At 38.5% G+C, this 144,179-nt stretch overlaps 1 protein-coding gene, 2 long non-coding RNA genes, 2 other non-coding genes and 2 pseudogenes across 28 annotated transcripts; 3 read left to right on the top strand and 4 right to left on the bottom strand.

Annotated features, from left to right (window-relative positions):
* The first annotated feature begins 11,019 nt into the window (after positions 1 to 11,019).
* LOC118484588 lies at positions 11,020 to 11,126 on the top strand. Its single transcript, XR_004873696.1, has one exon. It is a non-coding gene; the product is annotated as a small nucleolar RNA R71 (small nucleolar RNA).
* A 20,132-nt stretch (positions 11,127 to 31,258) lies between these two features.
* On the bottom strand, positions 31,259 to 92,692 carry LOC110907930 (annotated as a pseudogene).
* On the bottom strand, positions 32,699 to 38,071 carry LOC110907931. Of its 17 annotated transcripts, none has more exons than XR_004872694.1 (12): positions 37,955 to 38,071; positions 37,424 to 37,495; positions 36,280 to 36,342; positions 36,129 to 36,183; positions 35,855 to 35,920; positions 35,704 to 35,766; positions 35,324 to 35,604; positions 35,058 to 35,139; positions 34,059 to 34,822; positions 33,756 to 33,862; positions 33,218 to 33,553; positions 32,699 to 32,971 (listed from the first exon to the last, which is right to left on the bottom strand). It is a non-coding gene; the product is annotated as an uncharacterized LOC110907931 (long non-coding RNA). The 17 variants fall into 17 exon arrangements; XR_004872698.1 differs by having other exon boundaries at positions 34,349 to 34,822; XR_004872691.1 differs by having other exon boundaries at positions 33,756 to 34,822.
* Positions 92,693 to 95,820: 3,128 nt separating the features above from the next.
* Positions 95,821 to 110,443, top strand: LOC110907929. 8 transcript variants are annotated; one of them, XR_004872685.1, is made up of 12 exons: positions 95,821 to 96,207; positions 96,571 to 96,688; positions 96,809 to 96,888; positions 96,991 to 97,126; positions 97,225 to 97,479; positions 97,582 to 97,661; positions 97,732 to 97,796; positions 97,917 to 98,032; positions 98,124 to 98,190; positions 109,499 to 109,696; positions 109,778 to 110,142; positions 110,251 to 110,443. It is a non-coding gene; the product is annotated as an uncharacterized LOC110907929 (long non-coding RNA). The 8 variants fall into 8 exon arrangements; XR_004872683.1 differs by having other exon boundaries at positions 97,225 to 97,377; positions 97,480 to 97,661; positions 110,251 to 110,442; XR_004872684.1 differs by having other exon boundaries at positions 97,225 to 97,268; positions 110,251 to 110,441.
* A 16,226-nt stretch (positions 110,444 to 126,669) lies between these two features.
* On the bottom strand, positions 126,670 to 128,626 carry LOC118484173 (annotated as a pseudogene).
* Positions 128,627 to 135,552: 6,926 nt separating this feature from the next.
* Positions 135,553 to 135,659, top strand: LOC118484644. Its single transcript, XR_004873747.1, has one exon. It is a non-coding gene; the product is annotated as a small nucleolar RNA R71 (small nucleolar RNA).
* A 5,228-nt stretch (positions 135,660 to 140,887) lies between these two features.
* LOC110905200 (2-isopropylmalate synthase A) lies at positions 140,888 to 143,251 on the bottom strand. Its single transcript, XM_035980143.1, has 8 exons — positions 142,839 to 143,251; positions 142,301 to 142,595; positions 142,125 to 142,214; positions 141,890 to 141,976; positions 141,668 to 141,768; positions 141,312 to 141,345; positions 141,149 to 141,223; positions 140,888 to 140,965 (listed from the first exon to the last, which is right to left on the bottom strand). Exons 1-8 carry the CDS (start codon positions 143,234 to 143,236, stop codon positions 140,888 to 140,890), a joined length of 1,158 nt encoding a protein of 385 aa, XP_035836036.1. The 5' UTR covers positions 143,237 to 143,251.
* Positions 143,252 to 144,179: the final 928 nt, after the last annotated feature.

Genomic DNA, 144,179 nt, shown 5'->3' with positions numbered 1-144,179 from the left:
TAATCTTATTTAAGATGTTAGGACGCTTTTTTAGTTCCGGGACTTATTACGACCCCTTTACATGAAACGCTTTTACCGTTGGTCCTATTAAATGAAAGGTCCTATAAAATAGCATTTTAGGACGCTTTTGCGCGTACTAAAAACCCAGTTTTCTTGTAGTGTTTACTTGGAGCTGACCATAGAGTTCTTCGCATCGTATGCCTACGAAAAGCCGGTTGCTGCTCGACGACCCAAATTCCGCCACAAGGAGCGGATAGCTTTCAGGTTATGTGGTCGATGGCATAGGTGGTCGGTTGGTCGTTTGGGTAGGAGGCTCGGGATTTACACTAGAGAAGACATGGATGATCCCAATGTCTTCACAGAGCAGTTCACCTTCCCTTCTGATGCAGCACGGGATGCGTTTTGGGCTGCAAATGCCGTTGGGGACCCCTACAACCCGAGGATGTCGAAGGCCTCGCGACTTAGAGACCCTCTGGTGCGAGTGATGCACCATGTGTTTAGTCACACGATATGCGGTCGCATGGACAGTCTTGGTAACTGTCCAACACCAGATTTGATTTTTCTATATGCGTTGGTAGAGCAAGCACCTATCAACCTTGCTGCGCGAATGGCTGAATACTTTGTCAAGTGCTCAGGGAGGACTCCTAGCAGTCAGATACATGGCGGTCAGTATGTGACCGAAATAGCGTATAATGAACACGTTATGACTGAGGAGGTGCTTCAGGGTCTCACTCTGATAACTGAGGGGGTTCATGTCGACATCAGGTCACTGAAGGCAATGGGGTTGATTGTAGAGCTTGATAGGGGGGATAGGTTGAGGGGGCTCAACAATGAGGTCTGGGACCCGTTACCCCCACTTCCATCAGACGAAGAGGATGTAGAAATGCAGGAGCAGCAGCACCAGCCACACACACCACCACACCAGACACCACCACATGAGCCGCAGCACCATGAGTACCACCAGCATCAGGATTGGCCTGAGTTTTATCAGCAGTTCCAGCAGATGCGTGTTACGCAGGAGCAGCATGGTACGTACATCGACCAGATTAGGACTAGCCAGGACCATATCCGGGCTAGTTAGGATCAGCTCAGGGCCACTCAGGATCGGCTTAGGAGTAGCCAGGAGAGCTTATACCAGGGGGTGAGTGCCGGATTTTCATACTTGTTCGGGGAGATGCACCATGCATATCCCGACTACTTTCAGCACCCTCCACAGTTCCCACCGTGGAACCCGCCTGGTTATGGTGATGCACGCCCATCCTTCACGAGAGACGATGATGGTGATGACGAGTAGGAGTTGGTGGTGTAGTTCGTTAGTGGTTTTTATTATTATTTTCAGTACTTGTTATTTCGGGTGTTCTTTTTGCCTAGTATTTCAAACACCCTCGGATTGTATTTTATTTTTAAAAAACTTTACTTTATGTTATGTCTTTGTTTGGATTGGTAGTACTTATGTACATTATGGTTTTTATGTTATTCTGTTATTGTTCTGTTTTGGTGTACATGTGACATACTTGCAGATCCGACATATCTTGGACCGGAGCATATGACAGACACAACTTTGGGAGTCTCGTTTCATCAGATATCATCTTAAGGGGGAGTACTATTATCCTTTTTCTCTATATTTTGGTTTCGCATTGGGGACAATGCGAAGTTCAAGTGTGGGGAGGGGGTTAACTTTGTTAACTTTGTTTGTCCTCTAAAAAAATAAATAAATAAAAAAAATTAGAAAATCAGAAAAATCATTCAAAAATACTTATATTTTGTTTATATTTTAATAAATAAACTGGTTGGTTGTGTTTTAGAAAGCTTCGGACTTGATAAAAACTCGACAAGCAAAATATTTTTGAAAAAGGAAACCGGAAAGCGTGACAAACAAAGAAAGACTTACATGATAGTTTTCACACTTTTACCCATTCCATCCGTTACGTGAGCATATTTGAGCCTATTGTTATATATTTGTTTATTCATTTCGGATATAGGAGTGAGCCGGATGTTATGTGTAATTTAGAATTTGTCACTAGTATGCTTGTTAAGACCATGAACTTGTGGATTTGTGTAAAAGTGATAGAGGCACTTAGATTACCCCTTTGTGTAAACCTTGTTCTTTGTGTTGTGTTCCCCATTCACCTTATATTACCCTTTAGGATTAACCCTGTCGAGCCTTCCCGTTTACCTTTGTTTACCCACATTATCGCCCACTTAGCCAAATTTAGCCTTTATATGTTTTAAACCCCTTTTTGGTGTTGAAACTCGGGCAAAATAATCGTTTAAGTAGCGTTTGTTTCAGTTTAAAAAAAAAACAGAAAATAAAACACCCTAAATTAGGGTAAAGTTGATAAAAATCGAGCAATTTTGAATGCTTAAATGTTAAAATTTCGTTGATAAGCTCGATTGCGCAATAGTCGCCTTTTTAAGGCATTTGTATGTATAGGTGTATACTTTGTTGCTAGTTAAATGCTACTACCGAGTTTTAACCATTTTCGCCACTTTATATGTCTACTTCCATACCCTTCGCCCAAGCCTAACGTTACAACCCTAAAGACCTCTTGATTTACACTTATTCGCATGTTAGTTGGTGGAGACGAGATCATATAACAAGCTTATGATATTGCATATTTCATTGACATGGCATTGAGTGTTTGCACATACACATTTTATGTATGTTTCATAAATAAAACCGAGGGTGTGTGAATATTGTGAGTCGTGTGAAGATTAACATGTTGAGTCAATTAAATGTGAAGTCACGACTTTTTGGTTGTCGCTATTATAATTGCATATGCTTGTTGGGTTTGATTCTTTTGATGTTGTCTTTCGACAAACCGGCTAACCGTTTATAATAGTTTTAAATAAAATAGTGTGTAAATTATCGTTCTTGTTTGTTTCTCTCTTTTATTGCTTTTTAGTTCAGCTTGCTTGAGGACAAGCAAGGTTCAAGTGTGGGGAGATTTGATATTCGCTTATTTACACATATTTTAGTCCCCCGTTTTACCCCTATTTTATGCGTTTTCGGCCGTAAAACCGTCGTTCGGATACTTAATTATCTACATTTTTGTTTACAGGCCTAAAACAACATACCAGACAAGATGATAGCAAAAACGAGGACTTTTCGGATAAAACGACGAAGCTGCGCAACTTCTGTTACAAAACTGACCTGGGCGTCTGGAACGGTCGTGCGACCAGATGCACGACTGTGCATATCCGACAAACTAAGAAAGGCCTGGCAGTGAACGATGGTGCAACTCCGCGTGCAAGGCATTGAAGGCCAACCCGGGAACGCACGGTCGTTCCATATCTTGCACCCCGTGCGGACCCGACGTTCCAACAAGACCTCGAAACTGAACGACCAAAGGGCCAGGCGTGCAACCAGACCTCGGAAAGGAACGGCCGTGCCAATTGAAGAACGGCCGTGCGTGTCCGAAGACCAGTCAACGATCTGTGACGTCACGCAGTATGGTGGACCACCACCAATAATTGCTTAAAGTGCATGGTCGTGCGATCGGAGAACGACCGTGCGACATCGAAAAAGCATAAAAACAGAACAGAACCATTCTATTAGTAACTCTGGAATTTTGGAGAGCTTTGCAGGCGATTTTGAGGCTCCGAAGGCTTCTGCTTTCACTCGGATTCAAGCCACATTGCCCGGTTTTGCTCATTTACTATCCGGATTCTTAATCTTGTGCTTGTTTATGGTTGGGTTTTCTACTCTTTCCATGTTTTTGTTAATCTTTCCAGCATTTAGGTTAATGTTTATGTATTATTGTAGCCTTTGGGCAAAAACACAACAATCCCTTGCTTGATTATAACCATTAGTATGTTAATCTATGTTTGTAATGAAATTTGGAAGTGTTTTCTATGATTATCTTTGATGATTAGTTTGCAACCTTATTATTGATATTGATTTCTTGATTATAAGTAATTGTGTTGGATGATTGGTGCTTGGTTAGGTAAGATAGTTGAAAAATGAAGCTTATTTAATCATGTATTAGTAAACTTTTAATTTGGTTAATTAGCTAACTTGGTTAAAATGTGGGTACCATGATACTCTAACGGGTTAGTGGTTTAATAAAATGTAATTATTGTTAATCAAGAAAGCTTGCCCTCACGGAAGGACTCTAACGGGTTAGATGGTGTTGTTATGAATTCTTGCCATGATTTGTTAGCTTAGTTAGTAGTTTCGGCAAAAATTGCTATCTTGGTGAATTTATGTGCAAGATTTGTAAAATGAACTCGGTTGTGATTTAATCTAGTTTATGCTTGTCTCGGTGGTTGCATTGTGTTTATCGGTGTTGCTTTCCTTGATTAAGTGAGGTTAGAAAACTCCTAACGGATGACTAACTTATTTTTAGGAGATTTTTGTAGACATTAATCAATCGCACGTTAAAGAACAATTTTAGGTGGTTAAAGTGTGTTTATCGTTTTAACTTTCCGAATGATTGTCATGTTAGGATTCCCGAAAGGGATACTAATTGTCTCGAAATGGAAAATTGACCGAATACTTCTAGTGCCAAAACTGACTTAGTTGACATGCTGTGGTTGTGTATTAAGCAAGGCTATTTATATATAATCTACTATGTTTTATAAGTATTTATTTATGCTTACTTTAGATTAATTAAAACCAAAACAACTTATGTTTTACCGGTAATTTAGTGGCAAAGGTCTAGTACTATTTCTCCGCCCATTCCCGTGGATCGATACTTGGTTCTTACCGATACTTTACTACATATATGACGGGGTACACTTGCCTCTTTCGTGTGTGTTTTGATGTAAAAGTAATAATCACTTTTATAAATTTAAAACCAATTCGTGTGTAATTTCATTGTAAAAATATTTACAGTCGCGCACGTGTCAATTAGCATCTGTCGGGTGTATGCCTACAACCCGTGCTCGGTCGTGGACATTTGCAATTAAATGAGCCGAGGATATCAAGGACACGGTCGCGTTAACCCCCAATGTTTAAGTTATCAGACAAAACAGATTAAAACGGGTCATGGAGATTTTGTAGTCACAATCTGACATATGATCCCATACCCGACTAAGCGGTAATAATTTACCGTATCCCAAGCCCGTATAGGGAAAATAGGTTAAGAGTATTTACCTCGCTAAAACTCGTCTTAATATGCAAGAATTATAAATAGCTCAGTCGTAATCAATTAACTAAGGTTGGTTGCAATTTACCGGAAGGTCGTAGTCTGGAATGAATGGTATAAATAACCAATTAGAATGTCAACGGGTCTTATTCAAGTCATAGACTTGGACCGGTTAACTTAAATTAATGAGAACGGTACGATACGCTTGATTATGCGATAACCATAATAGAATGTGGTTTAAACCCAACAAGTACTAAGACTTGTATAATATGGGTAAACAATATACATTCTGGAAATTGAAGTAAAAATGATAAGATTTGACCCGTTTCGTTAAACTTACTTAAACTAGTTACATAAGCTCAACCGTACGTGTATAAGCGATATCGGGTAACCGAATGAGTCATAAACAAGTTCTATATGCCAATATACTTTAAATAAGTTGTAAAATTAGTAGGTTATCAACTTATATGCCCATGAAGGTTTTAAAATCAAAATATGCACCATAAGGGCATTTTAGTCATTATGCAACATAGTTTAAGAACTTGCGTATAAACTAATATTATGAATAGAGTTAATTGCCCGGATGGTCCCTGTGGTTTGCCATTTTTTCATGTTTAGTCCCCACCTTTTTAAAATAGCATGCTTGCTCCCTGTGGTTTGCTCGGTTGTTACTCGGATACTCCCTAATATGGATGGACGTTAGTTCTACTAGTTAAGTCCATATACAATGACTAAAATACCCTTTAAAATAAATATAATATCTAAAAATGTTAATATCTGTGATGCGCGTTTGGTGTAATATGTTTTAGGTATATATTTTAAGCCCTTTTTACACTTTAGCCAAGTTTTAAATTTATAAAACACGATATTTACTAACACTAAACACACATATGGGCAAGTGCACCCATCGTGGACGTAGTATAGTGTTGGTAAGATACCGAGGTCGTCCAAGGACACAAAAGCTTTTAGTATCGGTTTATCCTCAACGTCTAATCAAATCAAAAGGTTAGAAAAAGATTTTTATACTAAGAAAATAAAACTAACTAAATGCTGAAAAATAAAATAAAAATAAAAACAGATAGACAAGATGAATCACTTGGATCCGACTCGTGTGTTAGTATAAACTTTGATTATTTTCGCACTTTTGCACTTGTTTAAGAGATTATCTTAGTTATTGTAGTAGGCCCCTCTTTTGAAGGCGGCGTTACCCTCAACCCAGTAGTTTGAGTCAGCAAGGATACAATCCTAAAGGGTCGGATTATTGAAAGATAATTAATTAAGTTATTAATGCAAATTATGGGTTACCCTCGACTAAGTAGTCTGAGTCAGCAGGGATACAGTCCTAAATAGCCGGGCTATAGTATTAATAGTAGTTAACTTATGAGGGGATCAAAGAGTTTAGACCCCCGCCATCCACTACCTTTGGGTATTGAAGGAGGTCCTACTAAATTTAACCCAGGTCCCTTGCAGGACCTCTAAACGCTGAACAAGGGCAAGACCCTTACCAAACCGTTCCCTTAACCCCCGACCAGGTAGCCAACATACCTCCATATAGACCGTGGAGATATGAATGGTGAAAATCTTTTATTTTATATAGACAGTAAAATAATGCCAAGACACCACGGACAAACGATAAGGAAGAATCACCTTCAATATAAGAATCTAGTTATTAAAGTCATTAATACAAAACCAATTAAGAAGTGCAAAAGATTAAAAATAAAAAGTATTATACTAAACACTTGTCTTCACTAAGTGATGTAAGAGACTTAGGCAAACATGGCCTTGATTGTCAAGAACTCTTACGATCAATCTTGGATCCCGAGACGACTCACACACTCTATGATGGACAATGGATGATGGTGGTGGATGATGGTGTTGTGATGGTGGTGGGTGGTGGATGAAGTGTGAGAGAGGTGGTGTGCCAAGGGATGAGTTGCAATGGATCCAAGCACTCCTATTTATAGGCTGAACAGAAGCCTGGGCACGGCCCCGTGTCCGCTGGGCACGGCCCCGTGTCCGCTGGGCACGGCCCCGTGTCCGCTGGGCACGGCCCCGTGTCCGCTGGGCACGGCCCCGTGCCCGTCTGACACTATCTCTCTTCATTAATTGTAATTCGCAATTACAATTAATGCGCCTGCAGTACTTTGGGCACGCCCCCGTGTTCACTGGGCACAGCCCCGTGGTGAGCAATAGAAGCTTCTACAGGTTTGTCTTTTCTGCTGCTTCTTGGGCACGGCCCCGTGCTCGCTGAGCACGGGGCGTGTTCAGTCTTCTGCCTTCTCTGTTTTGCTTGGGAGGATGCTGTCGAGGGGTCGGGCAGTCCACTTTTGTCCCCTTTCTTGTATTTATGTTAGATTTAGCTGTCTTTTTGCTTCTTTTGTTAATTTGAGCTCATTTAATCCTGAAAATACAAAAGGAAGACAAAAATACACTTTTTCTAACATTAGTACTTAAAAAGGGTTAGTTTTATGCCTTATTTGATGTAATTTATATGTTGCATTTTACACACATCAGATCTCCCCACACTTGAATCTTTGCTTGTCCTCAAGCAAAACTCTTTAATATGTGGCTTACACTCACAAATGGAATGGGTAGAAGAGAAGGTTTTGGGCTTGTCATAGAGTGTCGGGATTTTCCAAGATTGCTTAGGTTTTATTTATATTTATTTACAATCCTATTTGTCATGATTTATTAAAAACTTTTCATAAGGTAAATTACTTATTAAGGCATAACATGCCTTTCTAAAATTCCATTTATATACAGGTTCACATACCTCACGGGGGAAATCACTCACACTTGGCCGAAGGTGTATTTTTAGTGGATCACTCGAGAGCGGCATGGAACTTATTCCTACCATAAGCTTGCCAAGCAATCAATCCTCCTCCTTTTTAACTTTATACCTTTGTAAATATCAAGAGGACTTTTTTTGGGTGAAGGGTTAGGCTTGGGCTAAAGGTGGGTAGTTGGGTTAGTGGTTAGTAGAAAAGGGCGAAAGGCGTAAAAAGCGTCGGTTTTCGTAAAACATTTTGTTTTTGTGACTTTCTATTTTTAATGAAGTATTTATTCAAACAAGCTTTTGTTTGAGGAGCTTTGTTTGTTTGTTTTCAACTTCATTGTAAAATATATTTATTTATTTATTTTTTATTTTTTTAGTCACACGAAAACCGAGCTTGTTACTAAAATAAAAGGTAAAAATAAAAAGGGTTTTTTTGGTGGGTAAAAAGGGTTTTGGGTTAAGAGATGAAAAGGTTTAGGCTCAAAGGGGTTAACTAGGGGGAATTTTTGGGTAGGTGAAAAGAAAAATAAAAATAATGGTGTTGAAAGAAAAAGGGTTAGTCCTAATGCCTCCATCATTTACTTACTTGGGTTTAAGTTGGTAAGGACCGGGAATGAATTGTCGTGGAAAGTTCTAGAGTCGTAAGAACCAAGCGGCTATTCACACAAGAAACGAAAAATGAGCATTTAGCGTAAAGATGTATATTTGTATGCTCAATAAAGGCTCAAAACTCACTTTTGTGGGAATGGGTTTTTATGTGATCAAGTATATATAATCAAATTTTAACTAAGCTTGTCATGTCGTTTCATAATTTTCTTATGTTGGTTCTTTTTATCACGATGCTATCGGTTGTAAACTTATAAAAATATAACCTTGTTAGACTTAGAATTCCCAACTTAAACTTAGACAAGTAAAAAAAATGAAATATTTTTGAAAAAATTTGGGGTGATTAGCGGTTCCAATAGAGTTTTGTTTAAGGCTTGTTATTAGGACTTGCAAAATTCAAGGTTTTAGCATCCCCCTCCCCCACACTTAAATTACACATTGTCCTCAATGTGTCCCAAAAATAAATTTTTAGGTTGATTGAATGTGTAAAATGGTGTTAAAAGCAAAATTTTATGTTACTGGCAGTCTAGACACGGCCCCGTTTTCAGGTGCCAGTAACAATAATTAAAGAAAAGAAACAGAAGCCTGGACACGGGGGCGTGTTCGGTGAACACGGCCCGTGTCCAGTTACCTGAACTGGGCATTTGTCTGCAGGATGTTCAGCACGGGGCCGTGTTGGCTGGGTACGGCCCGTGCTGAGCTTACTGTAATGAAAAAATTGTTGTCGGATGGCCCTGTTTTTGTGCATGGGGCTATGTTTCTCGTTTCCCTTGTTATCCTTCCTTCCCGAGTGTGTTTTATTCCTGCAAATTAAAACTAAAAGATTAAACTTAAACTAAGGATAGTTCCGTGGACTGCCTCCATGGTGCGCCACGTTTATAAGGGTCCTTGGATACACCCAAGGCGAGGTTATATGTTTTCCGAGCGGGATGTTTTGCATCCCATGTTGCACCGTCGGAGAGCATCATCCAAACTCGAATCAATAACCTTCATGTAATTGACCGGGTCATCATCCTCTATTCTCTTCCCAACCCCGAACTTTACTTCATTATCCCCATATTTTAAAGTGAGTGTTCCGTCATTCATGTCCACCACTGCCTGTGCAGTGGCGAGAAAAGGTCTCCCTAGTATGAGGGGGACTTTGGTGTCTTCTTCCATATCAAGTATGACAAAGTCGGCCGGGTAGACGAAATTGTCGACCTTGACTATGAGATTTTCAATGACACCTTGCGGGAATTTGACGGATCGATCAGCAAGTTGTATACTCATTTTTGTAGGACTCGTTTTTCCTAGGCCGAGTCTTTTGAACATTGATGCGGGCATGAGGTTAATGCTAGCCCCGAGGTCGGCTAGTGCATTACGAACGGGGGAGTCCCCGATCGAGCAAGGAATTGTGAAGCTTCCGGGATCAATTTTCTTTTGGGGGAAGTTGTTTAGTACGAGGGCGGAGCATTCTTCGCCTAAGTTAACTAATTGCAATGTTCCAATTTTCCTTTTATGAGTGAGGAAGTCCCTCATGAACTTAGAGTATTTAGGCATTTGGGTTAGGACGTCAATGAAAGGAATGTTGACATGCAATTGTTTTAGCAAACTTTCGAATTTTGCGAATTGCTCATTGGTCTTTTGATGGATTAACCTACCGGGGTATGGAACCGGAGGAGCCTTGGTGGGTTCTGGAGGTGGAGGAGTGACCTTCTCTTGCTGTGGCGGAGATGTGACCTCCTCAATAGGTGTTGGCTCTTCTGCGGGACCCACGGTACGGTTCCGTAGAGTGATGAGATGAACTTGTGCCTTTGGGTTTGTCTCAGTATTACTTGGTAGCGCGCCTTGCGGTCTCTCGGAGAAATTTTGGGCTAGTTGATTTATTTGTTTTTCAATGTTTTGAATACTAGCTTGTTGATTTCTAAAATTTGATTCTAATTGTAGAAACCTATCCGAGTTTTTCTTTTCAGTGTCGGAGATGAGGCGAGATATAGTATCTTCAAGCCTTTCTCGTCCACCTTGTTGTTGAGGGAAATTTTGTGACTCATTTCTTGGTTGTTGAAAGTTTGTTCGTTGGTTTACGCTTTGTTGGTTACTACCATTGCCGGGTTCTCTCCAACCAAAGTTAGGGTGATTTCGCCATCCTTGGTTGTAGGTGCCCGTTGGAGGACCCGACGGCCTAGGTCTATTATCAATGTAGTTTGCTGATTCTTGTTGATCGTCTGTTTCTTTCATACAACTCCAATTTTCATGTGGCCCACCACACCCTTCACAAGCCATAACCGAGACCGTTTTTGTCATTTCCAACTTTTTTATTTTTGAAGAAAGGGCCTCGATTTGGGCTTGTAAAGAAGTGCTTTCATCAACCTTATGGGCACCCGGGGCAATAGATTTATTGCCTCGGGGAGTGTGCCACTGGAAATTGGTTTGAGCAATTTCCTCAATTTGATTATATATTTCATGCGGGCGGCTATTATTAAAAGTCCCCCGGAGCTAGAGTCAAGTGTTCGCCTTGTGTGTGGCAACAACCCATTATAGAAAGTGGATCATTGTTGCTATATCGCAAGGCCGTGATGTGGACACTTTCGCAATAGCTCCTTGAACCTTTCCCAAGTTTCATATAAGGATTCCCCGTCCTCTTGTGAATATGTATTAATTTCAGTCAATAATTTAGCCGTTTTAGCGGGAGGGAAATACTTATATAGAAATTTTTGGGCTAGTTCATCCCAGGTGTTTACCGATCCAGCTGGGAGGGCGTTAAGCCAAGCTTTTGCTCGGTCTTTTAGTGAAAAAGGAAACATTCGGAGGCGGATGGCGTCATTTGATGCTCCATTGATCCGAAAGGTATCACATATTTCTAAGAAATTAGTAATATGTAGATGGGGATCCTCGTCCGCAAGCCCATGGAAGGTTGCAGAGTTTTGAAGCATCTGTATCAAATGCGGCCGAAGTTCGAAGTTATTGGCTTCAACATTCGGTGCATTGATAGCGGCGCCGAGATTACCTACGGTGGGTCGTAGATAATCCATGAGGGTACGTTGGTCCGCCATTGGAAGTGGGTTCCCTGAAACCTTCTCTTGGTTTTTAGCTTTTAGTCTTTTTCTGAGAAAGCGTTCGGGTTCTTCTAGAGGTTCTTTTATGTCTTTATTAGAACTCGAGCTCATACACTACGTAGAGGTGGCGTCTGGTTCCAAGTCCTGCAACAAAGACAGAAAAGAATGTTGGTCAGAAGGTTCACCACGGCCCCGTGCTCAGTGAACACGGCCCATGGTCGGAGTTACAGTGATTGTTTTCCGGATCCCTGTTACTGGAGAGTGGGACACGGCCCCGTGTTGCACAGACACGGCCACGTGGTCAGCCTTCTGTAACTCGGAAAACTAAAAACTGCCAGTAACACTGCTGGGCACGGCTCGTGTCCGACCAGGCACGGCCCGTGCTGAGCTCTGCAGAAGCTGAAAATTTAAGAAAATCCTAAAAAAATAAAAGAAAAAAAATGATTAGGCCGTTGATTCCTAACTTTCTTAAAATCCTTATGTCCCCGACAATGGCGCCAAAAACTTGATGCGCGTTTGGTGTAATATGTTTTAGGTATATATTTTAAGCCCTTTTTACACTTTAGCCAAGTTTTAAATTTATAAAACACGATATTTACTAACACTAAACACACATATGGGTAAGTGCACCCATCGTGGACGTAGTATAGTGTTGGTAAGATACCGAGGTCGTCCAAGGACACAAGAGCTTTTAGTACCGGTTTATCCTCAACGTCTAATCAAATCAAAAGGTTAGAAAAAGATTTTTATACTAAGAAAATAAAACTAACTAAATGCTGAAAAATAAAATAAAAATAAAAACAGATAGACAAGATGAATCACTTGGATCCGACTCGTGTGTTAGTATAACCTTTGATTATTTTCGCACTTTTGCACTTGTTTAAGAGATTATCTTAGTTATTGTAGTAGGCCCCTCTTTTGGAGGCGACGTTACCCTCATCCCAGTAGTTTGAGTCAGCAAGGATACAATCCTAAAGGGTCGGATTATTGAAAGATAATTAATTAAGTTATTAATGCAAATTATGGTAGGCCCCTCTTTTGGAGGTGACGTTACCCTCGACTAAGCAGTCTGAGTCAGCAGGGATACAGTCCTAAATAGCCGGGTTATAGTATTAATAGTAGTTAACTTATGAGGGGATCAAAGAGTTTGGACCCCCGCCATCCAATACCTTTGGGTATTGAAGGAGGTCCTACTAAATTTGACCCAGGTCCCTTGCAGGACCTCTAAACGCTGAACAAGGGAAAGACCCTTACCAAACCGTTCCCTTAACCCCCGACCAGGTAGCCAACATACCTCCATATAGACCAGGGAGATATGAATGGTGAAAATCTTTTATTTTATATAGACAGTAAAATAATGCCAAGACACCACGGACAAACGATAAGGAAGAATCACCTTCAACATAAGAATCTAGTTATTAAAGTAATTAATACAAAACCAATTAAGAAGTGCAAAAGATTAAAAATAAAAAGTATTATACTAGACACTTGTCTTCACCAAGTGATGTAAGAGACTTAGGCAAACATGGCCTTGATTGTCAAGAACTCTTACAACCAATCTTGGATCCAGAGACAACTCACACACTCTATGATGGACAATGGATGATAGTGGTAGATGATGGTGTTGTGATGGTGGTGGGTGGTGGATGAAGTGTGAGAGAGGTGGTGTGCCAAGGGATGAGTTGCAATGGATCCAAGCACTCCTATTTATAGGCTGAACAGAAGCCTGGGCATGGCCCGTGTCCGCTGGGCACGGCCCCGTGCCCGTCTGACACTATCTCTCTTCATTAATTGTAATTCGCAATTACAATTAATGCGTCTGCAGTACTTTGGGCACGCCCCCGTGTTCACTCGGCACGGCCCCGTGGTGAGCAATAGAAGCTTCTACAGGTTTGTCTTTTCTGCTGCTTCTTGGGCACGGCCCCGTGCTCGCTGAGCACGAGGCGTGTTCAGTCTTCTACCTTCTCTGTTTTGCTTGGGAGGATGCTGTCGAGGGGTCGGGCAGTCCACTTTTGTCCCCTTTCTTGTATTTATGTTAGATTTAGCTGTCTTTTTGCTTCTTTTGTTAATTTGAGCTCATTTAATCCTGAAAATACAAAAGGAAGACAAAAATACACTTTTTCCAACATTAGTACTTAAAAAGGGTTAGTTTTATGCCTTATTTGATGTAATTTATATGTTGCATTTTACACACATCAATCTGGCAGGTCCCACTAACCCTTCATCTTCATTGACCTACGACGGCTTCGACAAACCACCACCATAACCACCGCACACACCACCGTCATGGTCCACAACCCCATCCCCACCCATCTTCTCTTCTTCTCCGGCGACACTCCTCCATCCATTCCTTTCTTCTCCGGCTAAAACACCACCTCCATCCCATTCTTCTCCGGCGAAGCACTCCCCTTCCCTCCTTTTTTCTGGCCAACCAATTCTTTTGGCGCCCATTAAATCACTTCACTGCCACTAGATGGTGGACTTCAACCAGCAAGATAACATCCATCGGATTTCCAGGTCCTTTTATTGCCAATTTTCCATCGCAGGTCACCTTGCAACGTTCACCAAATAGAGTACATCTTGATTTGCAGGTCCCTTAATTGCCATCGCAGGTCACTTTATAATGTTCGTGGATTTGCAAGTCTTTTCATTGCCATCGGATTTGCAACGTCCATCGAACAAAGTACATCTTGATTGGTTTTATTGGGTTTTGGCATGTTTGAGTTAGTCAATTTGGTTTTGTTTTGTCTATAACTGTTATATTATCCATCATATCTATAAACAATTTTACAAAATAAAAATTCAAACAAAATCAAGATTGTTAATTCTCTTAAACAGCCAAATGTTAATCTCTCTATACAATTATAAGACAGAAATTGCAATCAAGAATGCGTGGTGATTTTTCGGCGAGTTCACCTGGTGCGTTTTCCCGCTACAACACGGCGAAGTGGAGTTGCCGCATGCCAGAACAGTCGTAAAAGAATTTGGGTGGGATGTTGAAGATAAATCATAAATGGGTCCCACCTTATATTTTTGTTTAATGTATTTTTGTTTTTTTTAATAATAAAGGGTATTTTAGTCATTTCAAACCCACTTAACACTAAGAACTAACGTCCATCCATATTAGAGACTATCCGAGTAACAACCGAGCAAACCACAGGGAGCAAACATGGTATTTTAAAAAGGTGGGGACTAAACATGAAAAAATGACAAACCATAGGGACCATCTGGGCAATTAACTCTTATGAATATGTTCATTCTGAAAAATACTTTAATTATGATATAATATCAATAGGTAATAAAACATGTACGACTTTTATAATTTAAAACCAAACTATGCATCGTAGGGGCACTTTGGTCATTATATAACATAGTTTGAGAACTTGTTTAAAAATCTGAGTTATGATCAAGAACCTACTATGAAAATACTTTAATTAAGTTATAATATAAGTAGCTATTTAATTTTGTGTGATAGTTATGGTTTAAAACCATACTATGCGCCAAAAGGGCATTTTGGTCATATTATAACATAATTTACGATCTTATATCAAAACTTAGGTTATGAACAGTTTCATAATATCAAAATATGTTAATTATAGTAACATATCAGTAGGTAAATCATTCGCAAGTTCATTGTTTGATTAAGGGTTATTAGATTTTATCACCCTCAACTATTGTCTATTGGCCGCTGCCACCCCCAACTATCACTTTGACCTCCGTCACCCGCAACTTAACACTTAGTGTGTTCTGTCACCACGTCGTTAACCGATCCCTAACTTTTGAACTTGTTTCTACACTTTTTGGGGTGTCATAGGGATCTTGTGTCACACCCCAACCGATGGCGGAATCATCGGGGCGCGGCACTGAGCGAAACAGATTGTTCAGAAGTTTCCACAACAACTATCATACAATTCAGTTATATAACACGTCCCATACCGTGTCCCAAATAATAACAAGTTATCATAGAAATCAACTAAACAATATGGGAACTGTTCCGACAACTCAAATTCTTAATTATTACAAACCGAATTAAATATTGTCTTAAGACCTCTAGACGGCTATCCGTAAATCTTACTGACTACAGGTGCCAGTACAAGATCTACAGATAATTATGGCCCTGGAACAGATACGTGGACACTGTTCTAAGGTCACGGGCTCCTAGAAGCTTATTATTGCCTCGCTTCCCTAGCACGCTAGTAGCTTAAACACCTGTCACATACGTTAAAATAAAAGTCAATACATATAATGTAAAGGTGAGTACACAAGTTTGATATAGCATATAGAGTTCGAATAGTTTACGCATAACCAAGCACGTACACAAGGGCAAACGATGCATGTAAATTATCAACATGGGACCATCGATACCAACGACTTCGGGTTGACTGTCCGAGACAGTTCGCAATACATGATTACCACCGTAATCCATGCAAGAAATTGTCCTTAGCAACCCCCGTGTGAACGGGTGCTGAGTCCAAACTATAGTACTATGTTGCTAAAGCAGGTAGATAGCACTCCACGTGTAAACATAATAAACAGCAATCATTTAGACAAGTAATACATGCAAGTAGGTTAGCGTTCAAATAATTTGTGTTGTTTGTGAATTTGATAGATTACGTATGTAACACCCAAAAGTGCTGAAAGCAAAAAGGGATCGAGTATACTCACAGTGGTTGATCGTGGATTGAAGGGAGCACTGAGAATAGGTTAGCCTGAATAGTTTGATAACACAACGATGAGTAACGCGGAAAAAGTAAACAATGTACTTGGATCGAATAGACCATTCGATCGGACAGCAGTTCGATCGAGTGGGCTGTTCGATTGGTTTGAAAGTCCGTTCGAACATCCATTCGATCGGCTGGCTGGCTCGATCGGCTGGTTCCTTCAAGTGGATTGTTTCTTCCTTTGATGAGAAGGATGTGTTTGTGTATGATGGTTTGTACTACCTTTCAAGTTGGTCGATCGAACAGCTGTTCGATCGGTTAGCCCAACCGATCGGTTAGCACTTCGTTGTTTTCAAATATGTCACTCGATCGGCTGGCATGATCGATCGGGTGACATTCCAATGTTTCGAATAGGTTAAGTGTTTTGAAGTATAGTATCTCATGATTCGAGCAGTAATGTTTACAATCGAGTGGCTCGATCGATCGAACAGAACCCTTGTCAATACTACACTTCATGAGTTTGTGGGACTAAGTGCTAGTCGATCGGTTAGCCTAGCCGATCGGCTGGCGTAGCCGTTCGGTTGGGCTGTTCGATCGAACAGTACCTCGTCAATATTACACCCTGTGAGTTTGGGGAACTAAGTGCTAGTCGATCGGCTAGCCTAGTCGATCGGCTGGCATAGTCGTTCGGTTGGGCTGTTCGATCGAACAGCCTAGCCGTTCGGCCAGCTTCTCGATTTGGTTAACCTATCACTTAACACTTGGTTATTCCCGTTAATTGTTGATGTTTTAGAGATATTTTGACTACGAGTTGAACCACAAAGCTGAAGTCCCTACTTAGTCTTCTGACTCGAGCAGGAATCACCCAAACTCGGTCAGAGACGGTTTGGAACTTAAGTTTAACATTTAACCCGGAATCGGTATATCTCTCGGTAGAACCCGAATCTTGAACCATGTGTTTGCTTAGAATGGTTTATAAATCGGTTCAAGTCTCGTTTTCACCTTTTTGAGTGTAAAAGAGTTGAAAGATAGATGAAAACCCATCTTCCAATCCTTTTCCACCGTGAAATGTTAAGATCTTTGGAAGATTTTAGGTTATTGATGTGGAAATCGGTTAGATCTAACTTATTCATGGTTGAATGAAGTCAAGAACATGAAGTTCTTGATGAACACCAAGAACACCATGATGACCTCACTCAAGAACACCTAGATCTTGGTGATTTCATGGATGAAACTCAGATTTTGAAAGATAGAAAGATGGAGAATCGATTAATGAACAAAAACGTACAAGGATTAGAGTGAAATACTTACCGGTTTGAGAGAAATCTGGGATTTAGTGAGAAGAAGAGGCTGGTCGGTCAGAGCTTTTCCAAAAGTGGAAGGCTTGACAAGGACAGCCCTATTTATAGGCTTCCAAAAGAGGAAAGGGGTCAGCTGATCGAACAGCATCCCTGATCGAACAGCATTCCGATCGAACAGTCCTGTTCGATCGGCTAGCCTGTTCGATCAGGTTGCCCTGTTCGATCGGCTAGCCTGTTCGATCAGGTTGCCCTGTTCGATCGGCTAGCCTGTTCGATCAGGTTGCCCTGTTCGATCGGCTTGCCTGGTTTTGAGTGTTTCGCGACGATTTTCGATATTTCGACTTCGATGAACGATGATTTGAGGATGATAGAATTCCTAATCAAATTACTTTTAGTCCTAACTACTATATCTAACATACAAGCATTCTTACACCACAATTTGGGTTCGATTTCGATTGAGTTTGATTCACCTTTGAGTCTTGATTGATTTGATTGATTCACCACACACTTTAACATAAAAGTAAACATGCACAAGTAACACATAAGGCACACACACACGTATAAAAGTACTAAAATCCCCACACTTGAGTTTGATGATTGATCTGATTAGCTTGATTATTGATTGATTAGCTTTATTGCGTTGTTACTTCCTATCATTCACAGTCGGTCGTTGATTCACAGTTCGATTATCGGTCGATTAGTTTAATTATACAACACTTACTCCAAATAATATGAAAATCAAAATGAAACTAAAATGAAATTAATCTTTAATTCCAATAACAGTCAACTCTTGACTTTGACTTTGACTTTTGGAAAACACGGGGTGTTACAGTCTCCCCTCCTTTAGGGAATTTCGTCCCGAAATTAGGCCGAGAACCGTACATCGCCGTGTGATTTTCTATTTGATGCTTCAGATCTACCTAAACAACTGCGGGTACTTGGCCTTCATGTCCCTTTCGAGTTCCCAAGTGAACTCCGCGCCTCGTTTGCCTTCCCATCGTACTTTTACAATAGGGATGCGAGAGCGTCTGAGTTGCTTGGTCTGTCGGTCCATGATTTCGACAGGCTTTTCCACGAAGTGTAGCGTCTCATTGACCTGAAGATCGTCGAGTGGTATTATCGCGTCGTGGTCGGCTACGCATTTTCGAAGGTTTGAAATATGGAAAGTCGGGTGGACATTGCTGAGTTCCTCCGGTAATTCGAGTTTGTAGGCAACTTTACCGATCCTTTCCAGAATCTTAAAAGGTCCAACAAATCGAGGCGCAAGTTTCCCTCTTTTGCCGAATCGGACTACTCCCTTCCAAGGTGATACCTTTAGGAGCACGTAGTCGCCAACTGCAAATTCGCGGGGCCTGCGTCGTTTATCGGCGTACATCTTTTGTCTGTCCCGGGCCTTTACCAAATTTTCCCTTATCTGGTGGATCTTGTCAGTCGTTTCTTGCAGAATCTCGGGCCCAATCAATTGTGAATGACCGACCTCGTGCCATACAATAGGCGAGCGACATCTCCTACCATACAAGGCTTCGAAAGGTGCCATTTCGATGCTGGAGTGATAGCTATTATTGTACGAAAATTCGACGAGCGGTAGGTGTTTGCTCCAACTACCACCAAAATCGATAACACACGCACGGAGCATGTCTTCAATAGTACGAATCGTTCTTTCAGTCTGCCCGTCGGTTTGCGGGTGGAATGCGGTACTCAAATTCAGCGTCGTACCTAGAGCTGCTTGAAAAGTTTCCCACAATCTCGATGTAAACCGAGCATCGCGATCCGAAATGATGTCTCGAGGCGTACCATGATTCTTAATGATCTCGTCGGTGTAGATTTGGGCTAGCTTGGCCACCTTATAGTCTTCTCGTATTGGCAGAAAGTGGGCTGATTTGGTTAGACGGTCGACTATAACCCAAATACTGTCGTGACCTGATGGCGTGGTCGGAAGCTTAGTTATGAAATCCATAGCTATACTTTCCCACTTCCATACGGGTATCGGCGGTTGTTCGAGTAAGCCTGAAGGTCTTTGGTGTTCAGCCTTGACTCTTGCACAAGTTAAACAGCTACCAACATATAGAGCAATATCCCTTTTCATCCCAGGCCACCAGTACTTGTAGCGACGGTCCTGGTACATCTTGTCCGCACCGGGATGAATGGAATATCGGGATTTGTGGGCTTCGTTCATGATGATCTTTCGCAAATCTGTCCTCCTCGGAACCCAGATTCGGTCCAGATAATAGAATATCCCGTTGGCTTTGCTCACGAGCTGAGTTCCATCGTGATAGATTCGTTCTTTCTTCAACGTTCGCTCGTTAAAGCAAGCGTGTTGTGCTTCGCGGATGAGAGCTTCGAGGTTATACTGAGCCTGGATGTTTCGAACACCTATCACGTAATTCTTTCTGCTGAGGGCGTCTGCAACTACATTCGCCTTGCCTGGGTGATAACGGATCTCACAGTCGTAATCGTTGAGAAGTTCTACCCATCGGCGTTGACGCATATTGAGTTCTCTCTGGTTAAAGATATGTTGTAGGCTCTTGTGATCGGTGAAGATCGTACACTTTGTACCATACAGATAGTGTCGCCAAATCTTTAAGGCAAAGACAACTGCGCCTAGCTCGAGGTCATGGGTTGTATAGTTCTTCTCGTGGATTTTGAGCTGTCGAGATGCGTACGCTATAACCTTGTCTCGTTGCATGAGAACACAGCCAAGTCCAAGGTTTGAAGCATCACAATAGACAACGAAGTCATCGCTTCCGTCCGGCAGTGCAAGAACTGGTGCATGGCACAGCATGTGTTTGAGGGTTTGGAAAGCAGTCTCCTGCGCGGTTCCCCACACAAAAGGCTTGTCTTTATGAGTAAGGGAGGTAAGCGGTACAGCAATCTTTGAGAATCCTTCGATGAATCGCCGGTAGTAACCAGCTAATCCGAGAAAAGAGCGAACTTCTGACGGATTCTTTGGCGTAACCCATCCCTTGACTGCCTCAAGCTTTGCAGGATCAACGTGTATACCCCGACTATTCACAATGTGACCCAGAAATTGAACCTCCTCCAACCAGAACTCACACTTGGAGAACTTGGCATAGAGTTGGTTTCCCTGAAGCAACTCGAGAACCAATCGCAAATGCTGCGCATGTTCGGCCCTCGATCTGGAATAGATCAGGACATCGTCGATAAATACAATGACAAAACGGTCTAAGAACGGTTTACACACGCGATTCATCAGATCCATAAAGACCGCGGGTGCGTTGGTCAGACCAAAAGGCATGACAACAAATTCGTAGTGGCCGTATCGGGTTCGAAAAGCGGTTTTGGGTATGTCTTCCTCTTGAATCCGCAACTGATGGTAGCCTGAACGTAGATCAATCTTGGAGAAACACTGAGCACCTTGTAACTGGTCAAACAGATCATCGATTCTTGGTAAGGGGTATCGGTTCTTGATGGTCAGCTTGTTCAATTCCCGGTAATCGATGCACATTCGGAACGACCCGTCCTTCTTTTTGACGAAGAGGACTGGTGCGCCCCATGGAGAAGTGCTCGGGCGAATGAAGCCTTTTTCAAGTAACTCTTGGAGTTGGTTTGAGAGTTCTCGCATCTCAGATGGAGCGAGTCGATACGGAGCTTTGGCCACTGGGTTGGCTCCTGGAATAAGGTCGATTCGAAAGTCGATATCACGACTTGGAGGTAATCCAGGAAGATCATCAGGGAACACCTGAGGAAATTCTCGGACAACAGGAACATCCTTGACTTCAACTTTCTTTTTCTTGTCCGTCTCAGCTACGACAATGTTGGCCAAGAAGGCTCGATATTCCTTACGGAGATATTTGCGAGCTTGAAGACAGGACATGAGCTTGAGATCTTTCGCAGTAGTTTCACCGTAAACACATAGAATATCACCACTAGATAGCACGAAACGAATCATCTTATCGGCACACACAACTTCAGCATGGTTTTCACGAAGAAGGTCCATGCCTACTATGACATCGAAACTTCCGAGTTGCATTGGAATGAGATTAATCGGGAATATATGATTGTTGAGCTTGAGGGTACAATCACGGAGCACAGAATTGACAGCAATGGTTCTTCCGGTAGCGACTTCTACTTCGAAAGGTGTCGAAAGATAAGAGCGCTTACGTCTAAGAAGCTTCTCAAATTCAAATGACACAAAGCAGTTATCGGCTCCAGTATCAAACAAACATGATGCATATATACCATTCACAAGGAACGTACCATTGACCACGTTGTTATCAGCTTGAGCCTGGCGTGCGTTGATGTTGAAGGTTCTGGCGTGAGCGGCTTGTTGGTGAGGCTGTTGTTGTTGTTGCTGGGGTTGTTGAGCTTCTTGCTTGACTACCCTGTTCGGGCACCGGTTTGCAAAATGGTTAGGGTCACCACATGCAAAGCAGGTCCGAACATTGTTTGCCGGGGCTTGTGCAGCTTGAGGAGCTTGAGGAGCAGGTAGCAGGGCTTGGTTAACAGCGGCTTGAGCTTGAGCTTGACGGGGACCATAGCGACAACTTGCAGTGAAATGCCCGTAAACGTTGCAGTGGACACAGAAACGGCAGGCCACACCCACCGGGTGATGATAAGAACATGTAGCACAGAGTGGGTGGGGGCCGGTGTACGCACGCTTCGCTGGCGGCGCATTGATCACTGGCGCAGTGCGCTGTGGTTGTTGCTGTTGTGGCGGTACTGACTGAAGAGGAGTAGCATTGGTTGCGGCAGCACAACCCTTGTTCTTCTTTCTTCTTCTTGAGGACTTGGAGGCTTGAGCAGTAGGGTTGTCGGTTGATGCGGCAGTAACTTGATGCAACGACTTGGATGGCTTATCCCAGACACCAGCCTTAACTCGCTTGTCGTTAATCTCGGCAGCGAGCAGGTAGGTTTCCTCGATTGATGCGGGTTTGGCGGCGAACACATAATCTGCAATACAATCCGGAAGAGCACGGATGTATTTCTTGATGGTCATTTCGGGAGTCTTGACCTGGTCTGGACAGATAATGCTCAGTTGCTTGAAACGGGCGGTGAGACCAGCATTGTCTCCCTCCTTTTGCTTGATACTCCAGAACTCATCCTCCAACTTTTGGCGTTCGTGGGGAGGACAGAACTCGTCCATCATGATCGCTTTCAATTCCTTCCACGTCAGCTCGTATGCAGCGTCGTTCCCGCGCTTGTTCCTTTCTGCGGTCCACCAGTCCAAAGCTCGCGACTGGAAGACACCGGTAGCATTGAGAGTACGGAGGTGATCTGGACATCCGCTTTGACGAAGGGTGACTTCTACTGAGTCAAACCAATGAAACAGAGCCGTAGGGCCATCTTCACCGGTAAACTCTTTTGGCCCACATGCCTTGAATTGTTTGAAGCTAAAAGTAGCTTTGTTGGAGTCTTTGGGCGTGAGGGTTCGGGATTCCTCAGATGACTTGCTTGCGTTCTCGAACACATCACTGACGGCTTTTGCCACGGTCTTAGAGATGATAGCAGCCAGACGTCGATCTCTTTTCTCCTGGCGGGTAAGACGCGAGTGTGATCTAGGTTGTCCAGATGACGACATGGTCTGCAATAGACATCGCCATAGGGCTCAACACAACGAATTCGAATCTCGCACGTCTTAGTTTACTAAAGCTTAGAATCACGTCGCATCTCTCGTCACGTAACACATATAATCACATAAGCATATAATCATAGAGGCACATAAGCACAGAAGCAATTAGGGCACATAAGCAATTAAGCAAGTAGAGCACTTAATTTCCTAAACACGTACGAAATTTTATCACAGAGGCTGTCAGAAAACAGAAACCTATATCCACAAGTCGAGTGTCGTTCGTTTTGCATATCGGATAGCATCACATTGTATCGTTTAACTTAGTCGTATAGCGTAGCATAGCACACTGGTTTCGTTTAGATCACATCAACAGGGATTTGAATCGAGATAGGATAGCAACAAAGGTCACGCAGATTGATAACAAATGGAGTAACCAACAAATCTTAAAAAAACACATAAACAGGTAAATCACATAAAATCAACGAAGCAACACTTAAAATCGGAAAATGGATTGTCTGCGGCTACTAGACTTTGACTAACCATGGCAATTTAACTATTCACAGTTGACTTGTCGTCACTTTCGACTCTAGGGGACATGTTCATGCCTCGATTCTTGGGCATTATGCATGCGCATTCTAGGCCATACTCGTGAGTTCAGGTCGTTGGAGTCCGTCAATTGCCTTGGCGAGATAAAATAAGTCGGAATAACTGCCAAGGTTAGGGTTTCACCCCTAGCTCAGCAATTTCTTCCTTGTTTTAAGAAAATTTAGAGGAAGTTTTCATCAAATTATGGGTTTCAGCCCTGATTTGGTATAATTCTCCCTCGTTTGTTGATAGAAATTTACACAAAGTAATTGGCAAAAATTTGTAATTTAGGCAGGAATTTGCGGGCTTCACCCCTAATCCCGTCCAAATCACAAAATTTGGCTCGGAGTTCGGATGTAATGATAGAATAGAAGGAAACAACATGAGATAAGCACATAAACTTGGTCTCTTGGTTCCTAACTATAGTCTAGGTCTCTAAGACAGCGATCCGGACTAGACCGTGTCTAACCTAATTCCCTATAGTTATGGCTCTGATACCAATCTGTCACACCCCAACCGATGGCGGAATCATCGGGGCGCGGCACTGAGCGAAACAGATTGTTCAGAAGTTTCCACAACAACTATCATACAATTCAGTTATATAACACGTCCCATACCGTGTCCCAAATAATAACAAGTTATCATAGAAATCAACTAAACAATATGGGAACTGTTCCGACAACTCAAATTCTTAATTATTACAAACCGAATTAAATATTGTCTTAAGACCTCTAGACGGCTATCCGTAAATCTTACTGACTACAGGTGCCAGTACAAGATCTACAGATAATTATGGCCCTGGAACAGATACGTGGACACTGTTCTAAGGTCACGGGCTCCTAGAAGCTTATTATTGCCTCGCTTCCCTAGCACGCTAGTAGCTTAAACACCTGTCACATACGTTAAAATAAAAGTCAATACATATAATGTAAAGGTGAGTACACAAGTTTGATATAGCATATAGAGTTCGAATAGTTTACGCATAACCAAGCACGTACACAAGGGCAAACGATGCATGTAAATTATCAACATGGGACCATCGATACCAACGACTTCGGGTTGACTGTCCGAGACAGTTCGCAATACATGATTACCACCGTAATCCATGCAAGAAATTGTCCTTAGCAACCCCCGTGTGAACGGGTGCTGAGTCCAAACTATAGTACTATGTTGCTAAAGCAGGTAGATAGCACTCCACGTGTAAACATAATAAACAGCAATCATTTAGACAAGTAATACATGCAAGTAGGTTAGCGTTCAAATAATTTGTGTTGTTTGTGAATTTGATAGATTACGTATGTAACACCCAAAAGTGCTGAAAGCAAAAAGGGATCGAGTATACTCACAGTGGTTGATCGTGGATTGAAGGGAGCACTGAGAATAGGTTAGCCTGAATAGTTTGATAACACAACGATGAGTAACGCGGAAAAAGTAAACAATGTACTTGGATCGAATAGACCATTCGATCGGACAGCAGTTCGATCGAGTGGGCTGTTCGATTGGTTTGAAAGTCCGTTCGAACATCCATTCGATCGGCTGGCTGGCTCGATCGGCTGGTTCCTTCAAGTGGATTGTTTCTTCCTTTGATGAGAAGGATGTGTTTGTGTATGATGGTTTGTACTACCTTTCAAGTTGGTCGATCGAACAGCTGTTCGATCGGTTAGCCCAACCGATCGGTTAGCACTTCGTTGTTTTCAAATATGTCACTCGATCGGCTGGCATGATCGATCGGGTGACATTCCAATGTTTCGAATAGGTTAAGTGTTTTGAAGTATAGTATCTCATGATTCGAGCAGTAATGTTTACAATCGAGTGGCTCGATCGATCGAACAGAACCCTTGTCAATACTACACTTCATGAGTTTGTGGGACTAAGTGCTAGTCGATCGGTTAGCCTAGCCGATCGGCTGGCGTAGCCGTTCGGTTGGGCTGTTCGATCGAACAGTACCTCGTCAATATTACACCCTGTGAGTTTGGGGAACTAAGTGCTAGTCGATCGGCTAGCCTAGTCGATCGGCTGGCATAGTCGTTCGGTTGGGCTGTTCGATCGAACAGCCTAGCCGTTCGGCCAGCTTCTCGATTTGGTTAACCTATCACTTAACACTTGGTTATTCCCGTTAATTGTTGATGTTTTAGAGATATTTTGACTACGAGTTGAACCACAAAGCTGAAGTCCCTACTTAGTCTTCTGACTCGAGCAGGAATCACCCAAACTCGGTCAGAGACGGTTTGGAACTTAAGTTTAACATTTAACCCGGAATCGGTATATCTCTCGGTAGAACCCGAATCTTGAACCATGTGTTTGCTTAGAATGGTTTATAAATCGGTTCAAGTCTCGTTTTCACCTTTTTGAGTGTAAAAGAGTTGAAAGATAGATGAAAACCCATCTTCCAATCCTTTTCCACCGTGAAATGTTAAGATCTTTGGAAGATTTTAGGTTATTGATGTGGAAATCGGTTAGATCTAACTTATTCATGGTTGAATGAAGTCAAGAACATGAAGTTCTTGATGAACACCAAGAACACCATGATGACCTCACTCAAGAACACCTAGATCTTGGTGATTTCATGGATGAAACTCAGATTTTGAAAGATAGAAAGATGGAGAATCGATTAATGAACAAAAACGTACAAGGATTAGAGTGAAATACTTACCGGTTTGAGAGAAATCTGGGATTTAGTGAGAAGAAGAGGCTGGTCGGTCAGAGCTTTTCCAAAAGTGGAAGGCTTGACAAGGACAGCCCTATTTATAGGCTTCCAAAAGAGGAAAGGGGTCAGCTGATCGAACAGCATCCCTGATCGAACAGCATTCCGATCGAACAGTCCTGTTCGATCGGCTAGCCTGTTCGATCAGGTTGCCCTGTTCGATCGGCTAGCCTGTTCGATCAGGTTGCCCTGTTCGATCGGCTAGCCTGTTCGATCAGGTTGCCCTGTTCGATCGGCTTGCCTGGTTTTGAGTGTTTCGCGACGATTTTCGATATTTCGACTTCGATGAACGATGATTTGAGGATGATAGAATTCCTAATCAAATTACTTTTAGTCCTAACTACTATATCTAACATACAAGCATTCTTACACCACAATTTGGGTTCGATTTCGATTGAGTTTGATTCACCTTTGAGTCTTGATTGATTTGATTGATTCACCACACACTTTAACATAAAAGTAAACATGCACAAGTAACACATAAGGCACACACACACGTATAAAAGTACTAAAATCCCCACACTTGAGTTTGATGATTGATCTGATTAGCTTGATTATTGATTGATTAGCTTTATTGCGTTGTTACTTCCTATCATTCACAGTCGGTCGTTGATTCACAGTTCGATTATCGGTCGATTAGTTTAATTATACAACACTTACTCCAAATAATATGAAAATCAAAATGAAACTAAAATGAAATTAATCTTTAATTCCAATAACAGTCAACTCTTGACTTTGACTTTGACTTTTGGAAAACACGGGGTGTTACATCTTGGGAAGGTTTTAGGGATCTTAGAACACCCCCAAAAGTAACAAGATCAAAAGTTAGTGATCTGGTGACAGAATACACTAAGTGTTAAGTTGGGGGTGACAAGAGTCAAAGTGATGGTTGGGGGTGGCAGTGGCCAATGGCCAATAGTTAAGGGTGATAAAATCCAATAACCCTTTGATTAAAACCAAGTTTTATGCAAAAGGGCATTTTGGTCAAAGTTAGGCATATTATAGAAACTTGCATAAAAACTTAGAATCTGATTATAATCATGTAGTATAACCTCAGAGGGTTATCCTACATTATAATACGATCATAATACAACTTAAATTCAGTAGCTAACTTAGCTAAATCGGGCCAGAATCGAAAGTCAAAGCAGAAGTCAAACTGCTCGACTTTCGGTTGCGAACCTAAAACTGGAAATGACTGGCTGAACATGTTCATACATGTTCTAATATTAATTACCAATTTGTTTAAGTGTCAAAACATGGTTTATAACATTCATATCACCAATTTACTAAGTTTACGAAAAAAACTGACCTTTGACTTTTTAAATAATAAAACTTTGACCCGTCATTTGATCTAGTTAACGTGATTTTCAGGAGGTGCCCTTTTAATGGATTAACACCTACCTAATTATGATCACGAAGCCATGTTCAATTCGAACAATGGCTGGACCATAATGGTCTAAACCGAAAGTCAAAGCAAAAATTGATTTTGCTTGACTTTCGGCTATTAAAGCCTATAAAAACGAAAATGCGCAGGAAAGGAACACTTACAAGTGATCCTTGGACGAATATAGACTTGTTAGGATGCTCCTATAGCTCAGGAACTTCCATATTGAGAGAGAGAGAGAGAGAGAGAGAGAGAGAGAGATAAGTGAATTAAAGAAGTGGTGCAATGAAATGAGTTGCAAACACTCCTATTTATACTTGGAGGAGTTGGATCAGAATAACACAGGTGTTAGGGACATGTTAGAGATCAGTACAAGTGTCCCACAACGTGGCAAGAGCAGCCATGCAGCTCATGGTTTCGAAAAGTGGTAAACTTGGAGCCCAAACAAAATTATGTTGCTGACGATCCTTTACGGACCGTAGGGGGTTTCCCTTAAGATAGAGAAATGAAGAAAAGTAGACAAAGAGAGAGGGGAGTGTAGAAGATGGAGGTGGCGGTAGTGGCAGGTCGTGGCAACGGTGGTTGCGGTGGTGGTGATGTAAAGAGGGGGGAGTGAAATGGACTGTGTGCATGTATATAAAATTATAATAAGTTAAAAAAATACAAATTCTAGGAGTTAAGTGCCATTTAATAATAATAATAATAATAATAATAATAATAATAATAATAATAATAAAGAAGACATATTTTTAAAAAATAAAAAAAATCTAATAGCTAAGTGCATTTACGTCCCTGCACTAGTTGAGTTATGAGTCTTTTTTAACTGGGTTAGTGTTTTGAACTGTAATGATACGTTTTGAAAATGCCAGGGAGAAAAATGGTACTTTTTTTTAAATCTGACCTGAAATGACAAAAGTGACAAACCACATATACGTAAATGACACGTAACTCTTATTATTTATCAGAAGAAATACGGAAAATTAAAATCTAAACTAAATCCAATATTTAATAGGAGATAAAGATGGAAGGAAAAGCCAACTTTTTGTTGGCCTACAAATCTGACAAGTGTCCCTGCTAGTTTTATTTATTTATTAGATACAAAAGATAATGATCAATTATTACTTGGATGGTTTGTGTCGTTGTTACTAATCGCGACATATCCATTTAATTAATTGTGCCATACAGAAATGTTAAACATGTTTTGTACTTTTGTAGTCAAAGCCACTATAACTAACCAGGATAAAGATCCGTTAGCAACCACCATTTATTGTGAAAATCATGAGAAACAATCTAAACACAACAAAAAATACTTAAAAATATAAAAAACACACAATTTTTTTAAATATTTTTTTTAAAAAAGCACTATATTTCGTGACTAAAAAATTCGAGTAACAATTATCGATTCACATGTGTATATATATCATTTGTTTGACAAATTCCATAATACATTACCAGTATTAGATAAGTGCACTTTCATTTACACTATCATCCGTAGTACACTACTTTTTACATTACCAGTATTAGAAATGCACATGTGTATCTATATGTCTGAACATGATATAACGTGTTTTGCTACACTACTTTGAATTAGAGGTGCACAAAAAACCGGTTTTAGAACCGTAACCGGAAAAAAAAACCGAAACTGGTTTTTATAAAACGGGTTATAAGACCGAACCGGCGGTTTGTGACCGGTTACTGTTTTGGGCTTGAAAACCGGTTAATAACCAAAACCGGTTTTAAAAAACCGGTTAAAACAGGTTAAAAGCCGTTTTTGGAAAAACTGGTTAAAAACCGATCCTAACTGGTTAGACCGGTCACTGTTTTGGGTTTGAAAAACCAGTTAATAACCGAAACCGGTTACAAAAAAACCGGTTTTTTGTTTTAGATTAAAAAACCGATTCGGTTAAAAACCGGACTGTTTAAAAAAAAACGATTTGTACACCTCTACTTTTAATACATTTTCCTTTTCATCTATCATACCATTCATAACACACTTCCATTACCTCTTACTATCTATAATACACTACCAGTACCTCCTACTATCCATAATACACTACCATTACCAATATGTATAATATTTTCACTTTATGCACTTGTACGTCAACACCCTTCATACCATACCAAACAACTAGGGGTGTGCACGGTTCGGCTCGGTTCGGTTTTTGGGTAAAACCAAAACCGAAACCGAAATGTCGGTTTTTGCCTTTCGAAAACCGTTCGGTTTCGGTTTCGGTTTTTTCTGTTTTTATGTCGGTTCGGTTCGGTTTTTCGGTTATTTTGGTTTTTGGAACAAAATTCTGTAAGATTCAAAAAAATATAAAGTATAATTTAAAATATAAGAATCTTTATTATATGTTTACATTTAAGTTATTAGAATTAACTTCTTTAATTAATATTGTTTACATAAACCTAACCTCTAATCTATTTTTATGTTTATCTAAAGTTTTTATTAAGACATTTTCTTTTATAGTAATTTGAAGATAATTTAATTTTTATATAAAATTTTGTTATTTCTTGTAGGTAATAAATAGATCACTTCAATTATAAATAAACATGTCATGTTTTTATTATAAATAATTAACATATAATAATACTGATAATGTATTATGGATTGTAACTTATCGGTTTGGTTCGGGTTTTTTTCGGTATTGAAAATGGTTATTCAAAACCGAACCAAAATTTCGGTTATTAAAAATTTGAAAACCGAATCATCGGTATTTGTTTCGGTTCGGGTTTGTCGGTTATTTCGGTTTTCTGCTCACCCCTACAAACAACATATTACATCATAAAGTGATAAATATAACCAAACCATCAACCACTAGATATAATTAACCAAAAACATGTATATGGGCCTACTTCATCATTAAAAATCACAAACTTTTTGGACCAAAACACGTTATATCATGATCATACATAATACATAATGATGCACATGTGCATTTTATATATTGCTAATGTAAAAAGTTGTGTATTATAGATGGTAAAGTAAATGAAAGTGCAATTGTATAATACTGATAATGTATTATGGATTTGTCAAAGAAATGATATATGCACATGTTCATCGATAATTGTTTCTCGAAATTTTTTTAGTGACGAAATATAGCGATTTTTTAACAAAATATATTAAAAAAATTTGTGTTTTTTTTATCATAATTTTTTTAGGTATTTTTTTATATTCACATTCGTTTTCGTGGTTCTCGCAATAAGAGTGGTTCTCAAATGAATCCTACCCAAACTAACCATAGCAACACCTTTCTAAAGATATTTCAAAATCTTAGCCGGCCGGAGATATGCAGTTTGTCGTTTTATTGGAGATGTTGTAGTTAAGAATTAGAACACCTCTAACCATTAATTCATAGATGTGATAGCATAGAATTGTGATATTTCTGTACTTACATACCTACAAACTTTTAGATGAAGATGAAGATGCCACAATTAGTAAGTATGGCATACCCCTTGTAAACACTTTTCAAAAATGTACCGCATTGTCAACTAAAAATTTCTAGCATATACCCATTAGCAGAAAAGTATCAATTGAAAACACAAGGTTATTTGCATACAACAAATTTTCTTTCTTAGTATAATTACGTTTAACGTATCAAACAATTTTCACTCACAAATGGTATACAAAATGACAACTATGATAATACTGAAATAACCCCCAAGAGGTGCAGTTCTTGGAGGTCATTTTGTAAAAAAAAAAAAATACAAAATGAAATTTCTGACATGATTATTAAGCAACAAATCTTAATTATAAGCTTGATAACACTCTACTTGTGCCTCGGAAACTTTGTGTGATACCAATGTTATTAGATCTTCATCGGTGATAATCTGGGATATGAAGGAAGCCGTTAGTCATAATTTGTGCAAGGACGTACAAAGCATGCGTATGGCAGGCATGCTAGCTCCACGATTATAGCATGCATGCGCTAGTTGTTAAGAGTGAAACATTCGGTTTCCAAGTAGTTAGATGACCATTTGATATCGCGTAAAGAAGAGCTTTAACTAGTTACCTTTTTCATCTCAGCTAGATATTTAAAGCGCAAAAACAGTTGGTTAAGTTCATTTCCATCAAAGTTGTAACCAAGCTGAAGAGAAAGAGAACCACTTCGTTATGATCATCGATTAATGTGTTAGTAGTTCGTTTGAAAATGAGTGAATTCAAGATTCCACTATACCTCAAAAAGTTTGGCTTTCAAAGCATGGCGTCCACTGTACAACAATATTTGTAAACCAATTGTTAGTACGTACCAAAAGCATATATACAGTTTTTTAAAGCTAAACCTAGATTATTACAACATTTGACTTGTCAATTTGGGCTTCTTAAACCAACATTGAATTTGGTTAGGAAGCCCGGATTAATTGACATGTCAAAGATCTTAATAATCCTGAGTTATAACTCTACAAACATTAAATACTTCGAATAATTGAATACGATATTTCTAGTTGTTCTTTTCTTATATATAATACTAGGTTATCACCCGTGAATGCTTCCCGGGTTGTTTATTTTTATTAGTTAGTAAACATGTTTTTTTATTAAAATGTAACATATTATTTCATTAAACTTTTACTCGATGTTGATTAATTGTTAATCTTTCTGTACTAATAAACAAAAATCCTTTTTGTACACGTGTCATTCTCTGGTAATTTCTCACTCTTATTTTCTATTTATCTCTTTTATTAAATAATAGGTTATCACCCGGGATTGCTTCCCGGGATGGAGAAAGTTATTAATATACTTTTATTTATGATTAATATATACTTAAAATGATACAAAATGTATGGCATATTAATGTGTTGGCTATAGAGTTATAAAGTTGCTCTGTCATCTAAACAATTATCTATCCAAAAGAGTGTATTCTCTCTCGTTCAAACTTCACTTACCAAATGTCGTCTTTTTTCAACGTGAGCCATGTTTTTTTTAAAAGGCCAACATAATATCATTAGAAATCCTGCGAGTATCAAGCACAACTTGTATAGAATCCTTAAAAAAAGAAACATATTGCAGTACATGAGGCAAACCTTGTAAACGTTCAAAGCAAGTTATTTATATTAATTAATAATGATTAAATACATAATTTCAATCAAACAAACAACTTGGAATATTACATAATTGAAATTGAAAAGGTTAAATTAGTAACACTTCAACCCCACATGGTTTAAACGTCACCCAAATTTTAACATCACGCCAACCCACTTTGCCATGTTACCCAACCTCAATGGCCCATCATATTTTCCAGTATTTTACAGGTTATCCTCTTGAAACTACCATTCATATAGATACTCAACTGAGATGTTCCTGAACAACAAAATAAAATGAAACAATAATGTACGAGTAGAAAAGAGGGGCTCTTTACATTATATTTGCTCCCTTGAATGCATCATCAAGATGATAGCAAAATATTATATCACTGTTGTAAACCAAAATAAACGTAATATTTTTTACATAAAAGTTAAAATGAAACATGACTAAATTAGGGGCATTCATATAAAATATTAACTTGTTCTTGATTAAATCATTACTAAAAGAATTGATTCCTCATACCTTATGATTTGCATTATCTGAAGAAGTGCAGCCATTGGTAGAAAACATTAAAAAATGCTCAAATCTTGAAGATTGGTAGGCCTCGATAGTTCATATCAACATAAAAAGAGCTCATAGTCAAGGAGTGTGCAAAAGTTCATATGGTGAACTCTTTTTCTTAATCTATTAGTTTATATATCTTTAACTTAATCAAGGGCACATAAGACTAATACCTGTTTCTAGAGGTGAAAAACTGGGTACAGTTGGACAATGGGTCAAAAAGACTAACTTTAGTGAAAGTTGAAACAGGGCTGGATTGAATTGTTTTGACTCGTTCAACTTGCCGCTTTTGCTAATCTGTTTTGCTTGACATGTTTTAGAAAGAAAAACCATAACAAAAAATGACCAACTAAAAACTAACCTAGTTGAAATTTTAACTTGTGTGAACTTTTTATTTGACTTGTTTGACTGACTTGACTCATTATTAGCTAATATTTTTCTAAGTGAACAGGTTGAAACTTTCAACCTGTATAACTGATTCGACCCATTTGACACTTACCGTGATTGACAGGTGAACGTCGTAAAAGGCTTGAAGTTGTATGAATAAAATACTCACGAACAGTGAATTAACTTGGTTAACTGATTAAGTGAATAATCTCCAAGTTGCTGGAAAAAATGAAATTAGACTGAATTTTGTAATTTTAACAAAATTGCATTCAAAACTATAAATAATAAAGCTTATAAGTTAACCACCAAGTATTCACAAAAGTTTACTGAGACTAAACAAATACTAAAATAACCGCAGCATAGTAAACAACTTGAACATATACTTTAGCAACTTTCAAGTTTCAACCCGTTTTACCTCTTAGAGATCAAATGTAGCTCAAATCAACCATTTCATAATGAACGGGTCAAAATTGCCTTAGAATTAATTGGAAGCTTAACTCATATTTCAATTTGGATACAATATCATGCCTCTTTCACTGCAATACAAAGAATTTGTTTTTGGTGATTTGTAATAAAAGACCATTTTGCCCTTTAACTATGCAAAAAGTGGTGAGTTGTAATAAAAGATCATTTTGACCATGGAAAATGTTTTGGGTTTAGATGAGAAAAGGTATCTTGTGGTGGCAGAATTAGGAGATGCCAAACCTTTCAACTACGGAGGAGATCTTGTAGCATCCATGGTAGAACAAATAATGAAGAATTAAGCGAGGGTTCCAAGATTGGCGATTAGAGATGGAAGATGGTGGTGGCAAAGACATTGAGCGACGTGAAGTTTTCTTGGGTAAACCGAGAAGATTATGTGGAGCGGCATTTATGTCCTCGGGTTATAACAAAAATGAAGCACCACGGTAGAAGTAAAAAGCACCCGACAGGAATATACTTGTAATTTATTTGGTTCGAGGGCTATCTTAATATTAAATGAATCAAATTTAAAAAAAAATAGCTTACCTGAAGAGAAATGGATACATCAACTGATGATGTTGAACTCAAAAGAAATTTCAAAGATTTGTGAAGGCAAGCAAGAACCTTAAATTTGTCAGGCATGTGCTCACCACTCTCCCAATTCCGACATAGTCCTTCCACTATCCCAATTCTGACATAGGTTGATGCCCCAAGTTCCTGTCAATATGATTTTAACATGCATCAATATGATTTTAACATGAAAATGCATAAGAATGCTTGTAATTAACACGAAAATAAATATAAAATATACCACAGGAAACCTCAAGTTAGTTACTCTACTTTGGTCCAGAGCAAAAGTTACTCAAGATGAGAAAAGTTCTCATATTCAACTTGATGATATTTAGATTCATAATATCAAATTAAATAATATTAATGGGAAATACTTACTCACCTTTGGAACCAAGGCTGGCCTTATACTAACATTAGGGCTTTCCATAAATTTTGATAATATTAGGGCTTTCCATATCATCAATCTGAAATTATTAACCCAAAAAAAAGGCTGGCGAAATTATTAACCCAAAAAAAAGGTTGGCGAAATTATTAACCCAAAAAAAGGCTGGGGAAATTTATTTATTCTCAAAATTCGTTTAGTAAAAAATTTAGATAAATTTCCATGAAATAAACTGTAATTATGAATTTATAACTTATCCGACTTACCGGAACAGGGAGTTGGTCACCGGCGAGGGACACAAGTTAGTTGACCATTTAAAAACTGCAACACATCAAATTGCTATCATTTTCCAGCCAAGAAATTGACGCAAATGCCTCTCAATGGATTCTTCCAACGAATATACCTACGTGGTCTCGGCAACATTCCAAAGCATTATCTCTAGATCAAGGACATTGAAGTCATTCAAAAGCAGTCTATGTTTGGCCTCTCCCCCAAACATTATAAGTTTTGAACCAACCAATGTCACAGATTGCCCACCAAAAGCTACCTAAAAGATGCATCACAAGCAAATGATTACCATGTTAAACGATTTGTACAAAATGCCATATAAATACTGACACGCACAACTGAAAGATTCATGAGTTACCAGATTTTTTTCATGTGGCTTCCAAAACCCCAGTCGCTTGTGACTCAAGATCAATGAAACACGCTACAAATTAATTATATAAGGTCCTATAAAAATTAAATAATTCATGCCCAATAGCATTACTATCCCTCTAAGATTAATATAAACAAACCTGTAACATTATCAAAGGTCTCCTTTGAGTGACCACCAAGGAATAAGAGTTTGTTTCCCATTTAACCTGAGATGAATGAGAAAAGATCTGGTGTTTAGAGGAGAAAGATGAATAAGGAGTTATAAATTACTTTTTTTATTTATTTTTTAATTACAGGGGTAATTTGGTCGTTTAACAAAATTTAACAAAAAAATTCTAACAGTGTTAGAAATTTGGACTCAAATGGTTAACCAAAGGGTATGGGAAACTAATAAGATTTAAGTTCATATAAAACCTTGGAGTGTGTTACTCACAAGTTCAACAGATACATCGGGTAGTTGAGATGTCTCCTGCAAAGAAAACAGTTAGTTTTTCGATACATGTTTGTGAAGCACGATAATTACTGTAAACGATCAAAAAAATATATATATCTAATGAAGTCGCACCAGTCACGTGAACTTTTTGAAAAACGTTGATGTCGAATCCACCAGAAAATCTCCCATTTTTGCCTTCACAAAGTAAGAGAAATCGAATTTAGTCATGGAAGTCATTAGTTTGACTACAGAATTAAGTATATATTGTGTTCTGTTCTGTTCTGTTCTGTTCACATGCCAGCTTCAGTTGTTCGACATACATCCATTAGTTATAATCTCGTAAAGGAAAGACCTGAAAAGCGTGACCACGACTTGCAAGAATCAAAGATGTAAGTTCTCTATGTTTTTTTTGGCTTCATATTAGCTTCAAAGTCGACCTGATATGTTATTATTGTGAAAATTTAGATTGATTAATAAGGAATAATGGTAATTTCCTTGTGTTTCTAACATAAGTTCTCTATGTTTTTGTTTGGCTTCCATATTAGCTTCAAAGTTTTCTCATGGAAGTGAACATGTACGTGTATGTTATAAATACTTATGGGTTTATTGACAGGTCACCAAGCAAACAAGAAGTGCAGACAAAGGAAAGGGACAATGACAATCCAAATCAACTAAAGGCAAATGATAGAAGCGGAGCGATTACTGTAAAAATCACATGTCAATGCAGCTGGGGTCTCCTATGGAAAAAGTTGTTCTCAATCCGTACTCAAAAACGTCATCGTACAAGTTATGTCGAGCTTCGCTAGCTCACTCAAGATTGTCCTGAAATTTGGAAAGGTATTACAGTAACTTGTTTGTAATAAAAACCCATGTTAAAGTCATTGCCTAAGAAAGTAGTATGCGGCGTGCGTGTTGTGTGTGGATAGAGGAATGAAGGTACTGGATTGGATATTGGTATGGAAGTATGAAATAACCAGCTAGACGCACTTGAAGAACCTGATAGCACATTACTGGCTGAATCGGTTTGGTTGTGAGTATAGAAAAATTGGTTTTGTTCGGTCTACTTATAAAGAAGCCAAGCCTGGAATCATGTTTTTTTAGTGTCATCATCTTGTATTGTAGACAACTGTCATTCAAAAGCAGTACATACCATAGTTTTGTTTTCAACTACTATTAAATCATGGTTATCATAAGATGACCAGTTTTACCAAACAAACCCTAAACAAGAAAAAAAAACAAAATTTAATTAAACTAAAAGCTCGAATAAAGCACATACCAGTCAAAACTATGGCTTTTACATCATCTCTCCTCATAGCCTCTGCAAATTTCTCCTTCAACCCAGCAAGAACTAAAAGGGTCAAAACAAAAAAAATTAGTCAATAACATGAGAATCAAATCATAATCCCAAATTAGCAAAGAATCAGACTTTTTTCAAGTATCTAATCGGGGTAAACAAAACACAAGTACATCAGATTAATAAACAACCTGCAACAAAAGCCCAGAAGTAAAAGAAAAATGAAGATTGTTTCTTGAGAAAAAAGGAAGTAAAATCAAAATCCCCAAATAGCAAAGAACTAAACTTTTTTCCAAATATCTAATCCGGGTAAAAGAAACTTTGAACAAAACTCACTTGCAACAGATCAAAATAAACAAAGAAAGACGGATAGATGAGAAATCCCGATAAGAGTGACGGCTAGAATTCCTGAGACGACCTAGGGTTTGGAGAGAAAAAAGAAAGACAGAAAGAAAGATATAAATTCGAACATGAACAAAAGGATTAACAATTAGCAAAAGAAGATTTCTTTACCTGATTTATTGAAGCTTGAATCATCTGGACCAGAAGAGAAGAGGAAGCGTACATCAGAAGAAGGAAGAAGATTAAGATCTAGGGTTTAGAAAAAGAAAGTGTGTTTTTTTAGAGGAATTTATATCATCCGAATATAAAACGGGTCGGGTTACAAAAAGAAAGATCCGCGTGATTTTTTTGGCTACATATTGAGTTTCCCGCCAAAACCCAATCCTAGAGGCTCTAATCTAATGCCACATCAGCCCAAATCTTCTTGTTTATTATATATAATAGATTGAGAAAATAGCTTAACATATACATCAAAGACCATGCTATATACAATGCAAATAAACATACCTAAGTTTTCCAAGTGTAAGTCCAGCTTTATTAGATCTATGAATTCCAATATCTTCCGGAGACATGATTTCATATGTACTTTTGTTCTTTAAGACTCCATCCTAAATAATAATAGACAAACATTAGGGTGGATGTGTTGGAAATTTAATGAAAATAGCATTTTTCATGTGGGGGATTGTTGGAAAAATAGGTGAAAATAGCATTTTTCACAAATATAGGAAAATGATTTTTTCCTACTTTGGACTAGAAATAAATATAATAAAATGAGCGGGTTTTATATATTTATTTGTGGGTTTGTGTTCTATGTTGGAAGAGCTTCGCAACGAACTAAACCACGTCCAAAACCGAGCTAAGATGAATGAGATATCGATGCTCAAAGTTGGGTGTTTGAAACATTGAATGCTGAAACAAAAGGGAAAGTAGCACCTTGTCCCACATAGGAGGAGAGATGGAACTTAAATGGGTATTTAAGGTGGAACTCTCCATCCTTATTGTTTCATGGAAGCACACACTAGTGTCCTCGCGAAGGGTGCGGAGCACCCTAACTCGCACACGCACACGCTCGCGCGCGCGCGCATGGCGTGGCGTGGGCGATGAGGCGCAATGTGGCGCTTTGATGGCGCAATTTGCACTTCGCATGGTGCATGGGTCCTGCTGTGTCGTGCGCGGCGCACCAGAGTGAGCAAATACGGCGCGACTATGTGGCGCGCATGTATAGGCTCACAGGTGACGTGGCGCACGCGCGCATGGACTTGAGCCAAGAGGACGCACCGCGCATGGGTGTGCAGACCTGGGCGCGCGCGCACCAGGGTGATGTGCGCGCGCGTGCGCGAAGCTTCCAGCATTGAATGACAGTGCAGTTTCAGTCCAGCTTTGTAACTGACGAGTTAATAGGCTTTGACTGAGAATTAAATGACGTATTAAATTACATTGAAGACGTTTAATGCAATTTAAGCCTCTCATTTAATTCGTTTTTGTCTGTTTCAAACCGGGAGCTGTATAAATACAGCTCCATACCTTGTTGAAGGATACACTAACGAATACCAGCAACACAACAGCAAACACCACTTTCTCTAAAAAGCTTCTTGATCTTTCTCGAGCAGTTTTCAAGGTAACCTTCGGGTTGTAGGCGAACTCCGGCAGTACGCTGCTTCGGCTGTTGTACCCTGGGAAACAAAACGAGTACTCTTGGGAGACTCGGAATTTGTTTTAAGGGAAGCGTGTGTACACGTGACTCAGCCATTCTGTTTCTACCCCTTCTTGTATTGTCGTTTATTTCAGTTGTAATTGTAATAGTGTTAGCTTTTCTAATTTCTGTATTGTAATCTGTCAATAAAATTTGTTTATTTTATTTTATTTACGTGAACGGTTCCTACAATCTTAAAACAAATTTTTAAAACCGTTCGTGTAATCAAAACCATTCTGCTTTGTGATTCAAACCAGTTTTGATTCACTCGGTTTGTGTTTTAAAAACAGATTTTTTTTGTTTTCTTCTTCAAAGGAGCGACTTTGGTTGAAAACAATTTTGATTACTTCAGAATTGTCCTTTAAATTTGCTAAAACTTTCTGATTTGGTCTTCAAAGTTGGACTTAGAAGCCAATCACTAAGTTCTAATTATTAAAAATTTTCTATTTTTGGTCTTCAAAGTTGGACTTAGAAGCCTAAACAGTAAATTTGTGGTAAAAATTAAAATTTAATAGTTTACTTCTGGTTTTTGCGTAAATCAGAATTTTTTGTCTAAACTCTAAAATTTTAATTTTTCCAGCATGTCGAACGAAAACGTCAACGTTAACAACACGAGTGTTGTGACGGGAACCCCCCTAAACGCCACCACTGTGGGAGCGTCCACAGTGGCCAATCACGCTGAAAGACCCGAGATGTTTGCGGGTCTACACTTCAAGCGGTGGCAGCAGAAGATGTTCTTCTACCTGACCACCATGAACCTTGCGAGGTTCTTAACGGAAACCGCTCCCCAACCTGTGGAAGGGGAGACCGACGCACAAAGACAGTGCGCGGTAGATGCGTGGAAGCATCCGGATTTCATATGTCACGGCTATGTGTTAAACGGCCTATCAGATGCGTTGTATAATGTGTACTACAACGTCAAGACTTCCAAAGAGCTTTGGGATGCCTTGGACAAGAAGTATAAAACGGAGGATGCTGGCACAAAGAAATTTGTGGTAGCCCGTTTCTTGGATTTCAAAATGGTTGATTCTAAAACGTTTATGAATCAAGTCCAAGAATTCCAAATTATACTTCATGACATCTCGGCGGAAGGCATGACACTTAGCGAGACATTCCAAGTGGCAGCGATGATTGAAAAGTTACCTCCTAGTTGGGTTGATTTTAAGAATTATCTTAAACACAAACGGAAGGAGATGACTATAGAGGACCTTATTGTTCGTCTTCGGATTGAAGAGGACAATAGAATTGCCCTAAAAGGCAGCCTTGCGCAGACTAGTGCTAGCGCAAATTTGGTTGAGCATGGGCAATCCTCTAAGGACGCGAAGGGCAAGGGGAAAAAGGACAAAGGGAAAGCAAAGGCTAGCAACCTTGGACCGAAGAAAGGGGTTGTGAAAAAGAAACCTCAAACGTTCCAAGGGACTTGTTACAACTGTGACGAGCCGGGGCATCGGGCTAACCAATGCAAGAAACCAAAGCGTGAGCGTGCGCACATGGTGGACGAAGACGGAATGCCTTTGGTGGCAATGATTTCCGACAAAAGCGCAATGATGGATGAGGTCAATACTGTGACCAACACTCCAAAAGGTTGGTGGGTTGATACGGGAGCGACCCGTCATGTTTGTGCAGACAAAAGCCTCTTTACCACCTTCAAGGCGCTTTCTGGAGAAGAGAAGCTGTATATGGGAAATGCAGCCACCGCTGACATCATGGGTGAAGGAACGGTGATCTTGAAGTGGACTTCGGGGAAGGAGCTCACTCTAAGCAAAGTTTTGTATGTCCCAGAATTGCGCAAGAATCTAGTCTCGGGATGGTTGCTTAACAAGTTTGGATTTCGTTTAGTTTTTGAGAGTGATCAATTTGTACTAACTAAACGAGGAATGTATGTAGGCAAGGGCTATGCCCAAAATGGTATGTTCAAATTGAATGTAATGGCTGTCAAGAACATGAATAAAATTGCTACTACTTCTACTTATATGCTTGAGTTTTCTGAATCGAACAAATGGCATGGTAGATTAGGTCACGTCAATTTTAATTCTATACGCCGGTTAATCAATTTAAATTGTATACCAACATTCCATATTGATTCCCACTATAAATGTGAAACATGCGTTGAATCCAAACTTACAAGAACATCATCGAAATCGGTTGAACGAATAACCGAACCCCTTGATTTAATTCACACTGATATTTGTGATTTAAAAGCGGTACCCACAAGAGGTGGAAATAAGTACTTCATCACGTTTATTGACAATAGTACTAAATATTGCTATGTATATTTACTAAAAAGTAAAGATGAAGCAATAAGTAAATTTATCTTGTATAAAAATGAAGTTGAGAATCAACTTCAAAAGAAGATAAAAGCTTTGCGAAGCGATCGAGGAGGCGAATATGTTGCACCTTTTGTCGATTTATGCGCAAAAAGTGGCATTATACATGAGTGTACACCTCCTTATTCTCCACAATCAAATGGCGTGGCGGAACGAAAGAACCGCACATTGAAAGAAATGATGAACGCCATGTTGATAAGTTCTGGGGTGAGCCAGGAAATGTGGGGGGAAGCCATTCTCTCGGCTAATTATCTTTTGAACAAGATACCACTCAAAAAGAGAGACGAAACTCCATATGAGTTATGGAAAAGGAAGAAGCCTTCATACAAATACTTGAAAGTGTGGGGGTGCCTAGCAAAGGTGATTGTACCACCTCCTAAGGCTCTTAGGATAGGACCCAAAACTGTTGATTGCATATTTATTGGGTATGCGCATCAAAGTAGTGCACATCGCTTTCTTGTACATGAGTCCAAGAATCCTGATGTACACGTAAACACTATCATGGAGATGAATCCTAACGTTGTGTCTTACTTTGAAAATGTGTTTCCTTTGAGAAGACAAACACATGCAACGTCATCAACACCTAATTTTGAAGTAGGTGAAAGCTCATCTACACCAGTTGATGGCGTAGTTCATGATAAGACACATGAACGACCTGAGGTTGAAGAAAGTGATCGTAGGCGAAGTAAAAGGCCAAGGGTTGAAAAATCCTTTGGTCCAGACTTCGTTAGCTATATGGTTGAGGGCGAGCCCAATACATATCGCGAAGCGGTTTCCTCTTCAGAAGGACCTCAATGGAAAGAAGCAATAAGAAATGAAATAGATTCTATATTGCAAAATCATACTTGGGAGTTAGTAGATCTTCCACCTGGTTGCAAACCACTTGGATATCGTTGGATATTCAAAAGGAAGATGAAAACTGATGGAAGTATTGATAAGTACAAGGCTAGGTTGGTGATTAAAGGATTTAGACAAAAGGAAGGTCTAGATTACTTTGATACCTACTCGCCTGTGACGCGCATAACCTCGATTAGATTGGTTCTTGCTATAGCGGCTTTAAGAAATTTGGAAGTTCACCAAATGGACGTTAAAACCGCATTTCTAAATGGCGATTTAGAAGAAGAGATTTACATGGAGCAACCTGAAGGTTTCTCCGCCCCTGGTCAAGAGGGTAAAGTATGTAAACTCGTCAAGTCTTTGTATGGCTTGAAGCAAGCACCAAAACAATGGCACCAAAAGTTTGATCATGTTATGATTGACAATGGTTTCAAAATAAATGAGTGCGACAAATGTGTTTATTTCAAAGACACAAATGAAGGTTATGTGATATTATGCCTTTATGTAGACGATATGCTTATCATTGGGAGTAATGATAAAATTATCAAAGCTACTAAAAGCATGTTGAAAGCGAGATTTGACATGAAAGACATGGGTTTAGCTGATGTGATTCTTGGAGTAAAGATCATAAGAACCCAAGATGGTCTTGTGTTAAATCAATCTCACTATGTGGATAAAATTCTTGAAAAATTCAACTCGGGAGATACGAGTGTAGCTCGAACTCCAGTTGATACCTCCCAACATCTCAAGAAGACTAAAGGAGGGGGAGTTGCTCAGTTAGAGTATTCAAGAATTATTGGCAGTCTAATGTATCTAATGACATGTACTAGACCCGACTTGGCTTACGCGGTGAGTAGGCTAAGTAGATACACCAGCAATCCGTGCGCGGATCATTGGAAAGCTATCACGAGGGTGCTTAAATACATAAGATACACAAGAGATTATGGACTGCATTATACCCAACAACCAGCAGTGATCGAAGGATACACTGATGCAAACTGGATATCGGATAATAAAGATTCCAAATCAACAAGTGGTTACGTGTCTACACTTGGAGGAGCTGCTATTGCTTGGAAGTCTTCTAAGCAAACGGTCATAGCGAGATCCACAATGGAATCTGAATTTATCGCCTTGGATAAGTCAGGCGAGGAGGCGGAATGGCTACGTCAATTCGTGGAAGATATTCCAAGATGGCCAAAGCCTTTGCCAGCCATATGTGTACATTGTGATAGCTAATCAGCGATTGGTAGAGCTCAAAGCTTGATGTACAATGGCAGATCAAGGCATATGCGACGTAGACATAACACGATAAGACAACTACTCTCAACGGGTGTTATCATAATTGATTATGTGAGATCAGCGGATAACATTGCGGACCCGTTTACAAAAGGCTTAAGCAGAGAGTTAGTAGAAACGTCGTCAAGAGGAATGGGACTAAAGCCCGTGGTAAATGGGAATATGAGGGAAACCTAACTTAGTTGACTGGAGATCCCAAGATCTAAGTTCAATAGGACAACTTAATCATATTACCAAAACGGAGTCACTGTGGGGGAGTACCCCAAACTAAATAAAAGGGAGTTACATATACTTCCTAGTCCATTCCAATCAGTGACATGAAGTGAGGTTAAGCATATTAAGGTTAATGATTTCGGGAAATCAAATAACCATGATGCTTTTAATGATTCATGGGAATCACCTATGTTAGAGAGAAGTGGGGTCGCTTCAAATGGATTTGTGGGGTGCGCAAATCCTAGAGCTCTCGCAGAACCAGGCTAGTGTTCCAGGACCATAATAGGACACGACAATGAGGAGTTGGCCAAACCAGGGAGAGTATTGTGTGAAGTGTATTGTCGTTTACACAAATGGGGGTATGTTCAAGGACATCGCGTCTACACACCGCTAGTAAGCTAAGTGCGCTTCACAAAAGAAGGTTCAAAGGCTTCAACCTACCTATTTTGCAATACTCAACTATCGAAGTTTATCGTTGAAAAGTGTAAGGAAAAGATCCATTTCCATACATGTGGGGGATTGTTGGAAATTTGATGAAAATAGCATTTTTCATGTGGGGGATTGTTGGAAAAATAGGTGAAAATAGCATTTTTCACAAATATAGGAAAATGATTTTTTCCTACTTTGGACTAGAAATAAATATAATAAAATGAGCGGGTTTTATATATTTATTTGTGGGTTTGTGTTCTATGTTGGAAGAGCTTCGCAACGAACTAAACCACGTCCAAAACCGAGCTAAGATGAATGAGATATCGATGCTCAAAGTTGGGTGTTTGAAACATTGAATGCTAAAACAAAAGGGAAAGTAGCACCTTGTCCCACATAGGAGGAGAGATGGAACTTAAATGGGTATTTAAGGTGGAACTCTCCATCCTTATTGTTTCATGGAAGCACACACTAGTGTCCTCGCGAAGGGTGCGGAGCACCCTAACTCGCACTCGCACACGCTCGCGCGCGCGTGGCGTGGCGTGGGCGATGAGGCGCAATGTGGCGCTTTGATGGCGCACTTTGCACTTCGCATGGTGCATGGGTCCTGCTGTGTCGTGCGCGGCGCACCAGAGTGAGCCAATACGGCGCGACTGTGTGGCGCGCACGTATAGGCTCACAGGTGACGTGGCGCACGCGCGCATGGACTTGAGCCAAGAGGACGCACCGCGCATGGGTGTGCAGACCTGGGCGCGCGCGCACCAGGGTGATGTGCGCGCGCGCGCGCGAAGCTTCCAGCATTGAATGACAGTGCAGTTTCAGTCCAGCTTTGTAACTGACGAGTTAATAGGCTTTGACTGAGAATTAAATGACGTATTAAATTGCACTGAAGACGTTTAATGCAATTTAAACCTCTCATTTAATTCGTTTTTTGTCTGTTTCAAACCGGGAGCTGTATAAATACAGCTCCATACCTTGTTGAAGGATACACTAACGAATACCAGCAACACAACAGCAAACACCACTTTCTCTAAAAAGCTTCCTTGATCTTTCTCGAGCAGTTTTCAAGGTAACCTTCGGGTTGTAGGCGAACTCCGGCAGTACGCTGCTTCGGCTGTTGTACCCTGGGAAACAAAACGAGTACTCTTGGGAGACTCGGAATTTGTTTTAAGGGAAGCGTGTGTACACGTGACTCAGCCATTCTGTTTCTACCCCTTCTTGTATTGTCGTTTATTTCAGTTGTAATTGTAATAGTGTTAGCTTTTCTAATTTCTGTATTGTAATCTGTCAATAAAATTTGTTTATTTTATTTTATTTACGTGAACGGTTCCTACAGGATGGAGTCATGGTGGGGACCAACTTTGCCGAGCGGTGAATGGATGCCGACCTCTTTTCGGTGTTCGGTGAATGGTTAAATCGGTGTATACTCACCGCTGTGGGAAGAGGATGGAAGGAGGAGAGAGAGAGGATTAATAGTGGGCCCCACCCTATTTCAACCAATCATAATTTTTTATTTTAAATTCTTTACCACTCTCTTTGTGTTTGAACCATTGTCAGTGATTGAGTGCAAAATGGGGAATGGAATGGGGACTTGACATGTCATGATATTATTGGCTAGAGAATAACTCAAACACCCTAAAGTGATTGAACGACTCCCTCCACCCTTATAATAAGCAAACATGACAACTTAAGGTTGTATATGTTTTATCTAATCACCAACAAACCTGATGGATTCCACTTTCATGAGAGAATGCATTAGCACCAACAATAGGCTTTTGTAGTTGAACCCTCATTCCACTATATTCTTCCACCTAAATAACACATGCAAGTTGAAAGTCAATTACTAGGTGAAGATCTATCGGGAAACATGCGTCAGCGACACACACCACGACGTCAGAAGGCGTCTTAAAGAGCCAAGTGTTGAAACATATCATTAGAAGTAAAGTTCTTATACATACCATCTTGCTAGTCATGGCAATGTGTTTTGTATCTACACTGGTGTAAAGACCACCTAGTAACTCCCCTTTGCATTTTAGAGTCATTACCACCTATAATCCTTACTTCTAATTGTCTTGCACCCAAATAAGCATTACACACTTCTTCCAAAGAAGCATTACCAGCTCTTTCTCCTATTCCATTTATCCTTACTTCTAATTGTCTTGCACCCAAATAAGCCCCCTCCAAAGTATTTGCAACAGCAAGTCCAAGATCATTATGGCAATGGGTAGAAATGACGACATTTGTAGCACCATGCGTGTTGGATTTCAATGAGCTGCCCAAACTTGCGAGGCCAGTTATAACCAACGGTATCATGAATGCAAAGAGTCGTTGCCCCTGCTTTTATCGCCTCACCTAGGACCTGATACGTGGTTGAAAACTGGTGATTGTAATTGTTTAATTTGATGTTTTTACACAAGTTTTAGTTTCGAATTGCCTACTCTTGATTAGATTTGTGTTTTGCAGGTTTACTGGAGTTTAAGGAGCTTTTCGGGAGCTTTACGGGTCACCGGAGCGAAAACGGGACCACCGGGAAGCGACACGGGTCAACCGGAAGCAAGGAACGCGAAAAACAGAAAACCCAACATCTGGGCACCGTCGCCGACGCCCATAGGGGCCGTCGCCGACGGTTTGCACATATGACCGTAGCCTGATTTTCTCCGTAGACAGCGAATTAGGCCGTCGGCCACTCTCAAACTTCCACACACCGTCGCCGACGGACACATCCACCGTCGGCGACGGTTCATCAAAACCTGAAACGCGACATTTGGGGTTTTGGGGTGTTGGAACGAATCAAAAAGGTTGGTTGACCAACCAATACGGGAGTTACACTTTTGGGAGGAGTTTGAATCTTGTTTTTGGAGCCTTATTCACCATCATTCACCAACCATTCGATCTATCATCATCTCTACACCCGAGAATCATCGCCATCATCACAATACAACCACCAATCATCAAACCCTAGTTCATCGAATCACTCACCATTTTCCACCATCACCATCCATCACTAACCTTCATCATTTCCATCCAATCAAGCTTCAAGATGAATCCTTCCGCGTTCCAAACATCCGGTGATCAAGCTTCTTCAACCATGAGCGGCTAATCATCTCGGTTTCACCCCGGTGTAGGTAGTTGTTAATTCTAGGGTTTTGAATTGTTCTTGTTTTAACTTAGTGACAATTTGTTTTTGGTTTTTGAAACTCTTGACAATAGTATTACATTTGTTACGAATTCGTGAATTGTCGAGCGATGTTAAAAGTTATGACTTCGCGAAACGGTGATATGTAATTGTACATTGTCATTGTTAGGATTTACTTGTGTTGATTACAAAGTGTCTTTTTGTCCGTTCTTCGGGGCGTTGATAGTTAGTAGCACCTAAGTCACGGTACACTAAATCCGCTAATCAAATGCAATTGAGTTGAAACTAGAACTTGTAGAAATCCTAGGTTAATAATTACCGAAACCGGGTGCGATTCCTTTTTATTATTATTGTTCTCATATAAAAATTTCTTGCAATCGTTAAGTAGTAGTTGTTAATTAAGCAATTCAATTTCAGTAATCAAATTTCACATCTTTCAATTAAACGAAAACTCAAAAATACTTTAGCAAGCTTCATAAATTGTGACAATTGTTTATAATTCATTCGAATCCATACACAAACCACATACTCTTCGTGGATCGACCCCTTACTACCACTAACACAATGTTAAGGGTAATTTGGGCTTATAAATATTATCTTTGACCGGAGCACGACACTCCGATCAAATTTTGGCGCCGCTGCCGGGGAGTGCGTGCGCTTTGTGTTTGGATATTGTTTGAATTTGTGTGATTAACTGTTTAATTTGTTTAGCTTTCTTTTTGTATTGTCTTTTTCTTGGTTACGCGGGGTGTGTTACTTGTGCAGGTTACAGGTAGTGCATGCGTACACGCAATTCCGGGAGGACTTCACCTCTAGTCTACGAACCGAAAATTGAAAGACTCGCAAGAAGAAACCTAGCAAGCCGGTTAGAAGCAACTCTTGCTTCTAATCAAACCAACCAAACACCACCACTCACACCGACCATTGAAACCGATTCAATGGCAAACCACAATTCCAACCAAGACTTTAACCCCAACCAAAACCTCAACCCAAATCAATTCCAATCCCGAGGAACCTTTTATCCCGCTCAAGAACAACCGGTTGGTAACACCAATGCAAGACCACCTACTCCACCTTTCCGAAACCAAAATACCAACAACACCCAACGAACACCTCAACAACAACCCCTTCACCGACAAGCATCGTTACCTATCAACCTTGATGATCGGAATGTCAACTCCGATCGTAGAGGTAACCGTGATCGCGGCAATCCCGCGAATGAAGACCCGTTTTTCAACATCGACGATTTAAGGAATGCAATCCCCGATGATGAACCGTATAGTGTTCCCGGTTATCAATCACCGGAACACGTAAGCATCCATACGGAAAATTCGGACGATGGGGGGTATTACGATGATCGAGCTAATGATGATGAAGATTGGGGCTACGTGAATAGAGGAAACGTCTACAATGCTAGAAGGTATGACGATGAGGAAATTGGTTACCAAAACGCCAATTATGTTGGGGAAGATGAATACGGTTACGGAGGTGGAAGAAACGATGGTTATGGGAACAACCGTCAACCACAAAACAACAACCAACGGAACCGGAATGATGGGTTTTACAACAACAATAACAACAACAACAATGTAAACCCTAACCGGATTCCTCGTTTCGTGGGAGGTGGTAATCCAAGGGATAATCGAAGGGGGGATCAAAGAGGTGAGAGAAGGGATAATCGAAGACCGGTCGATCAAGAAGTTAATGGGCCACAACGTCGTCAACAACCTCCACGGGGAGTAAATGACCGTTTCCGACCGATAGTGACCGAGAATAATTCTCCGATAGTATGCGAAAGGAGGATGTTTGATTGTAAGCCGCATTACATCAACATACTTCCTCATTTCAACGGGAGGTCCAATGATGAGCCGTACACGCATTTAACGGAGTTTTCTTCCATTTGTGATACTATTGGAGGGCATAATTTCGCACTAGAGGAAGTGAAGCTTCGGTTATTTCAATTTTCGTTGAAAGACAAGGCAAAACAGTGGTTCCTTACACTTCCGGCCAATAGTATTCGAACTTGGGAACAAATGCAACAAGCATTTCTGGATGAATATTATTCCATGGCCAAGACCGACGATGCTAGAGATGAAATTCGGTCGTTTCGTCAACTTTCGAGTGAGCCGTTACATGAAGCATTTACCCGATTCAAAGAGCTAATGAGGAGATGCCCACATCACCAAATAGAAAAATGGGAGTTGGTGAAATGCTTTGTACGGGGTTTGGATGATGCAACTTGGAATCGGCTTGAGACGACAAGCAATGGTACACTCTTGAGCAATCACGAGGATGATGATTGGGAATTTTTGGAAAGGATGAGCAAACGATCCAAAGAAAAAGAATCGGCCGATAGAGCAAAAAGACATCCAGTTTCCCGGTCACTTCCCGATCTCGATTCCAAGGACCGGATTTCCACCTTAGAACGGGAAATAGCTCAACTGAAAAAGAAGAAAGAGGTGAACGCGGTTCAGTTTGTGGTTTGTGAAGAATGTGGGGATATTGGGCATGCGACCGAGCAATGTTCAATGGGTTCGAGTGGTTACACCGAAGAAGTCAACCAAGTGTATGGAGATAGAAAACAATATGACATGAACTCCAACACTTACCATCCGGGTTTGAGAAATCACCCCAACTTTCGGTATGGCAATGCTTCAAATCAAATGAACCCGAATTTCCAATCGGGTAATCAAGGAGGAAGCGGGTCATCATACCAAAACCGCCCAGGTGGTAACCAAGGAGGCTACCAACGGAATTACAACCAAGGGTACCAAGGTGGGTACCAAAAGAATTACAACAACCAAGGCGGTAATGGAAGTGGGTCAAACAACCAAACCGGTGGTGATGACTTGAGTGCCAAGATGGATGCTTTGCTCAACATGCAAAAGGAGACTCATAGTGATGTCAAAGAAATAAAGAAGGCAAATGAGATCCGAGACAAAGCACACGAAGCATTGGCGAAACAAGTGGGTCAACTAGCGGAAGAAGTGGCCCAAATAAAGGGAAGCATGGGGAAGCTTCCAAGTGACACCACCATAAACCCTAAGCATCAAGGGTCGAGCTCGAGGAACACACGTGAGGTACCAATTAATAAAATTACTTTACGTAGTGGTAGGGTTGTTGATAGTGGTGTCAAAACACCAGCACCCCAATTTGTTGAAGGGGTGGTGGAAGATGCTAGTGATGAAGAACTTGAGGATGGTCAAACGGGTCAAAATAAAAATGATTTGAAAAAGAATGATGTTATTCCCGTTGCGACCATCCCCGTCCCCAAGGCTAAGGAAAAGGGTGTGGAGGTTAATACCGCCCCTTATCCCGAAGCATTGAAGGGACCGACGAAAAAAGTTGTAAACAAAAGAGGTCCACAACAAGAAGAGTTGTTTGAAATCTTCAAACAAGTAAAAATCAATTTACCTCTTTTGGATGCAATTAAACAAGTACCGTCGTATGCTAAGTACTTGAAAGATTTGTGTACCCAAAAACGCACTCACAAATTTCCAAAAAAAATAGATTTAACAGAAAACGTGAGTTCGATTCTTTCGGGTGCACTTCCACCTAAGCTCCAAGATCCGGGTGCGCCTATCATTTCAATTCAAGTGGGCGATTTTAAAATCAACCGGGCACTTCTAGATCTTGGTGCTAGTGTAAGCATTCTACCGGGTAGTTTATATGACCAATACGAGTTTGGTCCACTTCAATCGTCAAACACCACCGTGGTGTTAGCCGACTTGAAACCCAAACTACCCCGTGGAATTGTTTCGGATGTGATAGTGAAAATCGAGGATTTTTACTATCCGGTGGACTTTCTTGTACTTGATTATGTGGCCAAGGACCCAACCAAACAACCTACGGTGATTTTGGGTCGACCGTTCCTAGCAACTGCAAATGCTCAAATTGATTGTAGAACGGGGACGGTTGACATGACATTTGGAAACCGGAGGTTGAGGTTGCATGTTTTTTCCGGACTTATGAGCCCTCCAGTTGATGATGAATGCTTTATGGCAGACATTGTTGACACGTGTATACCTCTTTGCGACACAGTCGTTTATGGGGAAAACACAATGGAGGATTGTTATATGTTTGACAGGTCACAGGTGGAGGTGGAGAAAAGCATGGACGAGGAAGTGAGGAGTTTGGAGGTGCTTGCGGTTAGAGAGGGAAAACCGACATGGACGCACCAAGTCGAAAGCTTACCCGAGAGCATTGATACTAAATTGAAGCCGTCTCTAGTGGAGCCTCCGGAAGTGGAGTTGAAAGCATTGCCGAAGCATCTCAAGTATGCTTATGTTGGAGAGGGCAATACTCTCCCGGTTATCATTGCATCAAATTTAACCGGAGAGCAAGAGAAAAAGTTGATGGAAGTGTTGGTCACCAATCGGGCGGCGATTGGATGGACCATTGCGGATTTGAAGGGTATTAGTCCCTCGGTGGTGATGCACAAAATCATCACGAAGAGAATGTGACTCCCGTTCGAGATGCACAAAGGTGGTTAAATCCGAACATGCGGGAGGTCGTGAAGAAAGAGGTGTTGAAGTGGCTTGATGCGGGTATCATTTACCCGATCTCGGATAGCCAGTGGGTGAGCCCAACACAGACGGTTCCCAAGAAAGCCGGTATACAAGTCGTCAAAAATGACGCAGGTGAAGAGGTAGCTACCCGGCCGGTAACCGGGTGGCGAATTTGTATTGATTATAGGAAGTTGAATACTGCAACTTCCAAAGATCATTTTCCTTTACCTTTTATTGATCAAATAGTTGAGAAGTTATCGGGGCAAAAATTTTATTGCTTCTTAGATGTTTATTCCGGTTATAACCAAATTGCCATCCATCCAGAAGATCAATCAAAGACTACATTTACATGTCCTTACGGTACTTTCGCATTTAGGCGGATGTTGTTTGGATTATGTAATGCTCCCGCCACCTTCCAAAGGTGCATGATGAGTATTTTTTTCCGATATGGTGGGAAAGTCTTTGGAAATCTTCATGGATGATTTCTCAATTTTTGGATCATCTTTTGAGACTTGCTTGGACCAACTAGATAAAGTGTTAAAAAGATGTGTTGAAACTAGTTTGGTCCTTAGTTGGGAAAAGAGCCATTTTATGGTTCAAGAGGGAATTGTGTTGGGGCATGTAGTGTCAAGTCGTGGGATAGAGGTTGATCGTGCTAAGGTACAAGTCATATCCACTTTACCATATCCCACGACTGTTAAAGGTGTTAGGTCGTTTTTAGGTCATGCGGGGTTTTATCGGCGGTTTATTAAGGGTTTTAGTGATATAACGAAGCCTTTATGTAATTTGTTGTTAAAAGACCAACCGTTTGATTTTAATGAAAATTGCCAAAATGCTTTTAACAATTTAAAAGAGAAGTTAGTGGAGGCCCCAATCTTGCAATCGCCAAATTGGTCGTTACCTTTTGAGATTATGTGCGATGCAAGTGATTATGCGGTGGGGGCCGTGTTGGGACAACGGGTTGACAAGAAACCCGTTGCCATATACTACGCAAGTAAGACTCTTTCGGATGCACAATTGAACTATACAACCACCGAAAAAGAGCTACTTGCGGTAGTATATGCATTGGATAAATTTCGGTCTTATATATGGGGTAGTAAAGTGATTATTTACTCTGATCACACTGCAGTTAGGTACCTCATGGAGAAGAAAGATGCGAAGCCGAGATTGATCCGATGGGTGTTGTTGCTCCAAGAGTTTGACTTGGAGATACGGGACAAGAAGGGTATTGAGAATGTGGTAGCGGACCACTTGTCCCGGTTGATGGTAGAAGATGATCCGAAAGCCTTCGAGATCAATGAGTCTTTCCCGGATGAGCATATAATGAAACTAGATAAATTGCCATGGTATGCTAACATTGTCAATTATCTTGTTACAGGAGATATGCCGGCACATTGGGATAGACGGAAAAGGCAACACTTCATGTCCCAAATCAAATACTATCGGTTGGAAGAACCGCATTTGTGGAAGGAGTGTGCGGATCAAGTTATACGGAGATGCATTGATGACGAAGAGATTCCGAGCGTGCTGCAACATCTACACTCGTTTGCATGTGGTGGTCACTTTAGTGGTCACAAAACGGGTCATAAAGTGTTGAATAGTGGCCTTTATTGGCCTACTATTTTCAAAGATGCAAACGAGTTTGCCAGAAATTGCATAGAGTGTCAAAAGCTAGGGGGTATCTCAAAAAGGGATGAGATGCCCATGCAACCAATCCTTGTAGTCGATGTTTTCGATGTATGGGGTATTGATTTCATGGGCCCATTCCCCAATTCCTATGGCAATTTGTATATCTTGGTGGCCGTTGACTATGTGTCAAAATGGGTCGAAGCAATAGACACCAAGACAAACGACCATTCCGTAGTATGTAACTTTGTCCAAACCAATATTTTCTCAAGGTTTGGGATTCCTCGTGTCATCATAAGTGATGGAGGATCCCACTTTAAAAATTTTCGGTTTGGAAAGTTGTTAAAACTGTTTGGTGTTGACCATAGGATTGCTACCCCCTATCACCCGCAAACAAGCGGGCAAGTTGAGGTGTCAAATAGGCAAATCAAACAGATTTTGCAAAAGACCGTGCGGGCGGACCGTAAGGATTGGTCAATTAAATTGAACGATGCTTTATGGGCCTACCGAACGGCACATAAGACACCCATAGGCACTACACCTTACCGGTTGGTCTACAGTAAAAACTGTCATTTACTGTAACACCTCGAAAAATTTCGTCCAATAATGTCTTGACACGTGTCATAAGGTTCCGGTATGTGAAAATATACTTTAGAGGGACTAAAAGTGACAAACAGTGAAAACTATGGAACGTAAGGGTCCAAAGTGTCAACAATGGATAAATAGACTCTATGATAACCCTACATAATGTTTGTAACCTTAAACGGATGGTTCATGGATCATACGACGCGGAAATTGCACAAAAGTGAGGAATTTCAAACTATAGGGGCCAAAAGTGTCAACATGTTTAATTTATACCTCTGAGTGAACTTTTGGCAGACCCGAAGCTTTGAGAAGCTAAAATATACTCACTAGAATATGTGGTTAAAATTTCGTGAAGTTTCGTCAACGTATGAGAAAGTTATGGCCAAAACCGTACTTGAGGGGTTAAAAGCGTCAACGTCGAATTTCATGGCTTTTCGGTTGAGGGCAAAGTTATCCGAGGACATTACCATGTTGGTAAATGTCCTAAGGTTCTTAAAAACCAAGTTTGGGGGTTTACGGGTCAAAATAAGCAGCCGAAACATCGCGTGCAAGTTCAGGGACCAAAGCTGTCAAAATGGAAATTTGTTTGGCTGATCAGAGGTCAGGCGACCCGCCTGGACTGACCCAAGCGGGCCGCGTGGGACTACCAGGTGCAGAAAATCGCGAAATGGGCATTTTGAGTCTGAATTGGAAGTGTATAACAGCTCATAGCACCTCCATTTTGCTCCAATAAGTGCCCATGCATGCCTAGAACTACAGTGACCTATTCCCAACCTCTGATTACACCATAAATCAGATCAAAAGTCCATTTCTTTGGCAATTTCATAGTAACCAAGAAGCTCTCAACTTGCAAGAACTTCACAAGCAATTTCTGGAGCATTTCTGGACATCAAGGCCGACTCCTAGTGTTAACTAAGCATCAATAGGACCTTTGTAAGCTTCTAATTCAGTCCTTAATTCGTTCTTGCATCGATTATTAGTAAAAGTCAAACTGATTGTTCTTATACTTTGACTTTCTGATTAAACGAGTTTCACTCAGTCATTTCTCAAATTAAAACCAGATATATGTTGGTATTTATGTGGGAAACAAACCCTCAAAAGGGTAATCTCTGATTCCCACTACATGCATGCTAATTGTCGAGTCAAACTTGTTTCTAAAAAGTCAACAGAAGTTGTTTTTGTGAAAAATAGCTTAAATGGTAATGTAAATGACATGCAATCTGTTTGATCATCATAGATAGCTTTATAATGAATATAAGAATGTGTTTTACCACGATCAACTCGACAATCTTTAGTATAAATACGAATCGGAACCAAAAGTCTTGTAAAACGACTAGTTCGTAGACTATCGATTCAGATTCGTACATGCATGTTTGAGATCTGTATTTGAGAGTATTTTTGACCATTTTTATTATGGTAAAACTCTCTGGAATTTTGTTGCTTGAGTCTATACTTAGCCGATTCATTTGCATGTTTCCGATTATGCTTAAAAGTTGACTATTTTGCCCTTTTTGATATAAAACGTGATTTTTGGAAAAGTGAAAGAGTAGAAATCTTTATTTCTAATATATAAACTTGCACCGAAAATTTCGGATCAGTTGGTGGTCCAGATTTTGAGTTATGGCCATTAGCGTAAAACTATATTCTTAAGTTACATAAACGGCCCTTTTCGCGTATAACCCATTTCTGGACACGTTTTGATACAAAACTTTTTACCCACTGATGTTATATAATATTTTGGGATTTTAGATGATTTTTATTTAATTTTTGGCTGATCGGATCTTAGAACGCTAAGCTATTTCGGTTTATATCGGTTTTGACCGTTTAGGCCATAAAATGAGTTTTATGCATTCTTTTGACCCGAAACCTTTTCCTACTAATTTTATATGTTAAATAGATTATTTTAAGTATTCTGGAAATATAAAAATCCTAGATTTATTTTGAAAACCCGGAAACGGCGTTAAATCGCATTTTAAGCATTTTTAGCGCATAGGAAGCGTTATACCCATTTTAAACATATAGGACTTATACCTACTGATGTAATTAGCATATTTTCACATAATAACAGTAAGTATAAGTATATGAACTCAGATTTCCAGTTTTGGCGGTTTTAGCCCTTGTGAATTTACTAAAATACCCCTATGGTGCATAGTTTGGTTTTAAATGTTAAGTTTGGTATATGGGTCATACCCTACTGTTATAATAGGTTAAATGGAGTATATTTTCTGTATAAACCAGACCCGAAACTCAGATTCCTAATTTTACTCTTTTATAATCTTTTAAATGACCAAAATGCCCTTCTAAGGCATAAATTGAGTTTAAAATTATTCGGGGCATAATAGAACATAACTTACTGATATTATATCATATTTAAAGCATATTACCTCAGGGAACTTGCATTTGACTCCTTTGGCTACCCGTAACGCCCTTTTTGCGTTCGGTTCGGTTTACGTAACTAGTTTGCGTAAATTGACCGAAGCGGGTCAAACGTTATCATTTTTGTCTCAAAATCCAGAATGTATTTAGTATACCCATATTATACAAGTATTCAAACTTGTCGGGTCTAAATCACATTCTATCCGGTCTTTCGCTTAATCGTGCGCTTGTACCGTATCGTCCTTAAAACTAACCGGTCAAAGCTAAGGCTTAAATAAAAGACCCGTTAGAAATCTAATAGGTTATTATAAACCTTTGTTCCAGATTAGGAGGCCCAGTAAAAGCTACCAACACTTATCATTTGTGTTACATACTTGCTCAGGTAAATACATTTTGACTTATTTTCCCTATACGGGCTTGGGGTACGGTATTTAAAATACCGCTTGATCGGGCGCACAAGTCCTGCGCCTTATGGGTGTACAGTCTTGAATAGCTTGTGCGACTCGTTTAAACAGTCTTGTCTTACTTCAGGCTTTGGGGGGTTATTGACCGTGTCCCGGATATCCTTGGCATTATCTTACGAGATGGCCACGACCAGAGCACGGGGTGTAGGCGTACACTCGGCGTGTATAACTCTTTAATGTGGTGTGTCATTTAATCTTTAGCCCGGACAGTAGATCCCGGGCCACCAAAGATACGAGTGCATGTAAATCGTTCACAGGTTTATATTGCATAATTATCCCAAGTTAATAAAAATATTTATGCCTTGTGCATTTAAATCAATTTTCAATCATTTTCAAAATGAGTCAGTTGATTTGTATTTACCAGTGTAAACTGACGTATTTTTCCCAAAAGGTTAAGTGCAGGTACTATACGAAATAGGCTGGCTGTTTCCTAAGAGCGTCCACTATAGTCTCGCAAGCTCGGACGACAAAATATCTGTTGAACAATTTTTATCTTATTTTATTTGATCCGCCTGTGGATCCGTTTCAACTACTTATGATGTTATTATGTCATTTTAAATTAAAGTTGAAATATATCTATTCTGCTTCCGATGTGCATCATTATATTGTGTTGTTTGTCTATGACGATGCCAACTACGTCACTGTACCCCACACCGGGCCCACCGGTGACACGTGGAAATCGGGGTGTGACAGGTTGGTATCAGAGCCAACGCTAAGTGAATTAAACACTAGTCCCTTGTGTTTAATCTCAGTTACACAATTGCACAATCCTCGAATTTTCGAGTCTAGACAAAGAACTTAGGAAATGTTCGACATTTCGTTTATTTTATCATTTTTTTTATTTAGCTTTGTCTTATATATTTTGTTGTGCAACTTGTTTAATTTTTGACAGGTTCATCATGCCGCCACGTATGCGAGGACGAGGAGGATTCGCCACATCGCATGATCATGAGGCAGGACCCTCACACAGGCGAGCTCCATCAGCATCGCACAACACCGCAGCCAACGATCTTTGGAGATCATTTGCCGAGCCAGCCAGGCACTCGGTATCTGCGAGCACTTCGCCATCACTACCCCAATCATTTGGGCCCCACTCGGAAAATGTGCCCCATGGTTCCCATGGATCTTATATACCCCTTCATCAGTCGCCTCACCAATACCCAGCACCAGCTTATCAGGACCTATACAACCCTGATGCTTACTTAGATGAGCCAGTGGGTCATAACCCACTAGGACCTGAAGACCACTTCTCTGGTGGTCACGAGATGGAGGTTGACGAGGACACGGACCCTTCACTGCCACCGTCAGGTACGCCCAACCATCCCATCGAGATATCGGATGGGTCACCATTTAGGGGATCACCCTACAATGGTGTGGATAGCTATGAGGAGAGATTTCGGCAGCACGATTGGTATTACACCCCCAGCCACCACAACTCTCCGATGCTCCAGTCTCGCCATGGTTCGCCGGTGCACTCGCAGCACCACTCTCAGCAGCAGCAGCTTCAGCAGCCGCCCTTGCAGCAGGACCTATCTGAGGCCCTCTGGCGCGACGTGATCACTCCGTCGCCACCGCCACCACCAGTTTTGCCTCCTCCGCCTCAACGGCCAAGGAGGAATGCGCGTATGTCTACGCGAGGAGGGATTCGCATTGGTACCCCTCCGCACATTGGTAGCAGCCGCTACTCACCTCTTCATGAGGAGTCCGAGATGGGGGAGTCTCCGCATCCCGTTTCGGAGGTCACTTCTGCGCCGATTCCGCCTCTGCCGCCGCAGAACTTTGGAGAGCCCATCCCTGCGTATGCTAGCGCAGCGCAGTTCAACCCGTTTGAGCCGACTTTTCCTCCCGGTTATGATTATACGGGAGACCCATACTGGTTAGCTTCAGGCTACAACCCTCTCAACCAGGAGAGCACTTTTGGAGGTCCCTGGGCTACGGGACCATCAGCTTTTGGTTTCCCATCGCAGGGATACCAGCAGCCGCAGCCTCCACAGCCACAGCAGTACCAGCACCACCGCCGGCACCTATGATGTCGCCGCCGCAGGTTCAGGAAATCCTGCAAGGAATAAACAGTGTACGACGTGATTTGCAACATGAGATGCGAGCTGATCGCCGACGCAACGATGGCATGTTCAAGAAGATGTTTGATTTGCTCAAGGGTAAGAGTAAGAAGGATCATTGAATCCTTTGATTGTTATCTCATTTACTCATGTCCCTGCGTGGACATCTATTCTTGTATTCTACCCCTGCGTGGGTATATTTCCCTTATTCAACCCCTGCGTGGGTATGTTGCTCTGTTAACCCCTGCGTGGGTTTGTTTTGTTTATTTGTTGTTGTTGTTATTTGGTTTAGCCCCTGCGCGGGCATGTTATTCATGTTATTTGAATTAAAGTCCCGTTTAGGGCAAAGATGTACTAGTTACTTTATTTAAAATTTGAAATGGTTAATTTGAATTTCTCATTTTATTTATGTGCATGAATATAATATTAAAATAAATGGAAAATATCAATTGTTATTTGATTTGCCATTTTAATAAGAATCTTAGTAAGGTAGAACCTAGCTTGAATGCCTTATTTACAGGCCTAGCCAATATGGTAAAACCTGGTTGAAAAGATTCAAATCTCTGTTAACATCTGAAAACATGTTAACATTCCTGGCCAAGCGTGATCTGTAAAATCACACAAGCCACCCTTTTTAATAAATTATCTACAGATTATATCTGTACACAAGTCTGTTTATGACTTGATACCTACGGGTTATGACTACGTCATATAGTGGCAGTTGTGGTTTATGACTCTCTGCCTAGTAAAGGATTATTTGTTTAATTATACAATTTCTAATCCTATAAAAATCTAAATTTATAATTTAGTAATTGTCCGAAGTGACTAGGCCTATTGTGCCAATATATATATTTCATTCCATAATATAGTTGCTAATAAAAGCCTGAATGAAATTAAATAAATTAACTATTATGATTCTTAATATCATGGTTAATGATTCGTCTAGGACGATAATACTGTTAGGTTTCTAAATAGACCTTGTCCTTTATTGTAGCTTAAAGCTACAATGGCCAAATCGGAGGAGACCAACAGTCATTCTGGAGAACACCCAGATAATACCAGGATTCACGTCACTGGTGAAGAATTGCAAGCACTGATAGATAACGCTGTTGCCAAAGCTATGGATAGGTAATTCAGAGAATCTAGCGGTACTCGGAGTAGGACCCGAACAGTGTCGCACATAAAGCCCAAGACTCATTCTGAGGCTCATAGTAAGCCACCTTCTAAAAAGAGTGAGCCGAAGAAGAATGAGGAGGATAATCACTCCTCCAACCACAGCAGTATTCCTAAGCAAGAAGTCAAGCTGAAGCATGATACGTACAGCAAGTCCTGTACGTACAAGTATTTCGTATCTTGCAAACCCAGAGATTTTACTGGGGAAAAAGGAGCAGTAGATTACATGACGTGGATTGATGAGATGGATACTGTGGTTGATATCAGCGGGTGTGCTGATAGGGACGTCGTGAAGTACGTGTCCCAGTCGTTCAAGGGAGATGCGTTAGCATGGTGGAAGTCACTCCTACAAGCTGCCGGTAAGGCCACTCTGTACAGTTTGTCATGGGAACAGTTTGTGGCCCTGATCAAGGAGAATTTCTGCCCGCAGCATGAGGTCGAAAGGATTGAATCGGATTTTGTATCCCTAGTTATGAAGAACCTCGATTGTCAAGCGTATCTGACTACGTTCAACACTTTATCTCGGTTAGTGCCTTATCTGGTGACCCCGGAGCCGCGAAGGATTGCTCGATTTATTGGGGGTCTGGCACCGGAGATAAAGGCAAGCGTCAAGGCTTCAAGGCCTACGACATTTAGATCCGTAGCTGATCTATCCCTCTCCCTCACTCAAGATGTCGTCAGACTTAGAGCTATGAAGAGCTCAGAGGAAAACAAGAGGAAACGTGAGGATGACACCTCACGAAAATCTGAGAAACGACACAAGGGAAACAACGACCATAGGAAAGGGTCGGGGTTCAAGAAAGGAGAGCAGTCGGGTGAAAAACCCAGATGCAAGAACTGCAAAAGACACCATTTTGGGAAGTGTCGTTTGGAAGCAAAATCCCAGTCTTCCGAGAAACGCTGTGGAATCTGCAAGTCCACAGACCATAAGGCTTTAGATTGCAAGAAGATGAAGGATGCAACTTGTTTTGGTTGCAACGAGAAAGGGCATATTCGGCCAAACTGCCCAAAGAATGCGAAGAAAGCTGATGATGGGAAGAAGACTAATGCGAGAGTCTTCAGAATGGACGCCAAGGAAGCAGTTCTAGACGACAACGTCATTACGGGTACGTTTCTTGTAAATGATGTTTTTGCTAGAGTCTTGTTTGATTCAGGGGCTGATAAGTCGTTTGTAGATGATAAGTTTTGTAAATTGTTGAACCTTCCTGTTAAAACCTCAAGCGTGAAATATGAGGTGGAATTAGCCGATGGAACCATAGAAACCGCCTCGACTGTTCTAGATGGATGTGTTATATCCATTAGGAATCATTCCTTCCCGTTATCCTTGCTTCCCTTTAAGCTAGCTGGATTCGATATAGTGATAGGCATGGATTGGTTAGCGCAAAACCAAGCCCAGATTCTGTGCAACAGAAAGCAAGTAGTAGTTAAGACTCCGTCTGGTGAGTCACTTACTATTCAAGGAGACACCCAGCATGGATTGCCTGAGCAAGTGTCCATGCTCAAGGCATCCAGATGTCTGCAGAAGGGATGTGTCATTTATATGGCACAAGTTACTATTGATGAGCCAAAGCCGAAGATCGAAGATATCCCTGTCATATCAGAATACCCTGAAGTATTTCCTGAAGAACTCCCCGGTTTGCCACCGGATAGGCAAGTGGAGTTTCGAATAGACATCATTCCAGGCGCTGCACCTGTAGCAAGAGCACCATACAGATTGGCACCAACGGAGATGAAGGAGTTGAGGACGCAGTTGGATGATTTGTTAGCTAAAGGTTTTATTAGACCTAGCTCATCTCCTTGGGGAGCGCCAATCTTGTTCGTTAAAAAGAAGGATGGATCGATGCGTCTGTGCATCGATTACCGTGAGCTTAACAAGGTCACTATCAAGAATAGATATCCGTTACCCAGGATCGACGATCTGTTCGATCAGTTGCAAGGAGCAAGCTATTTCTCCAAGATCGACCTGAGGTCAGGTTATCATCAGTTAAAGGTCAAAGACGAAGATGTGCACAAGACAGCGTTTAGGACTCGTTATGGACATTACGAGTTCCTAGTGATGCCTTTTGGACTCACTAACGCACCAGCCGCATTCATGGATCTCATGAATCGCGTCTGCAAGCCTTATTTAGATAAGTTCGTCATCGTCTTTATTGACGACATCCTTATCTACTCGAAGAGCCAAGCTGACCATGAGAAACACCTTCGTTGTATTCTCAAACTTCTGTATCAAGAAAAGCTCTATGCCAAATTTTTGAAGTGTGAATTTTGGCTTCGAGAAGTCCAATTCCTTGGACATGTAGTAAGTGAGCGTGGTATCCATGTAGATCCCGCTAAAGTAGAAGCAGTCATGAACTGGCAGGAGCCGAAGACTCCTACCGAGATTCGCAGTTTCCTCGGATTGGCAGGATATTATAGGCGATTTATTGAGAACTTTTCAAGAATTGCTGCGCCCCTAACTTCGTTGACTCGTAAGAAGATTAAGTTCGATTGGGGCCCTAAGCAGCAGGAATCCTTCGACATTCTGAAGAAGAAGTTGAGCAACGCGCCAGTGTTGACATTGCCCGATGGCATAGAAGATTTCATAGTGTATTGCGATGCATCGCACACTGGTATGGGCTGTGTGCTCATGCAGAGAGGCAAAGTCATTGCCTACGCTTCTCGCCAGCTAAAGGTGCACGAGAAGAATTACACCACCCACGATTTGGAATTGGGTGCGGTTGTGTTTGCTTTGAAGCTATGGAGACATTACTTGTATGGAACCAAGTGTATAATTTATTCGGATCACAAGAGTCTTCAGCACTTGTTCAATCAGAAGGAATTGAACATGCGTCAAAGGCGATGGATGGAAACTTTAAATGATTATGACTGTGAAATAAGATACCATCCAGGCAAGGCGAATGTGGTTGCCGACGCCTTAAGCAGAAAGGAAAGGGTGAAACCGATCAGAATCAATGCCAAGCGCATTGAAATAAGAAATAATTTGAATGAAAGGGTGTTAGCTGCACAGAAGGAGGCTGTGCTGGAAGCTAACTATCCTGCAGAAAAGTTAGGAGTAACTGAGGAGCAGTTATCCTACGACAAAGATGGAATGCTACGACTAAACGGACGAATATGGGTTCCAGTTTATGGAGGACTTCGGGATGTTATCCTCCAGGAAGCCCACAACTCTAAATATTCCGTTCATCCTGGAGCTGATAAGATGTACCAGGATTTGAAAGCAAACTACTGGTGGATTGGTTTGAAAAAGACAGTAGCTGAACATGTAGCAAAATGTTTGACTTGTGCGCAAGTCAAAGCTGAGCATCAGAAGTCGTCAGGTTTGCTTCAACAACCTGAAATTCCCAAGTGGAAATGGGAAATGGTGACAATGGATTTCATCACCAAGTTGCCGAAGACGAAAAAGGGAAATGATACCATATGATCCGAAAGCCTTCGAGATCAATGAGTCTTTCCCGGATGAGCATATAATGAAACTAGATAAATTGCCATGGTATGCTAACATTGTCAATTATCTTGTTACAGGAGATATGCCGGCACATTGGGATAGACGGAAAAGGCAACACTTCATGTCCCAAATCAAATACTATCGGTTGGAAGAACCGCATTTGTGGAAGGAGTGTGCGGATCAAGTTATACGGAGATGCATTGATGACGAAGAGATTCCGAGCGTGCTGCAACATCTACACTCGTTTGCATGTGGTGGTCACTTTAGTGGTCACAAAACGGGTCATAAAGTGTTGAATAGTGGCCTTTATTGGCCTACTATTTTCAAAGATGCAAACGAGTTTGCCAGAAATTGCATAGAGTGTCAAAAGCTAGGGGGTATCTCAAAAAGGGATGAGATGCCCATGCAACCAATCCTTGTAGTCGATGTTTTCGATGTATGGGGTATTGATTTCATGGGCCCATTCCCCAATTCCTATGGCAATTTGTATATCTTGGTGGCCGTTGACTATGTGTCAAAATGGGTCGAAGCAATAGACACCAAGACAAACGACCATTCCGTAGTATGTAACTTTGTCCAAACCAATATTTTCTCAAGGTTTGGGATTCCTCGTGTCATCATAAGTGATGGAGGATCCCACTTTAAAAATTTTCGGTTTGGAAAGTTGTTAAAACGGTTTGGTGTTGACCATAGGATTGCTACCCCCTATCACCCGCAAACAAGCGGGCAAGTTGAGGTGTCAAATAGGCAAATCAAACAGATTTTGCAAAAGACCGTGCGGGCGGACCGTAAGGATTGGTCAATTAAATTGAACGATGCTTTATGGGCCTACCGAACGGCACATAAGACACCCATAGGCACTACACCTTACCGGTTGGTCTACAGTAAAAACTGTCATTTACTGTAACACCTCGAAAAATTTCGTCCAATAATGTCTTGACACGTGTCATAAGGTTCCGGTATGTGAAAATATACTTTAGAGGGACTAAAAGTGACAAACAGTGAAAACTATGGAACGTAAGGGTCCAAAGTGTCAACAATGGATAAATAGACTCTATGATAACCCTACATAATGTTTGTAACCTTAAACGGATGGTTCATGGATCATACGACGCGGAAATTGCACAAAAGTGAGGAATTTCAAACTATAGGGGCCAAAAGTGTCAACATGTTTAATTTATACCTCTGAGTGAACTTTTGGCAGACCCGAAGCTTTGAGAAGCTAAAATATACTCACTAGAATATGTGGTTAAAATTTCGTGAAGTTTCGTCAACGTATGAGAAAGTTATGGCCAAAACCGTACTTGAGGGGTTAAAAGCGTCAACGTCGAATTTCATGGCTTTTCGGTTGAGCGCAAAGTTATCCGAGGACATTACCATGTTGGTAAATGTCCTAAGGTTCTTAAAAACCAAGTTTGGGGGTTTACGGGTCAAAATAAGCAGCCGAAACATCGCGTGCAAGTTCAGGGACCAAAGCTGTCAAAATGGAAATTTGTTTGGCTGATCAGAGGTCAGGCGACCCGCCTAGACTGACCCAAGCGGGCCGCGTGGGACTACCAGGTGCAGAAAATCGCGAAATGGGCATTTTGAGTCCGAATTGGAAGTGTATAACAGCTCATAGCACCTCCATTTTGCTCCAATAAGTGCCCATGCATGCCTAGAACTACAGTGACCTATTCTCAACCTCTGATTACACCATAAATCAGATCAAAAGTCCATTTCTTTGGCAATTTCATAGTAACCAAGAAGCTCTCAACTTGCAAGAACTTCACAAGCAATTTCTGGAGCATTTCTGGACATCAAGGCCGACTCCTAGTGTTAACTAAGCATCAATAGGACCTTTGTAAGCTTCTAATTCAGTCCTTAATTCGTTCTTGCATCGATTATTAGTAAAAGTCAAACTGATTGTTCTTATACTTTGACTTTCTGATTAAACGAGTTTCACTCAGTCATTTCTCAAATTAAAACCAGATATATGTTGGTATTTATGTGGGAAACAAACCCTCAAAAGGGTAATCTCTGATTCCCACTACATGCATGCTAATTGTCGAGTCAAACTTGTTTCTAAAAAGTCAACAGAAGTTGTTTTTGTGAAAAATAGCTTAAATGGTAATGTAAATGACATGCAATATGTTTGATCATCATAGATAGCTTTATAATGAATATAAGAATGTGTTTTACCACGATCAACTCGACAATCTTTAGTATAAATACGAATCGGAACCGAAAGTCTTGTAAAACGACTAGTTCGTAGACTATCGATTCGGATTCGTACATGCATGTTTGAGATCTGTATTTGAGAGTATTTTTGACCATTTTTATTTTGGTAAAACTCTCTGGAATTTTGTTGCTTGAGTCTATACTTAGCCGATTCATTTGCATGTTTCCGATTATGCTTAAAAGTTGACTATTTTGCCCTTTTTGATATAAAACGTGATTTTTGGAAAAGTGAAAGAGTAGAAATCTTTATTTCTAATATATAAACTTGCACCGAAAATTTCGGATCAGTTGGTGGTCCAGATTTTGAGTTATGGCCATTAGCGTAAAACTATATTCTTAAGTTACATAAACGGCCCTTTTCGCGTATAACCCATTTCTGGCCACGTTTTGATACAAAACTTTTTACCCACTGATGTTATATAATATTTTGGGATTTTAGATGATTTTTATTTAATTTTTGGCTGATCGGATCTTAGAACGCTAAGCTATTTCGGTTTATATCGGTTTTGACCGTTTAGGCCATAAAATGAGTTTTATGTATTCTTTTGACCCGAAACCTTTTCCTACTGATTTTATATGTTAAATAGATTATTTTAAGTATTCTGGAAATATAAAAATCCCAGATTTATTTTGAAAACCCGGAAACGGCGTTAAATCGCATTTTAAGCATTTTTAGCGCATAGGAAGCGTTATACCCATTTTAAACATATAGGACTTATACCTACTGATGTAATTAGCATATTTTCACATAATAACAGTAAGTATAAGTATATGAACTCAGATTTCCAGTTTTGGCGGTTTTAGCCCTTGTGAATTTACTAAAATACCCCTATGGTGCATAGTTTGGTTTTAAATGTTAAGTTTGGTATATGGGTCATACCCTACTGTTATAATAGGTTAAATTGAGTATATTTTCTGTATAAACCAGACCCGAAACTCAGATTCCTAATTTTACTCTTTTATAATCTTTTAAATGACCAAAATGCCCTTCTAAGGCATAAATTGAGTTTAAAATTATTCGGGGCATAATAGAACATAACTTACTGATATTATATCATATTTAAAGCATATTACCTCAGGGAACTTGCATTTGACTCCTTTGGCTACCCGTAACGCCCTTTTTGCGTTCGGTTCGGTTTACGTAACTAGTTTGCGTAAATTGACCGAAGCGGGTCAAACGTTATCATTTTTGTCTCAAAATCCAGAATGTATTTAGTATACCCATATTATACAAGTATTCAAACTTGTCGGGTCTAAATCACATTCTATCCGGTCTTTCGCTTAATCGTGCGCTTGTACCGTATCGTCCTTAAAACTAACCGGTCAAAGCTAAGGCTTAAATAAAAGAACCGTTAGAAATCTAATAGGTTATTATAAACCTTTGTTCCAGATTAGGAGGCCCAGTAAAAGCTACCAACACTTATCATTTGTGTTACATACTTGCTCAGGTAAATACATTTTGACTTATTTTCCCTATACGGGCTTGGGGTACGGTATTTAAAATACCGCTTGATCGGGCGCACAAGTCCTGCGCCTTATGGGTGTACAGTCTTGAATAGCTTGTGCGACTCGTTTAAACAGTCTTGTCTTACTTCAGGCTTTGGGGGGTTATTGACCGTGTCCCGGATATCCTTGGCATTATCTTACGAGATGGCCACGACCAGAGCACGGGGTGTAGGCGTACACTCGGCGTGTATAACTCTTTAATGTGGTGTGTCATTTAATCTTTAGCCCGGACAGTAGATCCCGGGCCACCAAAGATACGAGTGCATGTAAATCGTTCACAAGTTTATATTGCATAATTATCCCAAGTTAATAAAAATATTTATGCCTTGTGCATTTAAATCAATTTTCAATCATTTTCAAAATGAGTCAGTTGATTTGTATTTACCAGTGTAAACTGACGTATTTTTTCCAAAAGGTTAAGTGCAGGTACTATACGAAATAGGCTGGCTGTTTCCTAAGAGCGTCCACTATAGTCTCGCAAGCTCGGACGACAAAATATCTGTTGAACAATTTTTATCTTATTTTATTTGATCCGCCTGTGGATCCGTTTCAACTACTTATGATGTTATTATGTCATTTTAAATTAAAGTTGAAATGTATCTATTCTGCTTCCGCTGTGCATCATTATATTGTGTTGTTTGTCTATGACGATGCCAACTACGTCACTGTACCCCACACCGGGCCCACCGGTGACACGTGGAAATCGGGGTGTGACATTTACCGGTCGAACTTGTGCACAAATCATTATGGGCCATTAAAGAGGTTAACGTGCAATATGATGATGCAGGTAAGGAACGGAAGCTCAAGTTGTGTGAATTGGAGGAGCTACGGGAGACGGCATATGAATACGCATCTCAATACAAGGACGGAATGAAGAGAGCGCATGATGCCAAGTTGAGGAAGAAAGAATTTGAAGTGGGTCAAAAGGTGTGGCTTTACAATTCAAAGCTCAAATTCTTTCCTGGAAAGCTCCGAAGCAAATGGATGGGACCCTATGTTGTCACCTGGGTCGGACAATTGGGTGATGTTACTATCGAGGACCCGAAGGACGGGGTACGGCAAACGGTGAATGGCCATCGGCTTAAACCGTTTCTCGAGGGTAACGAGAAAATAGATGCAAACAAGGAATCGGTAAGCTTCGTAGTAAGTTTCCCGGTTTACGAGGTCGAATGAAAAGGACTGGTAACACGTTGTGTAAAGTTATGTATATTTGTTTAATTGTTTGAGTGTTTTGAGGATTATTGTTTCCAATTCCTACTAATCCTTCTTGATTGTGTGAAGTCCAGACATTACGAACGATTCATGAAGATACAAGGTATGTTTTTAGACTCGTTTATGTGTATTGAGGACAATACACGAATTTTTTTTTTGGGGGGGGGGGGGGTGGTAGGGCCAGTAACGATGTCCGTCTTGGAAAAATTTCAACTTAAAAAAAAATCACAAAAAGATCTTTAATAATTTTTAGGATTTCTTAGTGTACATAGTCCCTTTATTAAAACCTCATATTTTTCCTCATATTTAAAAAATATATATATATATATATATATATATATATATTAAAATTGAAAAATAAAAAAATGAAAGATATAAGCGCCGTCGCCGACGGCTAGTCCCTTCGTCGCCCACGGCCTCTCCAAATTACCGTAGCCCAAATTTCACCGTAGGCAGCAAGTTAAGCCGTCGCCACAGGTTCCAAATTCAGCGACCGTCGCCGACGGACACCCTCACCGTCGCCGACGGTGCTTCAATATCGTGCCGACGCTGATTCGTTTTTTATGGCTTACATTTGCACCCAAACTCTTAATTGGTACATAAACTTGACCCGAAACCCTTTTTCACCACATAATTGACCCGAAAACTTTATCAAACATCTCACAACATCACAAAATCAGTAACCACTTCATATCCTCTCTCTTGCATCTTCATCTTCTTCCCCAACTTCTCTCTAAAACCCTAATTCTTCTCTTCTCCATAACTTTCTCAATCTTTAACCAAATCACTTGCTTCTTGAGCCTATTTTGAGTGATTTTCAGAGGAGAACAAAACCCCCATAACAAATTCCCTCAATTCTTGCTTGTTTGCAAGATTTCTGGACGTGTGTTCTAGGGTTTGGAAGAGTGTTCATCCAACTTCTTGTTTTACACTTTTCTTTGGTTATTCTTGTCAATCTTCACCAAAGGTATGAACTTTCACTCAATTTATGCTTGATTTTCATATGTGTGGTGATTTCTTTCGAAATTTTAGACTTATTGTTTAAGAGTAGGTTGTTTATCATAATGTAGGATGTTTAAGCATAAATTCAAGGGTGTTTGTTTGATTTGGGTGGGATTTGAGCATGCTTAGTTTTAGTGATGTGATTACACTAAGATTTTGGCATGATTGAACATAGTAGTGATGTTGAACATTGTTGAACCATGATTTTTTTTTTATTGAAAAATCTTAGGATTAAATGTGTTAATCAATATAGATGCTAAAATGAGCGACTTTGGAAGTTTAAAAAGGCGATTTTACATCTAAAATTGGATTAAAGTTCAACATTACATATCATGTTCAAAGTTTGAGATCGTTGAAGGTTGGAATGTACTAATTGTTGTTATCTTTGTCTTGTGATTGTAGCCATGTTTCGTGGGAGCAAGAAGGCAAAGACCTCCGGTCAAGGGTCATCTTCGGGAGCCGGTTCGGGCTCTGGGGTTTATCAAAGACGTTTGGAACAACTTGGTAATGTAGAAGAAGGCGATGGTCAACTTGAAAGACAAGATTGGGCTTGGGAAGAAGCGAAGAACAGTGGGTCGGCTTCGAAATGGAAGGAAGAGAAAACAAAGGCTCTTTCTAGATACAATAATAAGAGGTTGGAAGCCAAGATGTGGAAGATGAAAATGGTTACGGGCATTTCAAAACCCGTACCCGACAGGGCGGTTTGTGAACGTACGGTGGATGTCGAGGAGTTTAGGAAGATTGGTATAGTGCAAAGGTTCGAGAAACTCGGTTGGGAGCGAGTGATTGATTGGTGTGATGACATCACCAATCGGGTATACTTGGGGGCAGTTTGTGAGTGGCTATCCACTCTTCGTTTTGAACACTCCGATAGACCAGCTCATAGATGGAAGTTGATTGGGCACATTGGGAAAAATCAAATGGTTATGTCCTTCGAGCACATGAATGCTATAGCGAGGTTTGACTCGCTTGGGGTCGACGCGTATGATTATTATGGGTATGATCAGTTTTTGGACAACAAGAGAAATGATGCTGACCCAGTGACTCTCTTGGAGGATACATTACCCGGTTCTGGGGGTGCAGGTAACGCAAGGGCAGATATGTCTCTGATGGGAAAGATATTGCAAGGTATCTCGTTGGAGAACATTATGGTACGGTTTGGAGACCGTGGAACGGTGAAGGCACCCGACTGTCGGGTGGTGCATGCATTGTTATATGGGACGCCCAAGCTCTCGTGGCGTCAAATTGTTATGATTAACACATGGGACACACGGGAATCGTTTAAACGCAAAATGATTCCTTATCCAAGATTGATCAGCGCCATGATTCTCCAACAAAATGCATTACCTCAAGACTCACTATGGGTATCCAAACCCATTGATCAATTCAACTTCGCATCTATGAGGCGACATTGGAACATAACCGTGAAATCTTTTGGGCATTTGCACACGGTTGAAGATGACCAAGGGGATAGTTATCGGTTGAACGACAAAGAGAGTGATGAAGAAGGTGAGGAAGAAGGGGGCGATGAGGAGATGCCCGATGTTGAGGAGGACATTGATCCTTCCGGTCCACGGGGACCGAGGCGTAGGTACTGGAAAAAGCATAGGGAAATCTCTGCCAATGTGGCAGATTTTGTGAATCAAAGACAAATACCGTCGTATCGGTTGTGGAACCGTGGGGATCAAGCGATCTACGACAATGTGTCGGCGGGTATTGGTGAAGCAAGAGAGTACCATGCTAGTCGGAAAGAATGGGAAGAGGCGCAAGGGGCGTACTCGCAACAACAATGGGGTTTTCAATCATCCTTTCGAGAGAGGGTGGAAAAACAGTTGGAGGAACAGCAGCTGCAATATGCGATGCAACAATCACAAATGGAACGCATGATACAGCTGCAAGAAGAGGAAAGGGCCCGCAGACAAGCGTGGGAGGAAGAGGATGCTAGGCGCCGGAATGCACAGGCAGAGTTGGACCAACGCCGATGGGGGGCAATGGCTTTCTCCAACCAGATGGCGATTAATAATTTCAAGGTACTCCATGACCAAGAACGCCATCAACGAGATTATCAAGCCGGACTTCCATATGCTGAACATTCGGGGTGGACCGATTACCCCAACCTTCCTCATCCGCGAGGGCCCTCCGATCCAATCCCTCACTGGCCCGAAGCAGTCGGCTCGAGTTTCGTTCCCATGCCATACCAACCGCCACCCCAACAAGAGTCAAGCCCGCTGGATAACTATAGGGATATGTTTGAGGCCCTTACTGGTTATCCGTACCAGCCGAACCCGCCAGTGAACCCTAATGAGAGATATCAGCGGTAGAGGTGATGTGGGGTAAAATACACATATTTGTCCCATGTAAATTGTATAATTATTGTATAGGTTTTATAAGTTTTTATTTAGTTTTAGTAGTATATTATATTATTTTGTGTTTTGTCAGGTCCTTGTGCAAATGGAGCGAAAACGAGTAATAAAGAAGTATTCAGCTAGTTGTGTAGAGTGGGGCGCCAATGACCAAAGTAAAACTGCCGCTATTTTGCTGAAGTGGGCCTAGCTTGCTATCTCTATATCATCTATTAAAGGGGCCGCCAAGGACTATAAGCTAGTAGATTTTGTGAATGTGATGGATGGTTGGGCCAATTATGTTGTTATGCTTGGAACCAAAATATCCTAATAAGACTTGGAAGCAAAATAATGATTCTGGACGTAAAGCATGACAGTGGCCCATGAAAGATTTTAATGTTCAAAATTTGCGCATGAAGTTTGGGGTTTTGGGCTTCGTGAAGATATGTATATAATATTATGATAAGTACTAAAACCCTAAGGAACAGAAGTAAATATATATCAGCCATATTCTTGGACGACACACAATCAGTGAGGGGACGGTTGTTAGGAGCAGACGAAGAACAGAAGGATCGATTCAAGTTTCAAGGCCGCGATTCAAGATTCGATTACGGGTTTGCAAATAATTAATTTATTGGTTCGATATACTTTTTGTTTATTGAATTCATGACGATGATTTATTATTTTAAGACTTGTATTGCATTCTTGACTATGGTTTTTGGCTAGACTTTCATTGCTACCTAGGTTTATGATGAATATGTAATAAAGTTTGAATTTTTAACGGTTTTCTATTGTTTGGTTATGGATTGATCTTTGAAAGTAAATAATTCTGGAACCTTTAATTTGGTGCGTGTGCGTATTTAGATTTGATTGTTGATTATTTGCTGTTTCACATAAATTTTGGTGGATGTCTTTCACATAATGAATTTGTGTTGATTATTCGTATCTTTGCGGGTTCGGGTGATCTTTGGGTAAATCGGCCGATAGCCTTAGAAACAGTAATTAAAATTCAATTAGAACTAAGTATTCTTCTTAACTTGTCGCTGAGAGGCTCGAGTTAGTTAGTAGGTCTCAGTACGATATATAGCTAAGATAGGTTTTGAGAGAAATCGGTCTTAGTTCCCTAATCGCGCCTGTGTCTCTTAAACCAAGTTAGAATCTAGGATTGCCTTAGACTTTCGCGCTGAGAGGTAGATTGTCGTATTAGGGCACTTTTAGAGACGTTAGAGGACTGAGAGGAAGTCTAACAACCGGTGTTCATAACAGCCTTGTAGGGTTTCCTAGGTTTCTTCCTGAGAAGGGTCGGGAGGTCTTAGCATGAGATACCTTAAGGTTTAGTACTTTACGATCCCGGTTCCATACCACAATAGTCCCGTTAGAAATCCATTCCTAGTTAAATAGGATTCTAGCCTAGGTAGTCTTTATCACCACTGAGTTAAAACCTTCGTCCAAATCGCGTCTAGTTAATTTAGTTAATTAGTTTAATTTTAATTGCAAATTTAGGATATTTAGAAAACCCCCAAAACAATAAAAAACAAGTAATTCAATTAGGTCGGTTAAGTTACTCGAGTCTAGTCAACGTAGTCAGTAGAGTCTCGTGGGTTCGACACTCGGACTTACTTAGGCTATACTGCATTGACCGGTACACTTGCCGGTTGTGTGGTCTAGGTTTAGAGAGTCTTAGTCTTATAAATTTAAAACTTAGAGTGTCTAGTTTAGGGTTAAAATTAGTTAGTTTAATTAGACCACTTTTAGCACATCAAGTTTTTGGCGCCGTTGCCGGGGACTCTTGGCGATTGCGTTTATTAGCTTTGATTGGACTTAATTGACATAATTTGTGCTACTTGTATAGTTGTGTAATTTTTTTTAGTTAGTTTTCTTTTATTCTCTCTACCTTGTTCTGCTCTTTCTACTCTCTTAATGGCAGGTGATCCTATTGACCAAGATATCTCTGATGACGAGTCTTATCCCACCGAACCAATATGGGATTTGTCAGATGAAGAGGATGAGGAAAGTGAAGATGAGCTGTTTTGGGAGAGAGAATTTGCGGATGAGTTAGAGGGTTTGCCGGAAGATGCAGAAGTAGGTATATTTGATCCGGAGGGGGACCTTGCATATTTAGAAGCTTTACTTGCAAGACACCCAATGACGGACAGCAAAAAAGAAGAAGTGGTGGTGGAAGAGGAAGAACACCACAGCTGGCCCGTGGTACTAATAGCGAATGCGAGTAAAAGTTTAAAACCACGGGAGAAGGCAATGAGAAGAACACCTGGGATCGTGTTTCAGCGGCTCATGCCAGGTAAGTTCAAATTTTGGTGTTCTAACCCATTAAAAATTTTAAAATCATTTTATAATTCCACTGCAAAATTTTTAACTATTTATGAGGATCGGGTGGAATTAAATGGGTTAGACCGGGTTCAACTCAAAGAGAAACCTCCTGATTAAGCTCAAGTGCGGGGAGGTTTTGTAGAGTTTGTATAGAGTTGTAGTTTTTGTATATTGAGTCTTAGTTAGAAGTTTTTGAGTCGGTTTTTAGAGTCGGTACTGCTTTGGGTTTTGTTTTGCTGTGTTTGTGCAGGTTTGGATTGTACCACCCGTACGCAATCTCCATTCGGGTGATTTCAGAACTGCCATATTGATACAACCCAAGCAGACTAGGAAACGATCGCGAAGGAAATGCTATACGATCGTTCGTTGGATTCAAGACTCGTACAGCTGGCACTGACTTTTGTCCTAACCAGCTAAGTCTTTTCCAACTCTCTCTGTATTTTATTTCTTTCTTATTTATTTTTAGTTTCCGTCTCTGCATTGGGGACAATGCAAATCTCAAGTGTGGGGATGGGTAACTGCTTTTTAGGTTAGTTTGAGTCATAAAAATTAGAAAAATTTAAAAATTTAAAAATAAAAAAAATGAAAAAATCAGAAAATGTCTCTTGTTTTAGACGTTTGCAAATAAGAATGGAAAATGATAGAAAAATTGGGATTTCTGGTTTTCAAAATATTATATATATATGAGAAAAAAAAAGATGAAAGACGTATTTTTCGGGATGTACTGGTAGGCCCAGCCGGTTTAGAAGGTTCCCTAGATTGTTTAAGAATATCTTAAATGTTAAATAATTAAGTCTTGTGGGTTCTCATCTTAGGGGATATAGAGAAACTAAAATTGTCAAGGGTATAAAAGGAACCATTATAAGTAAATAACCTATAAGTATTTTAAATTAAATTGGCACACCTTATCCTTTTTATGAGAATAAATCCGGATTCTGGCGGCGCCTAAAAAAAATTCCATCATCCATCTATATGAGCTATTTTATATATATAAACTGAAGCCTATGGTATTAACCACTGGGATGGTGACTCGGGTGGGGTATACCCGCTAGGTGGAAGTTAAAAAAAATGTGAGGCTTATGGTGTTTCCCACTGGGATAGCGACTTGGTGATAATGCCCTCTGAGTTGATCATGAAAAAAAATGTTAAAGCTCATCATAATCATTCATCATTCCATCAAAAATTTAATTTAAAAATACATAAGGGTTATTTATATAAAATGGTAGATTTTTAATCTTTTCCTTATAAGTCTGAGATGGGAGTAGGTGGATCTTTTGACCTTGAGTGTGAGACCCTTTAGATGAAATCACTTGAACCTAATAATTACATGAAAGGGGCCTGATGAGTCGGTGGTTGGGTTTAAGCGGAAAATTATACCGGTAATCGTGGTTAAATGTTTGAAGCCTTTTAAATAAGTAACTTAAAGTTTTTGAAGCCAGTGATTCTGATTCTGATTCCGTTTTGCATAATTCTTTTTCGGGGACGAAAAAAGATTAAGTGTGGGGATATTTGATGTGGGGTAAAATACACATATTTGTCCCATGTAAATTGTATAATTATTGTATAGGTTTTATAAGTTTTTATTTAGTTTTAGTAGTATATTATATTATTTTGTGTTTTGTCAGGTCCTTGTGCAAATGGAGCGAAAACGAGTAATAAAGAAGTATTCAGCTAGTTGTGTAGAGTGGGGCGCCAATGACCAAAGTAAAACTGCCGCTATTTTGCTGAAGTGGGCCTAGCTTGCTATCTCTATATCATCTATTAAAGGGGCCGCCAAGGACTATAAGCTAGTAGATTTTGTGAATGTGATGGATGGTTGGGCCAATTATGTTGTTATGCTTGGAACCAAAATATCCTAATAAGACTTGGAAGCAAAATAATGATTCTGGACGTAAAGCATGACAGTGGCCCATGAAAGATTTTAATGTTCAAAATTTGCGCATGAAGTTTGGGGTTTTGGGCTTCGTGAAGATATGTATATAATATTATGATAAGTACTAAAACCCTAAGGAACAGAAGTAAATATATATCAGCCATATTCTTGGACGACACACAATCAGTGAGGGGACGGTTGTTAGGAGCAGACGAAGAACAGAAGGATCGATTCAAGTTTCAAGGCCGCGATTCAAGATTCGATTACGGGTTTGCAAATAATTAATTTATTGGTTCGATATACTTTTTGTTTATTGAATTCATGACGATGATTTATTATTTTAAGACTTGTATTGCATTCTTGACTATGGTTTTTGGCTAGACTTTCATTGCTACCTAGGTTTATGATGAATATGTAATAAAGTTTGAATTTTTAACGGTTTTCTATTGTTTGGTTATGGATTGATCTTTGAAAGTAAATAATTCTGGAACCTTTAATTTGGTGCGTGTGCGTATTTAGATTTGATTGTTGATTATTTGTTGTTTCACATAAATTTTGGTGGATGTCTTTCACATAATGAATTTGTGTTGATTATTCGTATCTTTGCGGGTTCGGGTGATCTTTGGGTAAATCGGCCGATAGCCTTAGAAACAGTAATTAAAATTCAATTAGAACTAAGTATTCTTCTTAACTTGTCGCTGAGAGGCTCGAGTTAGTTAGTAGGTCTCAGTACGATATATAGCTAAGATAGGTTTTGAGAGAAATCGGTCTTAGTTCCCTAATCGCGCCTGTGTCTCTTAAACCAAGTTAGAATCTAGGATTGCCTTAGACTTTCGCGCTGAGAGGTAGATTGTCGTATTAGGGCACTTTTAGAGACGTTAGAGGACTGAGAGGAAGTCTAACAACCGGTGTTCATAACAGCCTTGTAGGGTTTCCTAGGTTTCTTCCTGAGAAGGGTCGGGAGGTCTTAGCATGAGATACCTTAAGGTTTAGTACTTTACGATCCCGGTTCCATACCACAATAGTCCCGTTAGAAATCCATTCCTAGTTAAATAGGATTCTAGCCTAGGTAGTCTTTATCACCACTGAGTTAAAACCTTCGTCCAAATCGCGTCTAGTTAATTTAGTTAATTAGTTTAATTTTAATTGCAAATTTAGGATATTTAGAAAACCCCCAAAACAATAAAAAACAAGTAATTCAATTAGGTCGGTTAAGTTACTCGAGTTTAGTCAACGTAGTCAGTAGAGTCTCGTAGGTTCGACACTCGGACTTACTTAGGCTATACTGCATTGACCGGTACACTTGCCGGTTGTGTGGTCTAGGTTTAGAGAGTCTTAGTCTTATAAATTTAAAACTTAGAGTGTCTAGTTTAGGGTTAAAATTAGTTAGTTTAATTAGACCACTTTTAGCACATCAAGAGGCGAGGTACGTTTTTGTTGTTGTATATTATTAGTTTATTTTCGTTTTTCCCATTTTGAGCCTAAACCTTTCGTTTGACCACCCTATAGCCCATAAACCTTAAACCTTTTCTTTTTAAACCCTTGTGATGAAAATTCGATTATAGGAGCTTAAGTTTGTATAGTTGTTATGATTCGTTCAAAAAAAAAATGTGTGAAAAAGAATTGAAAATTGTGGAAGAAAAACACAAAAAGAAGCGTTAGTAGTTATCGAATAAAAGGGTGAAAGATTATTGCCCATAGTGGATGTTTATAGTTTGCTTTTGTTTAGGATAGTCTTTTGTAATAAAAAGTCGAATTTTCATCACTTTAGCCACCTTAAAAATATCATATTTCCTACCCTTCACCTAGCCCCGTTACAACCCCTCAAAGACCTTTTGACTTGTGCTTAGTATTTGTGTTCGATAGTGGAGAATGATTGAGTTGCAAGCCTATGCGGGTACGTGTTCTAATCGGTTTTGAGCGATTAATTGTTGAAAAGCTAATACATTATACATGTTAGCAAATTTTAAGCCGAGTGGAGAGCACATTGTGAGGGATATGCATGAGTTGTTAGTTTTACGGGCGGGTTAATCTTGGGTAACCATTGGTGTGTCTAAAAGCACGTTTCCATTAAATACATTGGATATTGTAAAGAGTTTGAACTTTAGCATGACATTAGACATTAACCTTTGTCTCGGGAATGGGATGTATATTCGTTGTTCGACCCACGTGAAAGTGAAAAGCAGATTTGCTTGAGGGCAAGCAAAAGACAAGTGTTGGGATGTGATACGTGGTTGAAAACTGGTGATTGTAATTGTTTAATTTGATGTTTTTACACAAGTTTTAGTTTCGAATTGCCTACTCTTGTTTAGATTTGTGTTTTGCAGGTTTACTGGAGTTTAAGGAGCTTTTCGGGAGCTTTACGGGTCACCGGAGCGAAAACGGGACCACCGGGAAGCGACACGGGTCAACCGGAAGCAAGGAACGCGAAAAACAGAAAACCCAACATCTGGGCACCGTCGCCGACGCCCATAGGGGCCGTCGCCGACGGTTTGCACATATGACCGTAGCCTGATTTTCTCCGTAGACAGCGAATTAGGCCATCGGCCACTCTCAAACTTCCACACACCGTCGCCGACGGACACATCCACCGTCGGCGACGGTTCATCAAAACCTGAAACGCGACATTTGGGGTTTTGGGGTGTTGGAACGAATCAAAAAGGTTGGTTGACCAACCAATACTGTGACAACCCGAACTCTCACGGTTAGTAAACGTTTATATCTTGTGACCTAATTAACTCGGTTAGGTTATATACCTTGTTGGAATTCGGAATTTGTTAAGAAGTGTATATTGGGCCAATACTTATAACTTGCTAGCAACATTATCCTTGTTAGTCAGCCCAACAAGTTACGGGGCCTTATATCTTGTGACCAATAGCATAAGTAAATAAATTGGCCCAGTAGCTTAACATTTGGACCTTTACTGTTTTGGTTTAGCAAAGACAACCGGCCCAGTAGCTTAACAAACGAATTAGACTCCAATTCGTTTTCATGATCGGTTTAAAACTCAAACAACCCCCCACTTCTTCTTCCTTGATTTCGACATCAGCAAACAAACCCTACCCCCCTCTTACTTGATTCGCATCAGACGAAGGAGACCCCCTCACCCCTGATCATACGAACTGTAGCAGCCCCTCACCCTTGTGAAATATCTTTCGGGTACCAACAATCTTGGTTAGTAAATCCGCACTGTGCTCGGTATTATTTGATTGTTTCTTTTGTACTGATGATATTCATGATATGAAAATGTTAGGGAATTATTTGATTGCATTGGTTGCCTGATTATACTCGATGTTGTATGAATGCATAAAGATTGAATTGAATTAAGTTGTGATAATATCCGTTTATATGGCAAGATGTCAAGCATGGCTGCATGTTCAATTAATAAAGCTGTTTATTTAATAAAGTTGATGACAATCATGGCTGCATGATTCGATGATAACCTGCTACCCAATTGGGCCGCACCATACAACTATATACTATTTTATTTTATTTTCAGTTTGATTCTTGTGGTTAGGATATGGAATTTCATTAAGTGTTGTCGGTGGTCAACATGTATTATCTGATTTAATTAAGGGCTGTGCGTCATGCAATAAAAGGACCGAACACTGGCCCAATGGGGCGGCTGGGTTAACTCAAGTGGAACAACAGGAACTTATTATTAAATCTTTGCATTGTACGATGTTGATGATATATTTGTGCATAAGCTCGTTAATTATTATCACATAATTCACATGAAGCACATAGGAAGCCGTGTGGCAGTTTTATAGTCGGCCACTTTCTGATCGGTCCAATCAGATTCAGTTAGTAGTTAAAACATGTTTGCATTGTAGGGTAATACGAATTGAATAAACACATATGGCCGAGAACTAGTGTGTAGCCTGTTTATCTTAGTTTGGGGTAGTATATGAATTGCACCTATTTGTTGTATCGACTGGGTTGGGCTTATGTTATTAGGCCCAACATCTATAGGGCAGCACATGATGTGATTTGGGTCGGACATTGAATGTTTGGCTTTGTTAGATATCGTGATATGCATATGTTGAAACTTTGGGGCATACACTTGCTAGTTGATTTTGGTAGGAATGTAAATGGTGTGTGTGTGCGTGATTACATGTTGAGCATCATTCGATACTTTAAATGGACGAATAGGCTGTCATGAGTTGTAGTGCATATGTGTGTTACATGAGCAATGATCATACTTGATGTGAACCTCGCATACGTGAATTAGCTGTACGTGAACGGTGTGGTGCATATGCATGTAAAACTGACTGTAATCGGTAATCCTTTTTAGGGCGTGCTTTGTTCGATTAATAAACAAGATATTTAATCTTACCGAGCAAACCAAGGTGAGTTCATTGCATTTTCTCAAGCATGCGTCCCGGTGGTTTGGGACAACTGGTAAACATTTGGAAGGGAAACATTGGGTAAATAACTTAATCGGTTTTGGTTATTGCCTGGAGGGCAATGGGGGTGATTAGTTGATAGCGCTATTAGGTGGGAAACCTCACACCGGGCCGTAAGGACGGGCGTGAACTAATTATCTGGGTATGGCTATGGTTGTTAGAGGCACACTCCTCGGATACATATGGGCACACTCCCTAGGGTATCTAACGAAGGCAACATAGCAATCGGTCGTTAAGGGGTACCCACTCCCCGGATACATATGGGCACACTCCCTAGGGTATCTAACATGAGCAACATCGTAACACAACATTGAATCGCATTAACATACATCTGGTAACTCAACACGTTAACAAAACCTTGAACTCACCAGCGTAGTCTGACACACTTGTTTACATGCTTGAAGGTAATTACTGAAGGAACTTGGGAACTTGCTGTCTGATGCTGCTGGAGTGGTTATGGTCATGACAAACATTTATATTGATTGGGTTTCGACACATTTATACATTTATACTTTTATGCTTCCGCTCAATACTTTGGTTTTGGTTTAACCTTCAAACGATACAATTCTTTCAATTGGGTATTTTATTACATTATAACTTGCGTTTGATATGATTGGTGGCTCTTTGTTGGATCGTTGCACCTCCAATAGGGACATGCCCTAGGTAGTTATTTGGGGGTGTGACAGTTTGGTATCAGAGCCACTGGTTATAGAGAACTCGGTTTTAAAATGCTTTCATAAAACCAGACTATAACCGAATTGATCCAAACGATGACCATGACACTCAGCTTCAGATTGCAAGGTTCGTTCCTCATTAGTTTACACATTATATGCCTAGTAAACGTAACTATATTTATGGCATACACGATACGACATGGTAGACATCATGACACATTGATAGAGTAACATAACGCTTGCATCTAGTAAATCCTAATCTTGTTGGTAGTGCATATTTTGTGTTGATTGGGGTGGGAGAAACTTCAAACATAAGTTAAGAAGCATCGAGAGGAGCATGCAAACCGCCTTATTATCATGGGTGCACACATAATAATAACGCGTGGTGCATGCGAATCCCAATGAGGCTTAACGAGTGTAAGAGGGGTTCTTCCCTGTATGTGTATGAACAGGGTAGTTAATCGTTCTCAACGTGATAAACCTGAACACTTTCCTCGTTTTCGACCCCTAAATTAGTTCATTTCCATATATAGAAAAATGAGTGGACGAGGAAACGGACGTAGCAACTATTGATTGAAACCTTGTGTGCTTACTCTTTCTGTCATTTTTTTTTCCTTTCTGCGTTAATACCCTCTTTTGGAACGTTGTGGGTGTGCATTCTTTCGTTTAACTTGCGTTACGTCATCAACTCGACAGGCATGTCTACACCGTCCGCATCTTCCGACCAATCCCGGGCGCCAGGGAAGGCACCCGCTGATACTTCCTCACCCCCGCGTCAGATGGAGACGCGTGCTGCTTATAGGAAGAGACTCGCACAGGGCGGGGAGTCGTCCTCCCGACCTACGCATGCACTACCAGTTAACTCCCTCAGCGCTCAGGCCGAGTCGGCTGTGAGTAAGGCCCTCCGAGATTATAACCAGATTCTAATAGAACAAAACCAAGTCTTAATGGAGCAAAATCAGAAATTACTAAGAAAGGTTGATACCCAAGGAGGGCGATTGGAAGCTCAAGAGAAGCAGATACAAGAACTTATTAGGAGGACTACTGACTTGAAGGCAGAAGCCCTAAAAGGGCGTGAGGTGCAAGGTCTGATACTGAGAGACACTCGAGTGGATCATGAAAGGCTTAACTCGCACGCCGAAATGATAGGTATGATGGATTGGAGGGTCCATCAGTTGGAGGAAGCCCGCTTCGCACCTGAACCCGAGCCAGCCCCAGTCCCGGCACCTCCCGAACCAGAGGCGGAAGGGTCTGATGAAGAGCCCGAAGAGGAGGAGGAAGAGCCGGAAGAGGAGGAAGAAGAGCCAGAGGAGGTCTCGGATAATGACGGAGACGATGATGATGGTAGTGACCTCGGGGATGGTGACGTGGACGACTGACTCGTCTTTCAATCGTTTATCTAGTTATTTTTTTTTTCTTTCAGTTGTTTTCGTATAAACAATCATGGTGATTTAAACTTTTGCGAATATTCGATGTAGTGACTTATATGGTTTAATTTGAATGGATTTCTTATTTTATCGTTTAAGGGATATTTCTTGTACTAAGTCGTCACCTTACCTCTTTTTACCCTTGCACCACAAGAGTCACAGTTACCTTAATTATGGTAAACCTCTCGCCGGCCTTTGTACTAACCGGTGCCTATGGGTTGATGCAATGCCTCTATTGGTTGATGCGACACTCTTGTAAGTTTTGACATGGTCGTTGGCATGGACTTGGTTATCTAGGTATCAAGCGGAAAATTCTCTGCAAACAGAAAATCGTGCGTCCCCTCTCCCCAGTAGGGAATCCTTATCAGTTTAAGATCATTGTAGTGGTGTCGTTGTTGGCATTGTCACAGTCATGAAAGCCCAGAAGTGTCTACGGAAGGGCTACCCTGCCATACTAACTCTTGTCACCGATTTGCCGCTTTAAGAAAGGAAGATCGAGTGTCTTCCACTTATCCATGAAATTTTCTGACATGCCTCCTGAAGAGTGAGCTGGTTTACTTCCACATCGTTAGGCGGAATTTCAGGTTGACCTTATGCAATTTCAGATTCCTTATGGGAAACAGAAATCCCTTAGGTTTGCTAGATACTATCACAGCTTCATCATAGGATTTTCGAAGGTTCGCACCTTCAACCCCTTTAACATAGCGGGGAGCTGTGAATTCCTGAGAAATAAAATCGGAGAACGTCCTTACAGCTTTTGAAACCCAACCCTACAACACGCGAAGCATCGCTTCTATCCGAGGGTACCGATGATCCAGCGATATACCATGATGGTGTTACGGAGAGGAACTGCACGACCTACAACCTCCGGTGGAAACCGTGGTCATTGGATTTAAGTGGGAGGCATTGCTTGGACGGTACCGAAGGCACCAATTAGACCGATCACAAGGGCCTTCAGTGCACCCTTGTTTCAATAGAGCTAATCATGTGAAGGCATCGCTAGAATGGAACTTCCGAACGAACGCGAGATTAGGAGAACTATACCCACGCATTCCTGTAGACGAACCTTATCACTTTCACTTGTCATCGTCGCTAGAAGTGAAGCAGTCACAGTTACACGCGTATGTCGTTTTGCAACACTAACCTTTACCCACCAAACTCTGTCTTGGACAAATGATACACTCGCGCGACCGCAATGTGACGAACCTCCCTGTTGTGCCATGCCGCCATGCACCACTACTGGAAATTACTTTTGACAACAAATTTACTGGCCAAATCCTTCGGATGTTTAATGGACCCCTGTTTCGCTCGAATCTTCGTACGAACCTCATTAATTCCCTGTTTCTTTGATTGGCAACCGATATAACAAAACGCTAACCACCATACCATGATTTTTACCGATCACAAGATTAGCCCCCAGGCGTTGTAAAGTATCTATAGATCGAGTTCGTCGGAACTCACTTCAAGCCATTGTTTTAGATCAATTTTCGGGATGAAAATTCTTCCAAGTAGGGGATGTTGTGACACCCCGCGAAAACGCTTAACAAAACTAGCTTCCTCAGCGACTGTTTGCTAAATTTCGGGACGAAATTTCCTTCAAGTTGGGGATGATGTCACAACTGAGAAAAAAACCCGCAACAACTCTGATTTCTCACTTTGTTCCTCTCACATTTGACGCTTGCCAATTTCGGGACGAAATTTCCTTCAAGTCGGGGATGATGTGACAACCCGAACTCTCATGGTTAGTAAACGTTTATATCTTGTGACCTAATTAACTCGGTTAGGTTATATACCTTGTTGGAATTCGGAATTTGTTAAGAAGTGTATATTGGGCCAATACTTATAACTTGCTAGCAACATTATCCTTGTTAGTCAGCCCAACAAGTTACGGGGCCTTATATCTTGTGACCAATAGCATAAGTAAATAAATTGGCCCAGTAGCTTAACATTTGGACCTTTACTGTTTTGGTTTAGCAAAGACAACCGGCCCAGTAGCTTAACAAACGAATTAGACTCCAATTCGTTTTCATGATCGGTTTAAAACTCAAACAACCCCCCACTTCTTCTTCCTTGATTTCGACATCAGCAAACAAACCCTACCCCCCTCTTACTTGATTCGCATCAGACGAAGGAGACCCCCTCACCCCTGATCGTACGAACTGTAGCAGCCCCTCACCCTTGTGAAATATCTTTCGGGTACCAACAATCTTGGTTAGTAAATCCGCACTGTGCTCGGTATTATTTGATTGTTTCTTTTGTACTGATGATATTCATGATATGAAAATGTTAGGGAATTATTTGATTGCATTGGTTGCCTGATTATACTCGATGTTGTATGAATGCATAAAGATTGAATTGAATTAAGTTGTGATAATATCCGTTTATATGGCAAGATGTCAAGCATGGCTGCATGTTCAATTAATAAAGCTGTTTATTTAATAAAGTTGATGACAATCATGGCTGCATGATTCGATGATAACATGCTACCCAATTGGGCCGCACCATACAACTATATACTATTTTATTTTATTTTCAGTTTGATTCTTGTGGTTAGGATATGGAATTTCATTAAGTGTTGTCGGTGGTCAACATGTATTATCTGATTTAATTAAGGGCTGTGTGTCATGCAATAAAAGGACCGAACACTGGCCCAATGGGGCGGCTGGGTTAACTCAAGTGGAACAACAGGAACTTATTATTAAATCTTTGCATTGTACGATGTTGATGATATATTTGTGCATAAGCTCGTTAATTATTATCACATAATTCACATGAAGCACATAGGAAGCCGTGTGGCAGTTTTATAGTCGGCCACTTTCTGATCGGTCCAATCAGATTCAGTTAGTAGTTAAAACATGTTTGCATTGTAGGGTAATACGAATTGAATAAACACATATGGCCGAGAACTAGTGTGTAGCCTGTTTATCTTAGTTTGGGGTAGTATATGAATTGCACCTATTTGTTGTATCGACTGGGTTGGGCTTATGTTATTAGGCCCAACATCTATAGGGCAGCACATGATGTGATTTGGGTCGGACATTGAATGTTTGGCTTTGTTAGATATCGTGATATGCATATGTTGAAACTTTGGGTCATACACTTGCTAGTTGATTTTGGTAGGAATGTAAATGGTGTGTGTGTGCGTGATTACATGTTGAGCATCATTCGATACTTTAAATGGACGAATAGGCTGTCATGAGTTGTAGTGCATATGTGTGTTACATGAGCAATGATCATACTTGATGTGAACCTCGCATACGTGAATTAGCTGTACGTGAACGGTGTGGTGCATATGCATGTAAAACTGACTGTAATCGGTAATCCTTTTTAGGGCGTGCTTTGTTCGATTAATAAACAAGATATTTAATCTTACCGAGCAAACCAAGGTGAGTTCATTGCATTTTCTCAAGCATGCGTCCCGGTGGTTTGGGACAACTGGTAAACATTTGGAAGGGAAACATTGGGTAAATAACTTAATCGGTTTTGGTTATTGCCTGGAGGGCAATGGGGGTGATTAGTTAATAGCGCTATTAGGTGGGAAACCTCACACCGGGCCGTAAGGACGGGCGTGAACTAATTATCTGGGTATGGCTATGGTTGTTAGAGGCACACTCCTCGGATACATATGGGCACACTCCCTAGGGTATCTAACGAAGGCAACATAGCAATCGGTCGTTAAGGGGTACCCACTCCCCGGATACATATGGGCACACTCCCTAGGGTATCTAACATGAGCAACATCGTAACACAACATTGAATCGCATTAACATACATCTGGTAACTCAACACGTTAACAAAACCTTGAACTCACCAGCGTAGTCTGACACACTTGTTTACATGCTTGAAGGTAATTACTGAAGGAACTTGGGAACTTGCTGTCTGATGCTGCTGGAGTGGTTATGGTCATGACAAACATTTATATTGATTGGGTTTCGACACATTTATACATTTATACTTTTATGCTTCCGCTCAATACTTTGGTTTTGGTTTAACCTTCAAACGATACAATTCTTTCAATTGGGTATTTTATTACATTATAACTTGCGTTTGATATGATTGGTGGCTCTTTGTTGGATCGTTGCACCTCCAATAGGGACATGCCCTAGGTGGTTATTTGGGGGTGTGACAAATATGGGAGTTACACTTTTGGGAGGAGTTTGAATCTTGTTTTTGGAGCCTTATTCACCATCATTCACCAACCATTCGATCTATCATCATCTCTACACCCGAGAATCATCACCATCATCACAATACAACCACCAATCATCAAACCCTAGTTCATCGAATCACTCACCATTTTCTACCATCACCATTCATCACTAACCTTCATCATTTCCATCCAATCAAGCTTCAAGATGAATCCTTCCGCGTTCCAAACATCCGGTGATCAAGCTTCTTCAACCATGAGCGGCTAATCATCTCGGTTTCACCCCGGTGTAGGTAGTTGTTAATTCTAGGGTTTTGAATTGTTCTTGTTTTAACTTAGTGACAATTTTTTTTTGGTTTTTGAAACTCTTGACAATAGTATTACATTTGTTACGAATTCGTGAATTGTCGAGCGATGTTAAAAGTTATGACTTCGCGAAACGGTGATATGTAATTGTACATTGTCATTGTTAGGATTTACTTGTGTTGATTACAAAGTGTCTTTTTGTCCGTTCTTCGGGGCGTTGATAGTTAGTAGCACCTAAGTCACGGTACACTAAATCCGCTAATCAAATGCAATTGAGTTGAAACTAGAACTTGTAGAAATCCTAGGTTAATAATTACCGAAACCGGGTGCGATTCCTTTTTATTATTATTGTTCTCATATAAAAATTTCTTGCAATCATTAAGTAGTAGTTGTTAATTAAGCAATTCAATTTCAGTAATCAAATTTCACATCTTTCAATTAAGCGAAAACTCAAAAATACTTTAGCAAGCTTCATAAATTGTGACAATTGTTTATAATTCATTCGAATCCATACACAAACCACATACTCTTCGTGGATCGACCCCTTACTACCACTAACACATTGTTAAGGGTAATTTGGGCTTATAAATATTATCTTTGACCGGAGCGCGACACTCCGATCAGGACCTCATATAAAAATTCTCTTTCCGATCTATACGTTAAAATAAAACATAACATAACACTAATAAAATCATCGTTAATGTCACACCTAGAAAGTGAAAATGAAAATAAAATTGAAACTTGACAAGTAACATGTTGATTTAAATGATAATTTGCAGCGGAATTGCACGAAGATTTGGGATTCATATTGATTAGGAATATACAGGAAGTATTGTCGATGGACAATATCTTGTGTGATAATGTCTTGGTACCGGTAAATGTTCCCGGCAAGTTCATATATATACAATACATACGACGGTTGAAGGGTGGTTGGTTTTGGTGGGAATAACCGCCATTTGAAACGGTGGCTCTCCAAACCAACATAACCGTTCGAATATATATAATTATATTACACACTTCTAAGCTTAAGTTTAATATCCTAATAACATACTAGAATTATACATAACATAGAATTAAGTTTATAACATCATCATTCACTCCCCATAAACTTAATTCTCTCTACGAGAATTTTTCTGCACGCTTTCGTTAGCTTCATTCACTGCTTTTTCTGCTCTCTTAAAATCAAATTTCTTCCTTTGCTTGAGTCGTTTTAGGCCATACCAATCATTTCCGGCGAAGAATGCGTAATGCTCATCTGCTGCTTGCTCCGGTGACTTATGTTCATCTACACCCTGTTCTGGTTCTTCATGAGACATCCTGCTGGTGCTAGCTTCCATCTCCATACTTCTGGTACGTCTTTTCATGCCGATGTCCTCTCCTATATCTTTCTCGGCTGCCTTGTCTTTTGTTATCTTGATCTTGTAGTAATATACTAACACATCCAGATACATGGCGTACATTAACCGCATTAACTCTCCATCATGATATTCAAGCCCCATATCCTTCGATATAACAGCCCACATATGATTATCTGTTACTCGACGATGACCACCTTCTCTTCTTACCGCTAAATATATGTCTAACAGACTTATTTTCTTGTTATCCTCTTCATATGCAGGCAATGGTCTCGTATTGATTTCTAACTTAACCTTCAAGAACCAATCGACCATTTCTTCGAACTCTTTCTCTATGAAACATTTATACCTTCCTACATAACCGTCATCTTCCAACATATCCATTAGGGCCTTACAATCTTGGAATTCCTTAAACGACATTGCTTGCAAGATCATTATGTTCCAGTCCGGTTCTTCTGACGATATATTTAAACTTTCGAAATACGAATTCAAGAAATCATCCTTGAATTTCTCATATTCAGACTCTGATCTAAGCAACTCTTGCTTTTCTAAATTACCCATTTCATCTTCTTTATAATGACATGCAGTATCGCTTCTTTTATCGACAGTGGGTATGCTAAATGTTGGATACAGTTTACATTTGTCACTCATAAATTGTACAGTGTAACCTTGTGATATTAATTGATCAAAACTCAGTACGTTTCGATCAATATCGGGTGTATAAAATACGCTTTGTATTCGTAATTTTTCTGAACCGGACATTATTTCTACAACACCTATTCCCTTAATGAAGTAAAAATTACATTCTCCTGTGTTTGTTTCAACTTCATACATCTTCTTAATCCGTTTAAACATATCTATGTTTCCAGAATAATGTCGTTTAAGAGATTTGCTAACATACCAGATTTTTGACCAGTAACTGCCGTCTGTACCGATTACCACATACTCCGAATTCCGATCGTATTGATTTTCATCATCAACTTCTTTTTGTGCTTGTGATCCCGTGTTTATCGCTAAAAGAACGAGTTGAGAAGCCTCATCACTTTCTTTCTTCTTACACTGTGCAATCTGATGCCCTGTGAGATTACAGTAATAACACCTTCTTTGATATCTTTGTCTTTCTCTCTTCTCATACGTACAGTGTAAACACGGTAGTGTTGATGACGAATCTGCCAGGATTTCTTCTCTTCCAGAAGTGGCTCTGATACCACTTTGTTGATTTAAATGATAATTTGCAGCGGAATTGCACGAAGATTGGGGATTCATATTGATTAGGAATATACAGGAAGTATTATCGATGGACAATATCTTGTGTGATAATGTCTTGGTACCGGTAAATGTTCCCGGCAAGTTCATATATATACAATACATACGACGGTTGAAGGGTGGTTGGTTTTGGTGGGAATTACCGCCATTTGAAACGGTGGCTCTCCAAACCAACATAATCGTTCGAATATATATAATTATTACACACTTCTAAGCTTAAGTTTAATATCCTAATAACATACTAGAATTATACATAACATAGAATTAAGTTTATAACATCATCATTCACTCCCCATAAACTTAATTCTCTCTACGAGAATTTTTCTGCACGCTTTCGTTAGCTTCATTCACTGCTTTTTCTGCTCTCTTAAAATCAAATTTCTTCCTTTGCTTGAGTCGTTTTAGGCCATACCAATCATTTCCGGCGAAGAATGCGTAATGCTCATCTGCTGCTTGCTCCGGTGACTTATGTTCATCTACACCCTGTTCTGGTTCTTCATGAGACATCCTGCTGGTGCTAGCTTCCATCTCCATACTTCTGGTACGTCTTTTCATGCCGATGTCCTCTCCTATATCTTTCTCGGCTGCCTTGTCTTTTGTTATCTTGATCTTGTAGTAATATACTAACACATCCAGATACATGGCGTACATTAACCGCATTAACTCTCCATCATGATATTCAAGCCCCATATCCTTCGATATAACAGCCCACATATGATTATCTGTTACTCGACGATGACCACCTTCTCTTCTTACCGCTAAATATAAGTCTAACAGACTTATTTTCTTGTTATCCTCTGTATATGCAGGCAATGGTCTCGTATTGATTTCTAACTTAACCTTCAAGAACCAATCGACTATTTCTTCGAATTTTTTCTCTATGAAACATTTATACCTTCCTACATAACCGTCATCTTCCAACATATCCATTAGGGCCTTACAATCTTGGAATTCCTTAAACGACATTGCTTGCAAGATCATTATGTTCCAGTCCGGTTCTTCTGACAATATATTTAAACTTTCGAAATACGAATTCAAGAAATCATCCTTGAATTTCTCATATTCAGACTCTGATCTAAGCAACTCTTGCTTTTCTAAATTACCCATTTCATCTTCTTTATAATGACATGCAGTATCGCTTCTTTTATCGACAGTGGGTATGCTAAATGTTGGATACAGTTTACATTTGTCACCCATAAATTGTACAGTGTAACCTTGTGATATTAATTGATCAAAACTCAGTACGTTTCGATCAATATCGGGTGTATAAAATACGCTTTGTATTCGTAATTTTTCTGAACCGGACATTATTTCTACAACACCTATTCCCTTAATGAAGTAAAAATTACATTCTCCTGTGTTTGTTTCAACTTCATACATCTTCTTAATCCGTTTAAACATATCTATGTTTCCAGAATAATGTCGTTTAAGAGATTTGCTAACATACCAGATTTTTGACCAATAACTGCCGTCTGTACCGATTACCACATACTCCGAATTCCGATCGTATTGATTTTCATCATCAACTTCTTTTTGTGCTTGTGATCCCGTGTTTATCGCTAAACGAACGAGTTGAGAAGCCTCATCACTTTCTTTCTTCTTACAATGTGCAATCTGATGCCCTGTGAGATTACAGTAATAACACCTTCTTTGATATCTTTGTCTTTCTCTCTTCTCATACGTACAGTGTAAACACGGTAGTGTTGATGACGAATCTGCCAGGATTTCTTCTCTTCCAGAAGTGGCTCTGATACCACTTTGTTGATTTAAATGATAATTTGCAGCGGAATTGCACGAAGATTTGGGATTCATATTGATTAGGAATATACAGGAAGTATTATCGATGGACAATATCTTGTGTGATAATGTCTTGGTACCGGTAAATGTTCCCGGCAAGTTCATATATATACAATACATACGACGGTTGAAGGGTGGTTGGTTTTGGTGGGAATAACCGCCATTTGGAACGGTGGGTCTCCAAACCAACATAACCGTTCGAATATATATAATTATTACACACTTCTAAGTTAAAATAAAACATAACACAACACTAATAAAATCATCGTTAATGTCACACCTAGAAAGTGAAAATGAAAATAAAATTGAAACTTGACAAGTAAGAAATATTAGATAGGCAGAGAAATTAATAAAAATGATTGGTTGTTTTAAGCTGTATGAGAATTTCACTTTAACAGTTTATTGATAGTTAAATGAGTTGTATATATAATCAATCATTAGTTACTGAATTTTATAGCACAATTTACCTTCCAGCATCTTCCGCGCCAAACTGAACATCATTACAACCCAAACTCCTAGCATATGCCACCATGGTCCTAGCCTTTTCAATAACTTGTTCCTTAGACATCTTTAACTTATGCTTCATATGAATCTCACTGGTGGCTATAAATGTTTGAATCCGCGGGTATTTGGCATACCTAACAGCCTCCCATGCTTTATGAATATCGTTCTTGTTGCACCTCGCAAGGCCCAAAATGACGGGGATATGACCATCATTAACGGCGGCTGAGTTACCGACCTCTTGTGCTATCAACTTAACCGTTTCTAGATCGGCTTTGTTGGAAGCCAGAAACCCTGCTTCGATTATGTCAACGCCTAGCCTTGCGAGTTGATGGGGTGCAATGGCCAGTTTTTGTTTCGGGGTCATTGAGGCTCCGGGTGCTTGTTCACCGTCGCGGAGAGTAGTGTCGAAAATGCGAATGCGGTTAGGGTCTTGGATATGGTGAGGAATGTAGGCATTGTTAAGGGTGCATGTGAAAATTGAGAATGATTTTCGGGGTAGGGTTTTTGATGGTTTGAAGTAAGAGAACGTACGGGTGGTGGTGGCGGCAATGGTGGGGCCGCGGATGGTCGAAGAAAGGAAACTAGAGTTGTTAGAGCATCCACAATAGGAGGATTTGTTGGTGTTTTAAGGAGAGAGAAAGTGATGTGGAGGAGAGAGAGAGAGTGATGTGGAGGAGAGAGGGTGTAGAGATGTTTGTGGTGAAGAATGAGAAAAAAATGGAGAGAGAAAAGTTATGTGAGTGTAGAGAGGAGAGAGGAGAGAGAGAAGAAATGTGTTTGTGAGAGGGGAAAGTGAGAAAAAGATGGGGATTGGTTGGGCAAGTGTCACCTTGGCATTAGAAAAAATATGAAAAAACATCCCTTATTGGGGATGCTCTTAGAGAGAGAAGTCGCCATGCAAACAATGCTTTATTTTTTAGTTAGTGATCGAATGAGAAAATCTGATAAACTTTGTATAATGTTGGATTGTAGATCACTATATATAGACGATTAGATGGTCTTTTTCCGAATAGTTAGGTGTAAGTTTGTGATTTCTTTTGATTTTCCATCAAATTATTATTATTACTATATATTAATAAATGAATTATTATTAGTATATATTAGTATATATTAATAAACTAAATGAAATGAATAGTGATTTTAATATTATATAAACTAGGTTATAACCCCGTGTATTACACGGGGTTGAATAAATAAATTTTATATACTAATAATAAAACAATATATCTTTAAAAACCTCATTTCTTTAAAACCACGTGTATTACATGGGTTGAATAAATGTAATATTATCTACCAAATAATAAAATAATACATCTTTAAAAAACCTCATTTATTACACGGGTTGAATAAATGTAATTTTATATACCAAATAATAAAAAAATTACATCTTTAAAAATATGCGCATTACATGGTTTGAATAAATGTAATTTTCTGTACTAAATAATAAAAAAATATACATCCTTAAAAAACCTCATGTATTGTACGAATTGAATAAATCTAATTTTATATATCAAATAACAAAAAGTTATATCTTAAAAAACCTCATGTATTACATGGGTCGAGTAAATGTAATTTTGTATAGTGAAAATAAAAATAGTTAACATATTAATACAAAGTTTAGTTTTCGTGATAAAAATAGATTATTCTGTTGTTGCAAAATTTATTGACGAAGTCTCAATAAATTTGACTCTTTATTTAAAACTACGTAAATGTATAAATGATAAATAATATTAGTTAATTTTATTTTAAGTTTCGTAAAATCTATTTATCTATTTGATACCAAACTAAACAAAACGTTCAAATATAATTAATTCAAATAAATAATATTATAAAGAGTAAATTACAATTTTGGCCCCTGTGGTTATATCACTTTTACCCTTTTGGCTCAAAAAAGAATCTTTTAACATCTGAGCCCCCAACGTTTTTTTTCTAACCCTTTTAGCCCCTAAAAGTAAATGGATGGGGTTAGTGTTAGGGGCCAAATGGATTAGAAAAAAAGACGTTGGGTGCTCAGATGTTAAAAAATTTCTTTTTGGGCTAAAAAGGGTAAAAGTGATATAACCATAGGGGTCAAAATCGTAATTTACTCTATTATAAATGAGAAGGAGATTAAACTAAATAATAATTATCTATAAGATATTAAACTAATAATATTTAGTAAGAGGGTTATCTATAATATAAGATATTAAGTTAAATAATATTTAGTATGAGGGTTATCAATAATTAATTAGAAGAGATTAAATTAAAATAATAATTATCTATAAGAGATGGCCTAATATGATGACAAGTGTCCCGAAAGTGGTTTCTTTTATTATATAGTATAGATATATAGTTTTTTTAATACTTCTATTATTTTAATATTATAATAATAATTATTTTCTTTACTTTTGAACTTTACTCCTCTTTTTAATATCAGGGGTTGGGATAAGTTTCGTGTCAACCGGTACGGTCCTGTTAGGTATCAGTACATGAAGGTAAAAACCGACACTAATATAGAAAACGTCAAAAGTTGTTGCCGAATTGATATTGGAAATCTTTTGGTTCGGAAAATTTAGTGCTGCTACCCGGTAACATTTGATCATCACTGATCACGGTTACTGTACGAACAACGGTATCATACAACTTTTTCTGTTGATTTTTTTCAACTTTTAATTTCTTCTTTTTATAGTTTCAGGGGTAGGGATGAGCTCGGTGCAACCGATACAGAATCGGTATTGATACCGAAAATACCGGTTACGGTACCAGTATATGAAGGTAAAAAACGGTGTGAACCGTTACCAGGAACGCCAAAAGTCGGTACCGAATTGGTACTTAAGATCTTTCGGTTCGGCAAATTTGTCCGGTACCCAGAACAATTTGCTCATCTCTGACCACGGGTTTCATACGAACAATATCGTTACCATACAACTTTTTTGGTTGATTTTCTTTCGGTTATCTTTTAGTGTTTTTTCTACATTTTCTTTTTATTCTTGTTAGCAGTTCCGTTCGCAACACGCTCATAGTAATTTCAAAACACATGTAAACACAGACTAAATAACAAAAGAAATTCACCGCAACGCGACGAACGTCTTTAAACCTAGTTATAATAGATAGATTATTATTATTAATGAATACTACTTTTAGTATTATAATAAAATACATGTATGATTCTGTTAGGTATTGGTACAAGAAGAAAGGCTGAGGTGTCAGCTAGAGAGCATGTCCAACAAGACTTTTCTTATGTCATCAATGATGAGGTGGAAGCTAAAGAGAGAGTATAGTAACATCATAATTCAAACCACTGCCCCACTTTAAAATTTTAAAGGTGGCCCACATTCACCAATTCAAAGATCTGCCCACATATACAAAAGGACAAACCACTGATGTTCATCCACACTTTAAATATCTGCCGTTAAAACCTCTGTTGATATTCAAAATTCAAAATCTTGACTACAAATTTAAAATTTAAACCATATACATATATATAGATGAAATCTGGCTCCACTTTCAAACTCACTTTCTTTGAGCAATTGAACTCTCAGCTCTCTCTCTCTCTCTCTCAAACTCACTTTCTGTCTCTCTCTCAACTCTCTCTCTCTCTAAAATTCAAAATCTGGGCTCCGATCACAAATTTGAAGAACACAAAGCTTGACTTCTGATGGAGTTGGTTCTGCTGTTCACAAATTTGAAGAACACAAAGCTCCTGTTCTATGTCCGATCGAAATCCAGCACTCCACACTCCCTGCTTCTCTACCGCAACCGCTCAACGCCGCCGTGCTCCGCCGCTGCCGGCATCGGACTGCCTGACTCGCTCCATAATGCCGCTACCGCTCCGCCATCGCCTGCCGCCTCTCCGGATTTCCGATTGCTGACTTTCTTCTCATCTCGATACCGTTTGAATTTCGAGTAACTGAGGTTTTACGCTACTTCCAATCTATTAATTGCTAAAATTTGTTAGTAATAATGAAATTGAATCTCGAAATTAGTTTATTGTGCATTTGAAACTTGAAATCGTATATGTGTTGCACAGAGTAGTATGTAATAGAGCTAGGGTTTGCTGAATCTTCATAACGAAATCAGTTTAACTATTCGCATTTATTCAGCACACGAAGCAATTAAGAAACAATGTATTTAGGGTTTTGCACTATAAGATTAGATAAATATCTTCAGTAAAAAAAATCAGAATGTTTGCTCTTAATGTGGTCAGTTACTTTTACTAGATTGTACTATAAGATTAGATAAATATCTGCAGTAAAAAAAAATCATTGTTTGTTACAGGTGGCTGATGTAGTACTGCATGAAGGCCAAACATTTGATCTCTCCATGGTTTTGCACTTGGTGACAATTTTGTGTGACAGGGAATCATATGAACCAAAAGGCTTTATGTCTATTATAGGTCACTTACTACTGTTTTTAATACAAGTAATGTTTTAATATGTAAAAAAAAAAAACCTCCATAATGCAGAATAATGCAGAACTGAATATTATATTATACTCTTTCTTGGGTTTATTTTAGGTACATAAATCACTTGCGGATGTTATTGGTTCCTATTCGAAGTGGATGTCTTCTTACATAACTGATGCCAGACCATTGCTGTAAGGAAATTCTTCTTTAAAATTGGATAAATGTAGCACTTACTATATTATTTTAGGCGTTTTTATCTTCCTTCATGCTCTTAACTGATATATTGTTTTCAGTTTATTTTTTGCAGCTGGTATGTCAGAACCTTTATGCTCACACGCGTGTGCAACTGCTTTCCAGAAGTTTTGCGAAGATGCTACTGCGGTTATGCACAAACCTTATACCTTAGAAATGTTAATGTGGATTACAGAGGTTATAACTTCTAAACCTTATACCACAAACAGTTTTTTTTTTTATTATTTTTTTAAGCTTCGGTATGCTGATTTATTTATTATTTATAACAATTTCAGGGACTGGAAAAATGGCACTTACCTTTGGATCTATTAGCAAACTTGTATGCTTTCTTCTTGTCCTTATTTTGGAAAAAAAGTGGTTTAAATTTTTATTTTTATGTAGCAATAATTGTAACTTACATTTTTATTTTTATCTCCATCCATGCTGAGGTGTTTCAGACAGCGATATTCCATCCATGTTTGAATTTTTTTTCTTGCATAACAGGAGATTTCACCTTTTTATTATTGGAGATTTCACCTTTGTGTTTGTAGGTGTTTCAGACAGCGATATTCCATCCATGTTTGAATTTTTTTTCTTGCATAACAGGAGATTTCACCTTTTTATTATTGGAGATTTCACCTTTGTGTTTGTAGGCTTATACTATGAAACTGAAAGCAGAAGTCCCAGAACCAGAACCGAAAGGGAAGAATCAAGAACTGAAGAATATCTTATTGTATGAATCATTGTTTTGTCATTGTTCTTATAAATTAAGACTCGGGATTGACATACTTTCAATCTTGCAGGAAAGATATGTTGAAGATTCAGAACATTAGAAGAGTTGGGTACAAAATAGTAACTAAAACATACAGTAATATGTTTTGCTTTCAATCTTTTTTTTATTGCATAATACTTTCATGATTTCTGATCTGTTAGCTTTTATTATTGAATATATGTTTCTTTATTGATCTATTTGTTTGTTGTATATTAGGTTACAAGGTACAACCATGGCTTTCTTGAGTAGAGCTGGTAGTATGCTAAGGCAGAGTGTAAGTAAGCACATACACATCAACCATGAAATGTCAGTGGCAAGCTTATCTATGGGAGGTAATCTTAAATTAAATAACAGTTGAATAGCACTTTTCATGTTAGGTTCAGAAATCTGTGTTAATAGTTATGTTCATGATTTTTGTTGCAGGATTGGAATGGGCTACAGGTGATATGAGCTTGAGAGAACCTTTTAGCGTATGGGAAACTCTATGAAGGTATGGATGTTAAAACAGTGTAGAACAAGATGCATGTAGAATTTGGATATGTTAGACCTTTACAGTTGGGCTTTTGAACATGAATTTGTTGAGGCAGGTAAATGAGATAAAAAAGTTGCTTTACACTATCCTTGGGATGTAAATGGGCATTCTCATGTTGGTGCATATGATTAGCTTTATTTTTATGAGTTGGTGATGAGTCGAAACATCTACGAAAGTCCGGAGATACATTGGTTAATAGCATTAGTTATTTGACGTCAATTTCAGTATCGCCGGGTTTAAAATTGAATTTAAGTTATGTGATAAATTTCTCATACCTATGTGCAAACTATTGTTGGGTTAAAACAAGCGATTTTTTTTAAGACTTGTATTCGAATAAAAAATAGTTATAATAAGTGTTTGAGTTATTTTTCTGAATATTATACGTGAGAGCTATTCAGGGGAAAATAAAACAGTGGTTGATACATCTGTTGACTTTGGCAACAGATGTTTGAAACTGTAACACCCCGTGTTTTCGAATGTCAAAGTCAAAGTCAAAGTCAAAGTCCAAGTCAACTTTGACTTTTTTTGACTGTAAATAGTCTATTTTCAGTTTTATTTGTATTATGTGGAGTAAGTGTTGTAATCAGAAAGAATCGAAGGAATCGAATGTTTTAACGCGAACCGACTTACGACTGTGAATAGTAAGAAGTAACAATGCGATAAAGTGAACTAATCAGTAATCAAACCGATCTAGCTATCATCGAACCCGAATCTCGAATTACGCGAACTTTGGTTGTTGTTACATGTGTGTGTGCCTTATGTGTTACCTGTGCATGTTTACTGTATGTTTTGTGTTTTGTGTGGTGATCAATCGAAACTCGAATCAAAACTCGAAACTCAAATCGAATGCAATCGAAATCGAACTACGACAAATGGTAACGTTAGGATAGGGTGAAGTATAGATGATTGTATGTTAGATATAGTAGTTGGGACTGAAAATAATTTGAATAGGAAACCCTATCGTACTCGTATCGTCTTCAATCGAAATCGAAATATCGAAAATCGTCGCACCAAACACTCGAACCAGGTTGCTATTCGATCAGGCTGTCAGCCGATCGAACAGCCCAGCCGATCGACCAGCCCTTTTCTCTTTTGGAGCTTATAAATAGGGCTGTCATTGTCACTCTTTACCACTTTTGGAAAGCTCTGACCGACCAGCCCGTGCTCCTCTTCTTTTCTCAGATTTCTTCCATTTCCGGTAAGTTTCCACCCTAAATCTTGTATTTTCTTGATCAAAACATGCTCCTACACTTTTCTATCTTTCAATTTTTGATTTCTAACCGTGAAATCACCAAGATCTAGGCATTCTTGGGTGATGTCATCATGGTGTTATTCAAGAACACCATATTTTGGCTTCAATCCACCATGAATGGCTCGGATCTACCGGCCGATCGAACAGGCTGTCCGAACGAATTGTCCAGCCGAACGAACAACCCACTCGATCGAACCAACTGTTCGATCGACCAGGCTGTTCGACCCAGTTACACTTGTTTCCATTTTACGTGTTATTCATCGTTATGCTATCGAACTGTTCAGGCTAACCCTACTCAAAAGCGCTCCCTTCAATCCATCAATCAATCGCTGTGAGTATACTCGATCCCTTTTTTCTTTTAGCACCTTTGGGTGTTACATACGTTACTTATATCAAGAACACAAATCGATCACACTACTCAAACTACTTGAACGCTAACCAATGTGCATGTATTACGTGACTAAATGAATGCTAGTTGATTGTGTTTACACGTGGAATGCTGTCTACCTGCCTTAACGACGTAGTACTATAGTTTGGACTCAGCACCCGTTTACACGGGGGTTGTTAAGGACAATTACTTGCATGGATTACGATGGTAACCATGTATTGCGAACCGTCTCGGACGGTCAACCCGCAGTCACTGGTATCGATAGGTCCATGTCGATAATTAACATGCCTCGTTTTCCTCTGTGTACGTGCTGGTTATGCGTAAACTATTTTCAAACTCTATATGCTATTATCAAACTTGTATGCTCACCTTTACATTATGTGTATTGACTTTATTTTAACGTATGTGACAGGCAATTAGGATGCTTATCTGCTAGGAAGGCGAGCTAGGAATAAGCGCCTAGAGCATAGTTGTCCGTAGATCTTGCAGAATCGAGTCTCTAGAAGCATTGAACAATATTTCTATTTTATTTAAAATCTGAGTTGTCGGAACAAAATATTTGACTAGATGCTTGTCTGTAATAACTTGTTTTATTGTTTGGGATACGGTACGGGACGTATCATTTAAACTGAATAGTAATGAAGGTTGTTATGGAAACTTCTGGACAATATGTTTCGCTCAGTGCCATGCCCCGATGATTTCGCTATCGGTTGGGGTGTGACAGATTGGTATCAGAGCCATAACTATAGGGTCCGGGTCGCTGTCTTAGAGACCTAGACTATAGTTAGGAACCAACAGACCAAGCTTAGGTGTGCTATATTCCGATGTTCTTCGCTATCACTGCACTCGAATTTTCGAATAAAATCAAGCAGTTTGGTCAGGATTAGGTGTGAAAACCGCAAACTCCCAACTAAATTACTTGATCAATGCCAATTTTATCAATTTGTCCATGACTTCCTCATTATTTTCAATAACGAACGGGGAGAATTATACCAAATCAGGAGTGAAATCCATATTTTGATGAATAATCCCCTCGAATTTTACTAAAACAAGGAACAAATTGCTAAGCCAGGGGTGAAACCCGAATCTTGGCAACCCATTCCAACTTTTACTCATCTCACCAAAGTCTCGACGGACTCCAACGACCTGAACTCACAAGTATGACCTAGGGAATATGCGCCGAATGCCCAAGAATCGAGGCAGAAACGCAAACCCAAGAGTCGAAAAGTGACGACAAGTCTACTGCGAATAGTCGAATCGCTTTGGGTAGTCGATGTCTAGTAGCCGCACACAATCTATTTCTCGATTTTATGTGTTTCGATTCTGAGCCCGCAACCGCAGACTCTGATGATTCGTTGATTTTATGTGTTTTATGTGAGATTACCTGTTTATGTGTTTTATTTTGATGAATCGTTCGATTTTTGCTATCACTTCGATCGACACACACGACCCGCATTGCTCTTCTATCTCAAACGGTAACAAGTCGCTGCAATTCTAGACGATACTATGCTAGGACATACGCTATACTATGCGGTACTCGATATGCTATACGATTATGTGATACTATTCGATATACCATACGCGACCGCTATGTACGAACGATACACGAGCCTTGAATGATAGGATCTTGAGGCAATCAGAATGCTATATGTGCTTACAGGAGAACCCCGTGCTTAGTGCTTCTGTGTTTAAATGTGTATGTGCTTCTATGCTTACGTGTCTCTGTGCTTTACTTGCTTATGTGCTTTTGTGATTACGTGAATCTGTGGTTATGTGCCTACATGTTTATGTGATGCGTGTTTCGACGTGATTCTAAACTTTAGTAAGTAGTAGACGTGTGAGGTGAGATTCGATTTGTTGTGTCTGAGACATACGACGATGTCTGTTGCAGACCATGTCGTCATCTGGACACCGAACCCCACTCACTCGCCAAGAGAAGAGAGACAGGCGTCTCGCTACTATCATCGCCAAAAGTGTGGCAAATGCTGTGAGCGATGTCTTTGAAAACGCCAGCAAGTCATCTGAGGAGTCGCGAATCGATGCTCCTAAGGATACCAGCAAGACTGGGTTCAGCTTTAAACAGTTCAAGGCATGCGGACCAAAGGAATTCACCGGAGAAGATGGCCCAACAGCTATGTTTCAATGGTTCGATTCTATCGAAGTCACTCTACGCCAAAGCGGCTGTCCAGAAAATCTCCGCACCCTCAATGCTACAGGCGTCTTCCAGTCCCGAGCTTTAGACTGGTGGACGGCCGAACGAAACAAACTCGGGAATGATAAAGCTTATGAGCTGACATGGAAGGAGCTGAAAGCTATCATGATGGACGAATTCTGCCCTCCCCATGAACGCCAAAAGTCGGAGGACGAGTTTTGGAACATAAAGCAGAAGGATGGAGATAACGCTGCCTTGACTGCACGCTTTAAACAGCTCAGCATCATCTGTCCCGATCATGTCAAGACGCCAGACATGGCCATCAAGAAGTATATTCGAGCTCTACCCGATTGTGTTGCTTATTTCGTTCATGCTGCCAAGCCATCATCAATTGAAGAGACCTACCTGCTTGCCGCGGAGATCAATGACAAGCGGGTAAAGTCTGGTTTCCGGGATAAGCATACCAAGTCTCTGCACCAAGCCACCGCCACGTCAACCGTCGACACCACCACTGCTCAACCCTCCAAGTCGTCAAGAAGAAAGAAGAAGCACAACAACAACAGCTCCAGCAACAAGAACTGTGCTGTGACAACGACTGCTGCCCCTCTGCAAGCCGTACCGGCTCAACAGCAATCTCACCATCGACAAGCTCCAGTGATCAATGCGCCGTTAGCTAAGCGCGCTTACACAGGTCCCCACCCGCTCTGCCCGACATGCTCGTACCATCATCCGGTGGGAATCGCCTGTCGTTTCTGCGCCCACTGCAACCTCTACGGGCATTTCACTGCGAACTGTCGCCATGGTCCCCGTCAAGCCCCAATTCAATCCGCCGCTCATCAAGCTCTACTTCCAGCCCCTCAAGGCCAACCTGCAGCTTAAGCACCCGCGGTCAATGCTCGAGTCTGCTTTGCATGTGGTGATTCAAACCACTTTGCAAACATGTGCCCGAACCGGGTTATGAAACAAGAACCCCATCAGCAGCAGCAACAACAGCAGCCTCAGCAGCAACAGCAAGCAGCCCGTGCCAGAACCTTTAACATCAACGCCCGTCAAGCCCAGACTGACAACAACGTGGTTAATGGTACGTTCCTTGTGAATGGTATTTATGCATCATGTTTGTTTGATACTGGAGCCGATAACTGCTTTGTGTCGTTTGAATTCGAGAAGCTCCTTAGTCGTAAGCATTCTTATCTCCCCTCGTCATTCGAAGTCGAAGTTGCTACTGGAAGAACCGTCGCTGTTAACTCTGTTCTTCGTGATTGTACCTTAGATCTCAACAATCACCTCTTCCCAATCGATCTTATTCCAATGCAACTCAGAAGTTTTGACGTCATAGTAGGCATGGACTTTCTTCGCGAAAACCATGCTGAAGTTGTGTGCTTTGAGAAGATGATTCGATTCTCGCTTGCGAATGGTGATCTATTGTGTGTGTACGGTGAAACAGCTTCGAAAGGTCTTCAACTTATGTCATGCGTCCAAGCTAGCAAGTATCTCCGCAAGGAATACGGCGCTTTCTTGGCCAACATTGTAGTAGCAGAGAAGGAAAAGAAAAAGAAGGTTGGAGTCAAAGACGTCCCAGTGGTTCGTGAATTTCCTCAGGTGTTCCCTGATAATCTTCCTGGATTACCGCCAAGTCGTGATATCGACTTTCGTATCAACCTTATTCCTGGAGCTAACCCTGTTGCTAAAGCCCCTTATCGACTCGCGCCATCCGAAATGAGGGAACTCTCGAACCAACTCCAGGAGTTACTTGAAAAAGGCTTTATTCGCCCGAGCACCTCTCCTTGAGGCGCACCAGTCTTTTTCTTCAAAAAGAAGGATGGGTCGTTCAGGATGTGCATCGACTATCGGGAATTGAATAAGCTGACTATCAAGAACCGTTACCCTTTGCCTCGAATCGATGACTTATTTGATCAGCTGCAAGGTGTCAAGTGTTTCTCGAAGATCGATCTACGGTCAGGCTATCATCAGTTGCGCATACAAGAGGAAGATATACCCAAAACAGCCTTTCGCACTCGATACGGCCATTATGAGTTTGTTGTTATGCCTTTTGGTCTAACCAACGCACCCGCGTTTTTATGGATCTGATGAATCGCGTGTGTAAGCCTTATCTTGACCGTTTCGTCATCGTGTTCATCGACGATGTCCTGATTTATTCCAAGTCGAAAGCCGAACACGCGCAACATCTACGTTCGATTCTCGAGTTACTCCAGGGGAACCAACTCTACGCTAAGTTCTCCAAGTGCGAATTCTGGTTGGAGGAGGTTCAGTTTCTGGGTCATATCATGAATAGTCAAGGTATTCATGTCGATCCCGTGAAGATCGAAGCAGTCAAAAGCTGGATTACGCCTAAGAACCCGTCTGAAGTCCGATCATTTCTTGGATTAGCGGGTTATTATCGACGATTTATCGAAGGGTTCTCTAAGATCGTTGTGCCGCTTACCGCTCTTACCCATAAAGACAGGTCTTTTGTTTGGGGAACTGAACAAGAGTCTGCTTTTCAAACCCTTAAGCGCAAGCTTTGCAATGCTCCCGTTCTCACATTGCCGGACGGAAACGACGATTTCATTGTCTACTGTGATGCTTCCAACCTTGGTCTTGGTTGTGTTCTCATGCAACGAGACAAGGTTATAGCTTACGCATCTCGTCAGCTTAAAATCCACGAGAAGAACTATACAACCCATGATCTCGAGCTAGGCGCAGTTGTTTTCGCGTTAAAGATTTGGCGACACTACCTGTATGGTACCAAGTGTACGATCTTCACCGATCACAGGATTTTACAAAACATCTTTAATCAGAAAGAACTTAACATGCGTCAACGCCGATGGGTAGAACTTCTTAACGATTACGACTGTGAGATTCGTTATCACCCAGGCAAGGCAAATGTTGTTGCCGACGCGCTCAGCAGACAGAGTTATTTGCTCAGTATTCGCAATACCCAAGCCCAGCACAACCTCGAAGCTCTCATCCGCGAAGCCCAACATGCTTGATTTAACGAACGCACTTTGAAGAAGGAGAGAATTTATCACGATGGGGCTCAGCTTGTAAGTAAGGCAGATGGGATTTTCTATTATCTGGACCGAATTTGGGTCCCTAAGCGGACCGATTTGCGAAAGATTATAATGAACGAAGCCCACAAGTCCTGATACTCTATTCATCCGGGTGCCGATAAAATGTACCAGGATCTTCGTTACAAGTACTGGTGGCTGAGTATGCAACGGGATATCGCTCTCTATGTTGGAGGTTGCCTGACTTGTGCAAGAGTTAAGGCTGAACATCAACGACCTTCTAGCTTACTCGAACAACCTCCAATCCCTATATGGAAGTCGGAGAGTATAGCTATGGATTTCATAACCAAACTTCCACCCACGCCATCAGGTCACGACAGCATTTAGGTTATAGTAGATCGTCTGACCAAATCAGCCCACTTTCTGCCTATACGGGAAGACTACAAGGTAGAACGACTAGCCCGAATCTACACCGACGAGATTATTTGTAATCATGGTACGCCTCGTGACATTATTTCAGACCGTGACACTCGGTTTACTTCGCGTTTGTGGGAAACGTTTCAAGCGGCTCTTGGTACGTTGCTTAACCTGAGTACTGCATTCCATCCTCAAACCGACGGACAGACTGAGAGAACGATCCGTACTCTTGAAGACATGCTCCGTGCGTGTGTCATAGACTTCGGCGGTAGTTGGAACAAATACCTACCGTTAGTCGAATTCTCGTACAACAACAGCTATCATGCTAGCATACAAATGGCACCATTCGAGGCTTTATATGGAAGAAGATGTCGATCGCCTATTGTATGGCACGAGATCGGTTATTCGCAATTAACCGATCCCGAGTTACTACAAGAAACGACTGACAAAATCCTCCAGATCCGTGACAACTTGGCAAAGGCCAGGTATAGACAGAAAAGCTACGCCGATAGAAGACGCAAGCCCCTTGAATTTTACGTTGGCGACTACGTACTCCTAAAGGTATCACCTTGGAAGGGTGTAGTCAGATTCGGCAAGAAAGGGAAACTAGCACCTCGATATGTTGGACCTTTTAAGATTCTGGAAAGGATCGGAAAAGTCGCCTACAAACTCGAACTACCGGAAGAACTCAGTAATGTCCACCCAACCTTCCATGTGTCGAACCTCCGAAAATGCCTAGCTGACCATGATTTGCTTGTACCACTCGACGATCTTCAGGTCAACGAAACACTACACTTCGTGGAGAAGCCTGTCGAAATCATGGATGGCCAAACCAAGCAACTCAGACGCTCACGCATTCCTATCGTGAAAGTCCGATGGGAAGGCAAATGAGGCGCGGAGTTCACTTGGGAACTCGAAAGCGACATGAAGGCCAAGTACCCGCAGTTGTTCAAATGAAGATCTGAAGCGTCAAATTGGTAATTCACGGTGCTGTGCAGCTTCGAGCCTAATTTCGGGACGAAATTCCCTAAACAAGGGGAGGCTGTAACACCCCGTGTTTTCGAATGTCAAAGTCAAAATCAAAGTCCAAGTCAACTTTGACTTTCTTTGACTGTAAATAGTCTATTTTCAGTTTTATTTGTATTATGTGGAGTAAGTGTTGTAATCAGAAAGAATCGAAGTAATCGAATGTTTTAACACGAACCGACTTATGACTGTGAATAGTAAGAAGTAACAATGCGATAAAGTGAACTAATCAGTAATCAAACCGATCTAGCTATCATCGAACCCGAATCTCGAATTACGCGAACTTTGGTGGTTGTTACATGTGTGTGTGCCTTATGTGTTACCTGTGCATGTTTACTGTATGTTTTGTGTTTTATGTGGTGATCAATCGAAACTCGAATCAAAACTCGAAACTCAAATCGAATGCAATCGAAATCGAACTACGACAAATGGTAACGTTAGGATAGGGTGAAGTATAGATGATTGTATGTTAGATATAGTAGTTGGGACTGAAAATAATTTGAATAGGAAACCCTATCGTACTCGTATCGTCTTCAATCGAAATCGAAATATCGAAAATCGTCGCACCGAACACTCGAACCAGGTTGCTATTCGATCAGGCTGTCAGCCGATCGAACAGCCCAGCCGATCGAACAGACTGTTCGATCGAGCAGGCTGTCCGATCGGGATGCCAGCCGATCGACCAGCCCTTTCCTCTTTTGGAGCTTATAAATAGGGCTGTCATTGTCACTCTTTACCACTTTTGGAAAGCTCTGACCGACCAGCCCGTGCTCCTCTTCTTTTCTCAGATTTCTTCCGTTTCCGGTAAGTTTCCACCCTAAATCTTGTACTTTCTTGATCAAAACATGCTCCTACTCCTTTCTATCTTTCAATTTTTGATTTCTAACCGTGAAATCACCAAGATCTAGGCATTCTTGGGTGATGTCATCATGGTGTTCTTCAAGAACACCATGTTTTGGCTTCAATCCACCATGAATGGCTCGGATCTAACCGATTTCCACATAAACAAGCTAAGATCTACCGAAGATCTAAACATTTACGCGATGTGAAGGATTGAAAGAAGGTATTCCAACTTTCTTTCAACTCTTTTACACTCAATGCCTTCAAACCGGTAGAAACGGAGCTTGAGCCAACTCACTAATCATTCCAATGGTTGTGTGATTCAAGATCCGGATTCTATCTACGAGGTTCACCAACCTCGGGTTTAACGTCAAACCACCATTCCGAACCGTTCACTGACCGGATTTGGGTGATTCCTGTCCGAGCAGGAGGAACAAGTAAGAACGAAGGTTCCCTGGTTAAGCTCGTTGTCAAACTACCTCAATATAACGTCAAATAACCAGAACAGTCAAATGTTAGACGGACAGGCCGACCAGGTCAGGATGCTGGCCGAACGGTTAGGCTGTTCGAACGAACAGCCCAACCGATCGGACATGTCAGTCGATCGACCGGGCCAGCCGATCGACTAGCATATGGCCCCACAACTTAACAATTTCATGAAGTATGGTATTGAACGAGGTACTGTTCGATCGAACAGCTGTTCGTCAACATTACTTCTCGGATCATGAGATACTATGCTTCAACACTTAGTCGATTTTTCAATTCGTTAGTTGTATAAGGAATGCCACCCGAACGAGCATGCTATTCGATCGAGTAGGCTGTTCGATCGAGTGACATCCTGATGAGGACTACTACTGAAATTCCTAACCGATCGACCTGAAAGGTAAGAACACTTCGGTGTTCTCAAATGCTATAACGAAAACTTCAAAAGGACAAGCCATCATACACAAACACATCCTTCACAAAGGAAGAGACAATCCACTCGAACAGTCCAGCCGATCGAGCCTACCGGCCGATCGAACAGGCTGTCCGAACGAATTGTCCAGCCGAACGAACAACCCACTCGATCGAACCAACTGTTCGATCGACCAGGCTGTTCGACCCACTTACACTTGTTTCCATTTTACGTGTTATTCATCGTTATGCTATCGAACTGTTCAGGCTAACCCTACTCCCAAGCGCTCCCTTCAATCCATCAATCAATCGCTGTGAGTACACTCGATCCCTTTTTTCTTTTAGCACCTTTGAGTGTTACATACGTTACTTATATCAAGAACACAAATCGATCACACTACTCAAACTACTTGAACGCTAACCAATGTGCATGTATTACGTGACTAAATGAATGCTAGTTGATTGTGTTTACACGTGGAATGCTGTCTACCTGCCTTAATGACGTAGTACTATAGTTTGGACTCAGCACCCGTTTACACGGGGGTTGTTAAGGACAATTACTTGCATGGATTACGTTGGTAACCATGTATTGCGAACCGTCTCGGACGGTTAACCCGCAGTCACTGGTATTGATAGGTCCATGTCGATAATTAACATGTCTCGTTTTCCTCTGTGTACGTGCTGGTTATGCGTAAACTATTTTCAAACTCTATATGCTATTATCAAACTTGTATGCTCACCTTTACATTATGTGTATTGACTTTATTTTAACGTATGTGACAGGCAATTAGGATGCTTATCTGCTAGGAAGGCGAGCTAGGAATAAGCGCCTAGAGCATAGTTGTCCGTAGATCTTGCAGAATCGAGTCTCTAGAAGCATTGAACAATATTTCTATTTTATTTAAAATCTGAGTTGTCGGAACAGAATATTTGACTAGATGCTTGTCCGTAATAACTTGTTTTATTGTTTGGGATATGGTATGGGACGTATCATTTAAACTGAGTAGTAATGAAGGTTGTTATGGAAACTTCTGGACAATCTGTTTCGGTCAGTGCCATGCCCCGATGATTGCGTCATCGGTTGGGGTGTGACAGAAACCACTGTTGGGTTAAAACAGTGTTTTGTGGAGAAAACAGTGGTTGAAACCACTGTTGGGTTAAAACGGTGGTTTGAAACCACTGTTGGATTAAAACAAGCGATTTTTTTAAGACTTGTATTCGAATAAAAAATAGTTTTCGAAGGACCATGAATTCGATGAGGCATTAATGTTTAGAAACATTAATATCAGATGTATGGAGATGGATTATCATGGAATGATGCAGACGCGACGCTTGATCTGTCCTCTGGCCTAGACAGAGAATGGCAAAGAAGAAAAAACCAATTCCATGCGGTATGCATACACACAAATGCACCGTTTTGAAGACGAGTTCCCGGACATTTTCCGACTTTGTATTGATGATGAAGTAGCAGGTGAGTGTTTATTGTGGTTAGTTTTTGGCTTTTTTCAACTCTTAATATTAGTTTTATTGTTTGTATTTGATGATTTTGTGTTTGATCCGTTTTATAGGTGGAAGGAGTATCTTCAAAATGTATCATTGGAGAAAGCCGGCTGGTATCTTGAACCCTTTACGGAAAACAAATTGTCTTCTTTTGAACTACAAGACATACGTTTGGAGGCAACATGGAACGCTACTTTCGGTATTTTCAATTCAAAACAATGGATGGCTGATTAAAGGTTTTTTTTTTTTTCAAATGTTGTATTAGGGATACGAGTAAAAGTGGAAGACCTTTGTGTTAACATCTGTTGTGAAGAAAAGTTTTGAAATGGTATGGTTGGCAGTGAGTCAGAGGTGGCCTGTTCGTCTTTACGGTCCAGTTGGTGCAGGCAAAACGGCTCTTTTAGCAACTTAGCCCATAGTCAAGGGATTCAAGGTATGAATAAAACTTTTGTTATGTGTAATTACTATGGCAAAGTTGGAGTCTTTATTACTGTAAATAAAACAATTGTGATTATATGTGATTATTTATTTTGACTTCCAGTTCTATCTATTCACATGGATGAGCAAATTGACGGAAAAATACTTATCGGGAGTTACGTATGTGCTGAACAACTGAGACTGGTTCTCTTAATGAAAATGATCTTTATTTGTTGGATGAGAACTACTTTTTTGCTAGTATGTGCTTCGAGGGTTTAGATTCTTTCTAGAACGATTTTGGGATGTATTTTTGTTTTAAGTAACACGCGAAGATGTTTGTTTAATAAAAAATGTGTTCTTCGGTTTAGTTATTGTGTGTAATGAGCTGCTAACAACTATCGCTTACGGTTGAGTTGTAACAAAGTTTGTAATATACTAAATTTGAGTAAAATGGTTTAAAATATCGACGGTTAAAATTTTTCCATATGTAAGTCTGTTACAAATGAAGTGTGTTAAAAGCTTTATTCCTTAGTAATATAACAAATATTTTCTAAAAAACAAAATAATAATAAGAGTTAAATGTCTGTTTGCCTTTTGGTCAATAGTTAATGGAAACCCATATTAGGTTCAACAGTGTTTTGAAGAGGAAGACAGTGTGAGAAGACAGTAGATCTGATTAAGTTAAACATCTGTTCAGACTTAAACAAATGTTCGGCCTTAAACAGATGTTTGGCCTTTTATATCAGAGGTTTGGACTTAAACAGTTGTTTGACCTTAAATAAATGTTTGGCCATAAACAGATGTTTCACCTTAAACAAATGTTTTGCCTTAAACAGATGTTTGGCCTTCTATACCAGATATTTGTACTTAAACAGATGTTTTACCTTAAATAGATGTTTGGCCATAAACAGATGTGGAGCCTTAAACAAACCAAATCACCCTATCATTAGTATAATTTTGTAAAGTAGTTTGCTATCAACATAATAGAATTGTTGTTGAATAAACCTATTAACCATTAGTGTATATCAGTTTTATAAGTCTGCACTAATTATTTTTTTACTCTCTGTCAATATGGGCTATGTATGGTTTTCTAAGAAACTACCCGTGTTTGCACACGGGTCTTACCGCTAGTACTATATAATAAAAGAAACCATTTTGGGGACACTTGTCATCATATTAGGTCATGTTTTATAGATAAGTATTATTTTAGTTTAATCTTTTCTAATTAATTATAGATAATCCTCCTACTAAATGTTATTTAGTTTAATTTCTTATGGATAATTATTATTTAGTTTAATCTCCTTCTCATTTATAATATTATTTATTTAACTAATAGAGTAAATTACGATTTTGGCCCTTGTGGTTATATCACTTTTACTCTTTTAGCTCAAAAAGAATTTTTAACATCTGAGCCCCCAACGTCTTTTTTTTTCTAATCTTTTTGGCCCCTAACGTCTTTTTTCTAACCCTTTTGGCCCCTAACATTTAATGGATGGGGTTAGTGTTAGGGGCCAAAAGGGTTAGAAAAAAAGACGTTGGTGGCTCAGATGTTAAAAAATTCTTTTTTAGGTTAAAAGGGTAAAAGTGATATAACCATAGGGGCCAAAATCGTAATTTACTCTAACTAATATTATTTATCATTTATACATTTACGGAGTTTTAAATAATGGGTTAAATTTATTGAGACTTCGTTAACAAATTTTGCTACAAAAAAATAATCTATTTATATCAATCTAAATTTTTATCTATACTATACTATATAATAAAACATTAATGTGTGACACATGTCGTTAATTGTAGGTATTTATTTTATGATTTTCTCGCCTCACTTCCAAATTTATCTTATATTAATTAAATAAATAAATGAATAATGAGCTCGTACTAAATTTTATCCTACTAAATTTCAAATACCATTCTTCTATTTTTCTAATAAAATATTATCCGAAATTGTAAATTGTTAATTTAAAACATTTTAAATAAAACAAATTATTTATCACGAAAGCCAAACTTTGTATTAATATTAAATATTTTTATTTTCACTATACAAAATTACATTTACAAACTTTTTTATTATTTGATATATAAAATTACATTTGTTTAACTCGTGTAATAAATGAGATTTTTTAAAGATGTATTATTTTTTATTTGGTAAACAATATTACATTTATTCAACCCGTATAATACATGTGGTTTTAAAGATATAATTTTTTTATTTGGTATATAAAATTACATTAATTCAACCCGTACAATATGGTTCATATATATATATATATAACTTTTTGTTATTTAATATATAAAATTATATTTATTCAACCTGTGCAATAAAGGAAGTTTTTAAAGATATAATATTTTATTATTTAGTATATAAATTTATTTACTCAACCCGTGTAATACACGGGGTTATAACCTAGTAATAATATATAACAATAACTGTTCATTCACTTCTTCTTTTATCATATATGAATATGAATCCTATAAATAAAGGAATAAATATAGAGTAACTGATGAATAAAATTAATCAAAGCCTGTAAAGGAGCTTTTTCTTTTTTAAAACCAAAAGAGGCAAGGGAGTCTCTATTGAAGCTAGCGCACTGTGGATTAATAAATAATTAGTGTTACTAAACCTACGTGTTGAGGCGGGGATGCGATAGAAATTCAGTCGCACACTATGACAACCTATACGGATAACCCAAAAAACAAAATAATGTTGTAATGTTAACCAAAATTATATTAGCATGTGTTGGATCTGTTGCTCTGCAGATCAGTTCGGAACATGAAAACGTAACGACGAAAAAGTATGTCGTAATTTAGAGAAATTGTGATCGTAGACCGGTATCAACCGTATGAAAAAAATCACATTGAAATGCCAATAAAAATAAGCATGCTATTTCATTTCGAAATCTAAAGTGAATAATAAAGCCATACGAAAACGAAGAATAGTAAATGAGTAAAAGATAATCTACGAACATGAGATACCGTAATGTAAAATTATTTTAGCATCTCCGTTAAAGCATAGCACATTTTAAGGACCAACAATGTTGGTGCTTTTTCAATATTTTGGATGAACCACACAAAATTTGGAGAATAAATTAGTTATGAATTTAGCAAGAAAACAAGGGAAAAAACATGCACTAGTACACAATACATTTGTTGGTGCTATGGGTTTTTATTTGATGATGTGGTTCCATAAACAATCGCACCTCTATATATAATTTCCACCAAACTAAAGTTGACCAACACCATTTTGGGAACACCCGCACCTTCAAAGATAAAAATAACCATTTAAAAAAGAAAAAAACAATATGGTTAAATAAAACCTTCTTCCCCCAAATTAAACATAATTCACGAAAACTTGTTCCCCCCAAAATTTTCATCAACAAAACCTTCTTCCCCCCAAAGTTTGTTGCGGTGTTGTTTGTTGTGTGTTAGTTAGCATAAAACTCGATTAAACTTTAAAGGTAAATGGGTCAAATTCGGAAAACATGTATATATAATTCCAAAGTGTATTAGCTATTAGTTTTATGTTTTTAAGGGTCATTTTGTTAATGTCACATTATGTTTTATTAGACTGTGTCTACGGATTGGGATGCATGGTTTGAAGAGCTCGGTTTGGGTTCCAAGGTGTATGAAGCAGCCGGTTTGACATTTTTGGGTTGTAAACTTTTTTGAGCTTCATTTGGAAAACCTGTATATTTTCTCAAATTATATAAGTTGCGTGTTTGGTTCGGAAACATGGACTTTCGGAAACGTCTTTATTATTAGTAAGAAATTTTTGTTATTTTTTTATCAGCCATATATATTTGATGAGAAATACAAATGTAAAATCCTGGGATTATAAATTTAAGAAAAATATATTTTATTATTTGAAAAACAGTGGTGCTATCTAAATAATATATGATGCGATAGAAGCTGCCACATGTTGAATTGGTATTTGGACGACATTAAATTAGGTGGTGCGGTTGTTTATTAAGTGATGCGGGTTTCTCGACCGCACGATCAAAGAATGGGATTTAATGGTGCCTAATTTGTTGGTGTGGCCTCAACACCGCACTTCTAAATCAATTTCACCGCACCTCAGAAGCTTTTGGGTACCAGTGATGGGTGAATATAAACTAAAACCAAAGTTCCAAAAGAAAATGAAGAGTATACTGTTAAACATTCTCTTCTTAAATATTTGAGTATAATTGATGATTTGATTGTTAGGTTTGAAAGTTATTACTGACACAAAATACTTTTTTTGAACGGACAACATAATAGCAATCTTAGGGCATCCACTAGACAAACGGAGTACTCCAATAGTAACCTGAGTCCACCATCAATTCCGGGGAAAACCCAGTAACTCACCCGCCTGTAGACACGACGGTACAATTACTGGTAAAACCCGTTTGGCTCAAGGATCAAACTCAGGTTTCTCTGGGTCTCCTATCATTGTTCACCAGTGTCTCACTCTACACCAAGTGGGAGTTGAAACTGCATCTCTCAAGAGAAATGCAAGTCTACCGCCACTTGATCTAGATATAAGATACGAAAGAATAATCTCTTTATCATCTCATATACGTATTACACAATTAAATTATTAAATTCATAAATAATTGATTTGATTGTAAGGTTTCAAATTAACGCAAATTTTAAGTTATGTGAACACTATACTAAAATATATAGGCGTGTGAAATGTGTTACGTTTTTTTTTTTTCTGCATTGTCAATGAAACAGATTTACCATATAAAAATATATGATATGATATTTTATTGAACCAAAAATTAAAATTTGACAAATATGTGTTTCAAAAAACTCGAGTTTTTTTCCCAAACTAGTGTAGGTTGAAAACTTATTTACTAAAATGGGTTAATTGAAAAATATTTACCAAAATAGGTGTTTTTTAAAACTTCATTTTTTTCACTCTTACTCTTATTGAATAAAAACTAATTTGATTGTAGAAATTATTCTTTTCAAAAACATAAGAAAAGAGTTTTACAATAAATAACAAAAATATATATATTTTTTTGTTGGATCGTGATGGTTTGAAAAAAAAAATTAATGCTTCTTTAATTCTGTTATTAATATTTTGTTTTAACTCTTTTAAAATAGAAATATGTTTAGTCTTTGATAAAATTTTTCTACTTATTTTATAAATACTTATTTATAAAGTTTTTTTTTTTCAACCCACTAACTTTACATGTGGTAATAAAATACCTTTTTGAGATTTAACTATATATAATGTGATAAAAAAATATAAGTATGTGGACTGAATTTGAAAAAATAATGACACTTTTAACTAGTTTCTTTTAAAAATTAATTTTATTTAAAAAGAGAAATCTTATATTTTCATCTACACTTTTTTATGTGGTAACCTGAATTAACAATATAACAAAAAGTACGTCCATGGGGCTTAGAAAATTTAATAGTAAGTCTAATTTTATGAAATACTCATCCCACATAAAATCCAATGAACAATACAACCCACAGGTAAAGCCGTAAAGGTATGTAAAATCATTTAAAAAAAAGATATAAATACTTTTTTTTTGAGAAATTAAAAGGAAACATATTTATAAATATATACGTAAAAAGATTACAAAAATATTTATGAAAGACAATAATGTTTATATTTTATGAAAAGTTAAATAAAGCTCATACAAAAATTTTTTTATACAATATCATAATTCAACAATATAGTTTCTAAATTTTCTAAGCCCCATTGAGACACTTTTTTATATTGTTAATTCAGGTTACAGCATAAAAAATTGTATATGAAAATATAAGATTTCTCTATTTTAAAAGAGTTAAAACAAAATATTAATAACAGAATTAAAGACGCACTAATTTTTTTCCAAACTATAACGATCCAACAAAAAAAATATATATATTTTTGTTATTTATTGTAAAACTCTTTTCTTATGTTTTTAAAAAGAATAATTTCTACAATCAAATTAGTTTTTATTCAATACGATTAAGAGTGAGAAAAATGAAGTTTTTAAAAAATACCTATTTTGGTAAATATTTTTCAAATCACCCATTTTGGTAAATAAGTTTTTCACCTACACTAGTTTGGGAAAAAACTCTGGTTGAAGCTGTCCACTCAATAAAAACGGAAACAAATCATGGAGTAAATAGTAATCAAATCCAAATGGTTTATTGCAACGATATAAATACACATCTAGGGGAGGGTTCATTGGGGAACACTAAAACAGTAGGGAACGGGGGAACACTCTTAAAAATTATACTTAACATGTTAAAAATTATTTTTTTCTAAATTTTTTTCGACGTTTTTTCTTATAAATACAAGTAGAAACATTTTTAATAAAAAAAAATCAAAAACTAGAAATATAAAAAAATGTTTAAAAAACAGTTATATCTTATAGAATTAACTTAACATGTTAAAAATAAATTTTTCTTTTAAAATTTTTCAGCGCTTTTCTTTAAAAAGGAGGAGAAACTAGTCGAATAAAAAAATTTCTAAAAAAATCTTTTTTAGCCTTTTTTTAATTGTTTTTTTTTAATATTTTTAGTTTTTGATCTTTTTATTAAAAATGCTTCTACAAGTATATATAAGGAGAAGCTCCGAAAAACATTTTAAAAAAAAATTAATTTTTAACATGTTAAGTTAAATTTTTAAGAGTGTTCCCTGATTCCCCACTTTTTTAGTGTTTCTCAATAAACCTCACACTACGATATGTATTAAATATAACGAGGAAGATAAAGATGGAGAAAGGTGGTGTTTTGACATTGATGAAATTCAATTGAGATTGACAGGTATGCAGTAGAACAAAACACATCTGTATACACACTTTACATTTAATGTTTAGTAAATAAAATATCTTTAATTTAATAACTAGTGGGAATGTCCGCACGTTGCCGCGGGTATGTATGTTTTTTTTGCCGCGCGCTCAAGGACCCATATCTCCCATAAAACGATCTCATAATGTGGCTGTTGTTGGGACATTTGCATAAGTTTGGTTGTTGTAAGGATCTGAGTCATGGATTCCCTGAAAAATTATGGCTGGAAAAACAAAACTTGAGGTTAAAAATTGAAGTATGTATATCAACATCAACTTCAATTTAACTACATACCAAATAACCACACATGACATCATTACCTCCATGAGAAATTTGTAAGAACCTCCATACTTTGTTACTTTTTCTGTTAATACAGTTGGTAGGACGTCAACCTTCGAGCAAGTTGCAAAACACTACGCTCACTTACTTTAAACAAAACTAACAGATATATACCATTTGACACCCCTCAATAAAGAAAGGGAAATAAACATGAAATGGCCCTAACAATTCTATACAATGATTGAACTTTTCTAAAAATCCTCGCTAAAGTTGGGATATCATGAGCAAGCATCTCATCAACAACTTTTATTATTTTTTACTTCACTATTTCAAATCTGTGTATATTGTAACCATTTAGATGTTGTCTAAAGTTATCAACATTTGGGAAATCACCAGGCAGTAAATGATGCTCTCTTTGAATTTTTGAAAATTTGATCAAGATTACCATTTAGCCTCTGTAATGGTAAACAACACGAGTATGCAAATCACTGACCGTCTGATCATACATTGATCATGTTCTAAGCTAAAAAGCTAGAGAACATCTACCCACCATATACCAAGTCAGATGTTCTAAGTTGCAAGTCAGCAGAACTTCTACTGACCATATTTAAGTGTTTAAAACCTTGTAAATGGATAGAATATTATACTTACAAAGCCAAGCGTCGGGGGAGCTAGTAGTTGCTCTAGAATGTTCTTTAACATTTCTACTGACTGATCTAAAAATGGGCTGCTTAATTTTTTTCTCTTCCTTCTCTGCATATCCATGATGCAGAATCCGCAAATCATGAAGAGAAATACGAGTTAAATTCAGGAACATACATGAAGGAAAATAGCAAGCAGACGGATGCTTACACATTGGTTTTTTCTATCATCATTAGTCATGTTGGAATGTTGGATGAAGGCATGATTTTGTCAATATGATCATGATATCCCTTATATAAAAGACGTTTGTTTTGATTTGTATCCAAGTATTTATTTGCTTTATTCAACAATATCCCAATTTCATTCCTTACATTGTACCTCAATGTCGAGCCTTGGATCATCCGGTAAATACATGTCCATGTAATATCTCTTGATCAATGCCCTACTGGACAAAACCAATTCATAATAATCAAGGCATTCTTGATCAGTACATAATATCTTTAAAGGCAGTTTAGACATTTTACTGATAGTAAACGCTTCTAGAGAATTATATTTATACTCGTATTCAAGAGCCAAGAATGTGCTTACCGTTAGGGTGGTAATCAGTACCTTTTCTTTTAATAGTGGGTTGATTTAGGTAAAATTTTTGCATATGGGGTCATTTTGGTCCATTCAAATTATACAACGGGTCAATATGGGCATGCTAATATTATACAACGGCTCAATGGGTATTAATCTTGCTAATTTAAAATACGTCCAAATGGGTTGACACTACCCACGACCATTGTTTCTCATCACCACCACCTTCACCCGTCACCACTAACCGCCATAAGAAAAATACAGTGGGTAAACCTATTTAGATATTTTTTTTCCATTATGGTCAGAAACCGTTTTGACCCCAAACCCATTTTGGTCAAAACCAGTTTTGACCCGAACCCATTCCATTAACCCGACCAAGCTACCCAGTTTTCCAGACTTACTTACCGCCATGGAGAAGGATGCATATGAGAGTCCTTTAGGGGGTGTTTGGGGTTGAGTTTTGAAAATAGATTATGCGTTTTGAATAATCAGAATCAGATAATTAGCTGTAATAAAACGTGCTGCAGAAAGAAAGTGTTTGGATTTGATTATGTTGTTTGATATCACAATAATCAGATAATCAACTATTTGAGTGTTTGGCAAGTATATATATTTCAAAAAAATAAATAAGTGAAAACGTAAGAAATCAGTCTTTGGATAATCACGTTTTCCTGCAGCAAGGGGTGACCTACTTATGGATTATCACGTTTTGAACTCTACAAAACGTAAAAAATCACTTTTTATTAATTTTTTACCAAATACTCAAAATAGATTTTTTGCGATTTCAAAACACAATAATCAAATAATCAGGTTGAAAACGCAATCCCAAACACCCCCTTAGTCTTACAATGATCCTCAAATGGGTTGCCATCAACAGTGCATATTACAGGGACCAATATTAATAGAAGATTTATAAGAAACATGGAGTTTGCAAGAAACATACTTATGTAGTGAATTTTGAATTGTTGTTAATATTTGTGGTTTATAACATTTATGTTGGCTTGCAGACAAACAGGGTGCTAAGAAAGAAAGGAACCAGTGGCAGCTAACAAGAAAGATACTAAGTATAAGGTGAATATTGTGGAACCTGAAAAGATGATTCTGGCGGCAACTAACAAGAAAGATACTAAACATAAGGTGAAGATTGTGGAACCTGAAAAAGATGATTCGGGCTCTTATGTAGATGATACAACGTCTGAAGATCTAGGTTAGGTATGCAACTCTTACTATCTGGCTTTGAAATTATCTGTTTTACTATGTGGCTTTGAAATTACTGTTTTACTTATTTTATTGTTAATTGTATGTAATAGTTTGTTCTATCATCTATGTATTGCATTCTTATGTGCCTCATATAATGTTGTTATTTATAGCTAGTGTTTGGTGGTACTTATAGGATTTTGTTTTAGTTTTTGGTGGTCTTGATACCATTATAATAATGTGTTTGCGAGTTAAAATTTGAAAATGTTAATGGTAAAAAATAAGAGAAAACAGATAAGGCCTTGTATGGCAGTTAATCGATAATATTGTTTACTTTTATTTGGTGTGTAGAAAGAATCACCACTTGGATTGGCCACATAGTCTGCTCATCCTCCGTCATCCTAGTATGTGCTTTAAAATAAGTAACTGCTTGGTTTCTTTTGAACTTGTACTTCATGTAGCATTTTTAGACATTGTCTTAACCAAAGTGCAGATTTTAGTTATTTGAATCTTTTGGGATGAAACATTTAATCTGAATTGGCTTTATGCATTGGGTGTTTTGTAGATTGAAAAGTTGAAAAAGGTTATCAAGGAGCTCGTTAAGGAAAAGAAAAAAAAGAGAAAGAACGGTTCGATAAAATGATAACTTCGATTCAAAAATAACTATAAACACGTCTAGTTTGAATGTTTTAATTTTGGTTATTTGATGGTTTGATGTGGATGTTTATTATGAGTAACATTGGATTGGATGTTTGTTGTGAATTTTGAAATTTCATAAAGGATGTTACTAAATTCACTCCCATTTTTTTTAATTTTACTGGTTGCACTCCCCCCCCCCCCCGAAGTTTGTAAATAAATACAATCAACCCTTGTATTTTCTATTTTTTTTTTTTTTTGAAAATTTGTATTAGAAATCCCTATTTTTTCTAAGGGTTCATCTACTTGCCATAATTTGAATATTTAGATATACCTGTGAATACATAATGATTCTATTGAATGTGTTACTCATTTGTTGTAAACGTAACGAACTCATTATAGTCTTAATCTTAATTTTTTTGAAGTATCGCTTCATAAAAGTTCGATATATAAATTCAATTCAATTAGGATTGTATTCACTTATTATGTATTATATTCTTGTTTTGATGTATATTGTTTATACATCAAAGTTCAATATATAAAGTGAGGTAAATGAAATTTAGTTGTCAAGCACATCCTACTTTTATATAAATAATATACAACAACATGTAATATAAAATATCTTCCGCATCAAATCAAATTGTTAAGAAGTATCAAAATCATCTATGTGAAAAAAAAACTAAACAAAACAGTCAACAAATAATACAAAACAAAATCATTCGGGTGAAAAGAGAAAGAAACTTAAACAAAACAATCAAGAATTGATAAAAAAAAACAAACAGGGAGTGAACCAAAAAAAAATCGTAAACAATTGAACAAAACAATAATATATAAAAGGTAAAGGGTTGAATTTAAAAAATTATAAAAATGATATTTTTGGAAACAGAGGTATCAACAGTAAAAATGGAGGTGCATTTAGCCACACCTTTTCATAAAATGCTTACATTTTTTAGTTATATTAGGTAGGTATAAATGTTTATAAATGCAGCAGCTATAAATGTATAGCAAAAAGGTAACAAAATGATAGCGAAGAAAAGCGGTTGCAAGATAGTAACAAAAACGGTAGCAAAATGGTGACAAAAAATTGGTTGCAAAATGGTGACAAAAGGCGTTAGCAAAAAACGGTGGCAAACGAACGTTAGCAAAAAGGTAACAAACGGTAAAAGGTAGCAAAATGGTTACAAACTGTTGTAGCAAAGTGGTGGCAAATGAACGGTAACAAAAAATAAAATGATAGCAAATAGGTGACAATAGGGCAATTGCTACGTTGGTTTTTTTCTACCGAGATTTTGGTGACAAAACGGTAACAAAAGGGCAATTGCTACCGTTATTGTGGTAGCAAAAACCCTATTCTCTAGTAGTGGTTGCTTCTCCATAAGAATGGGATTGACGATATAATCGTCATTAAGTAAATTACACCGATTAATAAATTGTAATATGAATTATTAAAATCCAATATGCTTATATTTAAGAGTAAACTGCCATTTTAGTCTCTGAGGTTTGTTCACTTTTGCTATTTTAATCCAAAACTCAAACCTTTTGCATCTGGGTCCCTGTGGTTTCAGCTTTATTGTCATTTTGGTCCAAAATTAAAATCAGGTCATATCTGTTTTATAAAATCCTACAATTTTGTCATTTTCCTCAGGGGTAAATCAGGTCATATTTGTCTTATAAAATATAGTATTTATTTATAAAAAAGAATGATCAGTTTTCCACTGCGGAAAAGGACAAAATAGCATGATTTTATAAGACAAATATGACCTGATTTTATTTTTCGACCAAAATGGCAATAAAACTGAAACTATAGGGACCCAGACACAAAAAGTTTGAGTTTTGGACTAAAGTAGCAAAAGTGAACAAACCACAGGGACCGAAATGAAAGTTTACTCTATATTTAATAACCGGTCATTGATTTAGTACCATACCTATCCAAAACCCCACCAGACTTTTACAATAATTTTTTTTTATTTTAAGATAATATATGAATAGGTCTCCCATATATTAAAAATGTTTTGGTAAAGCACTGAAGTGACCAAACTTTCAAAACATTACTTCTGTCCACATCCAAAATTAATGTATATCAAAACATCCAATATTATAAAATGACTAGTATCAAACATAATAAATTCTCCCTAACGTAAGAAAAATTATAATATAAAATGACAAGTATCTAACTCAACTAATCTCTCTCACCTCAAAAAAAAAAAAAAAAAAAGAGAGAGAGACGTGTCATTAGAAGTATGTGACAAATCCTTCTAGTGCATGCAACTTCTTTCCAATGCACATAAACGCTTGACATCAGTTATTTATAAGATTTTCACTTGTTCTTTAAACACGTTTGCTTTTTTCTCTGATACGCGTGACAACCTTGTGTTTTTAGTTTTTCTTTAAAACAACGAATTCACACACCCTCTTTCTTGTATTTTTGTTATAGTGTAATAAATAGTTTAGTATTTATAGGAAAATACAAGTCTGGAGACTTATATTGTAAAACGTACTTACACAACTAACATCATTTGAACGACATAACTACAATTTAAAAGGTTTGAATGACTTAATTATCAATTCAAAAAGTTAATTAGTTTTAGGGTAACTTCAGATTCAGTCCGGATAAAATTCAAAATATATATATAAGACATGTAGCATAAGTAATTCATACTCGTTAGCTCAACCTTAGACTAACTCAACCTTAGACTAACTCAACCTGAAAAGATCAACCACCGTATAGGAGTCTAAGTCTTCGGTTTAGATTTTCCATTAATTTCAGGGTGTAGGTTGGATTCGGTTTCAACCCACCGTACACACCTAAGGGTGAAAATGTTCATAGATTTTGAAAGGATACATTCGTCATTTGCTTATTTCTTCTTTACCTGTCTTACGGGGCTCAAATGATATAATCCGAGCACCAAACCATAAGCTCATATAATCTCATACAGTAGTCCATATATATGCATCGAAAATAGAAAGTACATAACTTTCAAATCTAAAGCAAAATTTCATTCAAATTCTATAAGAAATCATCACACTTTCTTTCAGTCACCGGATTTCAACTATGGGAGTTCAACAATCTTTGATCATTTTCTTTTTTGACCATTTTCAGACATAGCATTTAACCCTTGATCGTTTTTGTCGCCATAGGTCCAACGAGAAATTGGCCCTTAAACCCTATAGTGATGACATGCCATCGCAATAGGTCCAGTGAGAAATTAACCCTTAAAACCTATAGCGATTACATGTAGTCGCCATAGGTCCAGTGAGAAACTAAATTTAAACCCTGTAGCGACGACATGTCGTTACCGTAGAGCAAAATTATTCAAATAAATATTTTTTTTTTAATTTGGGAAATGTGACCATGTTGGGAAATAGTGACGATGTAACGATCCGTATTTCATAATTTCTATTTTTAGCAAACTTGTATTCTTATTTCATTTCAATCCTTGTAATCTCGAGACTTTGATCATCATGAAAATACATTTTTAATCATACATGTTTATTTATACTTACACGATATACAAACAATCTCGAATACGCCCATTTCTATACAAACCGAGACAGAAACAATGTTTATACCATGTTCTGATTATAATCACACTTATAACACAATTATAACCATACACCTTAGAATATAAAACTATGTTTAGCATTATATTTATAACATAAAGTAACAAGGTATATAAGCTAAAAGGACTCACGTATTGGACCTCCTTTCCACCTACTTTATTCTCTAATTACCTTCCAACCTTCTTTAAACCCAAACCCTAATCCCCCACTATAAATACATGTGTTCCACAACTCCTCCACCCTTACACACCTCAAATCCACTCTTTAATCCTCATATTTCTCTCAAAATCTCCAAGTTAAGCAGATTGTACCACGTCTCAAAACAGTGACTTTTGAGCAACTTCTTCATTTTCTTCTTGTTTCCTTACATCAAACCACTTGGATGACCTCCAAGGATGTTATCTAAGGTTCACCAAGGTGTCACAAGGTGGTACATCACTTGCATAAGACCCCAAAGTCAGATGTGAATTATGTTTTATAAAAACTTTGCAAACATGTTTCATTACTTGTTCTTCTTGTAAGAATCTTGTACCAACCTTGTTCCCAATTAAACTCATGGTTATGGCGCTTGTCTGTGGTTGATTTCCAGAAGATTAGAGGCCCAAAAACTCACTTAACTACTGCCCTAAAGGTTCCAAACAACCTACAAGTGTTGAAACCATCCAACCCCCATAACCTTTAATGTTGTAAGACTTGTGTTTTGAGAGTCCCTTAGTCTTACAATGACACATGTTAAATTTTTTTGTAAGTAAAAAAAAAAAACATTTTATAAAAAAATCTAAGAATAGGATGACTTGTGGTGTAATCATATTATTTATAAATTTGAAGAAAAGCATTATTATTTGAGTTAAGTGTCATTTACGTCTATGTGGTTTGTCCACTTTTGCCCTTTCAGGCCGAATTAAAACTCATAACTCAGTAAGCGCAGGGATGTAAATGGCACTTAAACTCTAGGAATGTAAATAAGAGTTAACTTTTTTATTATTTTTATTTTTAAACCTCTTTATTATTATTACTACTAATACTATTATTAAATTACAATTAACTTCAAGATTTTTAAACTTATTATTACTATTATTAAATGGAACTTAACTCCTAAATTTTGTATTTATTAAACTTATTATTATTGTTATTTTTATTATTAAATGACACTTGACTCCTAGATTTTTTTTTAACTTCTTCTTCTTCTTCTTCTTCTTATTATTATTATTATTATTATTATTATTATTATTATTATTATTATTATTATTATTATTATTATTATTATTATTATTATTATTATTATTATTATTATTATTATTATCTACAGACAAAGATAGACTCTTTCATTCCCCCCCCTCTACATCACCACCACCATCACCGCAACTACAGCCCACCACTTGTAACAACCAACAATCACCACTGCCATTGAAATAAAAGAATCCTTGCTTAAATCCCAATATATCACAAGGGCTCCGTGGTTATGTAGTATGTGTTGCGGGGATGATGCACTGTTAGAGAGATGGAGAGGGAGAGAGAGAGAGAGAAATGAAGAAAACTAGTCATAGAGAGAGGAGAGAGTGGAAGATGGAGGTGGCGGTGGTTGCAGGTCATGGCAGCAGTGGTTGTGGTGGTGGTGATTGAAAGAGGGGGGAGTGAAATGGACTGTGTGCATGTATATAATAAATATAATAATAATAAGTAAAAAAATATAAAATCTAGGAGTTAAGTGTCATTTAATAATAATAATAATAATAATAATAATAATAATAATAATAATAATAATAATAATAATAATAAGAAGAAGAAGAAGAAGAAGAAGAAGAAATAGTTTTAAAAAATAAAAAAAAAATCTAATAGTTATGTGTCATTTACATCCCTAAAGTTGAAGTATCATTTACATCCCTGCACTAATTGAGTTATCAGTCTTTTTTAACTGGGTTAGTTTTTTGAACTGAAATGACACGTTTTGAAAATGTGAGAGAGAAAAATGGTACATTTTTTAAATTTGTATGAAATGATAAAAGTGACAAACCAAATAGATGTAAATGACACATAATTCTTATTATTTAATAGGAGAGTTGCGGGAAATTAAAATCTAGACTTAATCAAAAATCGACATTTGACATCCAATATTTAATAGGAGAGTTGCGGGAAATTAAAATCCAGACTTAATAAAAAATCGACATCCAATATTTAATAGGAGATACAGATGGAAAAGCCAACTTTTGGTTGGCCTGCAAATCTAACAAGTGTCCCGTTAGTTTCATTTATTTATTAGATACAAAAGATAATGATCAATTATTACTTCGTAGTTACTAATCACGACATCTCCATTTATTAATTGTGCCATATTAAATGTTAAACAGGTTTTGTACTTTTGTAGTCAAAGCCACAATAACTAACCATAGCAACTCCTTTCTAAAGATATTTCAAAATCTTAGCCGGCTGGAGATATGCAGTTTGTCGTTTTATTATAGATATCGTAGTTAAGAATTGGAACACCTCTAACCGTTAATTTCATAGTATAGAATTGCGATATTTTTGTACTTGCATACCTACAAACTTTTAGATGAAGATGCCACAATTAGTAAGTATGGCATACCCCTTATAAACACTTTTAAAAAATGAACCGCATTGTCAACTAAAAATTTCTAGCATACCCATTAGCAGAAAAGTATCAATTGAAAACACAAGTTTATGTGCATACAACAAATTTAAATTCTTAGTATAATTACGTTTAACATATCAAACAATTTTTACTCACGGATGGTATACAAAATGACAATTATGATAATACTAAAATAACCCCCAAGAGGTGCAGTTCTTGGAGGTTATTTTGTAAAAAATATAAAATGAAGTTTCTGACACAATTATTAAGCAACAAATCTTAATTTTAAGCTTGGTAATACTCTACTTGTGCCTCGGAAACTTTATATGATACCAATGTTATTAGATCTTCGTCGGTGATAATCTGGGACATAAAGGAAACCGTTAGTCATAATTTGTGCAAGGATGTACAAAGCATGCGTATGGCAGGCACGCTAGCTCAAAGATAATAGCATGCTTGCGCTAGTTGTTAAGAGTGAAACATTCAGTTTCCAAGTAGTTAGATGAGCATTTGATATCGCGTAAAGAAGAGCTTTAACTAGTTACCTTTTTCATCTCACTAAAGCGCAAAAACAATTGGTTAAGTTCATTTCCATCAAAGTTGTAACCAAGCTGAAGAGAAATAGAACCACTTCGTTAATGATGGATTAATGTGTTAGTTGTTTCGTTTGAAATGAGTGAATTCAAGATTTCTACTATACCTCAAAAAGTTTGGCTTTCAAAGCATGGCGTCCACTGTACAACAATATTTGTAAATTAATCGTTAGTATGTACTCAGTCCAAAAGCATATATACTTTTTTTAATGTTAAACCTAGATTATTACAACCTTTGACCTGTCAATTTGGGCTTCTTAAACCAAAACTGAATTTGGTTAAGGTTAGTACCTACATGGGTTAAGAAGCCTGGATTAATTGACATGTCAAAATTTTTAATAATCCAGAGTTATAACTCTAGAAACATTACTCTGAATAATTGAATACGATATTTCTAGTTGTTCTTCTCTTATATATTATATTTAGAAAATAGCTTAACATATACATGAAGAGTAAAGAGCATGCTATATACAATACAAATAAACATACCTAAGTTTTCCAAGTGTAAATCCGGCTTCATTCGATCTATGAATTCCAACATCTTCAGGAGACATAATTTCATATCTACTTTAGTTCTTTAGGACCCCATCCTAAATAATAATAGACAAACATTAGAACAAGCAAAATGCCTACTTATACTAAAATGTCTTAAAATCTCTATGTGACTTTACTAAAGTTCTATATGTTTTATCTAATCACCAACAAATTAACTTGATGGATTCCACTTTCATGAGAAAATGCATTAGCACCAACAATGGGCTTGTGTGGTTGAACCCTCATTCCAGTATAGTCTTCCACCTAAATAACACATGTAAGTTCAAAGTTAATTACACTACGATCTGTCGTTATTCATGCATCAGCAACAAAAACACCACAACGTCAAAAAGCGTCGTAAAGGTGTTTAAGATCGGATTATCCGGTTTTCGGATATCCGAAAATTTCGGAAAGTGATTATTGATATCCGAATCCGTATCCGAAATGTTGGATATCCGTTAGGATATCCAAAATTTCAGATACGGATTCGGATACCCAAATGGATATCCGAATTTATAAAAAAATAAAAAAATGTTTTGTGCATAGATTAAAACTAAACTTATATTCGATTTTCCGATTTTCCAACATTGAAAACTAAAAACATTCATAAATCCACATCTGAATCCGATTATTTACTAGTTTTTACTATATTTCAAACTAAATATAATGCTCATATACTATATATATTTATAAAAAAATTAGTTTTCGATATCGGATAATCGGATTATCCAAAATTTTTGAAATTAATATCCGAATCCGAATCCGAAAATTCGGATGATCCGGTTTTCGGATATCCGAATTTTCGGATATCCAAAATTTCGGATATTTCGGATACGGATTTTCGGATATTTCGGATTCGAATACGGACTTTTTTGAACACCCCCTAGTCATGGGAATGTGTTTTGTATCTACACCGGTGTAAATACCACCTAGTAACTCCCCTTTGCATTTTAGAGTCATTACCACCTATAATCATGAGATGTAACCAACTTTTATATATTCGCATATCGGTTTTGTTAAACTATGAATTAAGAACATTAAACATTACACACCTCTTCCAAAGAAGCATTACCCGCTCTTTCTCCAATTCCATTTATTGTTGGGGTTGTTTGCATTTGAAGGAGATAACGATTACAAATTTCGAATTATTTTTATATTTCATATTATTTCTTGCATCACACATAATAAATATAAATATTGATACGAATACATATAACCCTAATATGAACTATACATACAAAATTAAGAAAATATAACATTACTTATTTTAAATGATGCATTTACCAAGTAAGAATTTTGTTTTTGAATATAAAAGAATTAGTATATCTTATTTCAGTTTAATAAAAATTACTTATTTTTAAAGTGTTATCAAAGTTTAACATTTTTTTAAACGGTAATAACAAATTATAAACATGATGAGGCTTTAAATTTTTGTTTATGTCAAAGAGTGGTGGGTGTATAATTTTTTGGTTATCTCATCTTCTTTTGATAAGTATGTTTTTATTTATTAAAGTAGAGCCCAGTTTTATCTCATTTTTTATATGCGGATGATGCGGTTTTTTTTGGGAGAGTGGTCGGTGGCAAATGCTCGGAATATTAACAGGATTATGAGGTGTTTTTACTTGGCTTCTGGATTATGAGGCGGAGATTGTGCGTATGGCGGATATCCTAATATGTAGAGTGGGTTCTTTTCCTTTTAAATATTTGGGGTTACAAGTAGGTGCAAATATGAATTTGGTCCGCAATTGTAGGCCGGTTGTGGATACATTCAAAAGTAGGCTATCGGTTTGGAAGGCAAATACACTGTCATATGGGGGTCGGTTAACGCTTGTCAAATCCGTTCTTAATGCATTACCGACTTACTATTTCTCGTTGTTCAGAGCTCCGGTGCAGATTATTAAACAATTGGAAGGGTTGTGTAGAGACTTCTTGTGGGGAAACACACCGAAGCATCAAAGGGCAACATGGGTAGCATGGAAGGATATCATGGCTCCTAAAGAGATTGGAGGGGCGGGTCTTGGGTCCTTAAAAGAAGCTAATTTGGCACTCCTCGCTAAGTGGTGGTGGCGTTTCAAGGTGGAAAACAATAATATTTGGAAAAAGGTAGTGTGGAGCATCCATCAACATAATAGGTCTTGGTCTCTGGTGCTTGTTAAAATGTCTTGTGGAAGCAGATCGTCGGAATAGCTAAAGATTTATCGGTTTTAGGTATCGATTTGGGGTCCTGTTTTTGGGCAGCAGTGGGGAACGAGCTGGGGACTTTGTTTTCGTTGGATTGCTGGATCACGGATGTGCCGCTCAACATTATGTTTCCAGTTTTATTCCAGTTAGAAACCAACAAGAAGGCCTTTGTGGCGAACCGGGTTAAGGTACAAGCAGGGGTGAGATATGCGGCATTTAGTTGGTCCAGGTGTCCGTAGCAACAGTAGGAGATTAAGGAGATGATGGATCTGTCAAATATGCTGGAGAAAATTAATATCACTGAAAATATAGATACCTAGAAGTGGGATACGGATACATCTGGATCCTTTTCAGTTCGTGGGCTAAGGAAACTGTTGAGGCCCATTCCGAATGGTGCCCGTTAAAGGTTAATCTGACTTGGCGACTGTATTTTAAATCGACTACTGACAAAGGAAGTACTGTGGAGGCGAAATTTCCAGCTCGAGATTATCGACTGCGTTTTTTGCGAAGAATCTGTGGAGTCTGGAGATCATATTTTGCGGCATGCAGGTATGTACAAGAAATATGGGAAGAAATCTTTAAATGGTGCCGAATTACTACTCCGTTCTTTTTCTGCGCGAAAGATGTTCTCGAACTACACAAGTATTGTCGTGGTTCTAGAAGATGGAAAAATATTGTGTATTCGGTTGTCCAGACGGCAATATTGTGTATATGTGATGTGCGTTAGGTGTAATATAATTTAGGTATATATTTTAAGCTCTTTTACACTTTTTTTTTGCCAAGTTTTAAATTTATAAACACGATATTCACTAACACTAAACAGACTTATGGGCAAGTGCACCCATCGTGGACGTAGTATAGTGTTGGTAAGATACCGAGGTCGTCCAAGGACACAAGAGCTTTTAGTACCGGTTTATCCTCAACGTCTAATCAAATCAAAATGTTAGAAAAAGATTTTTAAACTAGAAAAATAAAACTAACTAAAATGCTGAAAAAGAAAATAAAAGTAAAAACAGATAGACAAGATGAATCACTTGGATCCGACTCGTGTGTAGTATAACCTTTGATTATTTTCGCACTTTTGCACTTGTTTAAGAGATTATCTTAGTTATTGTAGTAGACCCCTCTTTTGAAGGCGACGTTACCCTCAACCCAGTAGTTTGAGTCAGCAAGGATACAATCTTAAAGGGTCGGATTATTGAAAGATAATTAATTAAGTTATTAATGCATAATGTGGTAGGCCCCTCTTTTGAAGGCGACGTTACCCTCGGCTAAGTAGTCTGAGTCAACAAGGATACAGTCCTAAGTAGCCGGGTTAAAGTTTTAATAGTAGTTTAACTTATGAGGGGGTCAAAGATTTTGGACCCCCGCCATCCAATACCGTTGGGTATTGAAGGAGGTCCTACTAAATTTGACCCAGGTCCTTTGCAGGATCTATACACTGAACAATGGCAAGACTCTTACCAAACCGTTCCCTTAACCCCCGACCAGGTAGCCAACATACCTCCATATAGAGCGTGGATATATGAATGGTGAAAATCTTTTATTTTATATAGACAGTAAAATAATGCCAAGACACCACGGACAAACGATAAGGAAGAATCACCTTCAACATAAGAAACTAGTAATTAAAGTCATTAATACAAAACCAATTAAAAAGTGCAAAAGATTATAAATAAAAGTATTACACTAAACACTTGTCTTCACCAAGTGATGTAAGAGACTTAGGCAAACATGGCCTTTGATTGTCAAGAACTCTTACGATCAATCTGGGATCCCGAGACGACTCACACACTCTATGATGGACAATGGATGATGGTGGTGGATGATGGTGTTGTGATGGTGGTGGGTGGTGGGTGAAGTGTGAGAGATGTGGTGTGCCAAGGGATGAGTTGCAAGAGCTCCAAGCATTCCTATTTATAGGCTGAACAGAAGCTTGGGCACGACCCCGTGTCCACTGGGCACGGCCCCGTGTCCATCCGAGTCTCTCTTCATTAATTGCAATTCGCAATTTCATTAAATGCGTCTGCAACAGTTGACCACGCCCCCGTGTCCGCTGAGCACAGCCCCGTGGTGGGCAGTTGAAGCTTCTATCACTTTGTCTTTTCTGCTGACACATGGGCACGCCCCCGTGCTCACTGAGCACGGGGCGTGTTCAGCCTTCTGCCTTCTTGTCTTGCTTTGGGGAAGATGCTGTCGGGAGGTCGGGCATGCCATGTTTGTTCCTTTTCTTCTATTTATGTTGGATTTGGCTGTATTTTTGCTTCTTTTGTTCATTTGAGCTCATTTAATCCTGAAAATACAAAAGGAAGACAAAAGCACACTTTTTCCAACATTAGTACTAAAAAATGGTTAGTTTTATGCCACAATTGATGTAATTTATATGTTGCATTTTGTGCACATCAAATACCTCCACACTTGAATCTTTACTTGTTCTCAAGCAAAACTCTTTATAATGTGGCTTTTTCACTCCCAAATGGAATGGGTAGAAGAGAAGGTTTTTGGACTTGTCATAGAATGTCGGGATTTCCAAGATTCTTTATTTAAGTTTTATTTTTATTTATTTACAATCCTATTCGTCATGATTTATTAAAAACGTTTCATAAGATAAATTACTTATTAGGGCATAACATGCCTTTTTAAAATTCCATTTATATACAAGTTCACATACCTCACGGGGGATCACTCAACACTCGGCCGAAGGTGTATTTTTAGTGAATCACTCGAGAGCGGCATGGAACTTACTCCTACCATAGGCTTGTCAAGCAATCAATCCTCCTCCTTTTTAACTATATATCTTTGTAAATATCAAGAGGACTTTTTGGGTGAAGGGTTAGGCTTGGGCTAAAGGTGGGTGGTTGGGTTAGTGGTTAGAAAAAGGGCGAAAAGCGTAAAAAGCATCGGTTTTTTAAAAACTTTTTATTTTTTTTACAATTTTATTTTTATTTTGATGAACCATTTCTTTCAAACAAGGTAAATTATGATGAACTTGTTTGTTTATTTGGTTTCATCAACTATATTATTATTATTATTATTATTATTTTTGAAAAGTTATAAGAAAAACCGAGCTTTATTACTAACAGAAAGGGTTAAAATAAAAAGGTTTAGGTGGGTAAAAAGGGTGATTGTTTTGGGTTAAGAAATGAAAAGGTTTAGGCTCAAAGGAGTTAACTAGGGGGATTTTTGGGTAGGTGGTAAAAAAAAATGAAAAATAATGGTGTAGAAAGAAAAAAAGGTTAGTACTAATGCCTCCATCATTTACTTACTCGAGTTTAAGTTGGTAAGGACAGGGAATGCATTGTCGTGGCAAGTTCTAGAGTCGTACGAACCAAGCGGCTATTCACACAAGAAACGAAAAAAGAGCATTTAGTGTAAAGATATGTATTTGTATGCTCAATAAAGGCTCAAAACGCACTTTTGTGGGAATGGGTTTTTATGTGATCAAGTATATATAAACAAATTTTAACTAAGCTTGTCATGCCGTTTCATAATTTTCTTATGTTGGTTCTTTTTATCACGACGCTATCGGTTGTAAACTTGTAAAAATATAACCTTGTTAGAACTTGAAATTTCCAACTTAAACTTAGATAGGTAAAAAAAATGAATTTATTTTTTTGAAAAAATTTGGGGTGATTAGCGGTTCCAATAGAGTGTTGTGTAAGGCTTGTTAATTAGGACTTGCAAGATTCAAAGTTTTAGCATCCCCCCACACTTAAATTACACATTGTCCTCAATGTGTCCCAAAAATAAGTTTTTAGGTTGATTGAATGTGTAAAAGGGTGTTAAAAGCAAAATTTTATGTTACTTGCACTCTAGACACGACCCCGTGGTGACCGGGCACGACCCCGTGTTCAGGTGCCAGTGACAAAATTTAACAAAGTGGAACAGAAGCCTGGACACGGGGGCGTGTTCAGTGAACACGCCCCGTGTCCAGTTTACCTGAACTGGGCGATTGCTGCAGATTGTGCAGCACGGGGCCGTCTTGGGCGGACAACGCCCGTGCTGAATTTGCTGTAATGAAGAATTTTTTGTCGGATGGCCCTGTTTTCGTGCATGGGGTGATGTTTCTCGTTTCCCTTTTTATCCTTGACCATCCCGAGTGTGTTTTATTCCTGCAAATTAAACTAAAAATTAATCTAAGCTAAACTAAAGATAGTTCCACGGAATGCCTCCGTGGTGCGCCACGTTTATAAGGGTCCTTGGCTAGACCCAAAGTGAGGTCATATATTTTCCGAGCGGGATGTTTTGCATCCCATGTTGCACCATCGAAGAGCATCATCCAAACTCGAATCAATGACCTTCATGTAATTGACCGGGTCATCGTCCTCTACTCTCTTCCCAACTCCAAACTTCACTTCCTTATCCCCAAACTTCAAAGTAAGTGTTCCGTCATTCATGTCTACCACTGCTTGTGCGGTGGCTAGAAATGGCCTTCCTAGTATGAGGAGGACTTTGGTGTCCTCTTCCATATCTAGTATGACAAAGTCGGCTGGGTAGACGAAATTGTCGACTTTGACCAATAGATCTTCAGCGACACCTTGTGGGTATTTGATGGATCTGTCGGCAAGTTGTATACTCATCTTGGTAGGGCTCGTTTTTCCTAGGCCGAGTCGTTTGAACATTGATGCAGGCATGAGGTTAATGCAAGCCCGAAGGTCGGCTAGTGCATTACGAACGGGAGATTCCCCGATCGAGCAAGGAATTGTGAAGCTTCCAGGACCAATCTTCTTTTGTGGGAGTTTGTTGAGTACGAGGGCGGAGCATTCTTCGCCTAAGTTAACTAATTGCAATGATTCAATTTTCCTTTTATGAGTGAGGAAGTCCCTCATGAATTTTGAGTATTTGGGCATTTGAGTTAGGACTTCGATAAAAGGAATATTAACATGCAATTGTTTTAGTAGATTTTCGAATTTTGCGAATTGCTCATTGGTCTTTTGACGAATTAACCTACCGGGGTATGGAACCGGAGGAGCCTTGGTAGGCTCTTGAATTAGAGGAGAAGTCTTCTCTTGTTGGGGTGGTGTTGTGCTTCCCTCAGTTGGCGGTGGTGGAGCTTCTTCGGAACCCACGGTACAGTTTCTTAACGTTATGAGATGGATTTGTGCTTTTGGGTTTGTTTCGGTATTACTTGGTAATGCGCCTTGTGGTCTCTCGGAGAAATTTTGAGCTAATTGATTTATTTGTTTTTCAATGTTTTGTATACTAGCTTGTTGATTTCTAAAATTCGATTCCAATTGTTGAAATCGATCCGAGTTTTTCTTTTTAGTGTCGGAGATGAGGCAAGATACAGTATCTTCAAGCCTTTCTCGTCCACCTTGTTGTTGAGGGAAATTTTGTGACTCATTTCTTGGTTGTTGAAAGTTTGTTCGTTGGTTTAGGCTTTGTTGGTTACTACTATTGTCGGGTTCTCTCCAACTAAGGTTAGGGTGGTTACGCCATCCTTGGTTGTAGGTACCCGTTGGAGGAGCCGACGGCCTAGGTCTATTATCAATGTAGTTTCGACTCTTGTTGATCATCTGTTTCTTTCATACAACTCCAATTTTCATGTGGCCCACCACACCCTTTACAAGCCATAACCGAGACCGTTTTTGTCATTTCTAACTTTTTAATTTTTGAAGAAAGGGCTTCGATTTGGGCTTGTAAAGAGGTGCTTTCATCAACCTTATGGGCGCCTAGGGCAATAGATTTATTGCCTCGAGGAGTGTGCCACTGCAAATTGGTTTGAGCAATTTCCTCAATTTGATTTTATATTTCATGTGGGCGGCGATTACCTAAAAGTCCCCCGGAGCTAGAGTCAAGTGTTTGTCTTGTGTGGGGCAACAACCCTTTGTAGAAAGTGGATACTTGTTGCCATACCGCAAGACCATGATGAGGACACTTTCGCAATAGCTCCTTGAACCTTTCCCAAGTTTCATATAAGGATTCCCCATCCTCTTGTGAATATGTATTAATTTCAGTCATTAATTTAGCCGTTTTAGCGGGAGGGAAATACTTAATAGAAATTTTTGGGCTAGTTCATCCTAGGTGTTTACCGAACCAATTGGGAGGGCGTTGAGCCAAGCTTTTGCTTGGTCTTTTAGTGAAAATGGAAACATTCGAAGGCGGATGGCGTTATTTGATGCTCCATTGATCCAAAAGGTATCACATATTTCTAAGAAATTAGTAATATGTAGATGGGGATCCTCGTCCGCAAGCCCATGGAAGGTTGCGGAGTTTTGAAGCATTTGTATCAAATGTGGCCGAAGTTCGAAGTTGTTAGCTTCAACATTCGGTGCATTGATAGCGGCACCGAGATTACCCACGGTGGGTCGTAGGTAATCCATGAGGGTACGTTGGTCCGCCATTGGAAGTGGATCCCCCGAAACCTTCTCTTGGTTTTTAGCTTTAAGTCTTTTTCTGAGAAAGCGTTCAGGTTCTTCTAAAGGTTCTTTTATGTCTCTACTAGAACTGGAGCTCATACACTACGTAGAAGGTTCAGATGTGGTGTCTGGTTCCAAGTCCTGTAATAAAAACAGAAAAGATTGTTGGTCAGGAAGTTCACCACGGCCTCGTGCTCAGTGAACACGGCCCGTGGTCGGAGATACAGCGATTGTTTTCCGGATCCCTGTTACTGGAAAGTTGGACACGGCCCCATGTTGCACCGACACAGCCCCGTGCTCAGCTCTCTGTAACTCGGAAAATAAAAACTGCCAGTGACACTGCTGGGCACGGCCCGTGTCCGACCAGGCACGGCCCGTGCTGAGCTCTGCAGAAGCTGAAAAACTAAGAAAATCCTAAAAATAAAATAGAAAAAATGATTAGGCCGCTGATTCCTAACTTTCTTAAAATCCTTGTGTCCCCGGCAACGGCGCTAAAAACTTGATGTGCGTTAGGTGTAATATAATTTAGGTATATATTTTAAGCCCTTTTTACACTTTTTTTTCCAAGTTTTAAATTTATAAACACGATATTCACTAACACTAAACACACATATGGGCAAGTGCACCCATCGTGGACGTAGTATAGTGTTGGTAAGATACCGAGGTCGTCCAAGGACACAAGAGCTTTTAGTACCGGTTTATCCTCAACGTCTAATCAAATCAAAATGTTAGAAAAAGATTTTTAAAATAGAAAAATAAAACTAACTAAAATGCTGAAAAAGAAAATAAAAGTAAAAACAGATAGACAAGATGAATCACTTGGATCCGACTCGTGTGTAGTATAACCTTTGATTATTTTCGCACTTTTGCACTTGTTTAAGAGATTATCTTAGCTATTGTAGTAGGCCCCTCTTTTGAAGGCGACGTTACCCTCAACCCAGTAGTTTGAGTCAGCAAGGATACAACCTAAAAGGGTCGGATTATTGAAAGATAATTAATTAAGTTATTAATGCATAATGTGGTAGGCCCCTCTTTTGAAGGCGACGTTACCCTCGGCTAAGTAGTCTGAGTCAGCAAGGATACAGGCCTAAGTAGCCGGGTTAAAGTTTTAATAGTAGTTTAACTTATGAGGGGGTCAAAGAGTTTGGACCCCCGTCATCCAATACCGTTGGGTATTGAAGGAGGTCCTACTAAATTTGACCCACGTCTTTTGCAGGATCTATACACTGAACAATGGCAAGACTCTTACCAAACCGTTCCCTTAACCCCCGACCAGGTAGCCAACATACCTCCATATAGACCGTGGAGATATGAATGGTGAAAATCTTTTATTTTATATAGACAGTAAAATAATGTCAAGACACCACGGACAAACGATAAGGAAGAATCACCTTCAACATAAGAAACTAGTAATTAAAGTCATTAATACAAAACCAATTAAAAAGTGCAAAAGATTAAAAATAAAAAGTATTACACTAAACACTTGTCTTCACCAAGTGATGTAAGAGACTTAGGCAAACGTGGCCTTTGATTGTCAAGAACTCTTACGATCAATCTTGGATCCCGAGACGACTCACACACTCTATGATGGACAATGGATGATGGTGGTGGATGATGGTGTTGTGATGGTGGTGGGTGGTGGGTGAAGTGTGAGAGAGGTGGTGTGCCAAGGTATGAGTTGCAAGAGCTCCAAGCACTCCTATTTATAGGCTGAACAGAAGCCTGGGCACGGCCCCGTGTCCATCCGAGTCTTTCTCTTCATTAATTGCAATTCGCAATTTCATTAAATGCATCTACAACAGTTGACCACGCCCCCGTGTCCGCTGAGCACGGCCCCGTGGTGGGCAGTAGAAGCTTCTATCACTTTGTCTTTTCTGCTGACACCTGAGCACGCCCCTGTGCTCACTGAGCACGGGGCGTGTTCAGCCTTCTGCCTTCTTGTTTTGCTTTGGGGAAGATGCTGTCGGGAGGTCGGGCATGCCACGTTTGTTCATTTTCTTGTATTTATGTTGGATTTGGCTGTATTTTTGCTTCTTTTGTTTATTTGAGCTCATTTTTTTTTTGATAAAATTATAATATCATTCCACACGAAAAAGGCCAAAAGCACACTTTTTCCAACATTAGTACTAAAAAGGGTTAGTTTTATGCCACAATTGATGTAATTTATATATTGCATTTTGTGCACATCAATATGGCAAATACGTAATGATGCAGTTTTCAATAATAAATGAGTGGCGGCGGCGAACGTGGTGAATGAGATCAAGGTGTTGAGTTTTCTTTGGCTGAAATATTGGGCAAGGGTTGTGTCACTTACTTGGGAAAATTGGTGTATGTTTGATTTAGTTTGTATGAATGTGTAAACTTTTTGGCGGATGTAACGTTTGGGTTAACTGATGTTAACCGATGATTAATTATAATATATATCTTTTGTTGGCCGTTCAAAAAAAAAAGTAGAAATATTACATTAAAATATAGGTAAGTAGATAATTAATATTAATTAATAAGAATTAAAAATATTGAATAGATAAAATCATAAAATATTTTAACATATATTAAATTCAATCATTTATAGTCTTTATATTCATTTACTTATTATTTATTATTATGGTTGATGTAACATGATAAATTGTCACATGGTATTTTGGTGAAATCTTTTATCATTAGAGAATGTCATGTGACATTAAGTAGTCTTTTTACTAATATTAGATATAGCGTTTTTTATTTAATGTATTATAATAGTTTATTATTATATTTATTTTTAATAATATATTTTTATTGATATATTGAAGGACAATGAATAATAACTTTATTTTATAATAATATATAACTTTTTATTATTTTTTATTTAATATATTATAATAGCTTATTATTATAATTACCTTTAGTAGCATATTTTTAATATTTTTTACCTTTCTAATTATACATTAACTTTATTTTTATAATACTATATATCTTTTTTATTATTTTTTTATTTAATATATTATAATAGTTTATTATTATATTTACTTTTAATGCATATTTTTAATTTTTAATTGAACGACGACGAATAATAACTTTATTTTTATAATAATATATATAGCTTTTTATGATTTTTTATTTAATATATTTTAATAGTTTATTATTATATTTACTTTTAATAACATATTTTTAATATTTTTACCTTACAAGTTATATATATATATATATATAGGGGGCCGCTAGAATGAGAACCAACTCGAGTTGTAAGAACCGAGAACTACTTGATCCACAAACTTGTGGTGTAAAAAACTACACGTACGGCATTTTTTTTTAATTTTTTTTACGAATGTGTTTATAATACATGCATCTAAGTTTTTGAAAAAAAAAATTGGTCCACCTCGCCCCGTACGGTGTGGTTCTCGCGGTTCTTACAACTCGAGGTGGTTCTCATTCTAGCGGTCCCCTATATATATATATATATATATATATATATATATATATATATATATATATATATATATATATATATATATATATATATATATATATAGTTGATGAAGGACGATGAGTAGTAACTTTATTTTTATAACAATATATAACTTTTTATTATTTTTTAATTAATATATTATAATAGTTTATTATTATATTTACTTTTAATAATATATTTTTAATATTGTTTATCTTTTTAAAAGCATATATTTCCTTTACCATTTTTTAATAGTTCTCTTTTCTTTGTTTAGAACATATTTTAATTTATCAATTAATTTGATACTTCTCTAATAATTTACGTTTATAACTTTTTTCTAAAAACTTAAGTTTTGATTTTTCCCTGACATTCTGTTATAAGTTTTATTAAAAACGAATTTGTATTCAAAATAAATTATTTATTTGGTATTAAAAAATAGTACGATGATAAACTAAACCGTTCTAATGGTTTGGCTTTTTAAACAATATGTTTTATTTTCAAATCATGTTTGTTTTACGTTATCATTTGTTCGGCTTCGGCGCAACGCGCGACGTCAAGAAAACCTAGTAATATTTAATTGTCAAGTAAAAATGCCAATAAGTAAGTAACTGTTTTGTTAAACGTCACTTCTTTTTTTCTCTTTTTGAAACGGTATATTTATTTATTTATGAAGGGGTGTATCTCAAGGTGGTACCCTAAGTTACTAATTGTATAAGAGTATAATAATAAGACGTGCAGAATTGCATGCATGGTAAATAAGTGTGTGCAGCTCCAAGGTGCTCTTGGATGTCTCATTAAAATATTACACAAACCTAAAACTTAAACATAATTAGACATAACTCTGGACGCCATTAGCTGCACGAGAGGTTGGACGACATCTTCATATATAGTTAAATATTTGTGCCATACAGATCTCAGTTGAATGTTAAACATGTTTTGTACTTTTGTAGTCAAAACCACAATAACTAACCATAGCAACTCCTTTCTAAAGATAAGCCGGCCGGAGATATGCAGTTTGGTGTTTTATTGTACATATCGTAGTTATGAATTACAACCATTAATTTCATAGATGCCATAGTATAGAATAACGATATTTTTGTTATTGTATACCTACAAACTTTTAGATGAAGATGCCACAATTAGTAAGTGTGGCATACCCCTTGTAGACACTTTTCAAAAATGTACGTCAACTAAAAATTTCTAGCATACCCATTAGCAGAAAAGTATCAATTGAAAACACAAGTATAATTATTTTTAACATATTAAACAATTTTCACTCACAAATGGTATACAAAATGACAACTAGGATAATACTAAAATAACCCCTAAGGGGTTGCAGCTTCTGAAGGTTATTGTGTAAAAAAATACAAAATGAAACTTTTGACACGATTATTAAGCAACACATCTTAATTCTAAGCTTGATAATACTCTATTTGTGGCTCGGAAACTTTGTGTGATACCAATGTTATTAGATTTTCATCGGTGATAATCTGGGACATAAAGGAAGTTGCGTTAGTCATAATGTGTGAAAGGACGTACAAAGCATGCGTATGGCAGGCACGCTAGCTCAACGATTATAGCATACATGCGCTAGTAGTTAGAGTGAAACATTCGCTTTCCTAGTAATTAAATGAACATTTGATATCACGTAAAGAAGAGCTTTAAGTAGTTACCTTTTTCATCTCAGCTAGAGATTTAAAGCGCAAAAACAATTGGTTAAGTTCATTTCCATCAAAGTTGTAACCAAGCTGAAAAGAAATAGAAACACTTAGTTAATGAATGATTAATGTGTTAGTCATTTCGTTTGAAAATAGTGAACTCAAGATTTCACTATACCTCAAAAAGTTTGGCTTTCAAAGCATGACGTCCACTGTACAACAATATTTGTAAACCAATTGTTAGTACATACCAAAAGCATATATACATTTTTTTAAAGCTAAACCTAGATTATTACAACCTTTGACTTGTCAATTTGGGCTTCTTAAACCAAAATTGAATTTGGTTAGGAATCCCGGATTAATTGACATGTTAAAGTTTTTAATAATCCAGAGTTATAACTCTAGAAACATTACTCTGAATAATTAAATACAATATTTCTAGATGTTCTTTTCTTATATATTTTATTTAGAAAATAGCTTAACATATACAGGAAAGAGTAAAGACCATGCTATATACAATACAAATAAACATACCTAAGTTTTCCAAGTGTAAGTCCGGCTTCATTAAATCTATGAATTCCAATATCTTCAGGAGACATAATTTCATATGTACTCTTGTTCTTTAGGATCCCATCCTAAATAATAATAGACAAACATTAGAACAAGCAAAATGCCTACTTATACTAAAATGTCTTAAAATCTCTATGTGACTTCACTAAAGTTGTATATGGTTTATCTAATCACCAACAAATTAACCTGATGGATTCCACTTTCATGAGAAAATGCATTAGCACCAACAATGGGCTTGTGTGGTTGAACCCTCATTCCAGTATAGTCTTCCACCTAAATATATAACACCACATATAAGTTCAAAGTGAATTACACCACGATCTGTTGGGATTCATGCGTCCGCAACACCACAACAACGTCAAAAAGCGTCGTAAAGAGCCAAGTGTTGAAATATTATTAGAAGTAAAGTTCTTATACATACCATCTTGCTAGTCATGGCAATGTGTTTTGTATCTACACCGGTGTAAAGACCACCTAGTAACTCCCCTTTGCATTTTAGAGTCATTACCACCTACAATCATGAGATGTAACCAACTTTTATATATTCGCATATCGGTTTTGTTGAACTATGAATTAAGAACATTAAACATTACACACCTCTTCCAAAGAAGCATTACCAGCTCTTTCTCCTATTCCATTTATCGTTACTTCTAATTGTCTTGCACCCGAAAAAGCCCCCTCCAAAGTATTTGCAACAGCAAGTCCTAGATCATTATGGCAATGGGTAGAAATGACGACATTTGTAGCACCATGCGTGTTGGATTTTATGTCAGCAATGAGCTGCCCAAACTCGCGAGGCCAGTTATAACCAACGGTATCAGGAATGCAAAGAGTCGTTGCCCGAGCTTTTATCGCCTCACCTAGGACCTCATATAAAAATTCTCTTTCCGATCTATACGTTAAAAAAAACATAACACAACGCTAATAAAATCATCGTTGATGTCACACCTAGAAAGTGAAAATGAAAATAACACTGAAACTTGACAGGTAACAAATATTAGATTGGCAGAGAAATTAATAAAAATGATTGGTTGTTTTAAGCTGTATGAGAATTTCACTTTAACAGTTTATTGATAGTTAAATGAGTCATATATATAATCAATCATTAGTTACTGAATTTTGTAGCACAATTTACCTTCCAGCATCTTCCGCGCCAAACTGAACATCTTTACAACCCAAACTCCTAGCATATGCCACCATGGTCCTAGCCTTTTCAATAACTTGTTCCTTAGACATCTTTAACTTATGCTTCATATGAATCTCACTGGTGGCTATACATGTATGTATCCGCGGGTATTTGGCATACTTAACAGCCTCCCATGCTTTATCGATATCGTTCTTGTTGCATCTTGCAAGGCCCGAAATGACGGGGATATGACCATCATCACTTGCGGCTGAGTTACCGACCTCTTGTGCTATCAACTTAACAGTTTCTAGATCGGCTTTGTTGGAAGCCGGAAACCCTGCTTCGATTATGTCAACGCCTAGCCTTTCGAGTTGATGTGCAATGGCCAGTTTTTGCTTCGGGGTCATCGAGGCTCCGGGTGCTTGTTCACCGTCGCGGAGAGTAGTGTCGAAAATGCGAATGCGGTTAGGGTCTTGGATAAGGTGAGGCCAATGTAGGCATTGTTAAGGGTGCATGTGAACATTGAGAATGATTTTCGGGGTAGGGTTTTTGATGGTTTGAAGTAAGAGAACGTATGGGTGGTGGTGACAATGGTGGGACCGTGGATGCTCGAAGAAAAGAAACTAGAGGTGTTAGAGAGAGAAGTTGCCATGCAAACAAAGCTTTATTTTTTATTTTTTAATTAGTGATCGAATGAGAAAATCTGATAGATGTATAATGATGGATTGTTGATCACTATATATAGACGATTAGACGGTCTTTTTCCGAATAGTTAGGTGTAAGTTTGTGATTTCTTTTGATTTTTCATAAAATTATAATAGTAGCACATGTGAGATAACATTGACTTTGTGTAGATACGATATATGTAATGAATTAAAAAGGGAATGGAGGATACAACACATGTGAGATAACATTGACTTTGTGTAGATACGGCATATGTAATGAATCAAAAAGGGAATTGAGGATACAATATGTGGGGCACGATGAAACATAAAAGATAAAGCACGTGAGACTCGCTTATAGCAACTTCTTTTATGAAAAAAATAAATAAAACCAAATAACTGAGATTTAGTACCAGTTTTATCCAATTTAATTCTCGGTTTAGAACGTAGTGAATTGAGTTTTAATAATCCAAAGTATTATAACTCATTAGTTGTAAAAATTCATACCAATAATTTAATCAATTGCACCGTGTATTATTGATAATATGAAAGTGAAAGTAATGTTTAGCATAAGTAAGGAGGATGCAAATAATATATAGCTCAGAATATTACACTTTGTACATGTAAAAAAGAATAACTAATAATGTAATACATAAATACGTTATACATTAACATCCTCCCGTAAGCG

The sequence above is a fragment of the Helianthus annuus genome, chromosome 11, assembly GCF_002127325.2.
Source record: "Helianthus annuus cultivar XRQ/B chromosome 11, HanXRQr2.0-SUNRISE, whole genome shotgun sequence".
NCBI lineage: Eukaryota > Viridiplantae > Streptophyta > Magnoliopsida > Asterales > Asteraceae > Helianthus > Helianthus annuus.
Note: the sequence above shows the minus strand (reverse complement) of the source record. Positions and strands in the feature narration are given on the sequence as shown.

Bases quoted from the DNA above. Each gene is read 5' to 3' on its own strand.
- LOC110905200 (XM_035980143.1), bottom strand. From the start codon at position 143,236: ATGACCCCGAAGCAAAAACTGGCCATTGCACATCAACTCGAAAGGCTA. The intron at 142,596-142,838 runs GTAAATTGTGCT...TTTAACGTATAG, and splicing joins GGCGCGGAAGATGCTGGAAG to ATCGGAAAGAGAATTTTTAT. The intron at 141,977-142,124 runs GTATGTATAAGA...TTATATATTTAG, and splicing joins TTGCCATGACTAGCAAGATG to GTGGAAGACTATACTGGAAT.